This window comes from Labrus bergylta, chromosome 2 (genome assembly GCF_963930695.1).
Source record: "Labrus bergylta chromosome 2, fLabBer1.1, whole genome shotgun sequence".
Classification (NCBI taxonomy): Eukaryota; Metazoa; Chordata; class Actinopteri; order Labriformes; family Labridae; genus Labrus; species Labrus bergylta.
This window is the reverse complement of record NC_089196.1, coordinates 4,715,595-4,830,898: the sequence shown is the minus strand read 5'-3', so window position 1 is coordinate 4,830,898 and position 115,304 is coordinate 4,715,595. Positions and strand designations below refer to the sequence as shown.

Below are 115,304 nucleotides of genomic sequence, written 5' to 3'. Positions count from 1 at the left end.
ACTTCCCCTTGTCTCTTTTTCTTTTTCTTTCAGATCCCTGGATTTTCCCGCCTTGTGCTTCCCCGCCCTGATTGAACCTGCCTGCGTCTCGTTATCCCCTCATCTTTATTGTTTATAATCCCTGTGTGTCCTCCCTCGTTTTACCAGTTCGTTGTGTGTCCTCCCCATAGACTGTAAATATTAACGGATGAAGCCTGAGTGACGTCACCCATCTGTTCCTGCAGGGGGCTCTGGAGGATCATCAGCAGCAGTCTCCATGCTGGAAATCCTGTCTCAGTCTAACTTTCAGTCAACCTAACAACAGGCTGAGAGCTGGAGCTGAGGCGGGTTTTAAGCCTCTTGACGGACCGTTACACAGGGCCCACCTGTCAATCATGTCAGCTGCGCTCCTAACTAGGAATAACACTTATGTTTTAAAATCCCCCCCCCCCCCCCGCACAGTGTGTGCCAGTGATGACATTAACTAATCAGACCTATTTTGTTTTTTGTACCAGGCTGTAAACATGTTGATTTCTGCTGTAAAAACGTCTTTTTTGTCTGGTCTGACCATAGACTGTATATAACATTTTATCATTATGTACCGTCAATGGGTCTGACAGTTCTGTCGACATTTAAAAGCAGAAAGGTCAAACTCAGTTATTACAGTGGGTGGTCATTAGGCTGAACTGGACATACAGTTAGGAGGTATCATCACCAAGGGAAGAAAATGGATCGATTAAAAGTAAAACCGTTGTAGCTGAAGGTTGTTACGTTTTGTTACATTCAAGCAAAATGAAGAATCTGACTGAAACAGACAACAACAAATATTCAAGATAATCCCAAAATGATGGATGTTAATGTGTTAAGAATGCTGATCTGAGCATGAGCATTAAATTAAGCATCACAAATTGAGAAGTGGGATTTTTCATCTAAATTTAATGAGAGCTCTCTCTCTGTGTGTGTGTGTGTGTGTGTGTGTGTGTGTGTGTGTGTGTGTGTGTGCGCGCGCGCGCGTGTGTGTGTAGGTTGAACATCTGTGTGAATTCTCTAATTGTCACAAAGGAAAGTCACTGTAGGTGAGACAGCCGACATTTGCAACTCTTTGCTGGCCGCCGCTGGCCGCCGCTGGGTGCCGATACTGGCCGCTAGCCGCTGTGACACCAGACCGGCCTGTTGGCAACAACCGTCTCGCGGCTATATTGCTGGACGCCACCGGCCGCTGCCAGCTCAGCAGCGGAGACATAAGGCCTGCCTGTCGGCGGCAGTGAGGACGAGGAGCCGGGGCCGGCTGGAGCTGGGGCGGACTGGTGGTGTCGGTGCTCTCACTGTTTGCCTATGGACACAGACATAGAGTCTGTTTTCTGACAGGAATTTACAAGATCAATTCTGGAAGAAAAGTATTTCTGATTCTGATTCTGAACTAGAGGACCTTAGTGGGAGTGGCCTGCAGTGCTGTGAATTCTGGGATTTGGTGTCTTTCATCCACATGAGCCAAAAAGACACTTTCTGAGTGGCACCAACTTCAAAATGTATTTCACATTTCTACTACATATATGACCCAATGTCAATACAGATTCATGTTTCAACGGGTGAAGTATCCCTTTAAAGAGACACACACACCAAAACAGAGCATTCTGAGAGCTGGTTTATACTGGTTTCTGTACTTCCAGCAGCTGTTTGTTACAGCGGCCTCATCTCATCGGCCCTGCTCAGGGTGTGGTTCTCATACCAAACTGAAACTTAATGTTCAGTCTGCCCTTCGGTGATTTCTTCAGTATGTCAATCTGTTGAAGCTCAATCATTTGTGACAGTGTTCCCTCTTTTATCTCTTTCTATTGAAATGTACAAGTGAAAGAAGAACAGACATTTCATCACAGAAAAAAAAAGTGTGTCTTAATAAAATGATTGCAAGTTTCAGGCTACATTGTACATTTTTAAACATGTGGCTTTAACAAGCATTTATAAGAAATAAAGATCCTGTATCATTTCCCCTCTCATGATGACGCATAAACACCTGTACAAGCTGCTGTTTGTGTCCTCTTGACAACCTCTTTGGACAGATTGTCACCTCTAACCTCTAACCTATTCCAGTCTTGTCCTGTGCATTCAAAGCAGTGTTTTTTGATTAAAAAAAAAATCCTTTTGCTGCCATAAAAAAAGAGCGGCTGTTTTTGCAGGATGCTGTATACCAATCACCACCTCATCTGACACCTACCTTTCTGCAGCAACCACAGGCCAATGATGTCATCTTCTGTACGCTTTGTGAGATCTTTGGCCGTTACGCCGAAGCTGTTTCATTTCACGAAAGAGACTTCTGAACTCAAGCCCAAACCATGTCATTAACCTAAACCTACCCGAGTATTTTAATGCATCAAGGTTTGGTCTTGGTGTTTAAGGCAAAGATAAGGTTGTTAGGTTACAGTTTTGGGTAATCCAATAAGACAAGAGACATTCAATTAATGGTCTACAAGTGATCAGGCTGAAAGCAGTGTGTGAAGTAAAACAAAGGGCTTTGCCTCGTGTTGCAGGACTAACACATTTTAATTTGACCCTGGTACCACTGGTCACCTCAACAGCATCATGTAGCCACACTGCTGTGCTGGGATAATAAAGGTCACCTTGACCTTGAACCTTTTAAGTGTGAGCGTATACCTGGCTAATATTCTGATCTGTACAGGTAAACATGGAGTGACATAACTCTGTTACTCCAAAACATTTCACCTTCTCCTACATGTGATGATGTTTTTTTCCCCCTCTGATGTAATCACTGTCAGCTAAAGTGCTGATTAAACAACTAAAGCATACTGTTGACTCTACAGCTTTTGACCACAGTGGGGCCGTTAACTTGGTCTTTATTTCTGAGTGTTCATGTTTGTCTTAATATAAGAGTGTTACCGTCATGCTCCTTTTGTCTGTGTGGCTGTTATTTTGGTTATTTCAGTTGGTTATTGGTTATTTCAGTCCACCCCCCCCCCCACACACACACACACACCCCCCGCCTTCAGTAATTTTCAGTCATAGGTTTTTCCGTGTTGCTAAACATCAGAAAGAGGAAGTGAGAAGGAGGTGCTGAAAGCCCCATGAAGTGATGCACGGTCCACAGCATCGAGACGAGGGGAAGTGCAAACAACAGCGAAGTTCACTGAAACACAAGTCTGAAAAACAGAGACGATCCACTTTCTCGTGAAAAGGTAAGACCTGAACTGAATTTGATCACCTCCTGAGCTTCTGAAAAACATCTTTACATTTGAAGTTGATTTTAAGAAAATGTGTTGACATTAAATCTCCAGCAAGGGTTTTTCTGTAAAATAAAACATTTAAAGTCATCTAAGACGACGTAACAACTACGTCCAAACTAAACATTATACTGAGAAACAAAATAACGCAGATGTAGATTTTTATATTAATCCAAATAGTACTGAGTATCTACTGTATCTTCATGTATCATTATAACAGCAACAAATCAGTTATTAATAGATCGAAAATGTAAGTCTCTACATTCAATTTATGTCTGAGAAATGTATTGTCTCTTGATAGTTAAGAGGTAAAGTATTCCTTTGATGTCGTGGTCATTTTAAGCTTCATGATATTATCAGAAACATTGATTATAACACCGGTGATGTCATTTTAACGAGGAACTTTTAGCGACGTATTTTAACGACGTATTTTCGATCATGTTTGATAAGTTTCAACTGTGCCTGAGAAGAAACAGGAAGTGAAATGTGTCAGCTTCTCCTCCCTGCAGTATGACCATGAAACTTTTTTTAGTGACAACCCCCCCACATCCACACACAGAGACACACACACACACACACACACACACACAGAGAAACACACACATTTGTTGTATCACCTCTGAGCACATTTCAGTGACGTAGTATATTCATTTCTATGTCGATTAAAGCAACTTGTATTACAATTTGCTTCGCCCTTACCTCAATCTGCCTCAATCTGATCTTCACTTCACCTTAAATCAAGTCTCAGTCCAAAACTGAATGTTTTTTGATATCATGATTTGTGTTTGTCCTCAAAGGGAAATCAAGTTTACTGACCCCTTTTTACAATTACTCAGATGAGGTGAAAGGTAAACATATGGATATTTAATTTCCACATGTCATGTTGGAGTGGAAATTATTAATTTAAGACAAATGTAAATGTTAATTCTCTTGTCAGTTACTTTACAGACAGAATAAATAAATCTCAAAAATATGAACAAAAAGTCCTGACGACAGCAAAAAAATATCTGAAAATGCAAAAAGAAATCCGAAATATTTGAACAAAAAGTCCCAACAATGTGAAATAAAAAATCCAGACAATGGGAACAAAAGGTCCTGATATTGTGAACGAAAAGTCCCAACAATTTAAATAGAAAGTCCTGATGACAGCAACAGAAATTTGTGAAAATGCAAAAAGAAATCCCAACTGTTGGAACACAAAGTCCCAACAATGTGAAATAAAGTCCCAATATTGAGAACAAAATTTACAAACAATTGGAATAAGAAATTTCAACAACGTAAACAAAAAGTCCTAACAATGGTAACAAGAAGTCCCGACAATCAACCAATCAATCAAACTTTATTGATATAGCACCTTTCAGACATATTAAATTGCAGTTCAAAAGTGCTTTACAAGAGTGCAGAAAAAGTTATTGAGGAAAAAGAAGTTTGAAAAATCATTGAGAGACTGATGCGCACCAATAAAATTAAATAAAAATAACAATAAAAGAAGATGGATAAAAAAGTAATAAAAGACGAGACATAAAAGCAATAAGATAATAAAATGAATACACGAAAGAAACATTTAAACTTGTAGCTAGATAATAAAATAAAATAATGTTAAGATTGAAGTAATTTATAAATGTAAAAATACATAATATATAAGAACAAGATTCTAGAAATGATAATGTGTTAATAAAGTAAGAGAGATAAAATAACCACGATGATAATAAATCACATAGATACTAAAAAAATGAATCAAAAGGTTAAATGTTCATTTAAAAATAGAGATACTGATAAAACCTAAGTAAATACATAATAGCTATAAAATGATAAAGTACTACATAAAAACCAGACTGAATAAATTTGTTTTAAGATATTCTCTGCTCCTCTCAGACCCTCTGGGTCTCGGAGTGTAACAGCTGAAAGCAGAATTGCCAAAGGTTTTTGTCCTGCTCTGTGGAACAACTAAAAGAGAGGATCTGGAGGATCTGAGGGGCCGTCCAGGTTTTGGGTAGACCAGAAGGAGAGCTTTACAATAGTCCAGCCTGCTTGTGATCAAAGCGTGCATTAGTCTCTCTGTTTGGCTCAGAGAGAGAAATTACCTCACTTTGGCGATGGTTTTCAGGTGGTAAAATGCCGAGCTGCAAAATATTATGTTATATTATTTAGATATTTTGTATCTAAAATACAGTTAAATTGTGAGTCAATTTGTCTGGTGTCGTCAGGACACACAGCCACATAGAGCTGAGTGTCATCAGCATAGCTATGGAAAGAGACGCTGTGCCTCCTGATGATACCACCCAGGGGTAACATGTACAAATTAAAAAAGTAATGGTCCTAAAATTGATCCTTGTGGTACCCCACTGATAACCTCATAGTGTTCAGAGGTGCAGTCACACAAATACGAGGTGAACCAGTTAAAAACATTACCAGAAAGGCCGACATGCTCACTTAGTCTGTCTAAAAATATCTGGTGGTCAACAGTATCGAAAGCAACACTCACGTCAAGTAGCAACAGAACCAAAGGCTTGTTGTTGTCTAAGTTTCTTCTGACATCATTAACTACTTTTACCAGGGCCGTCTCAGTGCTGTGGCATGCATTAAAACCAGATTGAAACATTTCTTAATGTAGTGTTTAAGTTTAAAAAGGCACTCAGCTGATTAAAAACGAACTTCTCTAAAAATGGCAGGTTTGAGATGGGTTTAAAATGACTGGGTGTTAAAATATCCAGGCTCCCTTTTTTTAAAACAGGTTTTACTTAAGTAGTCTTAAAATCAGTAGGGACGACACCTAGCTGTAAGGAGTGATTAACTATGTTGAGGACATCTTCTGATACTGAATTTAAAATGGTTTTAAAAAGGAATGTTGGAATGGGAACAAGGGAACAAGTGAATGGTTTTAGTTCTGTTACCACTTTCCTGAGTGTTGCAGCATCAACCAGGGCGAAATGTTCCAACTTGACATCTTTGTTTGTACATGATACTGGAGAAAGTGTGGTGTGCTTTGCTTTGCTGGCAAATACCAGGCCCTAATGTCAACTATTTTATCCTTGAAGTAGCCAGTAAACTCCTCACATTTAAATCCTGGGAGCGCTGAGCTGTTGTTAGTTGTGGGACAATGTGCACGTACAGTCCGGAAAACCGGTACAAAAGGTCCCAAAAACATGAACAACACCTCCCGACAATGGGAACAAGAATTACCAATAATATGAACAAGAAGTCCCAACAATGGGAAAAAATCCCAATGACTATAAGATCAAAAAGTCCCAACAATGTTAACAAAAAGTCCAAACAACAGTAAAAAAGTCTCAACAATGTGAACAAGAAGTCCTGACAATGTAAATAAGTATTGTTATGTATGCTGCTTTTAAGTGAAGATCAGATAAACAATGAAGTTTGATAATCTTTTATTTGCTTGTTTCTTGTTGCAGGTCTGAACAGAGGCGTTACAGAATGGCTCAACGCTGCCTCAAGTGTTTAAAGTACACCATGTGTCTTGCCAACTTCCTTTGTTTTGTAAGTATGGTTTCCCTGGAAACACCCATCAGAGGTCATTGAAGAGTGTGTTGTCTAAAGACACTTATCTAAAAAGTACGTGCAACTTTTAGACCCAAACTCAAGTCTACAGAGAGAACCAATTTCTTATTTCAGCCTCTTATTTCAGGCATTTTTGAAACTGTAAAACTGTTAGTCCCTATACAGTGACACCACATTTTTTGGTTCTATTGCGGGTCATATTTTGAAGTCAGCTGTATTTCTTCCTCAATTTAAAAGCTAAAAATTGCCTGTGTTTGTCGTCAGCCAATCTACCTTCGATGTCTTCTTCACCTCCACTGATGTGTTAATGTACATTTTTCTTATAGCATGATTAAAAAATAAGTAATTACGTACTGCCTTGCAGCTGCACATTTTTAAGTGGTGGCTGGGATTAATTGCTGAGATGATTCAACCAATCAAAATAAAAAGTGACGTAGGCCCGAGCCTCAAGGTTTCTGTACATTTGGAGTTGTAGACGCAACTTCTTTTTGAGGGGGGGGGGGGGGGGGTAAATTAATCTGAGCTTGATTCACACCTTGGTACCTGCAGTAGAAAAGCACTGAGATCCTCCAAAGGTTCCTTGTGTCTTGTGGTTAAGTTCCTGACAGTGGCCATTCTAGAGTCTCTTGGGGCACCAATTGGGGGGCTCTCCATCCAGCGTTCATCACCATTAATGCCTGCCAGTGTCCCAACACTTACTCCTCTTCCTCTTTTTTAATGTTTCCTTTTTCTTTGTTGGGCAACGAAAGTGAGTCCTATCAAATGGGGCCACCTTAGGGAGGTTTCCTACTGTCATTGCAAAATCTGCACATCTTGGGCCACTGCTTTGGTTAAAGTTTGTGATCCCTAAGCAGTTGCCTGCCGTGCCTGTTGACAAGCAGCACCTGTTTTAGGGCCTGACAAAACAGAGGAAGGCACCACCTTGTGAAACTATTTAGCACTACAGTAAAAACATATTTCCCAGACTTTCCTACAGTTGTCAGAAAGTGTAGTGCAGCTCAGCTTAGTAAACTAAATTATGATATAGCCATAATTATAACTGACTTTATAACTGAATTTCATTTTTTAGAGGCTTTTCTGTCAGAAAGGGTGAGGGTCTCACAACACATTGTATCTGATCAATCCACCTTTCATCTTATAACTGACTGTCGCTGTGTCATTGTTGTGACGGGTGAAAAAAAAGTACACTATATATCTTCACCTGAAGAACAAATGAATGAGTAAATATAGGACATTACACCAAGAAGAGCATGTTTCTGACTGCAGTGTCTTTTCTCAGGTGTGTGGTGTGGCTGTGCTGTGTTTCGGCGTGTACATGATGGTGTACATGAGCGTGCTCACGCCGACCTTGGCCAAATACAACTTAGCCAACTTGCTGGTGATCAGCGGCATCGTCATCACCTGTTTGTCCTTCCTGGGATTCCTGGGTGCTCTGAAGGAGAACCGCTGTCTCCTGCTGACGGTATGCCATACGCACACGCACACACACACACAGCTAAATTTGACCTTTTTCAGGACTCATACAGTATATATCAGTTATTCAAACTCTACATCATTATTTATTTACAGTTTGTTTTGCTAGTTTTAAAAGTAATCTTTACTCCACAACCACTAGAACAATAAACATAAACGGTATAAATGATGAGTTTTAATCACAAACCATGATTTTTCAGCATTCAGCTTGTAGTCGTTCCTTTGACAGAGAAATGTAGAAAAGAAATGTGTGTGCTGAAGAGTGATAAAACAATATAATGTAAAAAGATGCAACTACCCTCTTTGGCTTCCTAACGCCTCTTCAGATATGGGTGACAATACTGAGCCTACGTCCATGATTGATACAGTGGATGGTGAAAGGTGTGCCAAATGCTTAAAGGTCACATATTATGCAAAATACACGTCACCATGTTTTTCTAGTATGTGTCCTTAACTCTGTCTACAAACCCCCAAACTAAGAGAAAAGTCCATCCTCTCTGTCTTTTGCCTGCTCTACTTTTCAGAAAATGTGTGCTCAAACAGGCCGTTTGGAGATTTTACCTTTGTGACATCACAAAGGGCAGTAACCCCTCCCCCAGATGGGTGACACTCCCACAGATAGGTGTTTGTTCTGCCCTCTGAGTCTGCCTTCTCACCGTAAACAATAGGACATGTAGCGAGAAAGCCTGAGTACACCCAAGCCCTCATTTACATATTTAAAGGTACAGACACAGAAACAGCCTGTTCTGAGCAGGGCTGATATAGAGGGGTTTATAGACATGATCAAATACAGGATCAGAGTGGATTTGGAGCTCTGAGACTTATTTACACTGGTTGAAAAGGAGGATAATATGTGAACTTTAAAACCCCTATATGAGGAGGCAGGGTTGCAGGTTAATAATACCTGAATACAGTGTTATAACCTATGAAAATAATCTAAAAACTAGACGCCTGTTGAAATCATCCTGAAGTGTTTATTTAGTTAATTTCTGTCATACTGTATGTTTTAATGGGACTCTTGTGTCATTTGGTACAGTTTTTCCTGGTGCTGTTCCTGCTGATGCTGGTGGAGCTGACTGTAGCGTGCTTGCTCCTGATGTTTGAGAAAGAGGTAGGGTCACACTTTGAAACCTGCTAATTAAGGTCACACACACACACACACACACACACACACACACACACACACACACACACACACACACACACACACACACACACACAACCAATCAAAATAAAAAGTGAATAATTCTTGCTATCTAGCTTGGCACCTGGGTGGAAGAAGACCTTAAGAAAGGCCTGAAGGAGGAAAAAGGAAAGATGGGAAATTCAACCGATGGGATGAGCGTGTGGGATCTACTTCACAATAATGTGAGTATATCAGAGAAAACGACAGCTCAACACACATGACTATAAATGTCAATGGCAACTAAGTGACCTCTGTCTGTTTTTGAAAGAGTTTTTTTGATATGATTCATTTTAGTTTGATTGCTGTGGAGTAAAGAACGTGACTGATTGGGGAGACAATGTGCCGTCATCTTGCTGCAAGGACAAGTGTGACATCCCAAGGCCTCCGTACAAGGAAGTAAACAAATATAACCCCTGTGACTGTAGAGGTCACGTCTTATGACTTCATCTTAATGTTGGTGACGTGATCTCACAGATATGCTCTCTGTCCGCAGGGCTGTCTGGCAAAGATGAAGACTTTCTTTGAGGATAATTTCCTAACTACTGGGATTTCTGTCATCGTGCTCTGTGTTGTTGAGGTAAACTGATGGTGGTTACATTTTTCTTGTGCTGTCTCCTAGAAGGGCTTTTTTTCAATCAATTTTTATTTGTATAGCGTCAACTCATAACAAGTGTTATCTCGAGACACTTTACAAAAAGCAGGTAGAAGACCTTACTTATTGCTATATTACAAAGATCCGGCCTATCTATCATGAGCACTTTAGCAAAGCAGCAAAAGTTACAGTGGTAAGAAAAAACGTCCTTATTAAAAGGCAGAAATCTTCAGGCCGGATCCCCGGCTCATGAGGTTACCTGTGCTGAGGCGGCTGTGGCTCAGCGGGAGAGTCAGTCGTCTCGTCTCTCAATCGAAAGATTGGCAGTTTGATTCCAGCTCCTGCACTCCACATGTTGAAGTTTTTTTTTGTTTTTGTTTTTTAAAATACTTTATCAATCCCTGAGAGGAAATTCTGGTTTACCCTCTGTTATTGAGCTTCATGTTTCACACACACATAGACCCTGAATCACACACATTCACAAACAGGAGCTGTGGATGTCCATTAGTGGAGAGATGTCAGAGTGAGACTGCTACAAGCCCACCAGAGCTGTTTTGGGTCAACTTCCGTAATTTGGTCCGCACCGGGACTTGAACCGACCACCCCTCCGGTTCCCAACCCAAGTCCCTACTGACTGAACTTCTGGCGCCCAAGTGTCCTCAGGCAAGCCGTTTAACCCCAAATAGATCCTGAGTGACACAGCCAGCCGTGTGTGAATGATAAATACAGGATCAATAAGCTGATCCAGAGGGCTGGATCTGTGATCGGCATTACCCCAGACTCACAGAAATGCAAACAAGATATAAGAAAATAAGACAATATACAACAGGCCCATCTCAAAAGCCAGTGAGGACTATAAAGCTATATAATTAAAGAAAAAACAAACAAACAAAAAAAGGTCAACAAGCTAAAGGCAATAATATAAAATAAAAGAAGACTGCATCACATCGCAGGTAGTAAAAACAGAAATGAAGACAAAAAGGGTTTAAATGAAAGAAGGCTGGAAAAATATAAAAGCAGCAAAGTGCAGAAGAGTCAGACTTTAAAAAAAGGGTTCAGATTAAAAAACGTCTCAAAAGGTTTGAACGGTGTTTGATATTTATTTACTTATTGTGTATCGTGATTTTATTGTTGATCATGTTCGTTGTGCGTATGAATGGACCTCAGGTGGTAAAATGAGTTTCCCCTGCTGGAGATGAATAACGTTTTAATAAAGTTTTCTAATCTAACTAACAAAAGAAAACAAACTAAGATAAATCTTTTTTTCACTCACTCTTTTTTTAATCTGGTTTGTTGACAGGTCTTGGGGATGTGTTTCGCCATGACGCTGTTCTGCCACATCAGTAGATCTGGACTGGGCTACAAGTTATAAATCTGAATTCTCCGTCTCGACATCTGTTCTAACTCGTGTTTCAGAGTTCACCTTGTACATTTCCCTGCTGTACAGAATCCTGTGTGTAAGACTGGAAAAGGCTTTGTTTCTGAATGAGCCGATTGAATATCCAAAGATGATTTCTCTGTGTACATGTTGAGTTAGAGTTAACTTCTTTTTATGTGATGACCTCATATTTAGAAATAAATGTAAATGTTCCAGAACACCATTTCGTGCTTTTCAAGGGTTGAATATAAACACGACACCTTTGAGGTCTGTGCAGTGAGAAATGAAAGCAGTTTTAAAATTCAACATGTTATGAAATTAATAATCATATAAAAGTGATTTTAAATCTCAAAGTTGTTTTTTAATTGGGGCCCCGATGGCCTAGCGGTCATGACGTATGTATAATGTATAGGTATGTGTTGCCATGTAAGGAGGCTCTAGTCCTCAGCGCAGCAGCCGTGGGTTAGAATCCGACCTCGGCCCTTTGCATTTCCTCTCTTTTAAGCTGTCCTGTCCAATAAAGGCAAAAAGGCCCAAAAGTATCTTTTTTTAATAAAAAGTTGTTTTTAATTTAAGGCAAATCTGTACAAATTACATAACAGCAAAATAAAAAAATGTTGATGCATGACATTTAATACCCTTACGGAGGTATGTGTCTCTTTTTTTTTTAAACTCAGTAACAGATGTGATTTAAAATGTAGCGAAGTACAATACTTATAACAAAACCTACTTAAGTTCAAGTAAAATTACAGGTTTTATAAACCACTTAAAAAGTCCACAAAAAACGACTCAATTACAGTAAGACGGGTAAATGAAATTTGCTTCTTTCACTTGGAATTCAAATGGGGGCCCTGAAATGTGTATGTATTGATCAATAATAAATATATTGTATAATAAAATATATTGAACAAAGGCTACTGAGGTCAGTAGTCAATGCCAAAACCAGAAACCTGCAGAGTCTGTCTGTGCAGAAACATCCTCGCAGCCTCTCTTCCTATGTCCACAATAATAAACATGAAAAAGACAAAATGTGCTCTGACTAAAAAAAATTATTACATGATTGAAAACAAATTTAACCAAACAGCTGTTTATGTGTTTTGGATGTCTGGGGTCGCCAAACTTGTGTGAAGTCAAAGGTCACGAATCTAAAAAGGTCAGGTACCAGTGAGTTCAGTGTTTTTACTGTTCTATGTATATATGATTTTGTCGTATCCTCCATTTTGTTGTCAGACCTTCATGCTTCCCGTCACTAGGGGAGTGATCTGTGGTGGGGCTGTAAATGTGACCACTTCCTCTTTTCATCATTTTCAACCATCAGTTCCGTTCCTCTTAAAGCAGAGTGTCACTCATGTTTCTCTGAATTGTTTTATCTAAGAGGTGGGACGCAGTGTTTTTCATTTTTAGAGACCTGTCTGACTGTTATGAACTGTTTGAAGAAGTGATTCAGATAAAGACGACCTGTGACGACACAAAGTGTGAAACACGTTTTCTTTGCGGTCTGCTCGACAGAAATCAGGCTGTGAAGAAAACCACCAGGCCAGTTACACATATGAATTCATTTATTTAAAGAATAAATCCTGCATCAATATTTTAAGACAAAAAAAAAACAACAAACTAAAAAAATACTAAGATTTCCTTTACACTTTAAAATAATTTTGTTCTTTTCGAAACCATCACACAAAAAATAGAAACAAGTACAATTTTTTTTTGTAATTTAAAAAAATGTAACTGTACACAGCAGAATATACCATTTATTGCAAACTGAACACCCCCTGACACCTCAGAAACTATACACACAAGTATTGCAATTCACCTAGAGATATGAAAGACAAAAAAAAAAAAACTACTCTGATACAGATCTCTTCTTCTTCTATGGACCCAGCAGTCTGCTTTCCCCTTGTGCTGCAGACAGCACTGCGGGGCTTTCAGTAACTGTGGCACTTTGTCTCCTCCTCTGGTAAGATTCTAGAGAAACACAGTCCTCTTTGGGGGACACAACGCTAACACATAACCGAAATGATTCAATGTTCCTCTCTGAGTGGGGGAAATAAAAAGAGTCCTCCACTGTAGTGAGTGGGCGACGTACTTATTACACTGAGTTTACAAAAAGCTGGTGCAACTTCAGAATAAAGCACTCCTGATTTATTTTATTTTTTTTGCATTATGGAAATTCAAAAAAATAGACATTCTGTCCTTTGCTATTGCTGAGAAAGTTATAAAAAGCAGCTCATTTAGAAAACATTTCGGAAACAATCACAGGACACGCTTACTTTTTAAAAAGCACACCATCGAAGAAGAAGTAGATTACTTTACAGTATTCTGACGTGTTGCTATTAATAAATGCTATCGTAGTGAAACCCAGTGAACAAAAAATGTTGCCTGATAACAAGTTGGAGCTCGGGATGTTTCACAGGAAGAGTCCTAACAAATGCCCCCGACAGGAGACGGTATCAGACGGAGAGTCATTCAGAGGAGTGGACAGTACCGCGCCTAGAACAAACATTCCTGTTAGAGAGAGAGAGCCGTGACGACGTCCTCTCAGTAAACATTAAATCCACCTCCAAAAAGAATCCGCAGTCGCAGACCAGAATATATCCGCAATGAACGTCAATAAATAAAAAAGTGACAGGAATACATCCCCCACCCGACCCCCCGACCCCCCGTTTGTCACCGACACCCGCCTGACCACAGTCAAACCACGTCACTGGAATGAGTAAGAACAAGTTAGGGTACCCAGCCCCTAGTTTCACAACATAAATTATCAAGATTTCTAGCATCAAGATCTGCAGTTAATCACGATGCAGACGTTAAGATCTGTTATGCCTTTACGCTCCATTGCATCACAGACGAGATACAGAGAAGCAAGGCTGGTAATCAGACCACCAACCACATCTTGAAGCAGCCCCTTCACAGCTGCTGATAGTCCACTAACTCAAAGTGAGACACTGAAAAAAACCACATGAATAAATACAGATCCCCCCCCCCCCTCCCCGACTGCAGTGTGTTCTGTATTTGACAAGTGCATTACACAAAACAGTTCCCTCAAAGTTTCATTTTCAATCCAGGAAAAGAAGTCCTCACACACACACGAGAGTGGGTTTTGAAATGTTGAAAAAAGGTGAACGTCTCTGCTGAGAAACCCTGAACGAGTCGAGCTATTTGAATATTCTTTTCCCCTCTCAGTAACTCTTTACACTCAGCAGTCCGGCCAGAAGAAAAGCCTTTGTGTGTGTGTGTGTGTGTGTGTGTGTGTGTGTGTGTGTGTGTGTGTGTGTGTGTGTGTGTGTGTGTGTGTGTGTGTGTGTGTGTGTGTGTGTGTGTGTGTGTGTGTGTGTCTACAGTCTAATCTCTGAACAGGACTGGTACTGGTTTCCAGTGGGAACGCAGAATGAAGCAGTTAAATGTTCGATATCAGCGTTTCTGCGGTGCGGCTTCACGGTCTGCGAGCCCAGTTTGCTGCTAATCTAATCCCTGGATTTCCTCTGATGTCCCAGAAGTGTGGATGATCTTTACTGTTCCAGAAGATGATTTACAACATCAAGGTGAGTAGTAGGCATGTTTAGACTGCTCGGCTTTGTCACGTTAGTTTGGGCTGGAGACCACCACTAGTCCTATTTCTGGTCTTCTCTTTTCTTAGTCTTAGGGGGAGGTGCACCACAATCATCTTATTATCTCGCACCGTGTGAACTCCTTTGTCTCAGCGTCCCAGCTGTCCGCCAGGCTTCTCCATGCTGCGCTATGAGAACACAGCATGTGGCTGCTGCTCACGCTGGGAGTTAGTTTGATCAGCGACGGCCGATTGTGTTTGTTCTTTTTGGCGGGGGTCTGCCTTTTCTTTCTTATTGATTTTTTTTTTTTTTTAATGGTTAAAACAGCTCAGGGTTAAACTTAATTCTGTGTGGCGTCCTTGTACGTTTCCGTCTCCAGCTTCTGAGCCTTGGTTTAATTATTTTCTTGTTTAGGAGGCCGTAACAGAAGTACGTCTTTCAATACGCATGTCCTTCTCATGGCGCGGTAACGACTGATTTAGTTTCAGGAGGATCTTCAATGTGTGACACTTTTACCCAGCCTGTAGGTACGATACACTAAAAGTACGACTGAATCTGAAAACTCATGATGGGATATTGGAAGCAGAGTGAAGACTAACACTGTCATTTTACGCACTAGCTGCTGGACTTTTTGCGCCTAGAGTTGCATAACCCAACAGCAAAGTGAGACTAGTGACATCAGAGTTATTCCACTAAATATTGATTTCTGAACTCTTCTGTCAGTTTTGTCGTTTAAAAAGGAGCAGGAACTTGTTGTTTGCAGTCGTCCTGGTCTGATACTGAATGCGTGTAGTTTGAGTGTGCATGTTTGCATGTGACTGTGTCGCAGCGTTTGAATTCACTTTTAAGACTCGAGTGCGAGTGACCTGAAGCTGTGTGCTCCTGTGTGTATGAAGCAGCAGTCACTTTGACATTAAGACTTCTATTCACTAAATTCTGTTCATTTCTCTCGAGGATACATATTATTAGAGAAAACAATGCAGGTCAAATCTTCACACCTGCAGTCTGATGATGTCCTCGTTAAAACTGTGACGAGAAACAGATGACTGAAAATAAATCTGTCCTTCAATGAGCTGCACATGTTGATGTGTTTGAGCTGACATGATGTCAGAATCTTTTGATAACGACAAAAAAATGGAGATCGTTTTCATTTCTCTCAAAAACTATTGTTCCTAATTGTTTGTGTCCGTTTTAGTAAGCCTAGTTGACAACAGTTGTAACACATTGGGGTCTTTGACGGGTTAATAAAAAGGGAGACTATTTGAAATGTTCTCTTTTATCAGACAGAACACTGCCTCAGCCAATCTTGCAGGTGAAGATGCCTGATATGGGGATCCTGGGTTTGAATTATTAGAGACGTCGCTGCAGTCAGCCCGTCTACTGCACGCTCCTGGAAATCTGCAACATCTGGAGCATTTGTTGTGTGTATTTTGTAGAGGGATGTGAAATCATTAGAAGGTTACATGTAACGAGTGGAGGGACTACATGCAAAGCCGAATTGCTTACCATGGATTTCAACAATTTAGATTTATTCTCTCTCGTGAACAGAAAAAGTCTTGTTGTATTAATTTAAACTTATAAAACAGGGAAGTAAGTGTTGGTTTAATATTTGTGTTCAGTATAGGGACTTAAAGAAGGGACCTTAACCTCAGCTCTCTCTTCAAACAGGTTTTTTATGTGTACCAACATTTTGTTATTTTGAAAAGTATGATGTGATGTTTGAAGGGGTTTGTCTCAGAACCTGCAAAGATTTGAAATCATCATGAAATCCAGAACAAACTGCATATTTATAATCCGAGCTGAGTCCCAGTGGAACAAGTTAAAAAACATAACATGCGTTTCATTTTAACGTTTTATCCTCTTCAGAGGGGTCCTGACTCTCTGTTGATGTGGTACTTTACTTTGAAGAGTTTGACCAGCTGAGTCAGATCTGTTGTTGTCTTGTTCCTAATTCATACAGTTTAAAACTCAGCAGAGAAAGAAGAAAATTAAAACAGCTTCTCTCAAAGTGTTTACAATGTCTGTAGGTGTAAAGCGTATTCATATTTTCGGTCGCAATACTAGTAGACATCAATAAGGTCCTGCATGATTAGGCTAACACTGAGTCAACCATTTTTGTAGTTCTTCAAGTAGCAGATAGGAGTCCACACCCATCACATAGAACCTGCGCGGCTCACAACAGAACTCTGTTCTGATTCAATGCACAAGTAACATCAGGCGTAATTGTTAACCTCTGCTTTAAGAGTTATGCATAGTTGACCAAACTATGCAGGGCTTCAATTTTCTCATGTTGCTACGGTCAGATCGGTTGCATGTGAAATATTTTCCACCTCAAACTTGGCACTAAGGTTGGTTTCCAATCACGATCTTTAAATCTCGGGTTCCATTCAAATGGCAACAGACATGACAAGTGAGCGTTTGACATACGATGATTGTGGTCGTGAACTGATTCAAATCTTTGGCTACGATTAAAGTGCCCCATAAGATGTATAAGAAGGACTGTTTTACTAATGATCATGGTTCAACACCATTTTGCGGCGTCAGCGCAATCCGAATAATCTAATATATTAAAAAACGTTAGTAAAGCGACCCGAGCAGTTTGATGAGTTTTCTCTAGTGGACTGGCAACAAGCATTCTGTCTCACTTTGAGATTCACAAGACAGTTATATCACCTAATAAGCAGACCTTTGTCACTTGTTTGACGGGAAAGACGACACACTTTAAGACTCAACATGTGGTTATAATATTTCTGCAGTTACTGTGTTTTACATTGAGTGCTGCAGCTCCGGGGCTTTGCAGTGGTGGAAGGTGAGTTTGGGGGTTCGTGGTCTGTCAGGACAGTCAGCCTGTGGCCTCTCTGAGGCACTGGAATGCTGAAGTTGCGGACAGGTTGATGGCCTTCTCTGCCCAGTGCTGTGGTGAGCCTAGAGGGGCATTAGCCTGGTGGTGTGGAACAGGAGGGGGTTCAGATCCTCAGCATGGACGGCCCGATGGAGCGACGGCTCCGAGCGACTCCGCTCAATTTTTGGCAGCAGATCTTGCACCTGCTCGATGGCTACCAAGATCTGAAGAAGGAATACCAGATAGAGAGGAAAAACGTCAAAGTGAGAATTCATTATGGTGTTTGTAGAAAGATAGCAATCACTCTCAAGCCACCTGCTACATTTTAAATGTGACTGCTCTTTTCCAACAACTCCATATGTGCATGTGATGACAGTGCTAATGCTTTTTATGGACATTATCTGCATTTAGACAAAAGAACATGGCAGACATACATTTGTTTTGAGCATCTACACAACATTTAAGGCAGGATTGGTTATTTTCAAAACTAGCATGATTTTGAAAGTGGCATTCCCTCAGTGCTCCGTCTGCACCCCCTCCCCTCTGTGCTCCCTCTAAAGCCACGCCCCCTCTCTTACATGCACGTGCGCTGTTGCTCCAGAAGCGGACCTCAGCTCATATCTTACATTGTGTAGAAACTACGTCATCTCACGTCTCATTCTGTAAGTAAACACTAAACTTTGCAGACTTCAGGTACACTCACCGATATCCTCTCCTTCACAAAGGTTCTATAATACTGTAGTAGTAACACTTGACTCGTGACAGCGTGGTCATGGACTCACAGAGGTGAGACGATGCAGGGAATGTGTTCCCTGTTGAGCTTGAGCTAAATATGGAGATGCATTACTTTTAAAGCACTCACCTGTGGAAACAGCGGCCTCTCGTCCCGTTTGAACTTCAAGCAGTCGACGATGAGCCTTTTCATTGACTTGGGTGAGGTACTAGACAGCTTGCTGAGGTCTGGAGACAAGTAACCGCGTCCAACCATAAAGATTATCTGAGAACGAAAACAAGGAGACAGTTACTGAATCTGTCAGCGCTATAGATATTGAAAAAACAGTGTTGTGTTATTTAGACGGAAGAACACATGTAAGTGATCAGGGCTGAGTCGTGTGCAGTCTGTTCACAAAAAGTCAAGCTGCAGAAAACACTCTCTCTGCTGACCGCTTCATTTTAGCCTCACTTTTCCTAGTACGACTTCTTCCTTTAATAGTGATAAAGGGAGTTGTAAATCTGACGGACGCCCTCTCTTGGTATAAAATGGTATTACATGTGACTGTCAGTAAAATTACAAACAGATCGTCTTTTAATACATTTTTAAATCGGTTAAATTATTAACGGTGATTAATCGATTAACCATTAATCAATACCATCCCTAATGCCTTGGTATGTATGCAAATCTTTCCAAAACAAAAATGAAACGTTTTAATATCTACTATTATAACAAAATGTGGAAAACAAAAAGTCCTTCTATTAGTAGGTGTGCCCTAGATACAGCTTACAGTAGCTCTATTATATTAATAAAATATTCTGTATTATTGATAATACTTTTACTGCTGTGTGTGTATAACTACCTCCATGTTCAGAGTTGTATTGAATACCATCTACTGCTTTTTGTTGAGCGGAACATGAACATGTGGTTAAGTTGTATTTCCACATTATAAGTTGAAGTAATGTGTTAGTGTTACAGGAGAGCATGACCACGTGACTAACCTGGTCTCTGTTGTTGATATTGCAGTAAGGCAGGGTCCCTGACATCAGCTCAAACAGCACCACTCCGTAGCCGTATACATCAGACTGGAATGTATAGGGGTTTGTGTCCTGCATTCGGATCACCTCAGGTGCCTTAGGAAAATAAAAATGAATCAAAAAGACAATGAGTGTAATGACCTTCAAAAATTGCATTAAATTAGGGCGCACTCACATGAGGCAAAGTTGCCCTAAACCATGCTGAAGGATGATTGGATTCAATGTTTGTCAGTCAAGCGTTTACCTGATCGTAACATCTGACCCAGCTGAATACATTTTGACCCCTTCTCACTATTACGTTCAGTCATATTGTTTCTACTAGTGATGTTCCTGAGCAGCTAGTTTCCTTCCTTATTGTTTAAATGGAAATTTAAACTAAAAGTCTAAAAGTAAGTGTGCAGAGTGTGGCTAACTGTATGGCCTACATACAACTTTATCTCCATTTTATAGGTCAAAATATTCCCAAACTCCTACAAGATGCTAGAATAAAAATCTTATAACTGAAACATAGATTGAAAAAAAAGCTTTAGTCTGGATAATGATGATACAGTATTTAGCTTTCCTCATCATCCACTCAGTGGATTTCAATTAAACTGTGACCCTATCAATTCACAGTAAGGAGATGTAGAATATTTATCAAAATGATGTCAGCTAAGTATGGGTGGATGATGATCATCATTATCCTGGTAAAAGCTTTCTTTAGTTTCAGTTCAAAATGTTTGTCTCGTATTTCAGTCCTTGTTATAGTTCCAGAAAAGTCACTCACTCTAGTGATATATCTTAAGCCTGGTTCACACTTGCACAAAACTCCTAAAGTTTTCAGGGTGGGATACATGTGTGAACGGCAGAATTTTTAATTGTGACTTTTCCCGAATTTTCTCCTGCCAGCCCCCTGGTATATTTTCATCAGAAAGCGAGCTGATGTAAAAACACAGCAGGGTATTAAGTTTCCTGTTCTCCAGTATGTTCTTTTCTACTCTCTGTTGATATTGCTATTCTGTTGAACTACAAGTCACATTGATATAAAGGAAAATATTCTCATAATAGCGTTATATAGTGGACTCTGTTGCTTCATCTGCCACTTCCATGTTGTTCTTTTTATGTCATGTGTTGCCTCACGAGACGCATACATGAACAACCACATCAGGAGGATTTCAGGGGCAGTCCTCCTGAAATTCTCTAGAATTTTTTCAGGATTTAAAAGCTATTCATTAAAGTATTTGGTATAAAGAGACTTACCATCCACAGAATGGATCCACTGGGTTGTTCAACCTGTTGAGAGCCGCTCCATCGAGACTTCACTGTGGCCAAGCCAAAGTCACCGATCTTGACAGTCCAGCCCTCGTGGAGAAAAATATCTAGCAGCAGAGCTCAGGATGTATAAACAGAGGACCGGGGTACAAATTCATCACACAAGAAGCTATGAGGATTGAGGGGTGAAGGGAGCAACATGAACACTGAAATGTGATTTCATAAAAAAGATCAAGACTACCTACTCTTACTTCTTTAAGATCACTGTCCTGCTACAATGTCCCCGATTAAAGGAAACATGATACCTACCTTGAAGACATGTTCATTCAATTCAGATGTTCATTTTAAAGCCAAGGTATGTTAAAGCACATTGAAAAAACCAACGACAATATTTCAGTTCCAGTATTTTGACTATTTTCTTAACTGTATTAGTGGTTTAACATTTTCTATCTATAGATAATTATGTCCCAAATTCTCATAGTTTTCAGGTAAGTTCACAGCCATCGTAGCCTTCATACCTACACAGGTATACAAAGTTTTAACTGAGCAATACAAGGATACTGTTTGACTTCAGATCTCGGTGGATGATGTTCTTTGCATGAAGATAACTAAAAGAGAAGAAAAGAGAAAATCAAAAGATTAATAATAAGCCGCAGTATCAGTCATTTCGCTTTCTCAGAGGAGCTTTTTTGCAAGAGGTTTAACTGCGCTGTTTGGTATTATCTTATGAAGACCAGTTCAACAACTTGTTTAACAACCCTAACACTCTGGACCACAGACACACCTGAAGCACCAGGTCTGGATTTCATGCAGTCATGTTAAAATCCTTTTCAGTATAAACATGAAACCCTGTCAGAGTGTAAGATAGTCGACCACTGTATTGTAATAATGGATAGAGATGGCTGCTGTCTGTTGCTGAAGATTGACTACTGGATGCATGTGTCATCACCAACAGAAATAAGACGTTGAGGTTTATTTGAATGGTGACACATTCACACCCTGATGGTAGACGCTGCTATGTAAAGTGTCCATCAGAAGTAACTCATCCATTCATAGACATTAGTTTAGGCACGGCGGAGTTTCCCCCCCATGCGCACGCACGCACGCACGCACGCGCACGCACGCACGCGCACACACGCACGCGCACACACACACTGTCACCAGCCGAGGCCTGGGTGTGTGTGGTTGTGTCTCACGGACACACGCAATAATAAAAAGTCCGTAAGAAGCATCAGAAAATAAAGTAGTCGGCTGAGTTGACTTCGGACTTTTCTGGGTATGTCTCTCTCTACCGTTACTCAGGAGATGAGCTGTGACCATGCTGCATTCAGGTGTGCTCAGACAATGAGAGATGCATTCAGGTGCGCTCAGAAAATGGAGTAGCGTGAACCCAGTATCGTGAGTTGAGTGAATCGTTATACATCCCTATAGATTATGGAACATAAATGTGTCGTTTCCAAAGGATAATTTAAAACTCTCTAAAAGGTTGTGTCCTGTGGTGATTAATGCTGTTTTTGTGAGCCACAAAGTCTCTTTTAAGAAGTGAAAGATGAAATTAAATCAAGGCCCTGAAACTCACTCCATGCCCTGTGCCGTCTGTCTGGCCACATCGATGCGACGCATAGTGTCAAACTTGGTTTCTGTGACATGCAGATGGCGATACAGGCTGCTGCCTTCACACCACTGCGTGATGATGGCGAAGTTGGGCTTAGTCATGTAGCCCATGAACAGCAGGATGTTGACGTGGCGGGTCTTCCTGCAGAGAACATGAATGGAAACAGGATAAGATATTCCATTTGCCCATTCACAAACAACACATCCATGTACCATGAAGTAGCATCCATAGAGTTTATATTATTTTAAGACATTTTTCCATGATAGATAAAATGCTCCAGTACATGTTTCCTTGTTTTTATGAAACAGAAAAGACTCTTAAGTATGTTAAAAAAGGGACCATGACTCTCACCTTAAGACCTGCATTTCATTTTTGAAAGCCTGTAACTGCTCGGGTGTCGGCTCAGTGACTTTAAGGATCTTAATCGCTACGTCTCCGTGCCACTTGCCCTTAAAGACTGTTCCAAAAGATCCAGCTCCTATTCTCTTCTGAATGTTGACTTCTCGCGAGTGAACCTCCCAGTAGTAACTCGAGTCTCTGTAGCCCCCTCGGTGCTGGAATAAATGTTTACATCGAGGATTTAATTTAACTCACAATATGAGTATTTAAGAAAGGATTTTTCTCTCTCTATTCGTCAGTCTAAGGATCAACGACCTCATACCACTTTTTTTTTATCGTCCGATGAGGAGGACTTGCGCTCCTTGTGCTCTGAGGGAGACTTGGGAGGTCTCCTACCAGGAGAGCCCAGATGAGACGGTGGGCTGGTGGAGGGCTTCGGCGAGGGCTCAGGACCTGCAAAACCGCGAGACAGGACAAGGTTGTACATAAGAAAAACATATCATACAAATGATGAAACAGAGAAAAAGATTGTTTATTAAAACTTTAAAAAACATACCTATTGTGTTGTTCATTTTTAGTGCTTCCTGAAAAGTAGAGGAAAGACAACATTTAAGTGTTTATTTCATGTCATACACAGGTTAGTAAAGGTGTTGAATCAATGGATTTTCATGAGTGAGACCAACATTTTCATAAACTGCACAGATGTGAAGACAGCCTCTCTATGAAAGAAAGGACGCAGATATAGCATAACCCAAGTTTATTAAGATGACATGTCTGATGCACTGCATGAACGGTGTAAATAACTGTATATGATATACAAGTTAAATCCTGACAACAAACAGGCCCAATCAAAACATGGTCCATGAGGCAACACTGACCTCTATGATGCTGACGCCAGCAGGGCCCACTGTGCTAACCATATGAACATTAGGTGTGGAGGTGGAGCGATGCCTTTGTAGAGACTGGCCGTCTCCAGCCGGCAAGGGGAAGTGGAAAGCCGAGGTCGGGGACAGGAGGTCCATCCTAGGAGAGTACAAGAATTGGTGAAGATTGTATTCCACCATCACTAAAAAAGTATCCTACTCTATGTGTTTGGATATGACTTTCTTAGTACATGTGCTTACCCAGAAGGCTCGGGGGTTAAGGCTAGGTTGCTCTGCGAAGGGGAGTTATCTGGCAATAGAATCTGTGGGTACTCATATGTGCAGGTAGTGGAATCACACCTGGACAAACATGAGGGGGAAGGGGAGGGGACAATTAAAATGTACCAACAAGTTCTGTAACACGTCATTATTGTTTATCATCTACATCTGAAAATCTTCCCTAATGGATAATGTAAGCATGTTTGTCCCACTGATTTCACTGCAGAGCCTGCATCACCAAAAACAGTGGAAAAAGTGTTTCTCTTTCTACACTCAGTGTTTAGTTTTTCCTACCTAAATATTCCAGCTTAAAGAGTGATTTTGAAAACAGAAACAACAACAAAAACAAACAAAAATTAAATAGTGGACAGGCTGTGGCGGTAAGTCAAATGGGCTTTCGAGCTGGTAAGTGGACGCATTGTGTGTGTGCACGTGCAGCCGCCTCTTCTCCTTCAGCATTTGTTTGCTTGATACTCTCAGGCTCAAATGACTACAGCTGAAAATAATTATAATTCTGAATGTAATTGTTGGTGTTTGAGTCTTTTTGTGGCTTGTCTATGATTCAAGAAAAACCGAGACTCCATCCTGAAATATCCTATATCGAAGAAATTTGTCATTTGATTTAATTTGTTTTAATAAATGTTTATATATGGTGGCACTATTTAATTAGATTTGTCAGTATCACACACTGGCGGATGATTTGGGAATTTGTTACTGTCAGGTAAAAGTGATTGGAAAATCTGCAAAAAGTCTAGTTTTGGTTGTAGTTGTGCCAGGAGTCGAGTTAAAAATAGTTTAAGTCTTTAAGTATCTTGGTAAATGGATGATCCCAAACAAAGCCTTCTGTTTAAAATATATTATATATTTAGAACAAGAAACTTCACAGACATGTTTTGGGCAGCACTGAGACTTATTTAAACTGGTTGAAAAGGAGGAGAATATGTGACCTTTAAAGTAACACAGTGGTTTGAGGACTTTTGCAGGCTGGGCTTTAAGTTAAGGCAAAGAGGAGGTTGGTTAACAACGTTTTAAGTTAATTAAGATGGCCTGTCCACAAAGTTCAGAAACATCTTCATAAAAGCTGACGAGACAGAATCTGGCATGTTGTGTTTGATGCAGGATGTAAGGCAGTGTTCTTCGAGGTGAAATATTGTGCATTAAAGGAATCTCTCAATGTACAAAACTAATGCTGAATCTGGCCGGCATGGAATGACAGCAAATAAATGTGATGCCCTGCAAAGTGCTGCCATCTTCCTCTACTCACCGTTTGCTCACTGTATCCATGTCCACACACACAGTAGGGACCTTGCTACTGCAGTGCTGGTGAAATTTATATCCACATGTCTGACATCTGAAGCCGTTAAAAAGAAACTTGTGGCAGAAATCACAGTAAGCCAGCTTGAAGAAGGTTTTCCGTACCTGTACAGATAAAGAGGTAAAAATAAACATTTCAGATGTAGAAATGAGCATGTTGACATCCAGGCTGTGTGTTTGACAGTTACTTACAAAGTTGTGCATGGTAAGTGGAATATCATCTAAGACCTCAACTAAAAGCTCCTCTCCGACCAGAGGAGTGATGTCTGTGTCCCAATCTGTCAGTCTCTTACGGCTGGTGAGGACGAGAGAGGAGAAAAGCATTTTTGAGAAAAGATATTCTACACATTATCATTCAAAAAACAGTTAATTCCAAAACTTTAGACTGTTATTACTTTGTTCAAGTGATTCCCCAATAAGAATAATGTGTAACTTAAGATTTCTTGAGATAGTCATAAAGAAATGTTCTTATTGGACGATATAGGCAAATATTGCATGATTTACTCATAATTTTTTGAAAATGAGAGGAAAAAACAATTTCTTGTTTATTCTATCTCCGGGCAGAAAAGTGCTGGCTGTGCGCTGCATGTCCCTCCTGTCTCCAACAGTCTGTTGACAACGGCCGCTGTATGACTGACACAGCTCCGTTACCTTTTACTGCATGTTTTTATATTTCAGATCATTTCTTTCATGATCAGACATGGAGCAAAGACGATGTGGGTACAAGACACGATCAGTAGACGGCAAAAATACAGGAAAAATCAAACATTAGGAAAAGAGCGCCGGTGCGGTCAACAGTGCCTTTCTGGAAAGTTGAAACATTTTCAACTTGAGCGCTTGGAGGAGCCACACAAAAAAGGCAAATCACTTGTATGAAAAGACGCTGCGCTTTTTCTCCAGACAGCCTCTTTCTGCTGAGAACGCTCTCTCATCATTGAAAACAATTGAAAAAAAGACACTGGCGCTAAGAAAAAAAAGACTTGGTGGACATGAGCCCTTTTCTTTTCACTTCTTGTTTACACATCTACAAAGCGTCTGTTTCAGCAATATTTCAGTTCTGCAGAATGTCTACGGCTGCAGACTGTAAACAACGAGCTTTGTTTTGTTCAGATGTTGTTTTAGAACACAACTGGGGTGAATAGTTATGTTTTGTGCATTTGCAAGAATGGTACAAAAAAACACAATTCAGAATGTGATTAATTTCTGTAACACTGTAATACAGACAGTACGTCAGGCAGCACAGCATGCATATACACACTGCTCAAAACAATTAAAGGAACACTGAATCGTCACAGTAGGTCTGGGGAATTAATCGAGTTTCAATTTCATTTACAATTTTGGCTTCCCACGATCATAAAATTAAGGTAATCGAGATTAAACGATAACTGTGCCACATACAGTGCTGCACTTGATTTGTTTTAGGTTTTATCTTGTGTATTAAAGTAAAGTGTTTGCATGCATGTGATCCAGATGTTTTAAAATCAACGAGTAATCGTGTTTGATAATTGTGATGCCAATAACAATCAAAAATAATCTTGATTGTTATTTTTACCATAATTGAGCAGCCCTATTTCACATTACAACACCGAGTCAGATAAACTTAAGAGATATAAATGTCTCCGTGTGTGAAGCACAAGTGATTGTGAATAAATTTCACCTGCTTTGGTGCAAAACAAACCTGACAACAGGGGCAATGGAGAGGCGAAGGCAAGACAACCACCAGAAAGCGAAAGGTTTTTTACGTGGTGGCCACAGACAATTTCTCTTTCCTCATCCCTCCTGAGTGACATCGTGGGTAAATATCTTTACAATTACCGGTATAGTCATTTATAAAATAATAATAATAAAATAATTTTAAAAAATGCAGTTTTAGACGTGTTTGGTGTAGCTTCAGCTTCTTTCTCCTGCTCCTCTGCTGTCTGCATGACAGAGCACCGTTGGGGCATGTTAATACAGCAACATGTGCACACAGACACAGGAACCCCAGCCACCATACGCTCCCGTTTACTTTTAGTGCAACCGAACACTTTCCATGATTGGTACAGACCAAGTCTTCATGATTGGGATTGCACTTGATTGACATTACACAAGGAGAGCTGGACAGGGTCAAAGAAGGGCTTCGACCCAGGAACAGTAGCTGCTTCTTTGTGCAAAGAGCAACTGGAGGAGCCTTGCCAGAGCCATACAAAATGACCTCCAGCCGGCTACTGGTGTGCATGTTTCTGACCTAACTGTCAGAAACATGCACACCAGAATTGGCAGGTCATCCCGTTCTTATCACAGATGAGAGCAAGTTCAATCTGGGTACATGTGACAGGTGTGAAAGAGTCTGGAGACGCCATGGAGAATGTTATGCAACCTTATCCAGCGTGACCAGTCTGGCAATGGGTCAGTGATGGTCTGGGGAAGCATATCCTTGAAGAGTTGCACAGACCTCCATGCAATGGCCCTGGGTTCTTCATGGTGCAGACCAATGCCCGGCCTAATGTGGCCAAAGTGTGTAGCCAGGGGGTTTTCACGGAATGCGTTCAAGACAGTCAGGAAGAATCAATCAGACTACTGTAAATGGCTGCAAATGAGAGGGCATTTCAATAATTCCAAAAGAACGAGATGTTGCACACCTGTGCCATTGGTTAACCTCCCAGGTGCCAAAGGTTGCCGAACCCTGATGAAGGCACGTCCTGGATGACAAAGGCATTGATGCCATTGACTGGCCCTCAATCCAATTATGCACCTATGGGATGTTATGAATCAGTGCATCCAAGTACCAAGTACCGCCACAGACTGTCAAGGCGCTCACTGGTGACTGATCCAAGTCTGGGAGGACATACCCCAGGACACCATCCGCCGAATCATCAGGGGCATGCCAAAACGTTGTAGGGAGCGCACACTGGCACGTAGGGGAGGTACACATGACTGGGTCTCATTATGAGTTGCTGTGATAAAATCCAGCCTGTTTTCAATTTTTTACTAATTAGTGTGACTTTGAATCCAGCCCTCAATGGGTTGATGATTTTGATTTCCATTGACTGTTGTTACATCATTTTGTTCTCAACAAATTAAACAATGCACATCAGTAATTTTTATTTTCGACTTCAATAACTTGTTCATAAAGATCTGATGTGTGATTTTCATGTTCCATTTAATAATTTTGAGCAGTGTATGTATTCACAAACTCAACATACAATATACAGTGCTGACATGACAGGTACTTACTGCCACATCTTCATCTTTCATGCAGACAATACGTCATACAAAGCATGATATCTACACTGTAGGGGATGTCATTCAGTCATCTTAAAACAATAATATTAATAAATCTTACCCTTCAAGAAGGCGAAATACAGCGCAGCACTCCTGGCTTAGGCCTCTCACTTTGAGGGCTTTATCTAAGCTCTCGTGCACAGTTTGTCCCTGGCGAACATTCACCTGAAAATACAAAACTTTATTTAAACAAGTGTGACATTGAAATGACAATCATTGGCCCGGTACATTCATGTAACACAGAGGCATACTGTAAGTCCTGATAAGTAAAAGTGACCGCTGACATTGAGCTTTGTTGACCCAACTGATTATCTGTGTTGTGACAGAACCTAAGTCCAGAGTACTAAACATTGTTTTTAAAATACTGCCACATTAATAACCACGACATCGCTCAGACCACATGAGGGATATCAGTCAACTACAGCCGATTAACAAACTAGATAGCTCACAAATATTAAGCGCTCATAACGCTGGATATTGTTTCCAGGTCTTGTTCATTATGAAATGATACCTCATTAGAGAATATATTATTTCTAAATTCAGAAGAGCAGTAACAGTTGTGTTTGTTTAAAACAGCAGAGCCACTATAAAAAAACAAGTCTAAAATGTGAATATAGCAAATGACGTAAGTGACACAAGCAGACATCTGCCAGTGTTAGTCACTTGTCCTGGCTTCTGTTCTCGTCCCTCTGTCAGCTGGGAGAGTTAGGGGGAGCTGGTTTAAAAAAATAGAAAAAGGAGCACACTAAAACAATAACAACGCTTCAGGTGCACGACCACAAAAAGTCAAAAAATGAAAACATACTGGATGCCCTTTAAAGTTTTTAATCTGAGTTGAGCAGCAGCGTTCAGACCAGCAACAGATGCTTTTCAGCAAAGAGCCTTCATCAGCGTTGTTGACAGAAAGTTTAAATGGCCCTTATATACAGGAAGTACAATGTATTTTTTTTACATGTCTGATGAAGGCTCCTTGCTAAAAGCATCGGTTGCTGGTCTATACCTTGCTGCTCTACCCAGATTAAAAGACATTAAAGGACACAAGTGTGCTGACTTTACTACTTGCTAGTGCAACCTGCAATGAACAAAAACGGAGTGAGACCAGTAGCTGCGGACGAGCTAAATGTACTCTCTTTGTCAGGCAATGCTACATCAGCTTCTGTGAGGTCACCGTCCAGGACTATACGCTGAGGAATATGTCAATACATAATAACTGAGTCATGTTATGTTAGTGGCAAGTTACTCAATGAAACATTAATTTGAATACAAGCGTCTTGGTTACATCGTTGTGGCATCTGAATAAAAAGCTTTGAAATGCAGACATATTTTAGAGGAACCAGAGAAGAAAAACGTTGATATTAAACAGAATAAAATAGTGTGAGAAAGTGGAGAAACTTGCAAAAAAAAGTTACTATCTGCAGTAAAAATGTAGAAAGTGAATGATGTTAAAATCTGACTTAATCATTCTTTGAGGTGAGAAAACAGCTGAGATAAAAAAGTAAATGCCTCTCTCACATGATCATCATCAGACTTCATGTGAATGTAAAATGTTAACTATAAACCTGCTACAGTGTGATCCATCATCCACCAAATTTTACTTGAAATAATTTGGGTTAATTTTTCCAAATAAATGAAAAAATTGGTGCACAAAAAAACACCAGAATAGAAGAATTACAGTGTTTGCTGCTCATACTTAGCAGGGAGAGGAACCCAAGACCCCCCAGGTTTAATTTAACTCAGCATATTTGCTCAAACGGATGCAATGAACGAATTAGTTTTGATGTTGTATTGATTTAATTTGAATAGGGACCTTTCGTTTGTATGATAAACTAGGTTTTCATGTGAGCTTTGTCCTTTCTTCAATCATTATCCTTCCTAATGTTGCTTGGAAAAGTGTCGAGCCAGTATGTGTGGTGCATCTGCACATGCACGAGGTAGGAAAGCTAACACCTCCGCCTTGTTCTGCGCCAGGAAAAACCCTGAATATGCACACAGGCCTTTGATGTCTGATGAGACCAACAAGCCAAACAAACCAAAAACAGTGTCGGGCACCATCTGTGAAACCTGACACCAACTGTTGGAGAGCTTACTCATTGATATACTGTGAAAGATGTCAAATTCTGTGTGAGAAACTTCACTTACTGCTCACAGTGCTGCATGGAAGATGTAATACTCAGCTATCACACATACACTTTGTTACAGCATACTCATCCCTGATAAAGAGCTGCTGTGAGGTCGATTAAAAAAGCCAAACATCTTACCACTGTCCTCTGCTTGTTTGGGAGGTAGACTCGGATAGTGCCCCCACCTCGGGGTAGATCCTCCGGACTAGTCTCTCCCGAGGAGGAGTAGGAGGAGGAGGTGGAGGACATGATGAGCGGCAGGATGAGCAAGGCGACGCAGCAATCAGACACCACAACCTCGGGAGTGCTTCATGCACAGTGAGATCCAAAAGAGTAATTCCTTTACTTAGAACCTGCAACAGCATAGACATCCTTCAGTGTGGAGACAAAATACCACGAAATAAAGTGGAACCGACTGTTGAGGTAGAGTCCTCTGTAATCTGTCCTAGATGTTACAATACCACTGCTCTAATTCCCTTCCTGAGAAATGAACTGTAAAAAGCTAACTCTATATAAAGCCAGAAGATATGATCAGACAAAGGGGAATGAAACTTCTTTTTAAAATGTTTTAATTATTTACTTCAAAGCAGATGTGCATCAATATAAACACATATACAAATATTCATGTTATACATAGGGCTGTGCACTTAATTGTGATCTTATCCATGTTTATTGCGAAGGGTCGAAGTCTAACTTTATCGCAATAAATCAAATAAAAAAAACTGTACAGTAGTCAAGCAGTGCTTTCTGACTCTGCATGTTAGATTGCACCTATTGGATGGAGGCGTGACTATAATGTTCATGCTTCCAGACCATTTGGATGCAGTCACATGAAGCTACAGCTAGCTTTTGCTAACCTTAGATCATTTTAGTGCCAGTTTGGTGAAGAGAAATAAAACGTTTTTTTTGGATTTATTTTGGATTCAGGAGAGGCATTTTGCAAACACAGGTATTGTATAAAACAGCAGGTAGCCAAAGAATCTGAGTTCGTTATATGCACTCTCTGATAACAGGACATCAAACTGGGTCGAGGTTGGCCTCAAGTAGCTGCAAGTGGAAGTTAAGGTGACCAAGTTTGTAGGGAAGGGTTGAAGTTAACCCAGCACTGTACCCTTAAGATTAGAGTCTGACCGATTGATTGGCCAGCTGATAATACCGGCCAATAAGCTTTATCCAATACCATCATATTGGCTAATTGTATCGCAGATATGTGCTGATATTACTCAACGTATTCACCAGTCAAATAGCATTTCATTTGAGTTGTATTGTATTACACTAGCAGTTCTCTTTCACCCGCAGAGGGCACTATATGGATTAAAACAAGCATTATCACTCTCCAGAGTGTCAAGCCGTGATTCACGTACGGGTCAACATCTTGTTCTCGCTAACAAAATCTTTTCCACAAGGGTTTGATCTGCATTTGAGGGATCAACACAATACATGTGAATATCTATTCCTTTCTCTACAGATTTAACTTAGATTTAAGAAAGTCAACGGCCGATATATTGGTATCAGATTTTTTTCAGATATTATTATTGGCCCTAAAAATCCCATATCAGTCGAGCCCTATTCAAGATTATTTTATAAACCAGAACTATACTGTGTTTTTAGAAGGGGAAATATTTACAGGTTTTATTAAACCAATGCAAATTTACAAAAATGATCCACTGGCCAAAAATACTTTAGCAATGCGAGAAAAAAAAAAGATTTGCATTCAGCAGAACACAGTTTAAAAGTCATCCATATCAGTGAAGAAACAAAGTAGGGTTTTCATTCACAACTTCCCCAACTACCAAAGTGTATTGTGCATGCCAAACGCATCGATCTAATCAAGTTGATCTTCATAAAACAAGGCCATAAATAAAGTATCGCTCTGCATACAACAATAATTTGCAATGCCACATAACAGGTGGAAGAGTAGAGGATAGGGCTGGGAAATTAATCAAACATTAATCGAAACAGACATTCACAATCTCTAACCGACATAATATTGCCCATGTTGATTATTTCAATTATTTCCAGGGCAGAGTCACGTGACGACACGTCCAATCCACGACATGGAAGCAATGTCCGTCGTAAGGACACATTTTGTCTTTGATTTCAGTTCCAAATATTGAATAAATAACCGCAAAATAGTTAATCAGTTCTGAACTCTTTCATTAGAAAACATATGCCAGCTTTAATAGTTGAACATATTTACAGTAGAGAACATGTCAGTGGACTATGAGGACAGAAAACAAAAACAAAATAATCATTAATTAATCATAATCGAGGTAAAATGTTCAATTAATTGTGATATTGATTTAAGGGTCACATCGACCAGCCCTAGTAGAGGGCACCGATTGATGGCAGTTCAGAGTGATTAGGACTAGTCAGAGTATAAGGAAAAAAATCAACATAATGAGAACTGTATGGAGGAAGTCATGAAGTCATTAAAAACACATTCAACCATCTGGTTTCTTCAACTTCCACCCAGGAGCAAAACTGTGCCTTTACACTTGAAAGAAATTAGGATCAGGCAATTATCCTGATAATTATCAATGTCAAATTATATGAAAAATGTTATCATGATGACATCTTTATTCATATCGCCCAGCCTTCACCATTTGACACTACCTGACCACTACAGCAATAATTTGTAATGCCACATAAAAACAGATCTGATGAGGGGCATGATTAATGGCAACTTACCGAGTGCTTAAGACTATGGAGTATAGGGAGATATAAACATGAAGGTGTGGAGGGGGTAATGGGGTTGTGTAGCTCCAGACTCAACACTGCACTTTTTTTCTATGAAGAGAAGCTACAAAAACAAAATGCTGACAGCTGAGCACAGACAGCAACAAGAATCAACATCCTGCAGGATAGCAAATACAGACTCTTAACACTGCTCACACAGCTAACAAAGTTAAACCCCTGAGTTGAATCACGCCTGGCTTTAGATTGTCAGGTAGCAGATCTTAACGTCACATCTGTGAAATTTAACGTCACAGATTAACCATATGACGACGTGTGCAGCTAGCATTACACCAGTAAATATTTAAATGTCACTTCACATACCTGGATGACCTCTGAGGTGAAGTTAAACCCAAACGAAGACGGTTAAAAGTTTCGCACTTACGTGATACTAACGGTAGCTGACGTTAGCCGCTTAGCTTAGCATGGGATTTGACATTTCTAGTTTTGGGAGGCCGTGTTTCTCTCAGGTTCCGAAAGTTTACGACTTAAACTGGACTTTGCTTTTACATGTAGACGCGGGAGGATTAAAGTTGAAACAATTTGCAGAACATATTCCTGACGATACATAGTTTTAAAAGCTTGTGTTAAATCCTCCCAACTCGACTTGAAGCGGCGCTAGCTAGCTGACCTGCTGAGTGGAGATTATGTAGCTAACTCGGCGCCTAGCTTACTTCACTCTAACATACGCCTGTGGGTGTAGTGTTGAAAATCGCTACCCATCGAAATGTGCTACCATGCGACTCTGCAGTACAGGGAACATTACTTGATGGGGGATTTTCGTCTTTAGAGAAAGGCATCCTGTCAAACCTTTAATAAAAGGATTTATCACAAAGTATCCTTAAAGTGTAAACGCAGTGAGTAATGGTGTTTTAAGTAATGAACTGTGTACTTATGTGTTCTTCAAGATGCGCTTCCCCTCGAAACTTATAATAATAATAAATTAGACTTACATGGGTATTTATCTGAACAATCAAATGAGCTTAAAATATAACAAAACGAAACAAATTCATATAAACAATGCGACACGATATAAGAGAAGGAGAATGATTAATAATTTGTTATTAATTGTAGGTGGGACACATTTAAATAATACAGAAACCAAACGTGCTGCTTGTACCCTGCATATGGATGTGTGATGAGTACAGCACTTAAAGTCATTTTGTTCTAATTCTGCTGTCGTTTTGCGCTCTGGTGGAATGTTTCGACCAGGTAGCACATTTCGACATAACACCGGCTAACGTTAGCCAACTTGGTGTTGGGGGGGGGGGGGGGGGGGTGTTACCACCGCGTCAGCTTGTTGGCTACTTCTGGTGTCTCCGAACATACACCTCATACACTTGATTTATTCATTTAGAAGCGTAACACAACACGGTACAGTTGTTGCGATAACAGCAACACGTCCTTCCATCAAAATGTTTTTATCATAATTTAAATACAAGTTTAAACTCTTACCTGTAGCAGCCATCTTGAATCCTCTCTCAATCTGAAGTCGGATCTGTCAAGAAGTTGAGGGGGAAAGCGGAAGACCTCTCGGAACTGCTTCGTCTTGATTGGTCGATTCCTCCAGCTGCGCTCTCATTGGACAACACAGCGTATACGTCACGGGTGGGAGTAGGGACTCGTGTTTTTTTTTTTTGTCATGTAAATACGCTCCAGTGTTCATGTCGCAGCACGGATGTTCCCCTACTTATTTCAACACCCATAGATACATCATTAATACATCTAAGATACATGAAGAAGTATGATCTTTGATGTTTTTCTCCTTTTATAAACAGGAAGTACAGGAACAAACGCAGGTGATTGGAAACACAATTTATTACAAAATAACACAATCACTGTAATAGAACATGTTTTGAATGAATGGGTTTGTCAAAACAAGTCTCAAAACACAGTTTTCTGTAAATGGGACTCAAAACAATAAAAAAAAAAAAAAAAAATTGCCTGTTTTGTTTATAAAATAGCTATCCCACCAAAACACCACAGTCCTTTTAGAAGACACTTTATCAAAATACTTCTGTAAAACATTAGCGTAGTTTTAGAGTAGGGGTAAACAGTTTTCTTTTGCCTTATTAGTTCCCTATTGCACGCTGAGGAACCTCCTTTTCTTCGCCGTGTGTGTATATGCATGGTGACGCCACTCGACATCTGCGGTGCTCTCGTTCTCCAGGGTGCCGAGTTTGATCATATACACTAAGAGAGAAGGAAGAACAGATGCAAAACGTCTTACACATCAACATTTAGAAGCAGTGCACAACAGAGAAATTAGACCCAACATTTTCTACAGAAAATAACTGTTGCCTTAAAACCAAAAACATTATTTTAAGTCGGTTATTGTTCTGCCTTATTCATGAATTGTTACCTCTTTATAGATACAGTTCAGTATTATTGTATTCATGCACTGCAATTCATTGTCAGTTTCTACCTCTACATTTCTTTTTATGTAACCCTCATTCATGTAATAAGCACCGCCGTGAGGAGTCATAATGTTGGGAAGCAGCGAGTCAAACTCAACGTGGTGGCTGAAGGCAAATATCTCTTGAACTGGGAACACACCAGGCTAAGCATGGGGGGGTCGGGGCTGTCAGCTTTCAAACTTGCTGAAAACTCCTGAAAAACTCCTGATATTTCCAGGAGGAGCAAACGGCCTAGTTTTTCACTCAGACGTCACCTGGAGTTTCTCCTGCCAGACCCCTTGAATAGATATTCAGGAGAATATCCAGAGCAGTCGTCCTGAAATGGTCTAGATATTTTCAGCAGTGCATTATGTGAAAACGTTTAGTGAGAGTCGGTAGCTCTGCTCTGTGTGGAGGAAACAGCTGTGTCCGATCTGCAAGGGGCTAGTCGGAGGCTTTTTTTTTTTGCCTGATTCAACATGTAGAATCGATGGCACACAGAAGTCTCTTCTCGTGTACTGCCAGAGCCTTTGGACATTTACTCAAGCCGAGGCAACTACAAAGGCATTCATCAGAAAAAATGATGAACGAGTACAGAAAGCCTGTTATTTGTATATCCTCCAGTTTCTTTGCCACTCGCACATGTGCAGACTGCTAGCTACTAGACTTTTTGGGCCGACAGCGGCGGACTCAACAGGACGTCTCAGCTCGTTCTTTGTTGTCTGTTCGGTGTGTACCAGCCTTCAACTGATCAGTACTTACATTTCATCTCAAACCTGGGTCCTACTTCTGTCAGCTCAACGTTCTTGTGGTCTGTTTTTTTGTAGGTATGATGCCTGTGATTAAAACAAACAAAATAAATAAACATTATTTATGTCCAAAGCACAAATATCTGTAAGTCATCTGCATCAGGAGAGTCCTCTCACACTGACCTGAAAGTGATGAAGTCTTCTTGGTTGGCGAATGTGATTACACGCCGGCTGTCCTCCTTCGGCACTGGAAAGAGATACTTGAGGATATTCGATACCTGTACAAGCAGAATTAATTAGTTGTAGCGCAAACAAGCGGTGAAAGAGAATATCAGTGTCGTGTCTTCAGCGCTTCACTCACCCTCTTGCCGAGTCGTGAGGTGAAGTTGTGAAAAATTAGATGAGGGTAGGCCTCCGACATCGTGCCTATGTCTGGAACATCGTGCCTCATCACCACGTTGTAGAGTGTGAAATAAGCTGTGGGTCCAAATGGCAGGTGGCACACCACAAGGCCATCTGTAAAATATACGAGAAAAAGATCAGACACTTCATGTGCAGATTCATTCTACTGTCTCTCATTACAGGAAGGACTGACTCTGTTTAAAATCACAATACTTTCTGATTGTCCTTTTACTGCCCGTCAAACACAGAAGTGAGATTTATAAAAAAAAAGGTAAAGTTTTAGGGATTTATTTACAGAAAAGCTTTTCAAATTCCAGGTTATTAAAGTAAAGATCAAATAATTAAATCTTCCAGTTTGTGAAAAAAGTTTGAATGTTCCTTGAAGGCTCTTTCAATCTCATGAAGTGCTTAAATGTCTATGCCTACAGCCAACTAAAAAAAGTGATTCAAATATACGAGCTGCTCGCATCAGATTTTAAACTCTGCTGCTTGATTACAAATCAGCGTCAAAAACGGCTTCTCTTTCCCTGAACTCTCTCATCCAGGTCTACACTCCCCCCCGCCCACTGGTCTGATCCAAACTTCACAACAGGGGTCCTAAGTCTCTAGCTAGACTCTTCTCCTCTGTCGCCCCCCGTTGGTGAAACGATGCCTATCTCCATTTAATCTGCAGAGTCCCTTTGCAGCTTTAAAAAAAGTCCCGGCTCTACATGAACACCTACACTGATTGTGATTGATGATTGTGTTGTTCTTACTCTCTGATGTTCATCTCTTTGGATTATAGCGTCTGCGTTACGCATTGTAGAAATAAAATGCATATTTAAAGAATAGGAAAAGATCAAGCAGGTTTGAGGGTTTACAACTATATTTTTAAGTATTTCCCCTAAAATGTCATTTTTTCTCCTGCAGAGGCCGTCTCATCAAATCATCCCTTGATTGATTGAATCTACTGAGCACCAGATTTTCTTCACTGATCTCTCACGTTCATGGCCCTTTATATACTACTTAGAATGAGTCTTTTCTTTTTTATATACAGTAACTAGGACACGACTGAAGCTTTCACAGTGCTTAGTTCTTGTGGTTACTGCTTATGACTTCCTGCTCCAAAACAAAAGCCTTGTTCACACTTTCATTGTAACTTGAAGTCAGAGTGAGCTGATGATAAGAACGCAGCAGTTTATAAATCAGGAGAATTCACCTCTAGTGAGTGGGAGGGGGTGATTACATTCCTTAATTGCGAATGGTGCACAAACATAGAATGTCTGCACACGACTCATGCTTTTCTGTTTATCCAGGACGCTCTTGTAAAAGAGATTCTTAATCTCAATGAGACTTTTACCTGGTTAAAGAGCCACTTTTTTTTTTGTCCTTTTTACGTCATGTCGTTTCCTCAGGGGTCCACCTTACCCCCCCTCCCGTCCGTGTGTGAACAACCAGATCAGGAGGATTTCAGAGGCAGTCCTCCTGAAACCCTCGAGACATTTTCAGCAGTGCATGTGTGAAAACGATGAAGTAAAGAGGCGTACCTGGCTGTCCTCTTGTTTCATGAACGATGACGAGGTCTGTGACGTTGTTGGCTTTGCAGGCTCCCACAAGAGCAGCGATCTCGTGGTTTCCTCTGTTCATACGCTGAGCTCCAGGGAACATCAGCTTCACCTCCTGTAAGGAGATTCATACGCTGCACTTTAATCTATGCACTCATCTCAGTATTCTATGTAGTCAGTGCAAACTTAGATAGAAAAGTCAGACACCGAGTCAGCTTTTCATTATCAAATGTTTACTGTAGTAGAAATCAAGACGTTAAAGGATGCACACTTCTCCTCAGGCATGCAGTGCTGACTGGCTGTAAAACATTGAGATTTAAGCTCAGTGTGATTTAGAAAAAAGTTGCTTTTACAACAGAAGATGTAGTGACTAAATTCACATCATTCCCTCTGTGCCAACTAATCATACAAGCAGCTTAATTAAATGTACGCTCATCAACGTCAGGTCCATTCATTCCAATAAGATCAAACAGAACGCACATCTGAAATCATTGAGTGCTTGACAAAAAATATCCACAGACAGAAAGAAGACGAAGGCCCCGTGTTCACCCAGCGGTTTTTTTTCCCGGGCAGAAAAAAAGCGCTGGCTGTGCGCTTGGGAGTGTTTGCATGAAGCATGTGTGTACAGAGGAGAAAAGTGCTGCACGTCCCCCCTGTCTCTATGACCACAGCTTGTTGACAACGGCCGATTTATGACCAACACAGCTCTGTTACTTTTTACTGCATGTTATACATTTTAAATCGTTTATTTTCTCCCGATCGGACACGGGGCAAAGACGGTTGCGAGTACAAGACACGATCTGTGGGCGGCAACACTCCAGGGAATATCACACAGCCCCTTCCTGGGTGTTTTGCTTGTTTCTGCGAGCGGCCTGCTGCTGCAAATGCTCTCTGCTCATTGACAGAAAGACACTGGCGCTCAGCCAAAAAACGCTAGGTGAATACGGGACCTTAGTTCACACACCAGAAGCTGCTCCAATGAACATTTAATGAAAACAATCACCTCATGTGATGTTTGGGGGCCCTAGCCCTTCATCAGACATGAACTTTCATCGTCTCAGATGTCTGATGAAGGGCTAGGGCCCGACACATCACGAGGTGATCATTTCCATTAAAGGTGCTTTCATTCCACCGCAGAGGAAGCGACCTGACCTTGGCAAACATTTTGAGTCTGGAGCTCGGGTCCCTGGACGTGGTGACCATGACTTTAGGGTCTTCAACTCCAGCCCACTTGTACTCATCGTCCATGTGTGAGCTGACCCCTGTAGAGGAGATGAATATACACAGTTGGATGAAATCTAAATGAACTGTGAGTATCAGGTATGATCAGGTATATGACATGATGTTATAATATACTTGCCTTCTGCCCCTTCGTCGTCATACTCCAGCAGGGACTGGAGCTGCAGAGCGTCTTTGCGTACCTCGGTTGGTAGAAGACGATTTTCTGCAGAGAGATTTTAAAAACATTTTGTTAATCAATAATTTGTTTACACTGTTTGCTTATAATAACATCAAGTACACATCAAGAAAAATGGGAACTAATGCTTTATGTTATCCCACCATCAAGTGCGCCCTTCAGCTTCTGTTTCTTCTCCTCAATGGTCCGGAGCCTGTCCTCTTGTGCCTTCCTGTACAGGTACTCTCGTCTCAGTCTCACCTCCCGACGAAGCTTTAACAACATTTCATCAAGAACCTTACAAAAACAATCTCAAGATCTACGTTTTCCTCTCAGTCAGTGACTTCAGAGAAACGATAACACTGGTAGGCGGACAAAGCTTTAGTCAAGTCTGAATTCTGATTTTGTCTTCCCACGGTCATGACAACAAGATAATCTAGAATAAACGATTACTGCGCTGCATACTCATTTCAGTCCAGACTGTAGGTTTTATCAGGTGTGGTAAATGTATTTTGTGGCATATAGTCACATTATGTATTTAGTATTTTTGCCAAGTGAGACGTAATGCTCTGAATATTCCTACTGTTCTCTTTTTTAAATATGCCAATTAAAGCACTTTGAATTGAAATGTAGAAAATGTGCTTCATAAATCAACTCGCCTGGCCTTGTATCCATTAAGCACTAAAGTTTAAACCCATTTTAACCAAAGGGCTGTTCGGACATGAGTTCATACCTTAATATTTACAGTGCATGGTTAATGTCGAATACAGCTGTCTCGTTTTATTATCTAACCACGTTTTACATGTCAGGGGATTTCTCTGATTAACCAGACTTTAAAAGCCAGTTCTTGTTTTTTCACTTGGTGCCACTTCCTGTGTTTGTTTTCCTCATTAAACCACACGGGAGAATAAAAGCTAACATATATTTTAATGTGTTATGAGCTTAGGAAACTTTACAGTACATAAAAGACCATTACTGTGCCCAGCTTGAGCAACACTGTGATGCTAACATCAGACATGCCGCCGCGTTATCTGTTACGTTCTATCTCACGGTACCGTTACCATGGTTACTAATACACCTTCTCAGTGGCGTTAAAGCTGTCGCTAAGTAGAATAACATTCAAATTATAAATTCAATCATTTCTCAACTTACCATGATTGTTCTTCAGGTCAACGCTGGCTAGCAGGCAGGCGCTACACACATGGAAGCACAGGGACCTGGGTACAAGAGTGTCTCTGATTGGCTGATAGAGGAGCCAATCAGAGCGGTCGATACTTCTTCTTCTTCTCTTTTTTCTTTGGATTGCTTGCAATTCCAAATTGAAAGGTGTATACCGCCACCTACTGTACTGGAGTATTTAGAAGGGAGCCAGTTTTACGTGATTAATTTACAAAATATTAAAATAAAAATAAACAAGTGAATAAATGATAACCAATGTATTCATGTTTTATCTTTGTCTACCTTGTAAAATGTAAACATGTAATGTACAAATATATTTCATATTCTTTTAAGTAAAAAGGTCATGACTTCTTTTTCTTGTTCCCAGCGAGAATCCCCTCCATGTTTAGTCTCGTCCTGCCTCTGTGAGCGCTCAATACTTCTTGGTGATTTCTGGCAGTTGGCAAACAACATTGTGGTGCATTACTTTCACCAACTGGTATGGACTGTAGTTCGGGAACTATACCCTGAGGCAGCTGTGGCTCAATAGAGTCGATAGTCAATCTGAAATTGACGAGTCAGGGGTTTGGATCCCCAGCTCCGGCAGCCACATGTCCAATGAGTTCTTTGACATGTGAATGTGGATGAATGGGATTAGTTACTTCTGATGGTCACTTTACACAGCAGCCTCTACCATCAGTGTGTGAATGTGTAGGTGTGATTGACCAAAATCACATCTATTCTAAATAGTGTTTAATCTTGTGTCATAGTCTTGATATTATTGTTTCTTCTGTCTTTCAGTTCTCCTCCTCATCTTATCTCACTGCTTTTCCCTCAACTGAGTAATTTTCATTTCGGCCTCATGATATCTGTTTCTTCCTCTTTGAGCTGTCATGCTTTCTATGACTTCATGATTTCCTTCACACATCTTCCTCACAGTTGGTACCGCAGCAAATCTCCTCACCAAATCTACCACTGACTCCTCAGTAATGTCTACAAGCAAGGGACCCCAAACACATTTTCTGTACTGAGCGGTATGAGGCCTTACCGACCATTGCCTCCTTATGGGGGTCGTGTCATAACCGCCAGGCTATCAGCACCCAAAATGTTTTAATTTTTGTTAAAGCTTTTCTCGTAAATGTCAAAATCGAGTCACATTTCAGCGAGTTGAATATATGTATGAATACTTTCATTGTGGACAGACATAAACTCATTAAGTGTTCCTCATAGCAATCTTGAACCACAAAGTGAACCAAACAGACAATAAAATCACAACTTTTCAAGTGATATGAAGCAGAAAGACTTGGCTCCCAAAGATAAGCAAGGCAAGTTTATTTATATAGTACATTTCAACAACAAGGCAATTCAAAGTGCTTCACACAAGACATCCAAAACATCATGACAGAGGGGAAAAAAAGAAATATTAAAATAGAACATTTAAAAATCACTAAAACAAACAACTCATCATCATTCGACATTCCTTGGCATTTTTATTACCTCCTGATATTCCAGATTTTATTAAGGGAGTCGGTTTGGTTTACTGTAACCAGGACACACTTTTATTAATCTCAAATATTCAGTTAATTGCCTCTTTCCTAACAATCTTCAAATAACCAGTAATTGGTATTTCTCTTTTTTTTTCTTAATCTTAACCCGGGAGATATGTTTAGAGTCCTTCCAAGGACTTTTAGTTCTTCAATCACCCAGTGATTGGTATCACAGTAAATGCAGTAATTGTATTTTTAGATACACTTATTTATTTACTATATGCATTAACAAAACAAAATGTTTTGATCCCATGTTGTTAAATGCATTTAACAAATAAAGAGCTGCAGTAGCTCAGTCTGTAGGGACTCTGGTTGGGAACCGGAGGTTTGCCAGCTCAAGCTCTGGTGCGGACCAAAAAATGAAAGTGGGTCTGGTAGCTGGAGAGGTTCCAGGTCACTTCCTGAGCAATGCTGAGGTGCCCTTGAGCAAGGTACTGAACCCCCAACAGCTCTGGTGTACTCCTTGTGTAGCAGCCTCACTCTGACATCTCTCCACTAATGCACGTCCACAGCTCCTGTTTGTACATGTGTGTATTTCAGGCCTTTGTGTGTAAGAAGCATGTCTCTCAATAACACAGTGTTAAATCAGAATTTCCATCAAGGGTTAATACAGTGTGTAAAATAAAGATAATAATTGGCAGCCATAGTGTTGCAAGTCTTTGTGCATTACACCTTTCTTTTTTAACTTCTCGTGAATAAGTTTGTAGACTTTTTCTCTGACAAAATAATGATGACTACATATAACACAACATGTGAGTCAAAGAGGTACTTGCTTATGTAAAACTGATCGTATAGCCCTCTGAGTATCAAGATTAACTGCAGACTTATCTGTGTTTATATTTCCTGAAGCTCTACCTCCAAGAAATAGCAGCCTCGCTTCCTCTTTTACGTCTCTGACTTGAAGCTTACGACTTACAAGGCTTGGATTATGCATGCGCTCATATTGATTCTCCTTTTTGCTGTAGGTAAGTAAAAAAAATCATGTTTTTTAAATAATAATACATAATTACAATTTTAAAAACAACGATTTTAAAGGGTTAACAGTTGCCTGTTCTGATTTTGAAACAAAGCATTTTGGTGAATTATGAGAGATAAACATGTACCCTGATCAACCAAATATCTACTTGAGAGTAATATTTTCCTCTTAAATTATTTCTTTATTAAAATCACAATCTGTTACGGCCATGAGAATCTGACACACATGGGTTAGCCTCGATGAGGTTTCTCTGTGTTGTGAGCCTGAGTAGGCTAATACACACTAATATTTATATCAGTGAAAAAGGGATTAAATCCTGAACATTAGGAAATGATACACCTTTGTTAAAGTGGAAGTGACAGGGGCGGCTGTGGCTCAGTTGGTAGAGTCGGTACAGCTACATATCCAATGTGTCTTTGACAGAGACGGCGCCAGAATTTGGGGTGCTATGAATAGTGGATTTTCATGAAGTTCTCTCCTTTTTTTCCTTCAATTATAAGCAGACATACATGAGGGGGTTGAACCGGGTGCTAGCCAGATTTGTGACCAAGCTATAGTGTGTACGCCGGTGTTAGCGCCCTGCTTGGTCCTTGGGCAAGACATTTAACCTCAAATTGCTCCCGCTGCTTCATGGGCAGCATACGAGTGATGTAAGAATGGGATTAGTTACTTATGATAATCACTTTTCATAGCAGCCTCTGCCATCAGTGTGTGAGCGTGCAGGTGTGTAAAAGTGCTTTGAGTAGTCAGAAGACTAGAAAAGAAATATACAAGCTCAAATTCATTTACAGCTGTGTGTGTTTTTTTTTTTTTTTAACTCACTCTACATGACTTTGTGCAGGTGCCTGTGAAGAAGTGTATAGGCAGAAGCTGACATGTCCCTATGAGTTAAAGAACGAGAGCCTGCAGAGGGTTTGGTGCAGGCAGAGCTCGGCTGACTGTTGCACCGGCTTCACCTTTGGCGAGAGCGCCCACGTCTTGGATGGAGGCAAACTGGAGGTTACTCAAGGCTTGGCCTCTTTCACCGTGTCAGTGCTGGTGCCCAGCCATGGAGAGGGAGTGTACTGGTGTGGTTTGCTGGGCAAAAATAACACCATCATCAAGGTGGCTGAGGGCTACCTTCACCACTGTAAGTACAAAAGAAGACTCAAATGTTATCATTGTGAGATGGATTATTGTTTTGACATTTAAAGACACATCAACCTCATTACCAGCCACTGATTCTCTGACGCAGTCGTCTCTCAACCTGAAGGTCAGAGGTTCAATCCCCAGCTCCTGCAGCCACACATGTCCGAGGAATCCTTGGGCAAGACACTCAAGCTGCTCCTGCTGTTCGGCTGGATTAGTTCATACTGATGGTTAGGGCTGGGCGATATGACCTCAAATAAATATCACGATTAATTGAACATTTGACCTCAATTACTATCAATGAACGATTATTTAGTTTTTTGTTTTTTGGCCCTCATAGTTCTCTGACATGGTCTCTACTGTAAATATGTTCAACTATTAAAGATGGGATATTTTTTCTAATGAAAGAGTTCATATCTGATGAACTATTTTGTGGTTATTTATTAAATATTTAATAAGAGCTAGTTCAATACAATGAAGGAAAACCATTGACTGTATGCACTGCTTCGATCTCTTTGCACAAAATGAAACAGCTGCATTATGTTTCCTGTTCTCCAGTATATTGTTTGATGCTTTTTTGTTGGTATTGTGAATCTGTCACTCTACACGTATTAATGTATATACATATATGGATCAGACTGTTTATTTTGGTGTTACTATAAATACCATTGAACATTAAAGTAAAATGGATTGTATCCTCTTAAAAAGATGTAGAGTAACTTTTGTCAGCCTTATTTAAAAGCTCTTAATGGGTTTAATTTGTGTAATGGAGGTGTGGTTATTGCAATAATGCAGGGTGAGGCTGAGGCTGTTGAGGAGGGGCCAAAAGTCACATCTTTATATTTGGCCCAGAAATCCTATCAATGCCTCTGATTCAGTTTTTTTTAAATTTTGTGATAGCCACAAGTCAGATGTTTAAATAACAGTCATTTTTAATCTGAACAATCAGTAGCCAAAGCTGATTGACATGTCTTTCATCCAGCTGCAGCCTCTGGTCATCACATCTGGAGCATCATTCGCTGGATTCTGCTGCTTCTGTTGCTCATGGTGACCACATTCGCCAACCTTTACTCCAGAGGTGAGTGATACTGCGGCTCCACTAACCAAGAAAGGAAATTTACACTTAATTTAAGGCAGCAGCCTGCAAGGAGAACAAGGATCCAACATACTGAACAATGTTTGGTCCTATGAGCTAAAATGAGCCTATAACAGACACATCGGTATCAGCACATGCGTTTTGCACATTTGAACAGTTTGCTGCTAGAAGCCTTGGATGACTTGAAAATAGGGTCGTCGGGGCGCTGGTGGTGCGTTTTTTTTATAAATGATATAGAACAATACCCAACAAGGGAAACACTATCAATGCAAGACAAAAAAAACAAACAGAAAAAAACAAAAACAGACCTGGCAAATAAAAATAAAAATTAAGTTAAATGAAATGCAGGAATAAAGCAGGACGATTAAAACATATATAAATAAATAAAAATGTAAAACAGAAAAACAACAAAATTCCACAACCACAACATGATTATTTCAGATTAGACTGCACGGAAGTGTTAAGTTGTCCACCTTTTACAGAAAATTGTGTTTCCATAAGATTTACATGGGGCTGTGTGTTGGTGGTACGTTTGATTATGCATAGCTATGCTAATAGACCTGTACTGTTATATGTTCAAATTTGTTAGCTTGTTTATTATACTTCCGATGCTTGCCTGTTTTGTCATGTTTGGCCTTAAATTTCCTTTTAAGTGGTCTTAAAAGGTCTTAAAAAGTCTTAAATGTAACTTGAGAATCTAAGAAATATCCTGATAATAATGTTAAATATTATTTATCCCAATCTATTTTCTTTCCTGCTCAAACATTCACTGTATTGCTCACCATATTTCTAACTATAACCACATATATAACTATTTATTTTTTAAAGATATCAGTCTAAAGAATCCTGTGACATGATTTATCTTAATACATATGAACACATATATATGACAAAATACACTAACCAAACACTCCTTTTTTTTTTTTACAGCAACATCCAGACACATGTTCAAGGTAAGGTAACACCCATTTTCCCCCACAAAGTACTTTTAAAGGTCACATATTCTCCTCCTTTTCATCAAGTTTGAATAAGTCTCAGAGCTTAAAACATGTGTGTGAAGTTTCTTGTTCTAAATCCACTCTGATCCTGTATTTGATCATGTCTATAAACCCCTCTATTTCAGCCCTGCTCAGAACAGGCTGTTTCTGTGTCTGTACCTTTAAATATGTAAATGAGCTGTGTCTGGCCACACCCCTCTCTGGAAGGTCTTGGTGGCTCTGGCTTTCTGGCTCCATGTCCTATTATTTACGGTGAGAAGGCCGACTCAGAGGGCAGAACAAACACCTAGCTGTGGGAGTGTCACCCACCTAGGGGAGGGGCTACTGCCCTTTGTGATGTCACAGAGGGAAAATCTCCAAACGGCCTGTTTGAGCACACATTTTCTGAAAAGTGGAGCAGACAAAAGACGGAGAGGATGGACTTTTCTCATAATTCGGAGTTTGTAGACAGAATAGGGACATATATTAGTATTTGAACAAACATGGTGAAGTGGATTTTGCAGAATATCTGAACTTTAAATTTGGAAATATATCACATCTTCCTGGATTACTTGAGAGCAAACGATTAAACATCGTTTTCTTTTCTCGTTTTAGAAAGAAGAGGAGCTTTATGATGATATTGATATTCCACAGATTGAAGAAGCAATCTATGAACTGGAGTGACTCATCTGGATTTCAAAACCCTTACATTTCTTATCACAGTTGTGACCTTCTTATCAAACCATCACTGCATCTTATCCAGATATGAACGATAATAAAATGTGCTTATGTAAACTACTCTTACTGGGCTGAACAACACTGAATAACGAAATGTAAGCTACTAGCCGTGTAAAAGGTGACAGAGCGGAAATGTTAAGAAAAGTTATTTCTGGAGCATAGGCTGGTGGTTATGTAGCCCTCACCGCAGCAACCGTGGTTTCGAGACCAGCAGCGTCTCTTTGCTGCATGTCGTTCCCCACTGTCTCCCCCAAACATTTCCTGTCTCTCTTCAGCTGTCCTAATATAAGCAAAACATATCTTTAAAAAAAGAGGATGTTTCTGAAGCAGCCTGTGTCTGACACCTCCCCTGCTGCAGGCGTGACATGCATATAAAACAAACAAGCAATCTTCACTCTGAACGTCTGGTTTGCTTTATTTTTATGATTTATTAATGTGAGTCTGTTTCATAACCGTTTAAAAACTCCTCACAGGAGCTTTGAAGGTTTTATTCTGTGAAGTAAGACACAAGAAATCTTCATGAAGAAATAAGTTTGCATTTATTTGACAAACCAAACATAGGCAAACTCACACACAGTGTAAAGATGTAACATGACATGGGGTGAAAAATAAATGAAGGGTTTCCTTCCAAAACATCACACACGTCCACCTGGAAAACATTGCATTCCCCGATCCCCACGATCATCCTCTACTTCTGCTCTGACGTCTCATCGGTCGACGTCATTTTAGGGGATTTCTTCACCACTGTTTCCACGTGGTGTGTGCGTCATTTTCGGAACAAAGCTCTTCAAATATATAGATTTATTTATATACTTTATACATTCTTTTCTTGCTGTACATTGAAGTCTCATGCTTCTGCTTGAAACTGCACTTGTAGCATTTATCCTTAAATCCCACGGCAGACGACAAAAAGAGTGTTCAGTATTCAGGATCAATGCTGCATAGTTTCAATATTTTTGGAATATCAAACATGATTTCTTTGTAAACCAGCAGACTGTAACCATTTGAGTGTGAGATGGAACCAGTATGAAATCCGTCAGTTGTCCAAACATATCTAAAAATACACGTAATTTCTCTAAAGATGCAACAATGCTTCACTTTATTTATTTTATTGAAACATTTTGGTTATGCCATTCATGGAAGATACTGCACATCATCTCTGTCTAGCAGGCAATCTGAGGCGTCGGGACAAAAAAAAAGGAAATAAAACTCGAGCAGTTCATCACCACAAACTTCCTTAAAAGCAGAGGAAGGAGACGTAAACCGTTGGGAATGTTTGACAGGAAGAATTTCGACAAACTGTTGAGTGCACCTTTTTAAGCACAATCACAAAAAATCTCAACATTATGCAACAAAAACCAAAAAAAAAATCACAATATCACAATAAATAACACGAGGATAAAACAACGGGGAGATCTTTGAAATGTTACCCACACAGACGTATTAACCGAATTCCATGATAACTCCTGTAGAGCAGTGGTTCTCAACCTTCTAGCGTCAGAACCCACCAATCCGATTTATTTGATGAAAAATGGTGCCGTTTGGATCTGAGACGGTACAAATCATGTGACAGAACGAAGAGACTGAACAAAACAAACACATTAAAAACAAGGGCCCGACCGATAGGGGTTTTTTGGGGCCGATATCGATATTAGGAAGAGAACCGATATATCGGCCGATAACTTCGATCTGTGGAGATTGATATATATATATATATATTATTATTTATTGCGTTTATCCCTGAAATGCAGTTTTCAAACACTTGAAAAAGATATATTGTAAAGCCAAGATGTTCACTCGTCTGGAAAGTAACGTGCATCACCGCCCGACACTCTGGAGAGTGATAGTGCTCGTTGTATCCATATAGCGCCCTCTGCTGGTGACAGAGAACTGCTAGTGTAATACAATGAAACTCAAATGAAACGATATTTGACAGGGGAATAAATCTAGTAATATCGGCACGTTTTTTAGATAAAATTAGCTGATACGATAGTCACTTGATATGCTAATATCATTCAATATTATCGGCGGGCCGATTCATCGGTCGGGCTCTGATTAAAACAGCGCTTTGTAGACTTTTTCACACATTCGCGACCCACTGAAAACAGCTCTGCGACCCACTATTAGGTCCTGACCCACCAGTTGAGAACCAGTGCTCCTTTGGCTGTCCAACAAGAGTAGAAGAAAAACAACAAACCATTGCACTGATTCACTGCAGTCTGAAAACAGGCTTTAAGGACCACCACTAGAAAGGCTAACGACAACCTGAACCCCGCACTGAGCTAGCTAACACGTCACAGTAAGAACACTTAAAAAATGGTTTACGAGGACAGCGGCACATCATTCCCTTGTAGTGACCTCTGTTAAGGCAATAGCAGAGAACATGAAGACAAAATGTGTGGAGCCTACAGGCAGAGAGAGGCGCTCTTAAAATGAACGATAAGAGGGCAGGAGGGTTAGCTTTTTTTTTTATAAAGGAGGGGGCCAAAGCCAATACGGAGTTAATGGCTAATATCAATTTCCCACCAAGACTGTGTCCGCAATGGTTCAACTGGTTTTTAAAATGCTTTGAAAACGACATTCAAGTTTTTACATTTCAGCTGGTTTAACTTAGAATTCTCCTTGTACTGAAAAGAGTTATGGCCGACCCCTAAGAGCGGATGATTCAAATCATCTGCTTAGCAGACACAAAGTCGACGTGCATTTTATCAGTAGTATCTCTTGCGTAGTTTTGTTCCCAGGCTGTGTTTGCAAATAGTTATCTTTAGTATCACAAAATCAGTCCTTCTCTGACTCTCTTCCTCAGCGGACACAATCAGCACTGCCTGCTGCTCGTTTGTTTCTGAGTTATCTTCTTTTTAATTAGTTTAAAATTCCTCTTTTTCTTGCTCATCAGTAAGCAGTTTTAATAGAAGCTGAGTTATCTGAAGAAGTGTCCTCTGCTTCACACAGACCTGGGATTTGAAAATGGTAAAAACATTGAATAAAGCCGTTTTACTTCTTAATTTAGTGTCACTCAGAGACGAGTTGATTAACTGCCAGCTGTGCTGCTGCTAGTGTTGAAGTCAAGACCACAATAACCGAGACCAAGACAATTAGGGATTGAGACCAAGACCTTAAGTATCAATGAAAAATCATCATCTAGCGTCATCTAGAAGGCGTGCCAGTCACTTAGACAGTAACACTGTTAAGGTTTACTGTTTACTGTTTCACTGTTAAGGATTACAAAATAATCATTCATTTAGAAGGGAGCGTTTTTTTCCTTCTAATCACAGTAATGACATGGAAAAATAGTCTGTTAGTTGTGGTCTTGATTTAAAATCCGGAGTCCACCCAGTCTGAGACCGAGTCCAGACCTACAAAAGGTGGTATTGAGACCAGGACTGATTTCTCAGACTACAACACTAGCTGTTGCTAACTTTTCCACACAACCTTTTTTTTCAAAGTCTGATCCATGCTGCTCAGTGTGGACACAATCTGAGGGGGGAAAAAGTTATTTCCATTTTGGTGATGGGTAAAAGAATCTTAAATCGGTTCAGAGCGCATCATAAGAGACAAAAGAGTAAGTCTGCCATTCACCGCTGGAGCCAACAAGAAAAGAGGAAAAGACAGAACACTGTGGAGTCTCTAAGAAGTCAGTCGTCACTTTAAGCATGCTCTCCATCATTACACCAAACAAACAAGATACTCAGACAAAAAGGTTAACCCTATTTACAGCAGCCGATTCGGAGTGGATCACTTACAGGGTGGATCAAATCAAAGGACGCATTAGAAAAAACAAGTCAGTCGTGTCAGGAGTACAAAGAGCCAATTTGTGGACGCGCCAATCATCAGGGTTTAATGTCAGGACTCACTATGGTACTCGTGAATCTCCCGCCTGTTTCTCATTGGCTGGAATGGAGTGATAGCGGTAGTGAAGATGGGAAATCACTTAGAAGAAACAAACAGGTACCAGAGTCGTTGGGTATTAGACCTCGGTGTCATCAGAAGCCGTGTGTATTGCGTATGGCTTGAAGATGCTGCTCTATGCACATACTTTTTTTTAACGACCCCGCACATCGCTGCTGTTCCGCGGCTCATCTGACCTCATAAAAATGGAAGCTCTTATAGTTCTTCATAGTCACCGTCATCTCTTTTGATGGAGCCCGCTCCTCCACCCAGAAAGTCCTCCAGCTCGTCCACTTCGGTTTTCTTGGGCCGGGATTTCTTCTTCTTCTTCTCCTTGTCGTCCACGGCTGCAGCTTCTTCCTTTTTCTTGTGTTTGTGTTTCTTTTTGCTCTTCTCATCCTCCTGGAGACAGAAGGACACAAGTCATTGTAAAACATTATTTAAGACATAGAGCTGCTGACTGTAAGGAGTGTGAACAACAACTTTACCTCTTTGCTCTTCTTCTTCTTCTTCTTCTTGTCTTTGGAGGAGTGTTTGCTTTCTTTCTCTGGAAGAGGAGCAGATACAAAGTTTTAAATTAAAGAACTTCACAGGTCTAGGAAATGGATCTTTAAAAGAGAAGAAATGGCAGATTTTTACAATCATCCTAATACTCAAGTTCGATGACATGAATGTCGTCATTAACCAATAGGAGAGCTCTCCTGAGATAGCGAATCAGGTTCATAGTGTACATGGAGGGGACTCTGGAAAGTCAGAGGCTAGCTTGCTGCTGACACATTGTTAGAGCAGCAGTGTTTAAATACTAAGAAAAGGTGACAGTGTTGAGTAGAGAGGATGGACATGACTCCCTAGCAGCTAGCGAGCTGCTAGCTTGAATTGCTAAACCCTAATGTGTTACCAGGACAACAAAAAAAACACAACTAAACCTGCTTCATGGTACTCGAAATCTCTAACTGGAGCTTTAGGCTTTGTCGAGCCAGCTCACTGAAAGAAAGCCTCGGTTTGTTGAACTCACATTGTGGTACAGCCCTCAGGGCAGCTGTGGGTTGTTACAGATTGATGACCCTTCAGGATGCACAGTCTTTCAAAGTTCTTCTAGGCGTGGTAGGACAAGTCTATACCTGGCCTTTTTTTTTTAAATTTAACCAGGAAAAGTCTCATTGAGATTAAAAATGTCTTTTACAAGAGCGTCCTGACAAAGACAGGAAGAAGCACGATATACAGGTTTCAGACATAAAACATTGAACAACAATGAACATAATTAAAGGAATCACAAAATATAAGAAACATTCATCAAAATGAGTCATAAATCATCAACAACAAGGGATCAAAAAGAGGCAACATGAGTCAGTTAAAACATGATATTTCATATTATAAGAAGACTTAAAATATTCAAGGAAACCAGCTCCTGGAGATTTAGAGTATCTTTAGAGTGTCTACTATGAACAAACGCATACCATGAGTGTAATCACATCATCAATTCAAAATTGATTGACGGCTTCCATAAGTACTCAGCCCAGAAGCAGAGATCAACATCTGTAAAGTGGAACATTGAACCCCTGCACAAGTAAACAAGCTGGTAAACCACTACTTCCTGTCAGCTTATATTATGTGAAGAAATAACCTGATAAACATGCCACACTGTGCAGTAGATAAGAAGAGTTCTTCAGGTGTAGGTGTTGATGCTGAGATAAAAACGTGACTACAAACTTGTGTTTCCAAAAGAGACATTCAGTCAGTAAAACAGACCCTAAAGAGTCATGCTGACTGTTTCCCATTTGTTGACTCACCAGTTCATCATCATCGACTTATTTGTGGACACTAGATATCAAAATATCAATTGAGTGTTTGAGACACACTAAAAGACATTTCATGACTTGCCTTCCTGCTCCTCGCTGCTGTCTTTGGCGACAGGCGCCTCCTCGTGGATTCCGAGGCCGAACAGGTCGGTATCATCCTTGTGTTTGAAGGAGATCACGGTGGGCTTCAGAGGTTCAGGCGCCTTGGCCAACTGCAAGTCGTCGTCAGAGAGGTCGGACAGGAGCTCATCTCTGACAGGAAATATATCCTGCAAAAAAACACGGGGTCAGAAAAAAGGTGAAATATTAGACGAGGACAAAAAAAAGAGAATCTTCTGGAGGAACCATGTAACGTTTAAAAATCAGATCATGTTTGATACACAACAGTTTGAGACTTCTGCATCCTCAGTGAGACTTTAGATGCAATCTGCGGTAACTCAATTATAGCTGAGTCATCCGATGTTTGAATGGGTCACTCGCCTATAACCCCTTTTTCCCCCACATTTAATTTTTAACTATAAACTGATTCACAATCAAAATGAACTTCATTGCCTCACACAGTGAGAAATTTATCTTCGGCTCTTCCCCAACGCTGCAGCCATAAAAAGACAACAATCAACATCATTCACATCAAACATAAAACAATGAACATTATTGAATAATGTCCAGAAAAAAAAAACTACATAAATATGTAACATCAGGTTGTTAAAATATCAAGGACACATTATAGTCCAGTGCCTATCCTGGCCTATTTGAGAAACTTAACGCCTGAAGTATCAAATATGATACAAATATCTTACATAAACAACGTGTTATACAATGTCTTAATTTTCTTCTTCTAATTTTTGTTAAGAAGGTTTTATAACGACTCAAAGGACCAGACATGTCTGACAATGATTTGATGGTTTAGGCCTTACAGGGTGAAGAAGAACTACAGAAGTCTGACTCGTTTGTAGCGTGCTTTAGATTTCTGACCCGAGTCAGCTACAGAGTTAAAACTCTTCTACCTCACCTTTACTATTTTGGGTGTATCTGATGCTTCGGACTCAAAGTCGGGGTCGTCCATGACAAACGAGAGCATCTGCTGGGCCACAGGAGCCTCGTGGTCTGTATCAGAGTCCTCGGCTTTTGGGGTGCCTCCTTTTTTCTTGCCCTGGTGTCGTGTCGGCTGCTCTGCTGCAGGAGTCAAGGTGAGGGATATGGGTGCTGCCGTCTGGCCTCGGGGCTCTGGGGGTTTGGAAGCCACCTTTGGCTTTGTGATGTGGATCACAGACCTGAAACAGAGTGAACATTAGTTTACTTGTGTTTTCATTCTCAACACTCTCCTTCTCGTATCGGTATGCTCTTTTTGCAACGTTGCTTTAATTTTTTTGCTGCGGCTGTAGAAAACATTCAGAGTTCTTATCTTTAAAAACATTTTTAAAAAATGCAGGAAGTCATTGACCGTCATGGCTAACCGTCTCTTACAGCGTGACTAAGTACATCATCTTGTCGTACCACAGATCTTTGTGTAGCAGTGACGCATAGCTCAGGCTGTTCATGTGCACTAAAACACACAGTCAGGTGAAGAGAGTGCTTCATGAATGTCTACTAATGTAGTCATAATGGAACAAAAAGAAATGTCTTTATTTCCATAGAAAGGAGTGTCCTCTTCAGCTTGAGCAGTGAACAAAGAACGCTTTCTGTCATAGTTAATTTATCTAAATTAACATTCTACACGAGCAACAAATAAACGAGGTAACGAAGTGGGATAACAAATCTTTACTAGACGTTACTTTTAGTATCACTCGCTCAAAAACATTAAAGTGAATCAACTTAATGAGGGGACAATTTAGGCAAGGCCCTACTATTCAAGATTTTTTTTTTTTTTTATTCTGTATCAAAGAAGTGGAAAGAAATTAAATATGTTGTCGGTAGAAACTGTGATTCATCTGTTATCCCCACGATGGTTAACTTTAATGAAGCCCCCATGACTTCCTGACAATCTCGGCCAGGTTCCAACAGAGACGTCGACATTAAACACAAAAAACCTACCTGAAGGTCTGATGTCTGGGGGTTAAAAAAAGAAAAACTTACGCCTTAAGATCAGGTTCACTGTCCAGGTCTTGGTCCTGTGTGATGGTCAGGGCTGCTGTTACTCCCTCCTCTTCATCACTGGTCAGAGTGATATCTTTACTGGGGGGAAGCGTCTTAGGTTGGGGAAGGCTGGGCTCAGTGTCGTCCAGATCCAGCTCATCCTGGAATCCAGACACCATGGGGTTTCCTCGGCCTTCACCATCGCTAGGAGAGAGAAAGTGCAGGAAAAATGTTTTTTTTTTTTTTTTTTAACATTTACTCAGTCGGAGAACAGGGTTACCTAAGTTGACACCCTACAGGGACTTCAGGTTTTGGGGTGTAAAAAGAGAAATCATTTAAAACTGCAGGTACTGTGGGCCGGCTGGCTTGTTTGGAAACATACATGTGATGGTCTGAAAGCTTGAAAGAGATCTATTATGCTGATCCATATTTAAATACAAACATATAATGTTACGATGTTAGCTGCTCTGAACGAGACGTTACAAGAACTTCAGGTGTCACCAGGTGACGAAGGGACGTATCAGAGCAAAGAATGGACCAAAGTTGTAGGACACGCCCAGCCTGGCATCTCTTTCCAGGACACACCCACCCGGAAGCTCACTCAGATTCCCCTGCGACTCAAAACAGAGCTGGCCAATCGGAGGAAAGCAGACCCATGGGGAGGGGGCTCTTAAAGAGACAGCAGCGGAAATGAACCGTTTCATGTAGCATGAGGGATTTTACTGACACCAGTATCAGATAAGTAAAGAGATTTTTGAGCTGCACATCTCACAAAGCTACTTAATAAGCCTGACATATTCAATAGTGAAAGTGAGGATAATAGATCTCCTTTAAACTGCAAAAAAGTCAGTGACATGGATTAGGAAGGAGCTGAAACACCTTTAAGAGCTCTTCTTTGTATGTGCATAAAAAGTGCCCTGTATTACAAAGTAGTAAGAATCAGAAGTCTATCAGATAATTTTTTAGTTTGTGAGATACCAAAAACATCAACATTTCCTGTTTTTCACAGAGTAACCCTGAGTGATCACAGGCTATTAAGTCTCTGATTCTTTGTAAGATTTATAGCTTTATATGTTCAACAAATTAAGTCATCTGGGCAAGAGTCTGGCGATTGCTATTAACTTCATACTGCTGTGGTTTAATCGGATCTTTGGGGTCATCCAGTGAGCATACACAGATCTATTATAAATGTAACACGTGTATGACATTTTAAATCACTGCCTTTTGTTGTAAAAAGAATGCATTAAGTGTGTACACATGAAGAATATTTCAAGGTTTATGTAACAAAGATCACTTCATCTTAAAGAATAACCGAGCTTATTTCAAAGTATAGTTAAACCCTCACCTGTCGCTGTCCACAGCATGAGCCGTCGCAGGCTGAGACGCCTTGTTCCTGGAGGGCAGGCTGTCCTCCAAGAAGCTTTTATCCAGCCTCTCATCTGGCACAAAATCATCCACACTCTGAACCTTGGAAGGACAGACCGGTGCAGACGGCTCCTCTGAGGAAAACATAAGAGTAAGACGTGTATGAGGAGCTGTTCAAATAATTATAAAAAACCTACACTGTACGTGAGGAAGCTCCCATCACAGCGCTGCCATGTGTTGCCTGTTTAATTACACAAAAGGTCCAATGAAACTGTTCAATCACATGACACCCACACAGCAGCCGGTCAGTTGATCGTTTGAAAAGCTTCGCATTACTCCACGGATAAGTCTCGAATCTTGTGACTACTTACTGCAGACAGAATTTTCTACCACAAAGTTGTTTTGGATCCATATAAGGAACCATGAAAATTAGGACTCACCTTGAAGATATGAGCCAGAAAATCTACAAATCAAACTAGTAACCAGGGTGTCACTACGGACTTTACGATTAGATAAACCCGACTGCTGCCAGGTGTTAGTATAAAATTAGACACTTTAATTAAACTTAAAGGCATTATTCCTCTCCTTAAGTCCCTGTACTGGCTTCTTCTGAGTCAATTTTACAATATATGTTACTTAATCTACTTATTCACTCAGACTCAAGCATCTACGACTAACATTATCAGCATTGTTGTCAGAACTATTCGAGTGAAGCACCTTTAAAAGCTGTTTTCACATCTGCACTCCTGAAAATATCTAAATAATAAATTCAGGAGGACTGCTTCAGATATTCGACTGAACTGGCTGTTGACATATGCTCCTATACCTGTCAGAAAGGAGGGGGAGGGGGTGGGGGGGGGCTGTGATGTGAAAAAAACCTAGCTGCTATACGCTGCTAATATTTGCCTTTATATCAATGCTACGTGTAGTGTCAACAAAAGAGCAAAGAACAACATACTGGAGAACAGGAAACATAATGCAGTCGTTTAATTACACTCACGGAAGTCGCAGCGGTCACTGTGACATTTCACCCTCAATCTGAATGACGCAGAGACGTAAACAGGATCCCCCCTCTTTAATGTCTTCAAAGGTGGTAACAGAGGCGTTACAGAGGCGAGGGGAAGAACAGCGCTGTGTGTGCGTGCATGTCAATTCACAGATTGGGGCACAAATATCACGCTGTTGCGTTGAGTCAATATTAATGTACAAAGACATGATGACGGCTGATATCAGCTACGTCAATTTTGCGGAAAAAAAAACAAAAAGCAGTCCGACAGCCTTCAGTTCATTTTTGAAATGTCAAGCTCTCCTTATGGTTCCCTAACCAGCTTCAAAAAATGTTCATTCATGCTCATGCTGCCCAGAGTGAGGACACAAACGTAGAGGAGACGACATGTGGACCTTTAACCTGCCTGAGTAGAAGAGACTCACCTGGGGCAGAAGCAGAATTTTCAGCAGCCGGGGTCGGGCCAAACCAGCGGGACATGAAGCCGCGTTTCTGGGGGGCTGCGGCTCCAGGTGCAGCCGAGGACTGAAGGTGTTCGGGCGACTGGGCTGGAAGCTTTGACTCAACAACGGGTGAAGCCGCTCCACTCACTGCTGTGGAAGACGGCGGAGGGGATGAAGCGGACACGGACGGGGACTGTGGAATAACCTGGGAGAGAATCGGGGGCTGTGGGGTGCTGGGGCTGGAGCTGCCAGTGGAAGCCCCACTGGGAGGGACGATTGGGGACTGGGAGCCCGAGGAGGGGCTCTGACCGTTGGCTGGACCAGGTGAGCCGTAGCCCTTGCGAGACTCCAAGTTCTCCAGGAAACTGCAGAAATCAACAAAGACACAATAAGATTTAAATTAAGCATCATAACTTAACTCTAAGCACAAATAGTGCTCAAGTAGACTGATATAAAATAGATTGTAGATGGATTGAACATTGTACACAATATTCTTACATCAAAGTAGGATGCCCATAAATAAAAACAAACCAACACAATCTTTTAGTAAAACTAAACAAGTCTTTAAATCCTAAACCTAGTCAAACATTCACATGTGTCACAGCTTGGTTAGGTTTAGTCACACACTGTTTTCTGTAAGATGAAATTTTAACTCATGCCCCCTTGTGGATTCGGTATAACACTACACAAACAGAGAGAGAAAAAAAAGAGCAGACGCTACATGTCATAGTTTTGATCTTCAGTCTCCTGCTGGACACACAGCTCCTCCAGCGTTGCATCCATGTCGAGCTGGTTGGTTTCCAGCTGTCTCAGTAGCGTCTCTCTCTGCGCACGCACACACACACACACACACACACACACACACAAACCTGACATTAATGATTCAACAAGGGCTCAGATTAAGCCTCCGCAGTCACACTGTAAGAAAGCATGATTAGAGCGAGTGCTTCTGTAGCTGAACAATACAGCATGTGACCTAGAGATTAATGAAATCCTTAAACACCAGTAACGGATGAGAATAAATTAAAAAACAATAATGACATGAAAGAAGACACACGAGGGGTAGAATAATAACCTGTAGCTGAAGGAAGGGGATGTTGAAAAACCTGTGTAGATATTTCAAGCCAAACCCGTTCTTCATTGAGGACTCAGCGTAGTGGATGTAAGACGATCCCATTGGTCTGTAAAACACAAGTTTCACTGGTTATCTTTGATTGAATTTTCATTCTGGCAGTTTCTTTATTGGTGCTCATCAAGTTACACCTGAACTATTTCTTTGGGCACAAGAAGAAGAACAGGCTCAGGAAAAGCTCCGACATATTGATTTATTACTTTGCTTTGATACCTTTCATGGTATACTTCATCTCAGGCTGTAATGCAATCTTGTCATTTTACTAACTACAGGGAAAAAGGGAGGGTATGGAGAAGCCTCATGTATTAACTGGGGTCAATTTGAATATCTGTCCTTAAAACCGATTACAAAAGTAGTTTCAGGACGGAGAAATGAATTGAAAACAACTTCCACTTAAACCATCACAGTGCAAGCTTTTGTTTCATTTGACCATCAAGCTGATGTCTACCTGTTAAGTCCAGCAATCAGGTCTCTAATATCGTCAGGGAGGATGACGCGATGCTCGCCCATGTCCCTGAAGTTTCCCAACACACAAACCGGCACATGGGTCGGGACTTTGGGAAGTTCCCTCAGTATGTAGTTAAAAGTCCTGCAATCGAAAAAAAAAAAATACAACACAAAATCAAACTGGGGGTGATGGGAGGAATGCACCAATGTCGTACTTATATCAGTCTAATAGACACTTATATGTATAACCACGCACAGAAATACACATTTTCATTTACTGGCCAGTTTGGCTGATGTGCACTATGAAGTGTGCACTATACCTTCAGTGCCTGGATATAACACAGTGCAGTTTAAAAGTCTGTGTGGAGAAGTTCCCAGACTACAGCAGGCTGTGGGATGACGTTACACTCGTTAAGTTACTGATTGTTGATGAATGCTGACACGGTGAGAGTGAGTGGAGAAAAGTTGAATGGCGCGCTTGACCCAATCACTTCAATTCCCGATCATCATAAAGACTTGATCTGTTAAGGATCACTGATCAACTGTGTACCACTGAGCTAAAAGGAAACAGCAGCTAGAGGGTGTGTGTGTGAATCGGTGTATGTAGGTGTGTGTCAGGTGAGCATGGCCCTGCAGCGCTCCGACATGCAGACAGCACAGGAGAAGAAGCCAAGGCGCTTATAATGGTGCATTCCATTTAGCTTGGAACTGGGATTTCGGAGCTGGGAATGACATCACAGCTGAGTAAACCGTGTTCCAGTTGCAAGCTGGCAACAAGCTGGGCAAGCAACATGGACGCCTCCAGGAGTATCTTTTTATTTTTTAGATTTATTTTTGGCTTTTTGTGCCTTTATTGAAGAGACAGGACAGAGGATAAGGGTCGGAAGTCTGGGAGAGAGAGAGAGAGAGTGGGGAATGACATGTGGGGAAGGAACCACGGTTCGGATTCGAACCCGGGCTGCCTGCTTGGAGGACTACAGCCTCTGTACATGGGGCGTGCGCACTAACCACTGCCCCACCAGCGCCATTTTGTTAGCAAATACCGGACGATAACAACACACTACGTGACAGTTTGTGCATGAAAAAACCATGACAACATGTCTACAGATAGAGCGTGCATGATACTATCGATGTGATTGATTTAATTACCCTAAAAGAAATCTTTGTTACATATAAACACTAAATAGTTACAGCTTCAACGTTTCTGTTGATGCACGTAGCGGCCATGTTGGATCTTCACTCGGACTACTGAAGGTTCTCAAGTCAGAATTCTGACTTCAGGAGGTCGTTCCTGATGACGTATCAGACCAGCAACTCTGAATTTTGAACGACTTCCGAGATCAAATTGAACGCACCATGACTCAGCACATTTTAATTACTTGGCTCTTTGGGTATAAACATTTACCCGCCATGTGGTGGATAGCCCTCTGACATTGAATCGCCAAACTGAAAAACCTAACCACGTTTGGCGCTTGGAGAGTGTTAATTTGGCACGCTGTGTTTGACTTCAACACGACCGCCTCATTTCCTAAAAGAACACATGACTAGATGCTACTAATGACAGACAGAGTGATCACAGTCCCGTTCTTAAAAGGAAAGTAACAGGTTTGTACATCAGCATGGCTCAGCAGCATGTACATATTTGGTGAAGTAGATCCCTCCTTGTAAGATAAGCAGATATTTCTGAAAGAAAAACATCTATTCTCTTTAATGATGCTCAGAATAAGAACATGGAGATGCTTTTGGAGGTTTTTGACTCTGACGCTGAACATAATCCGCAGTGGAAACTTCCCATGCAGACTGACTGAAACCTTATCTGTCCATGCATATTGTAGCATTTAGAGTTCACTGATGAGACAGTGTGAGGACAACAAGCAGGACACATGACTCTTACCACTGCTTGGTTATATCAAACATCATGATGACTCCATTACAGTTCTTGTACACGTCCAGGAACTCTGCATCCAGGGCCACCTCGTCCGACTACACGACACATGAAAAGAGAAACTGTTGTAAAACATGAAGAAGGAGGAACATCTGAACGCATATCTTTGATCGCTTGCATCCTGTAAGACCTCTTTGGCAAGTTCCCTCTGTGACCCACATGCTTTATAAGTCAGCATTTTTTCTCCTGAACACATGACACTCATGTGATAATCACCTCTTGGGGCTCATTCTCCAGTTTCAAGTTGTCTCCACGCCGTTTGCCTTTGCCTGAAGGAACAGGAATAGAGAAATGTGAATGTGAGAAAAGCAGAAGTTAGCAGAGCTCATGTCTGTTTGTCTTTACATTAGTTTATGATAAGTAAAGCAGGCAAGGCAGCACAGCCGCTTTTTCTTCTTGAAAAGCATGTCGCAGCATAGTTTGCTCTTTTTAATACTCTGGTTACTGGTGATTAGTTACGGCTCACATGATGCACACACTCAAGGCTCTAAGCTACAACACAGCAGAATAAAAAACCTCAGCCAAACTCTGAAATGTAGCCACACAGCAAACCTGGGAACAGCCAAACCTGGACACTATTGACATTTCAGATAAAGGGAGGAGTAAAGGCGAGGGCAAACCCACAGCACACGAGCAAGTTCAGTGTCTACACTCTATTGGTGACGCTCACCTACACCTTCAGGAAGAGGATATTTTTGGCCTGAGATGAGTGCAAGAGAGGTGCAAAAAAAAAGACAACATCAACACTGAGGACAGAGAAACAAACAAGCATCCATGCTTCTGTTCAATGTCCTGACATAAAGTGGCAGGATGACTGCAGTAGAATAGACAACAGTATAACTTCTTAGAGAGAGGGTAAGCCCCAGTGGAAAGTCTGGCTCTCTGACGAGCAGGTGTGTCAACACTCACCTTTGTCTACCACGTCCCACACCTCTACTTTGACCACATCATCCGTCGCTGAGGAAACAGAAGAGCAGACTCATTATTCAAGTTCTTAAGCACTAGTGGAAAATAACGAAATGTACAATCTCTTGAAGCCGGGGTATGCAGTTTACTTAGGAAGATTTTTTTAAAAAATTTGTGGAGTTTCTGGTTAGCCATCAATATATCTAATCCTCTGACATGAAACTGAAACCTGGTATCTGTTGCTGTCCTGTGCCTCTAACAATCCTTTCAATAGTTTTTGTCTGAACGGCTTCTCTGCCTGCTTGTGAACTTATAGCTAAGAGCAGAGTCTTCCACTAGCTAAAGCTATGTAGCAAGTCAGCAAGGGATAGCATAGGTCAGCAGTAAGCGATGATAATGAGGATCTACTCTCCCTGTTCATCTCTTGTGGAATCATCCTGCACCAGTGGTCAGACGTGTGAATATCCATGTTGGGAATTACATTTTAAGTTGTTGCAATATTTAAGTTCTTGCTTTAAACTGACAGAGATCTAAAAGCACATGCACATAAATAAATGTATTCTTCAACAATAACTATAATTTATAATAATTTTATAACATCCATACTATGCTTGCAGGTCGTTAGTCCCTGGCTGCATGAAGGTTTGATTTTTGATGGAAGGATCTGTGCAGATATGTGCACACTGAAGTTATATCACTGCATCCAGACCAATACATTTCAACTTTCATCACAGAACATATAGATGTTTTATTAAATATGAACTGTGATTACTTTAGATGTTAAACAAACACTGATTACCTAAAGATGAGTTTTTTTGGGTTGAATAGTTTAATATAGTTTTGCTGCCCCCTCTGAAGGGAACTTTCTCCAGCATGACTTGGAAACTGCACGCTCTTCTCTTTTTACTGCTGCATTACTTGAATTTCCCAACAATAAAGGATAATTTCATCGTATCTATTTTGGTTCAAAGACATTTATGTTGACATAGATGTCTAAAAATCTGGTGTCAAACAGTCTGTCAAGCACTTTTTTTTTTTTTTAAACGTGTTGGTTTTGTTCAGTTTCCTGCTCTGGAAGCTGCAAACTGCACTATTTTTGCATTAAATAAATCTGATTGGTTGAAAAATATCAGAAATTTGGGGCGGTATTGGTTGGTCCTGAGGCCAGACGAGTTGAGAACCACTGGTCTGAAGCACTTTCTAAATAAAGAATGTCATTGTTTCTTTGACGTGGAGTTCTGCATCGATGCAGTGACAGAACATAATCGATCTCTGCATACCGACATTGCTTGTAGATTTTCTGGCCGTGTCAGGACCTATGTCATCTATCTGTTTTGGTTCAAAGACATTCATGTTGGCATGATGTCTAAAGCACTATTTGTATTACAAAAAAGGGAGTTCATATGTAACTGTCTTCATTGATGAAAGAGAAGCCATGTGCAGTAAAATAGAAAATTGAGGATTCAACCCAATCGTGATCGAGGATAATCATAATCGAATCGTGAGACCAGTGAAGACGCACAGCCCTTCATCTTCATGTGCTTTGTGGTTAAATACTTGTGCTCTTACTGGTTTCTCTTAGATTGCCCTACCCCAGCTTCAATAAAGTCCAGGAATACAGGAGCTAATAAAACACTAGAATAAGAAGCAGTGGGAAAACGTCTGCTCCTTAAAGAAGGAACTAACACAACAACAGAACATTTGGTCTAAAATGTTTCTGCAGAAGCTAAATCTAAATGAGCAGTCTTTAGTTTTTACCTTGATATGGAGCCACTGAAACATCACAAGGCACAACATCAGATGTCAAATACTCACCAGACATAAACACACAACAGAAGCAGCAGTTATGATGAGGTGAAAGGTGCCAATATGACTCAGAGATGAAATGAGTGGCTCTGACTTACTCTTGTAGTTCCAATGGATACTTGTGGCTTGGATCTCCTGAGTGGGAAGGTACTCTTCCACAAACTTCTTGCCCTGCAGTCGATGCCATAAAGTACTCTTCCCGGTGTTTCGGTCACCCCGGATGACTATTTTCACTGTAGCGGGAAAGAAGATTGAGCGTTTGGTTCATCAGAAAACAAACATTCTAAGGTGCAGCATTTCATATTCAGAACTGGGTCAGACATATTTGCCTGCAGAGCCCCGTCCCTCTGAGTGGCTGTGTTACTCACTGTTATACTGAACCCCCTTGGCAAAGCGTCTCTGCAGGCTTTGGTTCATGGACTGCATGCCAGCCGGGATGTTCTTGTCCCTGAGCTGGCCTGGCTCCGATCCCACCAGCTTCTTAAGCGCTGAAAACATTTTGGACTACGCTTTGGACGCTTGCACAGTGACACGGGGTAGTGGAGTAAAAATCACAACTTGAAGTAGTGGAACACCGATTTTCTAGTGGATGAGTTAAGGGTCCATGCTTTGGAGCAAATACGACGATTAACCACCGGATATTGAGCAGCGCTTCTTTTTTTTTTAAATCCAACTAGAGGTGCTTGCTTGCCAGTCTGAGGTGGAGGTAACTACCATGTTGTTTTGAGCATCATCTGAAAAAAAAAACAACAACAGAGGATAACTGAAGTTAGGGTTGGAAATGTACTTAAAAACAATTTCAAAGTGTAGATGTGACAGAAATGTGCAGAAACATCCAGTGACTCATTACATCTGTTCATTCTATATTGTTGTGTTTTGTGCCTTTAAATATGAAAAAGGAAAAACGGTTTCGTCTCCACTGATTCTTCGAGTGTAGGGGTGCATAAGACATGCAGGTCACAGAGCTAAGCTAACGTTTTTTAATGGAAAGTAATGACCTGATAACTTTAGTTGTAGATCATTGATTAATATTGTTTAATGCTGGGGTGATGATATGCGAGAAGTTAAGACGCGTGCCCCGTGTGCAGAGGCAACGGTCCTCAGCGGAGCGGTCGAGGGTTCAAATCCGACCGTGGCTCTTTGCTGCATGTCATCCCTACACTCTCTACTTCCAACATTTGCCGTCTCTCTTAGGGATGTAAAGATTCATCGTAAAATCGTGATAAATCGATTCAAAGGTGTCAAGAATCACATTGGTACTCTGAAAAATGAATTGCAATAATACGGTGAGCGTCAGCAGCTGTAGAGCAAGATTTAGAAATTAAGGGCGCACCACCGTTTTTTATATCGGAGGTGTGGACGCATTTTGGCTTCTTCAAGACAGAAAATGAAAGAGGTGAGAAGATAACAGACGAGACAAAAACTGTGTGCAAATGCTGTAAGAAGACGGGGAACTACAAAAATAGCACAACCAACATGATGCAGCATTTAATCGACACCACAATGAGAAGCTCCAAACACCGCCACTTGTTGAGAGAAAAAAAAAAACATTAAAAGGCCAAACCACACTGACGAGTGAGTTTACAGCCCCTAAAGGAATCTTATCCAGTCATAATATGTCTATAGTCTCATTTTGTAAAATCAATCATGAGAGAATCATATCGTGAATCGTATCAGGAGTAGAATGAATTCTTACATCCCTAGTCTCTCATCAGCTGTCTTATCCATTATCATATCAATAAATTGTTTAATGCTGTATTTCCAAAAACCTCAAAGACTCTTCTACAGTCTTGAGGAAACAATAAATGTTTCTAAAACTGTTTCACATGTCGTGCCACTTTTTCCAAATCTAGAACAAGTTTTCATTAAGAAATAAAATGTCTGTGCTCGATCAAACTTTGATAGTATTCACATCAGCTGTGATTGGCTTCATTGATGGTTCATTGAGTAAGTGCTGAAACATTCAGGCTAAAACAGAAAATTATACAGCAAACATTTTGATCATGATTCGTTTTTTTTGTTTTTTAAACAATGAATGTAAATATTCTGGATCTTCTTTATTGGTCAACTGAAAATCACTGTATTTTAGACCAGTGGTTCTCAACTGGTGGGTCGGAACCAAAACGTGGGTCGTGAAGCAGCTCTTGGTGGGTCGTGAATGTGTCAAGAAGTCTATGGAACTCTTTTTGAACATGTTTCTTTGTTCTGTCACATTTTCTACCGCCTCAGGTCCAAACTGCACAACATTTTAATAAATACATCTTTTTTTTGACCACTGGTGTGACAACACAAGCCATTAAACCACTGGTTCCCAACCTTTTTCTGGCTCATGACCCCATGACTTTACAAAACTCTGGCAACCCCCCCCCCCCCCCCCCCCCCAAAAAAAAAAAAAAACACATGCAGCTGCTGGTCAAAATTAATTTGTGTTCAATCATGTAATGTAAACTTAAACATTTGCTTGCTAACAAAAACTGAAGATCTCATGTTTTCTTTTTAGAATTGACACAGTATCACAAAACATGCTGAGGTGTATTAATATTTCACTCCTAAATATCCCCTCATACCCAGTGGTGAACAGTGAAAATGAAAATCTACTCGAGTTATTGTACTTAAGTACATTTTTGTAGTATCTGTACTTTACATGAGTTTTATTGTCTGGGGAAACGTATCACTTTTACTTCATTTGAAAGACAAATAACCTACTTTTGACTCCCCTACACTTTTGTGAATGTTCTCGTTTAGTTTGCACTTTTGCTCTGCAGTCAGCTGAAGTCTTTTCTTTTCTTTTCTAAAATTAGATCTGAAAGACAATAAACTGTGTTTGTGTAGTTCTGTGTGTGGTTTGTCTAAGTGGTGTTGCCGTACATTCATGTCTTGGTCACAGAGGCTCATTTCTTTTGATATTTTTTATGTTGACTGCTAACACCGCTGTAGAGAAGTTAGAAAAGCAAACAGAGCTTGAAGAATATGCTTCATGATTGCACAGTTCGAGACGACTTGCCCCGACTAAAATGTCACCTGGCTGACATATTCACACTTCTCAGGTATTTGTGTTTGTTCCTATTATTGCTCGTTTTTTTTTATAGCTGCAAATCTGTAAATATGTAGCATGTGAATTTAAAAAATGTAAATAATGATTTCTAAATAATAACACAACTTATTGCACACCCATGTTTTCTTGACCTGACTCATGCATCATGAAAATACAACGTTTTGAGATTTAATATTAAAGCAGTTTGAAAACCAAAGTGTTTTTAAAAGCAAGTACTCCAGCACTTTATCTTAAGTACTAATTTGACAGAACGTTTCCTTGTGTTGGAGTCAGATGTAACTGGGAGGATCTATACTCTGACTCAAGTCATGAAGATGTGAACTTGGTCCACCTGCTGCTGACACCCGTCTACCTGGATGAGAAATATGACCCAAGACATAAACAGGTGAATAAACGGAGCTGAAATGTTTCAGTGGAAAAGCCTTCAAAACAGCAGAAAGGGATGTTGATGTACATTGTCAGTTTTTGAAGACTGCTGGTTATTTATAACATGAAAGAACGAAATTCAATAGCCGAGACTAATCCTATAACAAAGTGTTTTTCAAAGTGGGTGTTCTGAGCCTTTTGGGGGAGGGGGAGAGGGGGGGGTAATTTTATTGTAAAATAACACATGATGAGCGATTAACGAGGGTAAAAACTCAGGGAGAAAAGCACCATTACGATGACTGTTGATTATCGCTGAGACAGAATTTATAAAAGACATTGAATGAAATGAGATGACAAATTATATTTTTTAAATTGTTAATAAAATAAGGAAACATATTGAGAAGATGTTGTATTTGCAGATATTTTGCAATGGTGAGGTAAAATGAATTTATGTAACTTTTCTGGAGGGGGTCCCCACCAGAGTGTATGGGGGTCATTGGCATGGCAACGCTTGGGGACCCCCTCCTACAGAAGGCAAAACCCAAGACTGGATGTGGTGACACTCTTCTGTGATAGATGCATTGAAAAGGATTTATTTAGTGGTATAATGTGAAGTAGTGATGCATGGCAGGAGGGTGTACTGCAGTGTTTTCATCTTTAATCCTTACAGCCAGCAGGACTTTCATTATTCACAATCAACACAGTTTGTCTCCAGTCGACATCACCAGAACAATGCACGTCTCTGTTTATCTATATAAAAGGGACTCTAAATAAAAGACTGTTTAATACTGTTTTAATAACACAATGGATCAGCTTTATCCCCCAAGCTAGCGTTAGCCGACCAAGCTGTTAGCTCGGCTGTGACACATTTTTAAGGCAATACAGAGGAACAAACATTTCAGCAAGATCTCCTACAGACAGTGCAGAAGGTAAACACAGCCCTCACACAGTGATGTGGCACACAGTGATGTTACCTACCCTGACACAGAGGTAACGTTATCCTCTCTGGTTAAGCTAGTCATCCATTGGATATTAGCCTAGCTTTGCTCCCTGGACGCTCAGTGACATTTAACGACATTTAACATTTAAATGTTTGTTTTTCTCTCAGCTACAAATACTCACGGTTATTTATTAAGATACGACACTGCAGCCCGGACATCTTCTATCCCAAAACATCTGTCACACCTCCATCCCGACGGAGATATAGCAGCGACATTCCTCTGCAAAGACAGCAGACACAGCAGCGACTCAGCGTAAAGCTTGACGTAATAATGTACAACTTCCGCTCAGACCTTCAAAATAAAACTCCAAGATGAGATAAGATAAACTTTATTGATCCCCATGGGGGACATTTTTGCGTTACAACAGCTCAAGAAAACAGGAAACAGGAATATATTTATTAAAAATAACAAGAAGTTAAAAATCTAACATATTTACATCAGTTAAATAAAGGGAGAAAAAATACAATAATAGAAAAATACAAGGTATGTACACTTCCACTTGTGGAAAGAGTTATTGTTATTAAAAACACACACAGTGTGTAGCATTATTATTAAAAATATTATTATTAAAGGGGACATATTATGAACAATCCACTTCTACAGTGTTTTTGAACATATATTTGTGTAACCTGAGTGTCTACTGACCTACAAAATGTGAAATAAACCCATCCAGTCCTTTGTTTGAGGTCTGCATAAGTCTTACAACAGAGAGAAACAATATCTGTTTCAAATGTGCTCTCCTTGTGATGTCACAGTGGGATTCTGGTTAAAAAAAACAAAAACCCTCCCCTCCCCTGGGATCTCCACCCATGGACTCCACCCCCTAAAGCAAAACTTTAGCACAGGTCTGCCATTTTTATGCTCTCTAGTGAAGAAGTGATGTCATCTGGAAAAACTTGTGGGGGGAGGGGGCTCATTGCATTTAAAGATATATTGCATTTATATTTTGACCAAAGCACAGCACAGATGTTTCAGTTAGACCACAGAGGACTGTTTGAAAAGGTGGAAAAGGGGTTTAATATGTCCTCTTTAAAATTATGCTTGAGTTGAAGTTTTTTGCCCATGAATCGTTTAGGAAAATTACAAAGGAGTTTGAGAGCCAAGTTCTAATTTTTATGATAATATATATATATATTTTTAACATCCCTATGGGGAGATTCTGGTTTTACACTCTGTTATTGAGAGACATGCTTCACACACATAGGCCCGAACTTCACAAATGCACAAACAGGACCCATGAGATGTCAGAGTGGAGCTGTTACACAACCCAGTGTGTGAGCAGTGAGTGCGCCAGAGCTGTTAGGGGTTCAGTGCCTTGCTCAAGGGCTCCTCGGCAGTACGAAGGGCCCGACTTCCATACTTTGGTCCGCACCTGGACTTGAGCCGGCTCCCCTCGGGTTCCCAACCCAAGTCCCTACAGACTGAGCCCTATGATTAGAGTAATCATTTTACTAGAAACTTGTTATTTTGTGATATCAAAGTATATCTTTAAAGCCTTTTTGCAAATATTGTGCACACCAGTTGGGTGGCTGAACCGGGCCACTGACTTCTGCAGGGCTATTAGAAATGCACAAATTCACACAAATGAAAAGCATTTCTTAACCCTTTCTATCTCCACAATAAAGTGGCAACATTTAGATCAGTGATTCTCAACAGGTATCAATCAATCAATCAATCAATCAATCAATCAATCAATCAATCAATCAAAGTCATTTAGCACCAATTAATGACTGGGCCTTAAATTGGGATGGGCCTTTATTTGAAGTTTTACGGTAGGCTACATCATTCCATCACAATGATTAATACAATCACTTTGGTTTTACTTTGAAACCAAAAAATGACACACACACACACACACACACACACACACACACACACACACACACACACACACACACACACATCTGAAACTGACCTGGCTAAGTGCAGCCAGCTTTCCACAGCTGTGGCGGTCCAATCAGGTGTTATGCCAAGAAATGCATCCCTGCCAGGAATTGCATGCACCTCGCGGAAGTGTTGGAAAACCATATAATTTTTTTTCCCCTTTTTATTGGTGCAATATCGTGACAAACTGGTGACATACATGACAAACGAGGCAAAAAAACACAGAAAAGATCAAAGTAAACAACAATAAAATAACATAGAAGAAGTTGGAAAAAAGGGATGAAAAGACAAATACAGAAAAAAAGATATATTTATATATATATATATATAAATTCTCGCCAACAAACAGTGTTTGAATCTGAATTATCTATAGAGTAAATTTAAGGGTGGATGCAAAATACGGCAGTGTAGAAATTGGTGCCTGCCACATTTTGAATTGTCCTTCAAGGGTGCATCAAATTCTCGACAGGGATACATTTCTCGGCATAACACCGGCGCATCCTGGGTTCTCGTGATAACAGCCTGGAAGGTCTCTTTTTTTGTTTTGCGACACCTAGCGGCAGACGTAGAGACCTACACCTAAACACAGCATCCTCAGCTGTCACCACATGCCTGGTAATATTAGTCTCTGCATGTAAAGATCAAGCTGTGTCATGCGTTTTAAACAATGTGTACGAAGAACTCGGCAATGAGACGTAGCTGGCGATGATTTCTAATGTTGCACTCAGCTTTATTTGCTGTCTTGAACACACCCCGCTGAGCACCCCGATATTGTTCAAGAGGAATAATGGCTGCACAGGAGCCGTCTCCACCATCTTCTCTGGAAGGCAACAAACCGGGCTTCCCGAAGAAAATTCTCGCCAACAACCTCGAAGACAAGCATCTGTGCAATTCATGCCAGAAGGTGCTGAGGAGGCCTCTGCAGGCTCAATGCGGTCATCGCTTCTGCTCGTTCTGTTTCAACAAAATAGTGAGGTGAGTGTCGTGGCTGCTAGCGAGCTAGCTCGACGTGTACTACAGAGCCTGTCACCATACCTGCTTCAGAGATGTCCATTTAATAATGCTGCCCTGCTTTCAGTCACATGTAGCACGATGACACAGAAAGTCTCGACATTTAAAAAATAAACCAGCTTAATATTTCAGACTACATGCAAGTCACCAGTCACCTCTTCATCTCAAAACATCTTCAACATGTGTGATGGTTTGGCCAGGTGTGCTCAGTCAAATCCTGTTAACCTGCACTGTGAGTCAGCTTCAAATGTCATGTTTAAATGTTACCTTTGTATTAAAGTCATATCAGTATTTAAGCATATTTGCCGAATTTACCAGAAAGTCTGCAGCTTGTAAAGTCTTTATAACATATTTGACTGTGTCTTTGTCTTTTTAGGAAGCAGCACACATTAAATTAGATTTGTACTATACCAATAAGAAACTGTACCATAGTGAAACCTCAAGTACCAGGCATGGCACCAGGGTATTACTATGGCAAGTACCAAGGTAATTTTAACAATACTAGAGTCAGGGGCGATTCGAGAGTCTGTTGGGGCCCTCCAACTTTTCTCTTGTTTCTTTTTTCTTTTTATAGACAGCTTATTCCTCTTTATTTTTCTTTGGTGACTATCACTGACAAACTTTGGTTTTTGCGGTAATAATACATGCAACACATGGCAGGGCAACAAGAGTGAGTGCTGTCAGATGGGGCCCACTTAGGAAGGTTTTCTACTGTTTCCCCTAGGTTTACAGCGTTGGGGTGGGGTGGGGACAAGCCGACACGACGTCACGACGTCACAAACACAACAAAGGTCCTTTTCTATCGGAAAGGTATCCTTAAATGACTTCTTTCCCTGATTTCCCCAACTCTATCCACTATCCTATCTGTACAATAAAGGCCCAAAAAGCCCAAAAATAAATCTTTAAAAAAAGCACTTTACTTTAATATAATGGTACCCCCCCCCCCCCCCCCCCCCTTGGCTGTTGATAAGCAGCGCCTCTGACCAGAGTGCATGTAGGTCCCACCTTATAAAAAACAGGGCACTTGTACTGAAGTAAACACAAGGTATGTACTATACAGTAAAATATATAATAGTACATGTACCTGTACTATAGTATTCTCATAAATGTAATGAGACATTTTCATCAAAATATTTGTACCATACCTCTCATAGTAGATACTGTAACAAAAAACACATTGTATATTAAATGAAATAATAATTGCCAGGCAAATACTCAATTTATTTTTAATTGATTCCAATTTAAACACAAACTTTCTAAAATGCTTTATTTGCATTTGTGTTTCATGATTTTGTCTGAATTAGACAGTTTCTGATGTATGAACGCCTTTCTTTCTGTCTCGTTTTTTTTCCGGGTATATAAAGTGTTGGTAGATAATTAAAGGGTAACACAGTACAGTAAGGCAGACGCATTTCGGTTTCGGTCACCTAGCAACGGACGCTGTTGCTTTTTGGTCATGTGCTCCCCTTCTGCTCTGCACCCTACTACGCGGTGAGCGCAGCACACACTGCGTCCTATCTGAAAGGCCCTTTAATGGGTTGATAGTAGGCCCAAGTCCTCATCACATTTTATAGAGTAATGATTATTTAATACAGAGACATATTTGCTTAATTAAGTAAACACATTTTGCATAGTTACTAGGGAATGAATAAATAACTAAACGCTAGTTAACCATCAGGTAGATGGTCCGTTTCAAATTTTCTCAGTTTGTGATGTCACAAGCTGGATTCTGGTAAAAAAAAAAATCCCCTCCCCTCCCCTGATATCTCCACCCATGGACTCCACCCCCAGTCTAGAACAAAACTTTTGCGCAGATCCGCCATTTTTATTCTCTAGTGAAGGAGTGAGGTCTACTGGGAAAACTCAGGGGGGGGTCATTACATTTAAAGAGACACACACACCAAAACAGAGCGTTCTGAGAGAGCTGGTTTATACAGGGTCACAAACCTCCTCTGCTGCTTGATTCATATTATGTTTTGACTAAAGCACAGCACAGATGTTTCAATTAGAAGAATCTTGAACTCAACCAGTTCCACAACTGAAACTAGACTGTTGCCGGCTAAGCAGCTCTTCCGTCTAGCAACACCTGACACCCCAGTGAAGGTCCCCACCTGTAAAGAGCATGACCTGAACCCCGAGGCGACACCTGCTGGAGCAATGTGTGTCTTACACTCTTGTAACTCCTAAATATGACTCCTACAATGTTGTGGAGAGCTTTGTTGAGATTTCAGGGTCAAAGGTGAACTCAGTGGTCTGAAACAGTATTTGGATTGCATGGATGGTATATGTACAATGTATATAACATATAACAGACGATGAAGAGGTATTTGTTTAAGATAGTGCACATATTTGTCTTCCTCCCTTTCCAGCTCTGGGCCACAGAAATGCAGCGCCTGCATCAAAGAAGATTTGTTTGAGGAGCCCACCTCTATTCTCAAGCAAGGTGGTGTAAGTACATTTTTTTACCCTACATGTCATGTTCTCCACAGGGTCTGTTGCCGGATTTCAACTTTTGACTGCACTTTCGCTCCATAGTTTGTTGACATATTGACGAGGCTGTCTCTTGGGGAGGACCTCAGCCACCTTTGGTATTTTTAGGTTGCAGGCGATGAGAGCCAAATTTCTTTTGGAGCCTCAGAGTGATGCTGAGAGTCAGCACTGTGGCGTCACAGTCATTGTTTGTTTTTAAATACAGAGCCAGCACAACTTAAAGGTTTGTGGCTGCTCTGTAACTCCTGGCAGCAGAGATGGAGCAGCTCTGGTAGTCATGTGTCCAGAGAGAGACCGTATGTGCTGGAGAAATAAGAGAGCAAAGTGAGATCCAGGTGTCCTGATCCTCGGTAAAGTGATGCTCACAGTCTGTAACAGAATCACTCCGACTGTAACCAAAGACATCAACAAGCCGTCACTGACAACACCTTCTGCTTCTCTGTGCAGGCTTTCCCTGACAACGCAGCACGGAGAGAAGTGGAGGCTTTGGCAGCCGTCTGTCCGAATGAAGGATGCACATGGACGGGAACTATCAAAGAATTTGAGGTGCAAATTATTGCAAAGCAGTCTGGGAAATGAACGCATGTTCACTAGTAGAATGTCAGTACAGTTATGAGAGTGGTGGGTGTGTTTGTTTGATCTACCTGCAGTTTACTGCAATGCAAGTTCATTTATACAGCACATTTTAACAACAAGGCAATTCAAAGTGCTTCACACAAGACATCCAAAGCATCATTCAAATCACTAAAATACTGTATGTTCAAATATAACCAAGATCATTCAAATAAAATGAATTGAAATAAATAAAATACAATTATAAAAAGAGTTATATAATAAACGTAAGAGTTACAGTGCAGATTTAAATTTTAAAATTGTTTATTGAAAGGCAGCTGTAGAGAGATGTGCCCTCTTAAATACCAAACAATTAATCACTAATTTGTTTTTTCTAGCTGTTATCATCTATGTGCAATTCTTCTTATCTTTTATCTTTGACACATTTATTCTTAAACCTGTTAGATACTTTAATTAAAAATAATTCTTTAAAGGAGGTTTTGCCGATCGCATCCTGATAAAATACAAAACATATACTACCTCATAGTTATGTAAAGTTTCTTCATCAGGTCATTGGCCCTTTTCAGACTGCCGTTTCAAGCTGCAATATTTTCGCCCCTGTGATGTAATGAGGGGACGAAGTGATCCCCCCTCTGTACCGTCTTCAGAGGTAGAAACGGAGGCGTTACAGAGTGTGTGTATGTTGAACTCCCGCTGAGTCGTGCTTCTCCTAAGCTGAAGTGCATCGTAAATTCACAGACTGGGACACCAATATTACCCCGCTGAGGAATCATTAAGAATGTACAAAGACGTGATGATGGCTTAGTTACGTCACTTTTGCAAAAAAAACAAAACACTGTAGTCCTGCTTTAACAAACACTAAGTATTAAGAAGGAGAAGTTTACAGAGTTTATTGTTGTTCACCAACAGGCGAGCCATGAGGGCAACTGTGATTTCATGATCATCCTGTGTCCCTCCTGCAAAGAGCTGATGAGAGCCAATGAACAGGAGCGCCACAACGAGAGAGAATGTCCGGAGAGGACGCTCAACTGCAAATACTGCAAAGAACCTTTCCTGTTAAAGAACATAAAGGTGAGGCTGCTCTCCATGATTATTATCCAACACTGCTCAAGGTGTTGTGTCATTATGTAGCCCATTGTTTAGTGCAAATATTGTGACATAATACTTCCAGACCTGATCATATCACATGTATCTCCTACAGATACAAGTGATATGATCAACGCAGAGAGATTTGAGTTAAAGACGAAGCCGGAGGTGAAAGGGTCAGGGGCATGCCAGGGCTGTCAAAACAAAAGTTAAGTTAAAGGAGCAATATGTTTAAAATGGGAACTGAAGTCCAAATACATTTTTTAGAGAGAGCTGTCTCCCTCCGCCCCCTCCAACCTAGAGTGCATGCAGGTCACCATGTGGTGAACACTGAAGCTTCAGTGTTTATCCAGCTCTGCATGGGTCTGTAAACCTTTCTGTGTTCTAACCTCTCTCCATTTTTCAAAAGCATCTCCAATATTGATCCTAGTTTGAGCACGTTTCTGCTCATGGAGCTTATTAGAAACATGCAGAGGCTTTTTAGGTCGGGTACAATCACAATTCTATCTGAACCAGTTCTCTTGCTGCTTCCATCGCTGCAACACCTGTTGGTTTGACGTTTGCCTGGCAAACCAAGGGATGAGGCAGTCATTAGTAAATATATGAATTAATATAATCATTCTCTGCTGTGTCCCTCTCCTTCTGTGCAAACTACGTTAGACCTTCATTTTTATTTAGACCTTTAGAACGTTTGTCGTCACTCTTTGGTTCAGGTTTCTTTGAGAGAGGCCAAATCAAAGGCTTGATGATGCATTAATAAGCAAGATCCTGTAGAGCCTCAAACACGTCGAGCCTGACAGATCCTTTAGAGCCGCCCCAATCTAGAAACCCATTGGTAGACCAAAAAGGCCTCTGGGAATGGATGTGAATTTCTCAGTTATTCTGGGGAAGTCAGCGTAGTAAAGTAGTATAAAAAATACTGCCACCAATGTTGGAACTCGATGTGTTGACAAAAGAGGCAGGAAAGGAGAAGACAGCCAAAGCCTCAGACATTTCTTCTGATGTGAAATAACTTCATTTGGTTTGTTTTTTTTAGGCTCACGATGAAATCTGTCCAAAGTACCCGATGATCTGTGAAGGCTGTGCGAAGAAAAAGATCCCTCGAGAAAAGGTATCCCATACATTTGATTTCTCTCATAATTCTGTGAAGATTGATCTCATTTCAGAATCAGTTTCTGCAACATATTCAGTACTTCATTAGCTTCTTTCATTTTTTTTTGTTTTTTTTTGTTTTGCAGTATGTGGACCATATTAAGTTCTGCAGTAAATTTAAAGCACCATGCAGGTTTCATGTTGTTGGCTGCGATACGTCTGTAAGTAGACATCTTTGTCATAATTTGCTCTTTGAACAGTGGCTGAGTGATAACTTCTGGATCATGTAATCACTTGGCAAAAAATAAATAAATGTACCAGGGCAAAGAGTTTATATGTAAAGTACCAGTAAATGAACATATCAGGTTGATCATTTCATATGATTCCTCTCAGAACATAAAGTATGAAACCATTACATCATGCTGATAAAAAAGGTCTTTGTTATATTTCCGACCTCGCCTTTGTTTGCCAACAGATGACATGATTCAACAGTTATTAGTGTGAGCTGCTTCATGCCTGTCAATGAATCCTGTTTGTTGAGTATGAAGTCTGTTTGCTGTTACACACAATTTCTATAGAAGGTATTCATCCTACTTAGAGTTTTTCATTTTCAAAATTGAAGTGAAAACCTGATGCCTGATTGTTCCTCACTTCCAATTTCCACATACTCCGTGCATGCCGTGGTCCGTCACCGCCGTTCGCGGCCACTCTAGTCAATGATTGTGTTTCCACAGTGAGCGCCGCCGTCCATCTACGCTGGACAGAATAGAATGACCCGGACAGGAAGTCAGACAAGGAAGCGCACAGAGCGTCCGGTCAATTTCAAAATAAAACACACTATATGGATTCACAATGGTATTTTCTGTCACTTTAACAACAATATGTCAAAACAGGCACCTAATGAAAAACAAATCAACGTCAGAAAGACAAAGCAACATGTCGTTTGTACGTTCTTTCTCTTTATTCTCGTGTGATCTTGTAGTTCTCCTGTGATGTGTGTACAGCTGCTCATGGCTGCGTTCTGCTGCCCTCACGTTCTGAGGCACCGACTGAGCACCTTGGTGCTGACGGAGCGCGGCGGGCACGGACAATGGAGAAATTTGTTGTCAGAGTGTTGTCCTGCTGTCTCTTCTTGTGATGAACTGCACACCAGCAGCTGTGTGATCATGAGTTTCTACAGGCATTGTTTCAGATAAAGATGGCCTAATAAAAACACCCACAATGCACCATTACAGAAATATACAACTGTAAGACTGACCTCTGTGAGTGGGTCTCAATTAGTGTGAAGAATCTGCATCTTCTATTTCAGAGTTAAACGCACTGTATGTAGACTCCTCCGCCGGGGGCTCTCGATCCAAACAATAACAGAAGATGACTCCCACTCTTTTAATTAGAAAAATAAAACCATGAACAACTCTGGGGATGAATACTTACTATAGTGCTCTAACATCATTTGCTCCATGATATCTGACAGCTGTTCTTATTTTCTTCTCCTTTGCTTCAACTTTTTCATGATTAACATTTAGTTTCTGTCTGCACATTGTGGTTGAAAACTGTTGTATGTGTTGTAAATGTTTCTCTGCTCGTCTTTCTTTGATGCCAAGGTGGAGAAAGAGAAGATCCATGACCATGAGCGGCAGTGTTCTTACGAACACCTCAACCTGCTCCTACATTTCATCATGGGCATCAAGGTGAGCTTGGAGAGCCTGCAGCCCCAGAGCTTGGAGGTAGCCAGCCACAAACTGCAGGAGCTCCACATGTCCCTCAGGGACCTAGAGCTGAAGATGAGCCAGCTGGGTGGTGGTGGGGGTGCAGCTCCCGTGCAGGGTGCATGTGCCCCGACCTTGTCCACCTCCTTTACCCCGCTGCCCAGTGCCATGGGAGCCGCTCTCGAGCTGCAGCTCCAGAGTGAGAAGACCAAAGTGGCCGAGCTGAGCCGGCGCTGCCAAGAGCTGGAGCTCAAAGTGAGCACGTTCGAGAACATCGTCTGCGTCCTCAACCGAGAGATGGAGCGCTCCTGCGCCACCATGGAGGCCTACAACCGCCAGCACCGACTGGACCAGGACAAGATCGAGATCCTCAACAACAAGGTGAAAAAACTGCTTCACCAACTTTCCTATGTACTAAGGTCTTATGTTGGGACGTTTGGGTGGGGCCAGCATTCAGGAGAATCTTGTCAGAAAAGCAGACATTGACCCGTTAGGCTGTCGAGGGATTTTCTTTGGTGGGTTCTCATTTTAACCATGCCCACTTCAAGACCTTTAAAATAACCGCTGCGGCTCAGGCTTTACCTCGGTACATTGGCACAGCGTGTCTTTAGAAGCATTTCAAGCCTTCCCTGCGAGGTCTTTGGCTGGCTAGCAGAGGGAAGAAGTGTAAAGGGCAACATGTGAGGACCCTGCTTTAGAGTATGAGGCCAATGCTTGCTGCCAATGATGGTGTCAGTTTCATCCCTCTTAAGACACCTCTTCATTTATGTATATTTATTGATGAACAACATCTGTTATTAAGAAAAATGTTTGTGACTTCTTTGGGCAAGGTGGGCTTCACCTGGGCCAGAACATGAGGTGTCCACTTAAATAGACAGAGGGCTGGGGTTGAGATATGTTGACCCCCGGGCTGATACCATTCCAAATATGTCAGTTCCAGGTGTGTGTGACCTTCAGATCCGGATATATAGCCTCTTCAAATTGGTGATTTCCAATATTACAGCTGGATCATTGAAGGTTGTCTTACAAAGTGCATAAAAAGTGAATGAAGAACACTACACATCTCAGTGTCACTCTGAAATATCATTTTATTAAGGCTCTAGTCCTTTGACTTAGCCAATCGAATGAGCTCTTTATTTCTAAAGAGGAGAACCCAAAGAGGAGGCTTAGAGGGGCCCATCCTTTTGTTAGGACTTTACAAAGTTGTTCTGTGAGTTCTGCGGGTCAGTTTCATGTCCAAAGGGTCATGTGGAGAAGGACCAGGATCAACAGAATCTGATAAGAGATGTGAACTGGTTCATGTCTTCTTTTAGAGATCTATACACCTGCCCTTTGCTTCAGGTTCTTCATTAGTTTTCCTGTGAAAAATGTAACGTCTTGACAGGATCTCTTTGTGTTGCTGTGCCGCAGGTCCGTCAGCTGGAGAGGACGGTGAGTCTGCGGGACCTGTCCATCGTGGAGATGGACGGTAAAATGAGGGAAATGTCTGCTGCCACATATGACGGCATCTTTGTCTGGAAGATCTCCGATTTCACCAAGAAGAGACAGGACGCCGTGGCTGGCCGCGCCCCTGCTATGTTCTCTCCTGGTAACATCCTCTTTCTCACCTGTGTTATATTCTCGTCTATGATCTGCCTGAAATGAGCTTCATGACACTTTGTTTGTGCGTTTATGTTTTGTAGCCTTTTATACCAGCAAATATGGCTACAAGATGTGCCTGCGGATCTACCTGAACGGGGACGGTACGGGCCGCGGCACCCACTTGTCTCTGTTCTTTGTGGTGATGAGAGGACACAGTGACGCACTCCTCAAGTGGCCTTTTAACCAGAAGGTATCACACATTCAAACAAGGGGTCTCCACACTGCACAAAAAGATGCTAATGTACAATGCTTATCATTTAGCATACACATGTATGTGTGCAGACTTAGTTTTTCTATTACAGTATACAAACACATACATCATACTTGCTTTCTATGTGAGAGCCAGAGGATCAAATCTGTCTAATAAATATGGTTCTGAGGGACGAGACAGCCCCTCTCATTACACAGACTAAACTTCAACATTGACTCTTTAGATGTATGTGCTGGGGTCATAGGTCACAGATGAATATTTCAGTTGAAGTTGACAAACATCTGTTGAAATCAAAAATCTGGTTGTTGACGTTCATTCACATCAGAGACTTTATTCACCTCGCAGGTTGAAACACTTACTTCAGTATCCAGGTAGTCTTCCTGCACAAAACCACTCACACGTCAAGGTTTACATCCAAAACATGTTTTACCTTAAAGAACATAGTAGAGGAGAAATCCATTAAGAAATGATCTTAAGATCTTAGTGGCCTGAGAGCACGTGTAGTGTGTAAGCTGCCTAAGTGTCAAGAAAAAAAAAAAAGCATATTTATATTACTTGACTGTTCTAGATGCTTCTCCTTTAAGTCAGTTGATTTTTTTTATGTGCATTTGACAAGACTGTTTCCAAGTTATTATAAATCCTTCTTTCTCATGATGCATTATTCATTCTCTATACACTGTTAATCATATAGTAACATTCATTTAAGTGCCATCATGCTAAACTCTGCATTAGGCCCTGGTGTCCACCTAGCGTTTTTTTCGGAGCACCAGTGTCTTTTTTTCAATGGTTTTCAATGAGGAGAAAAGGCGCAGCGCCCAGCGTCTTTTTTCCAAGCGCTCTGCCTTTTGTGCGGCCACTTCGAGTTGAAAACCTTTTACGCTCTATTCAAAATATATGATATTCCCTGTAGTTTTGCCGCTAACGGATCGTGTCTTGTATCCACATCCTCTTTGCTCCGGGAAATAAAATATCTCAAATATAAAACATGCAGTAAAAAAGTAACGGAGCAGTGTCATACGGAGGCAGTTGTCAACAGACTGTTGTCATAGAGACAGGACGGACGTGCAGTGCTTTTCTTCTCAGCGCACAAACGCTTCACACAAACACTCCTGGGCGCACAGCCAGAGCTTTTCTTCCCGGACAAACGCTAGTTGTAAACGGGGCCTTAGTGCTCTGCAAAAAGTTAAACTTACTAACTAAGGCTCAACTCCTCTAAACGTTTGTCCTCAGGTCACCCTAATGCTGCTTGACCAGAACAACAGGGAGCACATCATCGATGCCTTCCGGCCCGACATCTCGTCCTCGTCGTTCCAGAGGCCGGTCAGTGACATGAACATTGCCAGCGGATGTCCACTCTTCTGTCCGCTCTCAAAGCTGGACTCTAAAAACTCCTACATACGCGACGACACCATCTTTATCAAGGCCATCGTAGACCTCACTGGGCTCTAGTCAAACGACGAGGGCATGAATCTAACCCTGCCTTTGGTTGCTATGGGAGACGACTCAACAGGCTTTGTTTCCTCCAGAAATGTTCTGCTTCAGGTTTGTGTCGTACTTTTGGGTTTGGGCGGGAGTGTGAAACATCAGACAAGGAAAAAAAGGTTTCTTTTAGCAGTGGTTCTCAAGACCTCCTTAGCCTCTGTACTTATTTTGACAGGAACAATGATTACCTACCAAAGGGACCCAAGACCTGAACACAGTACATGTGCCAGTATTAGGCTGGTGATGGGCGTTAGCTTCCCTCAACAAGACGTTAGAGGCCTTGCAAGACCCTAGGTAGGACATTATGCTTGTAAAATAAGTAGACAACCTGGATGACATTGTCTCTAATATCCAGTGATCATCCTGTGGTATCTTATACCACAGACGAGGCTCATCGTATAGACTGTATGTAAGAAGTGGACGTAGCTACAGTGATGACCTCAGTTTGTTTGAGGACGTCTGCTTTAAGGCTCTGAGTCATAGCCTTCACCCCTTTTTTGTTGTTGTGGTTGATTGAGTCAAAGAAAGGACCCAAATTTGGGGGACAGAGTGAATATGCTATGCTATTCCTCTTTCCTGGTTGCCATGGTCACAACTTGTCAATTCCACGCAGCGTCCCCTGAAAGCAGACCGTGTTTCTATTTCGCTCCAAACAGGGACTTCATTTACAAAAGTGTGTTTAAAAAGATACAATACCCTTAAAAGGAAAATGTTCATTAAGCGAATAAATCAATTAAGAAGAAGACTTTCAATACCATTGGGCGAGAAGAGTCGCCCCCTTCCTGCCCTGATAGAGAATGCAGGTTTCAGGCACTTTAACACTGACTTCTCTTTGAAAACAAGAGCTGATGGTGCGTTTCATTTGATCTCATAAGTCGGAAATTCCGAGTTACCTGTCTGATACGTCGTCAGGAACGCCCCCCCTGAAGTCGGAATTTGACTTGGAAACTTGGAGTAACTTCAGGGGCCCGAGTTAAAATCCAACATGGCTGCTCCGTGCATCAACAGTAACATTTGAGCTGTAACAGTAGCTGTGTTTATTAGCAGCTTAGCCTTCTTTTAGTGTAATTAAATCAATAACACAGATAGTACAGTGCAAGTTCTCTCTGTGGACATGTTGTCATTTTATTTTTGCGTTCAAACTATCACGTAGTGTGTTGTTATCGCCAGGTATTAGCTTAAAAAACAAAGGTACTCCTGGAGGCGTCCATGCTGCTTGTTGCTAACTGGAACTGAAACGCGGGAAACTCCAGTGTGATTCCCAGCTCCGAGATCCGAGGTAAATGGAACGCACCATCAGTCCAATGAAAACAAGTCATAACTCACAGCTTTCTCTTTTGGCTAAAATGTTAGCGCGCTGTTGCATTCATATCTTACATTATATCACCTTCAATACACATTGAATACATAAAAACTTTAACATCTCCTTCCTTTAGCAAGCTAGATGTTATACCAGTGTTTCCCCTACCATTATATTAAGGGGGCGGCCCGCCCCACTTGAAAGTCAAGTTAAATGTTTTTTTTTTAGATTTATTTTTGGGCTTTTTGTGCCTTTATTGTAGGGATAGGATAGTGGATAGAGTCAGAAATCAGGGAAAGAAGTCATTTAAGGATACATTTCTGATAGAACAGGACAGCTGTTATTAAAAGTAACACATGAACACCAAGATTCCTTCAAGTGTTTGTGTTGGCGGAAAGAATCCACATGTAGGGAGTGTACAGTGCTGTTAGGAACAGGAAGTCATCACATGTAAGGCTGTCAGGATTTACTAGTTAATAGTGATGAATTAAGGTCAGAAGTTAATTCATGTTTTTTTTTGTTTTTTATCACCAATAATATATGCTATTTTTTTAGGTGTACCATGGGTAGGCATCACTATGTCTCCCTGTAGTCACAGTGATGGAAAAGAAGTCCACTGCTGCATCTTTGAATGTGTCATGTCACTTTTAAAAAACTTCTAGACAGGGGGCGCCAGGAGCCTAGTGGTTAGTACGCACGCCCTGTGTACATAGGCTGTAGTTCTCCAAGCGGACGACCCGGGTTTGAATCAGACCCGTGGTTCCTTCCCCGCATGCCGTTCCCCACTCTCTCTCTCTCTCTCTCCCTGATTCGTGACTCTATCCTATCTCTCAAAATCAAGGCATAAAAAGCCCAAAAATAAACCTTTAAAAAGAAAAACACATCAACTTCTAGACAGCTCAGTTGACGAGTCAAAAGTAATATCCACCTGTAACAAAGATAAATGTTAAATACATCCAACATTTATCTTTGTTATTTGAGCTGTTTGAATTTAGTCCCTAACCACTTCCTGTTTCTGTGCTAAATGCAGTTAATTAGTTAATGCAGTAACTGTCGATCTATCAACGAGGCCTTACCTGTCCTTCAAAATAAAAGGCAGAAAGTACTCTCAGCTTAATTCAAAATAAAAGCATAACAGTTTTCATTTTAAATGCGAAATAATGCAATTTCAAACATTCGATTTAAAACATGATTAATGGCAATTAACTATTGAAATTTTGCGATTAATCGTAAAAAGAAAAAAAATAATCATTTGACAGCCCTAATAAGTCATTCAAACTAGTGAAAATCAACAGTGAGCTTTAAGACACTAAAAGAGAGCTATAGATCGGAGTTAGCTTTGTCTGTCGCTATCATGATGATCGACTCCCTTCATATCACCTGCAGTCATTTTGCCGATTGTTAATAGATAAATATTAATAGTGCAGCTTAAAAGAAAACAGTATGGAGATGTAAAGTGCTTTTGATGCAAACATTATTTTTGTTATCAGATTTTCACCCGGGTTTTGTATTGTATTTTTATATTTTTTGAGTTTGGCATTTTAAACACCAACATATTACCTGATTGGTTTGAATTTGAATTAAAAAGAGAAAATAACGAGCCTTAGACCAGTGACATCGTAGCTACGTAGATTTGACGTTGTAGAAACACAACAATAGATTAAGCAGGTCTAAGCGCTTGTGTTCACTGCTTGCGTGTACAGCTTGTCATTTTAGTCGACTCATCATCTTTCAAACCCCCCCCGTGCGTTCATAAATGTGGACACACATGTAGCCTTCAGAGTATCGCTCAGCTTTGCACAAAGTTTGTCGTGCAGTTGATCTTTAAAACTTGTTTACTGCTTTGAACATCTATGCCTCTTAACTCTGAAGTCCTGTGTTCAATGGTAATCATTTGTGGTGGTGAACATTGCTTGAATTCCATGAATTCTGAGTGCTGTGTGCTGTGTGCTGTGTGCTGTGTGTGTGTGTGTGTGTGTGTGTGTGTGTGTGTGTGTGTGTGTGTGTGTGTGTGTGTGTGTGTGTGTGTGTGTGTGTGTGTGTGTGTGTGTGTGTGTGTGTGTGTGTGTGTGTGTGTGTGTGTGTGTGTGTGTGTGTGTGTGTGTGTGTGTGTGTGTGTGTGTTGATCAATTCCTGTCATGTTAGCTGATGTGTTTGTTTGCATGTTTGGAAGATTGCAACAGTGTCTGGTCTGTCTGTCCGGGAAACAGATTGTTTTCCCAAATGGAAATAACACATATTTTATTTTGAAAGAAAACTTTGCATATAAGATCTGACAGATGCAATGACTATTTTTTAATGTTTAACTTTAATTGTTTGTTGTTTGCATTTTGACCATTTTACAAATTGTGTATGCAGTTGCTCTTTAGCAAATTGTGAATCTAATTTTGTGCGTATACCGATTTTTAAATTGAAGTGGTCAAATGTTAAATCTGTCCCTGCAATCATTTTTTTAACATAAAAACAGAAAAGTTTGATTAAAATATGTCCACTGCAGTGTCTTCACAAATAATTAATTCCCTTTGTTTATACTTTTTGATGTGATGCAACTTATTCTTAAAGGAGCAGTATGTTACACACCTAGTGTGTAAAATGGGTACTGCAGTCCAAATTCAAAACATTGTAGAGAACTGACTCCCCCCCTCTCAAGAGTGGATGCTCACTCAGGTCACCATGTGGTGAACACTGAAGCTTCAGTGTTTATCCAGCTCTGCATGGGTCTGTAAACCTTTCTGTGTTCTAACCTCTCTCCATTTTTCAAAAGCATCTCCAATATTGATCCTAGTTTGAGCACGTTTCTGCTCGTGGAGCTTATTAGAAACATGCAGAGGCTTTTTAGGTCGGGTACAATCACTTCTATCTGAACCACTTCTCTTGCTGCTTCCATCACTGCAACACCTGTTGGTTTGCTGTTTGTCTGGCAAACCGACGGGCGTCCAAAACAGCCGTTTGGGGGTGTCTTAAAAGCGCCTCCCTTCTCTGGTCCAAACAAATCCAGAGCATTCAGGAGCAGAATCTAAAGTTAGAAGGAGGACATACTGGCTGCTGCATTGTTGTCAGAGAAGCCAGCACTTCAACAGAGCATGTTTCCTTAATGTCTGATCAGATAGTAAGTTCATTTTATCATTTAACCCAGTAAATATCTTACTGATTGGACCTTTAAATAGTCTTAAATAGATTAACCTCGATACTGGTAATGCCACATCACTAAATTCAGAAAACATCTGGATATTTGTGAAGACACTGAGTGATATTTCCATATGGGTGGGGCCTGTGGGCGTGCTTAGACACACAGATGTGTGGAGGCTTCAACTGAGCTGTGCAGGCCTCTGGATGGAAAATGTCGATGTTATTATAATATTTTCCTATTTTTGGATTTCCTTACAGCTTTGAACTGACCTACTTTTTACAGAAGAATTAAGTGCCTGTACCTGTTTTATGTTTCATGAGCCAACTAAGTTGTGGATGTGCTTTAATGTGATTTTCAAACCATTGAAATGTGAATATCTTGATTTTGGGCATTGTGTGTTTGATTTGTGTCTCGTCCTTTATAAACCCTCAGTGTGTGGAATTGTAAGTGACTAAGAATGTTCCCCTTTGAATACAACAAACTAGTGAATGTTACAGCTTTTACTTTATAGACCTACAGATCAACTGAAGTCAGAAAAAGCAGAAACACCCAGCCAAACACATCCAACACGTGTTGATACCTCTCAACAATACTGAAACCTCTCTGTGCATGAGAGGTTTCAGTGGTAAGAAAAATGCATATCTATATAAATCACTGGTTCTTATTGTAAAGCAGAGCCTCATTTTTATGATTTTATGATAAATATATAAAGGAGGGAGTGATTTGATTACTTTGATGATGTGCCTGAGTTTGATGAGCTGTGTGCTGCTGTGATGAACTTATCTCTGATATATAAACTCTATTAATAGAATATATAAACTGTTTCACAAGTTGAGACCGTTTAAAAGCATGTGTTGGATCGTTTGGCTGGTTGTGAGTACATGATGCAGTCTGACCTCAGTAAGGGTGGTTTCACAACTAGGGACCCGGACCCGGATCTGAGAACGCTTGACCCCAAAGTCTGGTTCATTTAATAAGTGTGAACACAAACGTACTGTACTCGGGTTCCATGCCCGAGTCCGCTTGAAGAGGTGGTCCTGGGCACAATTCATGTGTCCTCGAGTACGGTCTGCGAGAGATGTGAACGTATACGTGCTCAAACAAGGAAGTTGACCGCTGTATGACGTCATTCTAAACTACTCCTGTGGCTTCAAAAAACATTGTGTCCGTGCAGCACGTGACCGTTTTATCCTCTCAGCTGCACGGTACATGTGGACGTAGGAAGAGGGTCGTTGTTGGCGTCTCAGAAAAAAACAAAAACAACTCAACAGTTAGCAGGACGGACTCAGCCAGTGAGTGGTTGCCATGGTTGCTTTCTCTTCTTTCTGCTTTTTGGTGGATTTGCAAACCAACTGTGTGCTTACTGCCCCCTGCTGTATCGGACTGTGTACATACACGACCTCACTCGGGTACTGATCAATGTTACTAATGTGAACGCAGACCAGTGGGGGGGTTGAAGGGGAGAGCGGAGCAATCGTGCCTAATGTGAAAACGCCTAAAGTTGCAGCTCATGTTCCTGAAGTCACCTTTGTCTTTGTGATTATTACAAAAACACATCCTCTGTTTCCCTCTTTTATGATATAAATATATATTATCATTGCTGCACATTGTGAAAACTACATTTTGCATGTATGACTGCAGTCTCAACTCAACAAGCGGCTACATTTATTTGGGTGGCTACGTCGCCGATTGATGCTCAGCCTAGCAGCGTGGTGAGGACATTTTTACCTTGGCTCTTTCTCGTTACTGTGTTACCTGATGTGTGCTGGGACTTGGCTGTATTCATAGCCTCATCACAAAGGGCTTCACATTTCACTCCATCTGCTAAATGTCAAAGTAAAGCATACATACGCGTCTGTGTGTTTGTCTGCCCGCTGTAGCTGCATCTGTTTGGCGGGATCTGACAGAAACGTCTGCGGAGCGCAGCAGGGGAAACAATATCACATCTGAGCCTGTTCATGTTGGGCTGTATCAGCGATGTTAGACGATGTTAGAAATGCCACACTGCCTCACTGTTATTGCAACAGAGTAAACAATATGTCAACTTGATGTATGTAGTTCAAATAACTCTTCAGAAGTGTCGAAACCGAAGCAGGTCGGTTGATGTTTATTTACATATCTATCTCTCTGTGTACAGATCTCTCTTAAAGCCCATACTGAGATTAAGATGAAGAGCTTTCATCTGTAGCAATGACATCAAACTGCATTGTTCTTGTTCTCTCTGCTACATAGTGTGTGGATAGTGACTTGTGTGTTGGTAAACTCTTTGTACTACAGGACATTTGTTCCATATTTGTATTTACTTTTGTTTTATTAAAGTTTTAAATATGCAAAGATGTCAGATGTCTCTTCTTTTGTTTTGAACGTTTACTACTTTTCTACAATGGGACAAATCTGACAACAGCAACTTTTCGTTTTATTAACCTGGTTTTGCCACACGGGGGAGCCCAGTGCAAAGGCAAGGAAGCATTATGACAGTGTACTCTGTTTTCACAGAACAGTTAGACTCGACACAGTACTGAAAACAGACTTTAAAAAAAATGAAGGAAAGCTGAGAGAGTCCTGCTCAGGTCATGCTCCAAGAAACATGAAAGACAACTGTGAAAAGGCAGAAAATGTAAAAACTTCATCAGCCTGGTTTTGCTGCACCCACAAGTCTCAGTGCACTCTAAGTAGACTGTAAATGAACACGGACAGAGCCTGAGTGACGTCATCCGTTGGTTTCTTAAGGGCTGCTTTAAAGCCCATCCATGGTTGTTGCCATATTGGATATTCTGACATGTTTACATACTCTAAAAAGTTAAATGCAGACAATCAAATAAATACCTGCTTCAAGAAAAGTCACTTAGTTAAAAGCAGGGTTGGTAATTTTCTCCAGATGGAGTTTTTTAAGATTTTGGTTGAAATTGTCTTTAGGTCCTGAAAGAAATTAATTACTCATGAACTCGGAAAATCTGTCATCTGTATCAGTTGTAATCCTGTAAAAACTTCGACCAATGTCTGCCATGAGGTACCAATCTGATGGGGGGTGTAGACGGAGCACTGAGGGAATGCTACTTTCAAAATCATGCTCGTTTTCGGAAATTACCAAACCTGCCTTTAACATGGTAAAGGATCACGTTTGTTTGTATCTGACACATCAATGACTTCTCATCACAACATCCTGATAGCAGCAGTTTTAAAGCAAGTTCTCTTGAACTCCTACAAGCTCTCGTCCAAATCCAGTACTGCGCTCCCTCTCTCCCACTGTAGGACTCCTCCTGCCCGTGTAATCACAAATCAATCGCTGAAACTGCAAGCACAGCAAGGAATGGCATCGCTTATCATTGTATATGTTCAATGATTTATATATTTGTATGTCCTCTCTAAGGTAGAGATAAAAGGATGGTATCTTGAATGGTAAAGAAATAAATCGTAAGTCAAACTGTTTTAGGGGCATGTAAACTGTTCCACACACGACAGAACATCAAACTCTGAGGTAAAAGTAGAGCTCCTTCAAAAACAACATCAATGCCATACTCCTTTTCATCTCCATGTGGTATAGAAAGAAACTTTCCTTCAAGTAGTTTACCAAGTGGCCTTAACAAAGAGCCCTCTTTTGGTTTCTTCCTTGTTAGGCTGGAAAAAAAGTATTGCATGCATAGCTTCAAAGACGGGGTCACGTTGAGTAGGCAGCACCCCTGAGACAGAGGAAATGACCAGTGACAGGCACAGAGGAAAACAGCAAATTCATCTTAAGAACGAGGAAATATTACCTGCCATTTCTATGAATGAGGTTATGGTTGTCCGAACAGGCTGATCTTTGTGCAGTGTGTCCTCCAGTTCTCCCCTGATCCAGGCTAATATGCTGTCTAATACCATACGAGCTGGAGAGATAATTGGAAGAGGCCATGTCAGGGTGCAGACCTCATTAGAAGGCAAAGTTTCTTAATGTGGATAAACTTCTCTCTAAAGTAGAAATTCTTTTGGATGTACTTTGGTTTACATGGAGGTTTTAGTACTTCTAAATTTGACCTGTTATACCCAGAGAATAAAAAGGGGTACAGAAGTTTGGAAACTTTAAGAAAAAGTGTTTTTAAAGAGCATATTAAAGCAACAATATGTAGGAAAGTTGGTTGATGCGCTTTGGTGCCCACAAAAGGTCTCTGAGTTTAACTGCACTGGTTTAAGACACACATAGTGCTGTTACGCCTTAGACAACGTGCATTTGTTTACAAGCAGAGGGTGTGAAAACGGCAAAGAGAAGGAAAAACAACCACGTCGACTGACAAGGTACAATAATATTACTGGATCTGCGCAAATATGACTTTGCTAGCATCTACAGCCCGTTTTAAAACTATTATCATGTTGAGTATGTGTGTATCTTATGAGTTGGGGGTATTTATTAACATAAAAACATTTCAAAATCTCAAAAAACTGGAAATAAATGGGATAAGGGGGGTAGTATTACAGTGGTTTAGAAGCTATTTAAAAAAACAGGAAGCGATATGTGAATATGGGAGAGTTTGTTTGGGCATTACATATGGTGTTCCCCAGGGGTCAGTGTTGGATCCAATATAATTTATTATGTACATCAATGAATTGTGTAAAATTACAGATGCATTAAAGTTTGTACTATTAATACTATCAATACTACAATAACAAAAATATGATATCGAGGCTAGCGGGGAATCATGGGAGTTCTCTCTGCTACCCCTAGATAGTGGAAATAGAAAAGTTAAATAAATTCAATTGTGTGTGCGCACATATACAGTATGCCACCCCTTCATACGTCAGGGCCCCAGTTAGGCCACCCCAGTCAAAAAAGTCTGGACACACCCCTGCTGATGGGGAAATAAAAGTCTTTACCTTTGCGATCCATTGTTGACTTATTTATTTCAACTGCCAATGTTTGCTTTCCTATCCTTTCTACACACTTTTTTTTCCTGATGTATAGGATTTTCAAAATTAAATGATAAAACTGCTTAGTTAATTAGTTAATTGACTGTAAGGTTATTTTACGTCCTGGATTGTTTGACCTAATCTCCCTTGGATCTGGTCTTGACCATGACTGGTCCGTATGTTGTGCTGACTTTGCTATGACTTGACAGTCCTCTTGGGGCATTATTTAAGACCACAAGTCCTGCGTTTTATTACCCAGCATTTCCAGTGTGTTCAATGGGTGGTCATCACTAACTATACCAGAGTAATCACGTAGTGCACGAGATTAGAATCTTAATGAGGACTTCTGCAGTCAGTGAGCCGAGCCGCGACACGAGGTCTAATGTGGATTATCACATGTGATCAGGACGAGGGAGGGTTCCCTCTATATACCCAGAGGCATTGTGGGACATGCTTAGCTGTAAATCCCTCTTCCAGTCTGAGGGCAGAGCAAGTACTTGATACTGTTTCATCAATGTCATCGTGAAAGTAGTGCTTGAGGGCAAGACATGCCTAGAATAAACGATGCTATGGATGAATTCTACTATTGATGTCTATCTCATTAAATTTATACATCTATTTAAAAATAAGCAAACAAGTCTCATGTTACAAAAGGTCAGAAACTGCTCGTTTTGAATTAAAAACAGGATGGATAGGAAATAATGAATTTATAGTGTACTATTGCATGTTTGAGTGCAAAGCAAGTTACCAGTCCTGCAGAATAGAAACTTGATCATTTTGGTATGGATATCTCTTCCACTTTTATTATAAAAAGGAGCTAGCAATGTGGCGATTATGAGGTCATGATTTATGATTTGAACTACTAAAAGTTAACTGTGAATCAGTTTCATTAATACCAAGTCTTCAGGGCCACAGAAGTCCCAGCGAATAGGTCTTTTGTATACAAACCGTTCAGGGGGCGCCGGTAGCCTAGTGGTTATAGCGTGCACTCAGAGGATAAGGTACTCCATAGCAGTTTGAATCCGACCTGTGGCTCCTTTCCTGCATGTCACTCCCCATTCTCTCACCCCGATTGCTAGCTCTATCTACTGTCCTGTCTCTAAAATAAACGCAAAAAAAGCCCAAAAATCCATCCATTTTCTTTACCGCTTTTCACGTTAAGTCGCAGGGTTGCTGGAGTTGATCCCAGCTGTCATTGGGCGAGAGGCGGGCTACACCCTGGATGCCAGTCAGTCACAGGGCTGACCTATAGAGACAGACCATCAGCCACACTGACATTCACACCTACGGATAATTTAGAGTCACCAGTTAACCTAACCAGCATGTCTTTGGACTGTGGGAAGAAGCCGGACTACCTGGAGAGAACCCACGCATGCACGGGGAGAACATGCAAACTCCTCACAGAGAGGCTCCTGTCTGACCAGGATTTGAACCAGGAACCTCCTCGCTGTGAGGAAACAGCGATAACCACTGCACCACCATGCAGCCCAGACCAGCCCAAAAATAAACCTTTCAAAAAAATAAAATGCTCACTAAAATTGTAATATACAACATGAGAGAAGATTATATGAGAATTATTTTAATGTTCCTACATGCATCTATTTATTATCTCCTAAAATGCAGTACAAACTAGCACCTAATGTTTACAGTTTTCCTTCCATGTCGGGAAAACAAACACTATTTCATGGAAGAATGTGAATCTATTTCCTCTCTAATTAAAAATAAAAATCTTTTGCCATGAATTTACTTCTCAAAGGCCATGGTTTCAGATTTCTTTGAGGTTGTGGTACTGATGGCCTAGCAGTTAGATCGCACCCCATGTACGGAGGCTATACTCCTCCAAGCGGGCGGTCCGGGTTCAAATCTGACCTGGACCTGCAACTCCTTTCACACATGTCACTCCCCTCTCTCTCTGTGCTTTCTGCTCTATCCACTGTCCTATCAAAAAAAGACAAAGACGCCACAAATATACTGTATATAAAATCAACTCTTGCATATACATTTTGCATCCTATGATCTACCCTGAGCTGTCAGGAGCACATTTGTATTATGTTGCTCAGTAGAGGGCAGGCTTGTCTCAGTTTACCCCCACCTACCTTTTCAAATATGACTGAAAGCAAACCATATCAAGCCATCATGCATAAATATTCACAGTTTTTTCTTGTATGACATATATAGATATAACCACTGTCACAATATTTGACCAAGTATTCCCCCTTGTGTAGTTGTGGAGATGCAATGGGGTAAAACACTTGCATGAGAACAGAATGATCAATGTTAGTGGAAACACATTTTCTATCCATCCTCCTCTCCTGCCCTCCCTGCTGTCACCTCATCAGCATAGTGACTATAGCCCAGTGTCATCAGGCAGCTTGGTGGGTAGCAGGCTTCAATCTTTTTCCTCTCAGTGATATCATTTTAACCAGTTCCTCTGGTCCTCCGGGTCTATATTTTCCAAATCAAAGTTAGATTTCTCTCCGAGCCCGAGCACAGATGAAGAGCTCTTCAAGGACGTCTCTTGTGTTTCCTCTGTGAGATGCACAAGCGGCCATTCTCCATCTCAAAGGCAAACAGTGGGTGAGGAATCTCCCTGCTGCGTTAATCTTCACTGCAGGACGGATGTGACTCCATCACAAACACAGGAGGGAAAAAACAGTTCAGAAAAATGCAACAAATCTTGCTCTGTGTAGTATAAATTGTGTTTTTGCTGTGTTTTTAATCAGACATTACTTGTCTGAATTTCATACTATGTCTGTTAAAGAGTAAACATTTTAGGATAACAAGTTACAACAAACCAGTGTTCACTGTCATCATTTCTGGAGCTTGGTTTGCATGGAACCACGACCAAGAGCAGTATTTTTTTCTGCTGCAAACTACTGCCCAAAGAAATAAAGCCAATGCTGAAATGCCAAAAACTACAGTTCCTCAAGGGGCCACTTGAGGCTTGCTCCAAAACAGTGTCAGTTCCATAGACTGTAAATATTAAAGGACAGAGCCTGATTAACGTCACCCATCTGTTACTGCAGGGGGCTTTGGAGTCCCATTGATGGCGGTCGCCGTGCTGGAAATGCTATCTCACCCTACTGACTCATCAAAAAATTCACCCCTGTGAAGAGTGTCGATCGTGACATGAGCTAATCAGACCTTTTTCTTTTCTTTTTTTAACAAGGCTATAAACATGTTAATTTCTGTTGTAAATACAGTTTACTTGTGACTGTGTGTGTGTGTGTGTGTGTGTGTGTGTGTGTGTGTGTGTGTGTGTGTGTGTGACTTCAAGTGCTTCTGCAGACAGACTCAAGGGGACACTCAATGAACTGCAGGATTTTGCATTTCCACATCGGCCTTATTTTTCAACAGTGGGAGTTGCTGCATGGTTAGTTCCCATCAGGCCAATGTCAAATGCCTGACTTTATAGCAAAATCCAGTGCCAGTACCTTTCTCAACCCTAACTGGTTTGGACACCAAAACTACACTGATCAGTTTTACGGAAAGATTGGGCTCCTGAGCTAAAATAATAAGCTGAAATCACATTGATACAAGATTAAAGAGAACAACAATCATTTAAGTCTGGTGTTTAGTAAGTTGTGCTCTAGTACAGGTGCTCCCAAACTTTTCAGAACTTGCGAGGGGCCACATAATAAGGGTACCAGATACTGGGGACCCCCACTGTCTCTGGAGCTGGTTAAGACATATAAATGTAGTACACACACACACACACACACACACACACACACACACACACACACACACACACTTATAGGCCTATCCAAACACTGGTAACAAAAAAGAGCTACACAAAGGGATACATCAGCCTAATAACGATACCATTATTTTATATAGTCATTTATTGTAATGAAACATGTAACTTTCATGTGAAGACTTTAGCACCGAGTGGACGTTCCAGAGACACCTTTATGACACCTACGTTGTTGCTGTCATGTGCAAACTTACATTTAAAGTATTTTTACTTAATGGTTTGATTTTCATCTCACTTATATGATATGGTTTTATTTGAAATCGAACTACTGTTTTTAATATATTTTTACAATAATGGGTAAAATATTCCATTTAAATTGTATTAGTTTTTTTGGAAGGCATCTTGGGAGCCACCCAAAGGAGGGATCCCAACCGCGACTTTGAGAACCACTGTCCAAGCTCATCTTACAGCAAGTTACATATAAAACATTATATTAGTAACAATTTCACAATGGCTTACAAAACAAAATCAATGATTTTCAGTGACGTCCAAATAAGCAGTGAATATGTTCAGCTTTGTACACAAGTTCGTCCTGTCCATGTAAACATGATGTAAATACGGCTCTGACAACAGTACAGCTGGTGAGACTCACACTTCTCACTCATTGTGAACAGTCATGACTCAGAGACATTTACAGAGGATATACTGGATTTATGCTGTATTTATGTGTAAGATGTCGCACATTCTTCCATTAAGATGGGTTAAAAAATCTCTAAGTGTGACATTATAACCCTTGGAATGTATTTTAATCTCTTCTACAGGAAATTAACATTTTCATTTAATTAATTAGGGCTTGATTTAATAAATATAACATTTCTAGAATCATGGGATAATTCTGGATTTTTTTTTAGTTTTGTTCCATGATTCAAATTAAAATATGCATACCACAGGACGATGGAAACAAACATGTATTCATTTACTCCTCATTCATTTAATGAGTCACTGCATTCATTGAAGTGTAAAATTGTTGCGGTTTCCTCTCCACACCTGAAATCTACCTTTTCGGGGAAGGAAATTAAGAAGCCGTCGACCCCATGGAGAAATGTGTTGGCACAGTTTCTAAAGCGCAGCTTCATGTTAACAATGATAAATAGACCTTCTATGAAATACATATGGATGAATGTGATCTGCTGGGAGAGATGATGTGAAATGTGAAAGCTTTTGAGAGTGATTTTTTTCTTGTTTGAGGCTTTATATATATCAAGTTTTACTATCTCATTCCCCCTGGTGTCTGTCTTGGCAGAGATATACTGGACTATTCTCAGTTCTTATGTTTGTCTTAGATCAGGTTGCGGCAGACAATCACTTATTGTTATTGCTTTTAGGTGGCCCTCAAGAAGACATGCTGCACTCTGCTTTTCTCTGGTCTATTTGTTTTAAGGCTAGCAGCTGTTTTACTACTCAATGGAAATAGTGAATGGCATTCAGGAGCTGCCGCTGGGCTCTCATAGGTTCTACCTGCTGTGTTGTTCATCATTACCGTTAAGAGTTACCTGCTGAGCAGCCGGGCTGTTTTCTGAACACTCCCCCATCGGCCCTCACTTTGAACTAAACTCGGATATTTCTGTTAACACAAACAGGCTGTTCTTATTTACTGTTCACACTTATACCTTATGCAAAGGAAGGAAACAGTCTGTAGGATTAAGAAGCCCAACCAATTAACAATGGAAGAAAACAAAAGTAAAGAGACACTTCCTTGTGTGTCTGTAATAGGGCTATCACACTTGTAGAAAACTCATGAAAAACTCATGATATTTCCAGGAGGAGCTGTATGTTAGAACACAAACAGCCACATTTTCTTCCCGGATTTCAGGAGTTTCTCCTGCCAGACCCCTAGTATTTTTCCACAGCAAGTCCACGTAAGCTGATGTGAGAACACAGCAGGATATTATCCAGAGAATTCACCTCAAGCCTGTAGGAGGGGGTGGTGACGTTTATATCCTGTGACTGGAGTCAGTGCATAGACTGGATGCACACAGCCGCAACAATCTCTGTGCACGAAATTAATTGGCTGCATTACATTTCCTGTTCTCCAGTATGTTGTTCTACGCTCTATCGTCGATATTGTGATTCTGTCTAACTACACTTAGCATTGATATGAAGGCAAATATCATCAATATAGCGTGGTATAGCGTTGCTTCATCCTCTACTCCCGCTGTGAGGAGCATATGTGAACAACCAGGTCAGGAGAATATCCAGAGCAGAACTCCTGAAATTATTGTCGATATTTTCAGGAGTGCATATGTGAAAACAGCTTAATGGAAGCCATGAAAAGGCATTGATTGATGACCTTGGTATAAGAAAACATTGGACTCTCTTAGGATTACTCTAGCAAATTTTGATGGACACCTTGGTATGAGGCTGTACGTGCTGCACATCATGAAATGTACAACTTGGCTCTGAGTCAACATGGCAAAGTTCAAATTGTCTGACAGATGAAGAAGGAACTCATTATTAACAAAGCGAGGGGGAAGCCATCCTTACTAACATCTATCAATTATGGGATTGGTTTTTCAATGTGGTCATTAGAAGGTCTGTGGAGCTACGTCAGCATACAGTTAGATGAACAGTAGTTGATCTGTCATGTTCATGTATCACTCAGCAACACTTTTTTAACCCATGATTAACATTGAGCCCGTGGCTGGAAAACTCCTGCAGTGTTGGCATGAATTCATGGCCTCCCACAAAACCCAGAGGAGCCCCTTTCATGTGGTGTTTCAACTGTGTAGCCCACATTCTGGTGGCCTTAGTTCACTTCCAGACTCCTTCTCATGGGTTGGCTTCCCGTTGCCAATGTGGTGAATGCACACAATGTTCTTCATTAGTCGTTGCAATTACCCACAGATGAAGGCTACAAGACAGATGTACGCACACACTGTTGCTGGTGGGAATGGAACAAACTGGAGTTGACGGGAGGTCGAACTCCTTTCACACCTTAAAAAAAAACTGCTTAGCTCAACTGTCTATTCCTGGTGCCATGGCAACAACCTTATAAACGTTGAGAAACATTCCTTGGTTCCCAGATGAATGACGTTTTTCCACAAACAGTTGTGCAGACAGGCGTTTCTCAAGCATCTGGATTCAGGCTGTCAGATACGAGCATGTTTCCGTGTTTATTTAGGTGTTCTCATATATCCATGACAGTAAAGCATCATGGGATTCCTCAGATCTTCCTGTCTAGGCGCAGGTCATTCCTGTCCTCTTGTATTTCTCAGCATGGTAAAAGATGACACTACCACTGTCAGAATTTCCCCAATCAGAAAAAAAACCCACCCCAATTTAGAACTTAAAATATCAAGGACCAGTGTTGTTTAAAGTCAGCATGTTATTACATGACCTGCTTAACCAGGTGTTGGAGCATGCTATGCAAATGTCATGTTAGGGTTAACCTCTTCAGCCAGGAGAGATTTGGTGACTCCCTGGAATATAACAGCTATCAATACCATACTGCAACACATAAAGGTAAGAGACCACAGGTGGTTTTGCACCATTTCACAAGTTAAGTGGTAACGTTAACATGCACATAACGCACCGTTAAAGCTCAATTAGGCCATTTAAATGAACTACTGTCATTGTCCTAGTATACAAGCACCTGAGGAGCATCAATTATTAATGGAAGTATGTCTGACTCCACTACAGTTGGTGGTGATATGCCTCCTTTCAGCTACTTATATTGAACCTTCTTCTGGTTGACCTTACCTGGTTGACCTTACCTTAAGATAGCAAGCGGCAAACTGGTTGTATGTCAAATGGTGAAAATATGGACAACTTTACAGCTCTGTATTTTTCATACATACTCTATGCTTCACTTTGATATCAATGCAATGCACACTATCCCTTTATGGTGATATCCGCAGGGAGGCAAGGCGACATCTGCTATGCAAGAACAACTTCCAATGTTGAAAAATTAAGCCATTGAGGAAGAGCAAAATCCTTCCGTTTGTCCAGGGTCCGCTTGAGGCTGGATCCAAGAGCCCCAGAGGTCACAAACACAACACATTCAATAAAGCCATAAATAAACATGTCTACAGCCTGGTGCAAAAAAAAACCCAAATAGGTCTGATTAGTTGTTGTCATCATGAACACACAATGTACGACGGGAGGGATTTTTTAATAACGCATCCGTTAAAATTTTGATACTGATATGTTTTTTTCCATAGTTAGGCAGGTACCTGACATGATTGACAGGTGGGCGCAATACAACAGTATGTCAGGAGGCATAAAACCTGCCTCAGTCTGTTGTTAGGTCGACTGAAAGTTAAGAGTGTGACAGGATCTCCAGCATGGCAGATGATGCCGCTGAGCCTCCATGACCACTTGCAGTAACAGATGGGTGACATCACTCAGGCTTCGTCCATTAATATTTACAGTCTATGCTGCTGCTCTACACATTTATGCTGTCTGACGTCACAGGAACTGTGGAACATGCGCAAAACGCCTAGAATAGTTTGGGTCTGATTTAGGCATATATGAACGACAGTCAATCGATCTCCGACCACATTACCTTGCTGTGTTAGTCTGACATCGAGAAATTTGACATGGTATGATTTCAGTGGGATAAACATGTTTACATGCATTTAAAAGTACAGTTTTAGTCGACTAACACAATTAATCAACGTTTTCTAACTGCATGTAAACAGACTGATTGTTTCCCCTAGGCTGGACAACATGGTAATCAGGAGCAGATGAGTTTAGGTGATTGAAGTTGGCTACAGTTGGATGAGGGCATCTTGTCTCTGGGGAAGTGAGATGAAAAAGCAGCTGCCTGAAGACACTGGGTAGGAGCAATTTTTCATTTATAACAAGGAACGTTCTCCAGAGTGTTGCCACTGATAGCTCCAACTTACACAATACTGTTAGTAATGCACAAAACTCCAAAATATAACATCTATAAGGAGTCTGTTACCAGGACTGTTTAGAGTCTGACTTTCATTGCTACTGGAATCTGAGACGGATAATTTAAGGAAATAATGGGTTTGTTGTTTTAGATGTGTGGTTACGGAAAGAAAGTTGGTCTCAGATGAAGCACGCAAATGTTCTTCAGTCAAATGGAAATCATTTATTTTCTGAATATAAATAGACTTTGTGAGACAGGGCAAACAGTGACAGTCGAAGTATATGTAGAACTAATCGTTACTTGGAATGATTTTTACACATACATGGTACTCATTTAGACAGATTTCAAAGGCAAAAGATACAGAATCTGGACTGTAAGTGTATAACTGACAAGGAAATGGTAGTTCCTTTTCAATATTTGCACAAGGCAGGCTGTGTGTCTGACAGCAGAGTCTCAAGAAAGTTAGAAAATATCATATCCACCAGAAATGCCTTACCCATTCCCATTATGTATAATGTTGATGATATCATCTATCCATTATCTACACTGACTATCCTGTATGGATACTGCAGCCAATCCCAGCTGTCATTGGGTGAGAGGCAGGTACACCCTGGACTGGTAGCCAGTCAATCTCAGGGATTATATATACAGACAAACAAGCATTTATGATCAGATTCACACCAGCAGATAAAGCAGCATATCTTTGGACTGTGGGAGGAGCCTCAAGCATACACTCACCGCATTGGCTCCATTTTTCAACACCAGAGGTTGTCGCTTGGTTTAAACCACATAGGAGAAGATTATTAGTATAATATGTGGTGTTTGTGTATAGCATCTCACAGGGTGACTCACGGTTGTCTATATAAGGTAGCAACCTTTGTTACCGGTCAGGTGTTCCACCCGGAAGTTTTTGACCCCTAAGCAGTGGCATGCAATGGTTATATATTGAAATATGGCCATGTTGAGCCAAATGGACTGAAATAAATGAATGGCATGATTAATGAAGAAGTTTGACTTGGACTTTCATTCACATGACAAGATAACGTTAGCGTGTCAATTATTAAGTCCAGGTGCAGCACCTCAGTAGCTTAAAGCGTCGGCTTTGACCCTACATCACCTGCAGTAATTTTTTTTTTTAATGGCAGTTATTCATAAATGTTATTAAACGCGCAGTATGTAAAAACCACCGCCAGGGGGCTCTCAATCAAAAAAATAACAAAAGATGACATCAAGGCTAGCGGGGAATCATGGGAGTAGTTCTCTCTGCTACTTCCTCACTCCCCTCCGGTGAAAACGAGCTCTGTATTGTCCGTAGTCAATACGAACAGGCGAAACCGACCTGAGAAAGAGAATATGTTTACTGACCATGTATCCAAGTATAATTTACATGACGTTTTGATCACAGCAGCACATACAGCAACAGTACGGCAGCTTTCAGCAGCAGCTCCCACTTCCTTATGCAGCGGTCTTTGACGTAACATCTGGTGTTTCCTTGGCAACGATAAACATTTTGTGTTTGTCATGGTGGCTCATCATGGCGGCTGCCACGAAGACACATCCCGATACAACTATAAAATTAGGGATTTCTCTGCCTTTGATAACTGTTGGAAGTACTTGAGGTAAAAAAACAAATATATAACATACTCTAAGTAAATTTTTTATCAATTTAGATATTTGAATGTAAACATTAGTCATAAAATTCTACATACTATACCTTTAGCGAGCATGGAGCTTGTCATTCTTAGCATTTTGAGGCTGTGATAAGAAACCAAATGTTCAGGAGTTTTTCTGACTATTGAATTCTTGTCAAAAACAAAATATAAAGAATCGCTGCTTCATTCATTGCACCTTTTTATGATTAACTGTAGATCTCCCTGATACTGTTTAACAAGTCAAAGTTTCCTTTCATAAAACAACCCACTCCAAACTCAAATGTGCTGAAATGGGATTATGGTGAAGGCCCTGCACTCAGTGCTTGATTTAATTTGACAATGCAGGCCAGCCAAGTCCCACTTATACAAATAGACGTTTTAGTTGTGATTTCCAACACAGAAAATGAATAAGGTTTTTGTACGGGCAGAGTATAATTTTTTCAAAAAGAAAACTAGCTCTGACTAAGGAGGAAGTGATTCTAAAGTCTGGAGTGTAAAATGGTGTGGATCAAAAATGAAACTAGATTAATGTTCTTCACCCTGAAAGGCTGGCAGTCCAACGCTCCATGTTTCATTTGGCAGGCTAATTGCAGTGTAAAATTTCCATCAGTGTAGAAATCACTCAAGAGACTTTAGATAAAAACAAAACAAAAATAGTAAAACAATAAAACTTGATTTAGGTCTTCATATAGAGCACCAGATCAAGTAAACATTTTGTCCGGTTCTTCAGTTTAGTTGAAACGCTTCTGTAACGGGCGGTGATGAGACCAAAGTATAACACTCGTAAACACTGAAATTGAAGGTAATATCTTTTACTCAACGTTTAAAGGCCTTAAGTCAGTACAGAACAAAGATTATGGATAACACAGTTCAGTTCCACAGATGGGCTAGAGAATGTAAGAGTCTCTTTAATAATCCAGAGGCTTGGGCTGAGCAGTAAAAAAATAAATCTTTAAAAAAAGAAGAAATGATGGCTCCAGCCTCCATTCTACAAACTAACATTTTAAATGTTTTCTTCTTCTCTTGAAGACAGACCTTTTTTTCAAATCAGCATCATGATGTTGTTATTTTGGGCAAACTTAATTCCCCTAAATTTCAACTAAATCACATTGAAATTGCTTTGTTTTTGGGGCTCATACAGCTGATGTGAGCCAGACTGAAGCCACAGTATAACTTACATTCTAACCATTGATCTAAGACTCAGCAGATGAGTGGGCGCTACTCGGGGATGTTATGGACAAAGAATTGACACTGGAAAAGTAAGTCTTGCCTGAAAGTCGTTTAATACAAACCTCTTGCTTCTCTGGAATAACAGAGAGTTTCAAGTCCGATCCCAGAGGCATGCATTGTGTACCAGGTGATGAAAGACGATGATTACAGGGTTCTGAGATCGGTGCAGCTTTAATCCATTTTAGTGTGACAGTATGAACAAGGGTTTCATCGCTATGATAGAGATCTTCTAAGACTCCAGACTCTATTTTCTTTGACAATACATTAAAACTAATTCAACCCAGGCTCTCTTTGCGCTTTAAAGACAAAGGCTCGTTTTTATCAGAACCACTCGACCGCTCCACAGATATGTTCTTAAACCCATGATGTACATTCTCTTCATGCTGGTGGTGCGCTGGCACTGATGTGTTTATAAAGCCTCTATTCTTCGGATGGTTTCATTACTGTCAGAACATTCATTCCTTTGAGATCGCCTTGTGGTTGTCTTTTGGGGGGCTTGACTCTGTCTGTCTCTAAATGGTCTGGACTTACCGGCTTTATTTTCATTGCTGGGAGCAGTATCCTCTGAAGAATCGGGTCTCTCGCCGGAGTCGTGTTTTCCTTGTCAACGGCTACTGTTTTCTTTAGAGGCCTCGTGCTCTCGCTGATAGTTCTGCAGTAGCACAAGGTGAGGACTTTCCCCCTGCTGACTGACATTTGTCGAGGAAAAACAAAAAAATCCCCCCGTCCAAAGGAGAGACCCCTGCATGGTTTTCATTATCACTCATTCAATACTGAACCTTCAGTTTATGAGAGCTGAATGGACTGCAACACAGATGTTCCTATTTTGTGAAATGAAGGCCTGTTGCATGTGATATAGAGGGACGTAAATCATGCTTGGCGGCTCAAGTCATCTAATTTCGGCTCAGCCTTGTAACTCTGGTCCTTCAGAGGCACGGCTGAGTGTTTTATATCCTGCAGATGTGTGTAACCTATTTTAAAAATTAACACTCGTATCTTCATTCAGTCAGGATGTGGGTCACAAACTTTTCCAGCTACATCTCTTAACTCCTCCAGGCTGTTACTGTCTGTTCATAGAATTGCTCTGACTGTTCTTGTTACAGAGGGTATGGCAGCTACATGGAAAGAGAGTATTAACATATTGCTTCTTTAAAGCTCCTATCAGGAATTGTATAGCTGGTAAAGAAACATATGGAATGAATACTGATGTCTATTCTAAGCTTTTATATCTGGAGCATATCTGGATTTTTTTTTACATGCTTAATGTCAGGTCAAATACTGAGCCTGAATTCTTCTTGTATTAGTGCTGTGGTACTCGAAATCGATCTTCTTTTTAAGGCTTAGGGGTCGAGACCACCACCGACAGGCTATTTGTCCATGTCATTACTGTAATTATAAGGAAAACGGCCCTTTCTATAAGAACAAATAATTTCAATCAATTCAGAATTTGATTTGTATCCCCTTGTTACATCCACAACCTTCCCGGTGTTACAGTCTAAGTGAGTGACGTGCCCCTTGCACAAGAGATGACCGATCATGATCATTGATATTCACAGTCTCGTGTCTGAATCGTAAGCATTTTTACTCGGTCTTGTCTCGGTCTCGGACTGGCCGGACTCCAGATAATAGATCAAGACCGGTCGAGACCCACCACTGACTGCTAATTGTCCACATCATTACTGTGATTAGAAGGACAACGCCCCTTTCGACAAGAACAGATAACTTCAATTAATTCAGAAATAGATTTGTTGCCCCCGGCTACATCCCCAACTATCCTGGTGTTACGGTCTAAACAAGTGGCACGCCCCCTGCACACAAGGTGATGATTTTTTTTATATTAATGGTCTTGATCTTGTCTCCTGTCGTGGTCTCAATCTATAAATATCTCGGTCTTGTCTCTGTCTCAGAGCACTCTGGTCTCTGGGATGTCTTGGTCTCTATTAGTATGGTCTTGACTACAACACTAGCTCGTATACTGTGTCCAGATGTCAGTCAAGGATCACTGTTGTTTCTCCCAGGCTGCTACATTCAGTGTCTCTTACAATTTACCTCAAATCTTTTTCTGTCCTTTAAAGCCTTGCTGCAATTACCCTGATGGGAAAAATAAAGGTTAAGTTTAAGGTTAAGATATGTCTCTAGTCAAACTCATACTAAAATCAAATATGCCCTTATGCCATATTTTGAAATATATTGATGACATATTTGGATAAATCAATCAGCATAAAAACAACTTTCCAGCAAAACAAAAACACAAATCAGTTCTGGTGTCTTAAGATGATTTCTGCGTCCTTGTTGGCCGCTTTGATCGTCAGGTCGATGCCATTAAACAACAACACAGAACATTTCTGGAGCAGGAGGCCGTTGAGATTCCGAGGCAGTGACATAAGTGAGACAACACCTCTAATCTACATGCACTTGTTTTTTTCAGGGGGAGGGGGTCACAGAAAGACTATGTTGCTGCTGTAGAAGGAAATGTAAGGTAACCAGATGTGCTTTTGTAGCTCCTGTTTTACACACAATGAGATCATACAGATGCAGACACCAGATAACACTTATGACACTCTCTCTCTCTCTCTCTCTCTCTCTCTCAGCAGGTCACATGTAAGCGATCAAACACACAAACTCTGTTGTAAAGCGCTCAGCATGCACAAATAAGTTACATACTTTAGGCTTCACCAGGTGGAATATCCATTTTACAACATGACCTTAAAACTGACAACCCAGTGACCTACTGCAGCTGCAGAGGCTATAAACAATCACAGCTTCATCTATTCAGATTAGTTAACCTTAACCATGTAAAGATAACCTCACACATATGCTGTTTGTGACAAAAATGTGCAATAAAATTACTAAAACACACGGGTAAATCCAGACAAGTAACACACGTCTAGTCAACAGTGAAGCTGCTGAGAGAGAGAGAAGGGGATGTGTTTATAATTCAACCTTTTTGAAGAAGTATATCCTTCTTTATTTTATGGCGGTGAAATGACATTGTTATTGACCTTACAGAGTGACTGGTTGGGAGTGCTTAAAGGCAGAGTTGGCTATTTTCTCCAGATCCACTTTTTAAGATTTTGGTTGAAATTGTCTTCAGGTCCTGACAGATATAAATAACTCGTGCTCTGAAAAAGGAATGAAGAAAATCTGTCATCTGTATCAGTTGTAAGTCTGTAAAAACTTCAACCGATGTCTGCCACGAGGTACCAATCTGATGAACCAATCACATGCCTCCCTGTCTCCCTGCTCGCTCTCTAACCCTTGCTTGCACGAGCCCAGAATCAAAGCATGTCACCAATTATTACCATCCCTGCCTTTAACTTCAGTCGTTTATTAATCCAGTGATTTCCTTCATTAAAAGTCAGGCTCCTGTCTTTTCTCTTTTGCTGTACATAGCGCTAGTTTAGCCTCATTTGATTTCAACGTAGTTTAGAAAAGTTATTATTTTACTCTAAACTCCTAATCTTCTTCCTCCCTAACCAAACTTTTAACGGCGGTCTTGGGACTTTCTCCTGTTGGTTAATTTCAGTCACAATGATATCATGATTTGATTTAATTGGTGTGAAGTCAGAGGACCTCTGACTTCTCTTGGCAGAGTCTTTACCAATCACTTCTTGGCTGCTGAATGACCACAGCCTCATCTGATTGGTTATTTCCTCATTTATTTTTCCACCAAGTGGATGACGACTTCAACTGGCTTCCTTGGAAATGTGACAGAAGCAAATTAGTTCACAGCAACAATATTTACACCACACATCTACCACATAACAGAGGGGATCTGTTTCAATTGTTACATGAGAAATGGGGAAGACCTAAACTGTTGAACAAAGTGTTTAATTTTAATGACAACATCAGTCTGAAAAACTGAGGAAGCCTGGACTCCCTTTGCTTACTGGAGAGAGCACCTCTGTTCCCAGGAGGATAAGTGGACACTCCAGACAGACACCTGGAGACAGGGGGCATGCTGGGTGATGTAGTAAAAGAGGTACAAAATTGAGAACGCTGGTTCACTTTCAACGCCCTGCCTCTAAATCACTACCTTCACATTAACACCTTCACTGAACATGCCTTGATGTGCTGTGGCCTTCCAGCCACCAATATGCAGCTCACTCTTACCTTTCAATGTCACACAGGCTATAGTTTTGATAATGTGAGGGCAACATATCCAGTTTCTCTCTGCTGTCAATAACATGTTAAAGGACAGTGTTTTTGCATTTCCAGCCCTCCCTAAACACTTTGATGGTTCATGTTCAAAGACTGGAGCATGACGAGCACCTGGATCTTCCTCATGGTTTACAAGGTCCAAACTATGTGGCAGAAATGATAATAATAGTCATTGAAAGCAGCTTCTGCTGCATGAAAGGTAGGTGTTGGAATGGGGGCAGCTGAACATGACCATCAAATTAAGTTGCAAAACAGAAATGGTGAAAGGATTCACAAGAGGTTAGGCAGAAGGTAACGTGCAAACTGTACGTTTACATCACTTTTTCTTTTTACATGGTGGATGTGATACAAGAGGATGTTGATGTAAATGTTCTTTTCTCTAAGAGAGGATCTCACAGAGACAGAGTAATCCTTCTGCACATCCACACAAAAATTAATTACTTTATTTTTTTATATATATATATATATATATATATATATATATGTTTTGAGTCCTGACAGAAAATTAATTTAGGAGCTCACGGCAATGGAAACTCACTCGATTAAATAAATGCCAGCAGCTCCGGTAGTCACAGCTTCAGCAGCACTGTATTCCTTCCTGTTCTTTTTTTTCTCCATTTAAATGGGAAAACCGTGCAACATGGCCGGGGTTTCTCATGTATCACAGATGAATTCAGGGATGTGTTGAACAAATTACTGGCACAGATTCAGGGTAGACCAGATCCCCTTTCCCCTCTTCTCTGTCAAACTTTGCTGTGTGTCAGCTTTAAAATATATAAAAGGCCGGCCCCTCCAGATGCTTTTTATTGCTGCTGTAAAGTCATTGCAGCTCCAGCTAACAGCATTTACCCGTGTTACCAGGGCAGAGAAACATATTTCAATCATGAAGACCCCCACGACACTACAGAGGTTTTATTTCAGTAATTAAAAGATCTTTGACATTGACCCCTTCAGTGAAATCAATTTATAGGGGTGAGACCCTGTAAATTGCAGTCATTCCAGAGATCCCCTGGGGAGCCATAGAGGAGGCCCTGACACTGGCAGTGAGGAGGAGAAAGAGCACACACTGCAGTGACAGCGGGAAAGGCTGCGTTACTAACCAGGAAAAGCAGGGGCGGGCCTGGGAGCCAGACGTAGACAGTTAATTACAATGACATCATCCGTTGGTTTGTGGGCTATGGTTATGAGGTGTTTCATGACACTTGCCCATATTTGGAAGAAAGGACTTGGAGATAAGGAAGAGGTTTAAATACACTGGATTTATATGTTGATTATAATTATTATTAAATTTTTTTTGTTTTTATATTTATTTTTGGGCTTTCCCTCCCTCCATTTGTAGAGATGGGACAGTAGAGTCAGATATCAGGGAGAGAGAGAGAGAGAGCGCAAGAGAGTGGGGAATATTATGTGGGAAAGGAGCCGAGGGTCGGACCTGAACCTTGGCCGCCAGTCTAGAGGACCACAACCTCCGCACATGGGGTGCACACAACAACCAAGACGCCACCAGCGTCCCAATTCAACAGAACTTTGATATTGTTTGGTGTGCTTATTTTTCTTTTGGCCAGAAACATTTTGAACAAAGGATCCTTCGTCTCTTTAAGTACAACCAAAGGGATCATTTATTCAGGACGCAGTGGTTTCCACTTGCCAACATCAAAGTGATCAGCCTGAAATCATTCCCTGCTTTAAAGTTATATGCAACACTTTTAACATTCGTTCCAACACATTTGTCCCCCCCCGCCTGCACAAACACAAAACATTTTACTTAACTTTCCTGGTGCAACAATGAGCCTGCTGACAATCCAAAAGGACTGATTTATTTTTACCTTCTGACAATATAACCTGCTGACGAGAACACCCGTTCAGAGCGTAAAGAGGTTCCTGGTACACACAAATACTATCGGGTATGTAGTGACCCTGTGACTGTCTCCGTCATATAAGTTTGCATCTCCTGACTCGCCCCCGTTGCTTTTGCCAAAACATAACTGTCTTTATTTACTGAGGTCAAGAGTGCATGAAATGGTCAAGTTACACTGAGAGCACCCTCTGTTGAAATTAAACTGCAAAATACTTCAGACGGCCTGCTGCGCTAATAGACTGTATATTTTTAGTTTGAACGGCTCATTAAAGTTTAAATGTTTAACTTTCTCCACCAGGTTTGAATGAATGGTCAGTTTAAAAATGACAGCCCTGTTTGGAGGTATGGCCGAAGGAAATCTTGCTACATTTCGTCACCTACTGGACTCGTATTCTAACTTAAACTTGTCCTTTAATCTAAATGTGACCATAATTTACAAAGTGAACATCATGCTGTATTTAAAACCAGTTAAAAAAAAGATAGAGATTGAGACCACGACAGCATTAGGAAGGTCTTAGCTCATGTAATTTATCAAGTGAGAAGTAGGCTCATTTTATCATATAAAGATTTCTCCTCTGTAAGCCAGACGGCACGTTTAAGGCTCCTCTGCATTGGCTTAACCTTTCAGACACAGGCTGTGCTAATTGACACCAGGACCTCAAAGCACGAGGGCACAAGGTTTAAAGTGTGACAGTTTGATGTATGTTAATCTAGCTTGCTGATAAGTACATTTAAAGTGCAATTTAAACTTAAATGATAGTCACTTTCCTAAATCATAGAGAATCTTAGTCAGTACATTGACATTCACAGTTAAGTCGAGCTGTAACTACACACTATTGGACCTCCTTCCGGTTGACCTTGCTCACAAGTTAGCAAACAACAAAGTGCTTGTTGTTAAGGGAATGGTTGTCACTGCCTCCTTAACCAAAATAAGTAAATCAACGCTCAAACCAATGGAGACCAGAACATGAACAGGACGGCACATGACAATCAGAGACAGTCAGACCAGTCACACCCAATTTAGAGTCACCAATTTACCTAACAAGCATGTCTTTGGACTGTGAGACTGGTTCTTCAATTAATTAACTCTTAATTTTAAACGTATGAATCCATCGCCCACACAGTTGGTTGTATTAAGTGGTTTACCTTTTTATTGCTAATCACAGCTCTTCTTTGTGATACCTAACCACATTATTCGGTCTCTCATATCTTAAAAAAAACATGCAAATAGAATAAAAACACATAAATGAAATGTGTATGTTTTACATTTTGTGTTATACTCCAATCTAAAACGATACTTGCAGAGAAACAGGGAACAAATAGTATCTGTTAATAGCACATAAGACTGTATGTATTGCTGATGGAGAACTGCACAGTTGAATCTCAGAATCAATTAGAAATAAATTAGATGCTGTAACTGTTGGCGGGGCAGGGAAAGGAGCTGCCGGTTCACTTGAAATAATTTAATTAGCTCTTGAAAAACAGCATTAAATGCATTTCAGCAGGTTTTCCACCTTACTGAGAACGAGTTGTTGCATAAAAGAAAAGGAATAAACAAATAAATGAAGCTGCCAGGATATGTTTGCGGCAACGGTTCAATAGTACAGTAAAGTTCTTCATGGGATGAGAAATATATTTATTGGTGTACGAATGATTTATGGTTACCATGGAACTGAAAAGCAGTGACATGGCACATTGCTCTGCACAAACATACAGCGAGTGGCAGCGTGGGCGAAGTCGCCTCATGTTAATACTTCATGATTTCCTGCATGTCTGTGGCACACCACAGAACCAAGAGGAGAGGCCAGTGGTCTGTCGTGCACAAAGGCTCTCTGTTCTCTGAGATCTTCTATCATGTAGACAAAGCACAAGCTCTGCAGGCCTTCAGAGACCCTGATGTTGGGCGCACAGGGACCCGGCTGAGGGGGTCTCAGTATAACAGGCTCACACAGAGACAGTTTGCTAGACGTTAGATTTGCTGCTTGGACTGTAAACTATGACATAACACAGAGGAAGCACCCCTGGGGGACACCGCTCCTCACTGGCACAATGAGCCTTTTGAGATCTCAAGGGCAAAATTCAAAGGTCATTAGTGCAAATAAAGAGTGGGAGGTAGTCGTTATAATAAACAGTCCATAGAGAAGCATGTGGTCTGGAGGGGAGGCATGAACAAGAGGCCACGTGTGGACGACTGATTGTACTGTAGTGGACGTCTGCAGTGTAAATGTATGTGAAACGTTTGGGTAATATCTCTTTTTCTCCAGATTTAATCTAATTTACTGTCAGCTTTTATGTTTTTCTCACTGTGCGTCTGTAACACATGTTATCATGACATCATTTTCTGTTGATTTTTTTTTTTTTTTTTGATGATTAATGACGTTTCCTGCGATTGGTCAGCCACAGTTTTTTTTGCTCATGCTCATTACCCAGATCCGTTTGGAAAGTAAACGTCATTCTCTGGGGTCCATAAACTAAACTTGTGTGCAGTGGAAAAATCTCAAAACAAAGTGAAGAAGAGATTTAAAACCCTGGCACACTTCTTTAGCTATCTGATTGTCTTTATACACAGACTGAAGATGTAGAAATACAAATATGTTGTTAATTTTCCCAAGAATATTTGTAATTCATTTTACACAGAATAACTAGATGTAAAGTCAGTCTTTGAAATGAAGAAGAGATTCAAGGAGGTTCATATTACTTTACCTTAAAGGTCACATATTCTCCTCCTCTTCAACCAGTGTAAATAAGTCTCAGAGCTCCTCAAATCATGTCTGTGAAGTTTCTTGTTCTAAATCCACTCTGATCCTGTATTTGATCATGCCTATAAACCCCTTTATTTCAGCCCTGCTCAGAACAGGCTGTTTCTGTGTCTGTAACTTTAAATATGTAAATGAGCTGTGTCTGACCACGCCCCCTCTCTTAAACACTTTTTTACAGCCAGTGACCGAACATTATTAAATTAAACTTCTTTTTGTTTTTTGAATAGTGTTATCACTTTGTCACTGGTCTGCTTTCTGTGTCACCAGACATCATCCCCCGCTTGAGGACATTTACACACATTCACACAATGAACACAAACTGTTAGTTGAATTACACGTCACTGAGTAACAGAGTTCAATCAGCCAGTTGTAAGACAATGTAACTCGTGAGTACAGCAGGCCTGATTGTTTTCTCTCCTTTGTAAATTACTTTTTGTCATGTGCCCTTTATCTATTTGTCTGTAAATCAGTGCACAAACTAGTAGCTGTTTAGCTGACATCACTGCTGAGCTATGCTTTGATGCTCTTGGGGGGGCTGACTGAAGGGGAGCTGAGGAAACTTCTGGCATTATGCTTTTGTAAAGGAGGCCCCACATGGTGACCTGTAGCTGGCCCAGGATGTGTCTGGGGAGGAGACATGTGGTAAAAACAGATACACAGAGCAACATGATGACTGATTTCTGCCTGTGACAGAGTCCACTCAACGTAAGGGATATTTTCCCAGTGCACGAGAGCCCCTTGGGGGGCGGTTAATCGTCTCTGAAGATTGATAGAGCTCTGGTTTTCTCTGCTTCCTCTGCCTGTCAGTTCAAAGAGACAGTACGTCTGTGGTGCAGTTAAACGTTGAATCTGTCATGATATCACTTGTATAAACTGACACCAGTGTCAGGAAAGCTGCTTATAATTTATTATTATTGAACCCGTTTGCTGGAAGTCGATGCTATTTTTGAGTGTTTAGTTGGACTACTCTGTACTCTGTGCTCTGTAAGAGACTAAATGTAGTCATCAAGCAGTGAAGATGACTTTGTGGTCCTTTCACACCTTGAAAAAAATAAAATGTTGGGTCCATCTATTCCTGAAAACAAGACCAACATATCAGAAGAAGAACACCAATTTCTGCAAAGCAAGGGCTTCCTGAACTGCATTTGGCAGTATGTTTGAGGTGGACACACACACACACACACACACACACACACACACACACACACACACACACACACACACACACACACACACACACACACACACACACACACACACACACACACACACACACACACACACACACACACACACACACACACACACAGAAATGCAGGAAATTGTAAAAATAATGACGGATGAACGTTTCATTGTCAATGTGCAAACATGATTGACACAACATGAGATCATCTTTCTCGTTAAATGTGTGACAATTTCAGAAGAAAACAGACAGGCTCAAGTTGCCAGTAGCCTCGTGGACCCCATGTACAGGGGCTTTGGTACTCGGAGCGGCCAGCCTGAGTTCAAATCCGGCTTGTGGCTCCTTTCCCTCATGCCATTCCCCACTCTCTCTCTCCCCGATTTCTGACTCAATCCACTGCCCTGTCTCTAAAGAAAGGCATAAGAAGCACCCCACCAAAAATAAAATCTACTTAAAAAAAAAAATTGATTCAGTGTGCAAAGGCCACAAGAACCAATCCATAAACTGGTAAATAAACAAACAATCCAAAATCTTAGTTGAATACAAACTAGTTGGCTTAACTTACCTCAGTGGCCCATCTTCTCCCCTTATCTAAGATCCAACTTCTGGACTGCCGCCTTATTTATTGTGCCCCTCCTCCCTCCTTTATGTTTTGAAGTGAAGCTGTTGACAGGTTGCTAACTGGTGTGAGCAAACTGACCTGGCATTTGTTAACTTAAAAGTTTTATTTATGTTACCTTGTTGACATTATGATCCTGGTCTTGTCTCGGTCTTGCCCTGCCTTGGTCTTGACTCTGTCTCAATCCCTTAATGCCTCGGTCTTGTCTTGGTCTTGGAGCACTCTGGTTTCGAGTATGTCTTGGTCTCGGTAAGTGTGGTCTTGACTACAACACTACATTGAAGTTTGATTTGGGACCATGACAAGCACTGCACTGAGCTTCAGCTTTGATGTGGGAAGACGCTGCTTGTTTGGACGCTACTGCACTACTTGACCAATGAAAGACATACTGAAAAGCTATTTGAATCAGAAATCAGTGATGCTACCACCAAGCTACTGAAAATAACTACAAACATTGCTTTTTGTAGTGCTCTTACTGCCCAACGCTGTCTGCCGCTTGCAGATTTTTGTACACAAATTGACTTCTCATTAGGCTCAGTTATATCAACATATGGTCATTATTACAGATTAGTATCTAACCTTGGTAGGGCTAATTGGTGAGGTCTAATTGCATTCTGCTTCAGCCATTAGTCTTAAAAAGGGGTCAAACAGACTAAAGCCTAATTTGTGATTTATGCTAGCACATTAGGGTGTCAGACACTGGGACCAGTTTCAGAACCTCCCTTTACACCCCCTGACTAAAGGCTGATGGATTCATTAGGCAACCACTTCTTTTCATCTCTTTAATTGCCGCCATTAATCAAAATTAAATCTCGCCTTTGCACCACTGAGCAGAACCTCAACGCTGCTTCAACACCCTCTATAACAGTCTCAGCTCACCTACAGTGGCGAGGCCTTCAGTTTTTCTTTGCTTTGTTCTTAATTGTTCCCATTGGGTTTAGTAGAAGTTGCTATTGAGCAGATAAATGTTTGAACATGGCTTTTAGAGAGTGAAGTCATGTTTTCTGTGTTCTCGAGAAGTCATGAAATAAGCTTTGAATGTCTTTCCTTTGGGTCGACAAACCAATCCTCCTCAGTCTCCTCATGTTTGAATAAAGATTTTGTGAAACTGAAATACAAATTCACCTGAGAAGAGAAACTCTTGAAAAGTTATGACGATACAAAGGGCTGGAGTTCATAGCTGTGACAGAGTGTGGCATGACCATGCTCCTGTCATGCTCCAAGGCCATGGCAAAGAAAGAGAGAGAAATCAAATTGGTTGTTAAATGGACTTGAGCTTGTAAAGCGCTTTTCTAGCCTACTGACTACTAAGTGCTTTTAAACTGCAGGTCACACCTGCACATTCACACCCTGATGGCAGAGCAGTGACCATCAGAAGTAACTAATTCCATTCATACAAACTCATAGACTGCTGACAAACAGCAGGAGCAACTTGGGTCTAAATGTCTTGCCCAAGAACACATCGGACATGTGGCTTCAGGAGCTGGGGATCGAACCCCCAACCTTCCGGCTGAGAGATAATCGACTGCTATAGCACTGAGCCACAGCCTCCCCATTATTTCAGAAGACAGTAGTGTTAATGAGTGGGTGTGTGAAAAGTGTATTGTGTATGTGTTGAATGGAAAAGGCCGATGACACAGCCAAACAAGGCACATGCAGAAAGTCTCTCTGAACAGGCTAAGGTGGCAGCTTTTGTAGTGACTGTGAGCACTTGACCCAGGTGCTCTCAGTCAGGCTAATTGGACAGCAAAGCCTACTAATTAAATGTACCTGCAACAGGAGGATATCAGGCATTCATCTAAATCCACTACAAAGTGAAATTATCATTGTGTTGGGTTGATCTCATTTTTTTGTCGAGATATGAAACACAAATTCTGCAACATTTAAGATCCCTCCATGATGATTTATATCGACCTCGATGATCATCTGACTTTTTCCTTTGTGGTGCTATCAATTACAGGATAGTTTGTGGTTTTTCATTTATTATGGAACAGACATTCATGATCCCCAGAGGATGGACTGCTGACCTCCTGACCTGTGGAGTTGTAAGTTAAAACTACTGGACCGTTTTTATCTTTACATAGAAAGGACCATTCCTGGTTTAGAGATCTTTAGAGTCGAACAAGTCCTGAG

At 40.8% G+C, this 115,304-nt stretch overlaps 6 protein-coding genes across 9 annotated transcripts; 3 read left to right on the top strand and 3 right to left on the bottom strand.

The window, feature by feature from the left end:
• Positions 1 to 3,026: 3,026 nt before the first annotated feature.
• zgc:64051 (leukocyte surface antigen CD53) lies at positions 3,027 to 12,006 on the top strand. Its single transcript, XM_020647143.2, has 8 exons — positions 3,027 to 3,170; positions 6,629 to 6,713; positions 8,014 to 8,196; positions 9,244 to 9,318; positions 9,468 to 9,575; positions 9,688 to 9,789; positions 9,887 to 9,970; positions 11,286 to 12,006. The coding sequence occupies exons 2-8, from the start codon at positions 6,651 to 6,653 to the stop codon at positions 11,355 to 11,357; spliced, it is 687 nt and encodes a 228-aa protein (XP_020502799.2). The 5' UTR covers positions 3,027 to 3,170; positions 6,629 to 6,650; the 3' UTR covers positions 11,358 to 12,006.
• An 898-nt stretch (positions 12,007 to 12,904) lies between these two features.
• Positions 12,905 to 34,813, bottom strand: araf (A-Raf proto-oncogene, serine/threonine kinase). Of its 3 annotated transcripts, none has more exons than XM_020647325.2 (16): positions 34,739 to 34,813; positions 30,686 to 30,900; positions 28,489 to 28,592; positions 25,356 to 25,458; positions 25,114 to 25,268; positions 23,832 to 23,930; positions 23,586 to 23,730; positions 23,264 to 23,291; positions 23,030 to 23,160; positions 22,720 to 22,922; positions 22,333 to 22,509; positions 21,315 to 21,361; positions 20,742 to 20,860; positions 19,467 to 19,598; positions 18,616 to 18,750; positions 12,905 to 17,977 (listed from the first exon to the last, which is right to left on the bottom strand). In XM_020647325.2, exons 2-16 carry the CDS (start codon positions 30,794 to 30,796, stop codon positions 17,837 to 17,839), a joined length of 1,830 nt encoding a protein of 609 aa, XP_020502981.1. In that variant the 5' UTR covers positions 30,797 to 30,900; positions 34,739 to 34,813; the 3' UTR covers positions 12,905 to 17,836. The 3 variants fall into 3 exon arrangements, with proteins under 3 accessions (XP_020502981.1, XP_020502991.1, XP_029135961.1); XM_020647335.3 differs by lacking the exon at positions 34,739 to 34,813 and adding an exon at positions 33,608 to 34,228; XM_029280128.2 differs by lacking the exon at positions 23,832 to 23,930.
• Positions 34,814 to 35,083: 270 nt separating this feature from the next.
• Positions 35,084 to 41,051, bottom strand: imp4 (IMP U3 small nucleolar ribonucleoprotein 4). The gene is made up of 9 exons (XM_020648119.3): positions 40,923 to 41,051; positions 39,935 to 40,043; positions 39,735 to 39,818; positions 39,527 to 39,636; positions 38,357 to 38,489; positions 36,790 to 36,944; positions 36,612 to 36,706; positions 36,442 to 36,515; positions 35,084 to 35,476 (listed from the first exon to the last, which is right to left on the bottom strand). Exons 1-9 carry the CDS (start codon positions 40,923 to 40,925, stop codon positions 35,364 to 35,366), a joined length of 876 nt encoding a protein of 291 aa, XP_020503775.1. The 5' UTR covers positions 40,926 to 41,051; the 3' UTR covers positions 35,084 to 35,363.
• Positions 41,052 to 43,173: 2,122 nt separating this feature from the next.
• si:ch211-102c2.4 (uncharacterized protein LOC568178 homolog) lies at positions 43,174 to 47,784 on the top strand. Its single transcript, XM_065963045.1, has 5 exons — positions 43,174 to 43,440; positions 44,293 to 44,580; positions 45,562 to 45,657; positions 46,606 to 46,628; positions 47,268 to 47,784. Exons 1-5 carry the CDS (start codon positions 43,404 to 43,406, stop codon positions 47,334 to 47,336), a joined length of 513 nt encoding a protein of 170 aa, XP_065819117.1. The 5' UTR covers positions 43,174 to 43,403; the 3' UTR covers positions 47,337 to 47,784.
• Positions 47,785 to 47,910: 126 nt separating this feature from the next.
• Positions 47,911 to 68,877, bottom strand: rabl6b (RAB, member RAS oncogene family-like 6b). 2 transcript variants are annotated; one of them, XM_020647401.3, is made up of 17 exons: positions 68,747 to 68,877; positions 64,572 to 64,937; positions 64,302 to 64,436; positions 62,401 to 62,448; positions 62,162 to 62,191; positions 61,708 to 61,760; positions 61,441 to 61,529; positions 59,548 to 59,688; positions 59,043 to 59,148; positions 58,689 to 58,792; positions 57,950 to 58,332; positions 56,499 to 56,652; positions 55,154 to 55,357; positions 54,090 to 54,351; positions 53,160 to 53,346; positions 51,767 to 51,825; positions 47,911 to 51,680 (listed from the first exon to the last, which is right to left on the bottom strand). In XM_020647401.3, the coding sequence occupies exons 2-17, from the start codon at positions 64,699 to 64,701 to the stop codon at positions 51,495 to 51,497; spliced, it is 2,271 nt and encodes a 756-aa protein (XP_020503057.1). In that variant the 5' UTR covers positions 64,702 to 64,937; positions 68,747 to 68,877; the 3' UTR covers positions 47,911 to 51,494. The 2 variants fall into 2 exon arrangements, with proteins under 2 accessions (XP_020503057.1, XP_020503066.1); XM_020647410.3 differs by lacking the exon at positions 62,162 to 62,191.
• A 2,118-nt stretch (positions 68,878 to 70,995) lies between these two features.
• Positions 70,996 to 88,572, top strand: LOC109995112 (TNF receptor-associated factor 2-like). The gene is made up of 10 exons (XM_020648721.3): positions 70,996 to 71,484; positions 73,890 to 73,968; positions 74,458 to 74,556; positions 75,493 to 75,654; positions 76,706 to 76,780; positions 76,908 to 76,982; positions 78,366 to 78,851; positions 79,881 to 80,058; positions 80,153 to 80,301; positions 81,553 to 88,572. The coding sequence occupies exons 1-10, from the start codon at positions 71,297 to 71,299 to the stop codon at positions 81,769 to 81,771; spliced, it is 1,710 nt and encodes a 569-aa protein (XP_020504377.1). The 5' UTR covers positions 70,996 to 71,296; the 3' UTR covers positions 81,772 to 88,572.
• Positions 88,573 to 115,304: the final 26,732 nt, after the last annotated feature.

Coding starts and splice junctions, on each gene's coding strand:
- zgc:64051 (XM_020647143.2), top strand. CDS start 6,651: ATGGCTCAACGCTGCCTCAAGTGTTTAAAGTACACCATGTGTCTTGCC. Junction 9,319..9,467: donor TCCTGATGTTTGAGAAAGAG/GTAGGGTCACAC, acceptor CTTGCTATCTAG/CTTGGCACCTGGGTGGAAGA. Junction 9,576..9,687: donor GGGATCTACTTCACAATAAT/GTGAGTATATCA, acceptor GATTCATTTTAG/TTTGATTGCTGTGGAGTAAA.
- si:ch211-102c2.4 (XM_065963045.1), top strand. CDS start 43,404: ATGCATGCGCTCATATTGATTCTCCTTTTTGCTGTAG. Junction 45,658..46,605: donor CGCCAACCTTTACTCCAGAG/GTGAGTGATACT, acceptor TTTTTTTTACAG/CAACATCCAGACACATGTTC. Junction 46,629..47,267: donor CATCCAGACACATGTTCAAG/GTAAGGTAACAC, acceptor TTCTCGTTTTAG/AAAGAAGAGGAGCTTTATGA.
- imp4 (XM_020648119.3), bottom strand. Junction 36,945..38,356: donor TGAAACAAGAGGACAGCCAG/GTACGCCTCTTT, acceptor TATATTTTACAG/ATGGCCTTGTGGTGTGCCAC. Junction 36,707..36,789: donor CCTCACGACTCGGCAAGAGG/GTGAGTGAAGCG, acceptor CTGCTTGTACAG/GTATCGAATATCCTCAAGTA.
- LOC109995112 (XM_020648721.3), top strand. CDS start 71,297: ATGGCTGCACAGGAGCCGTCTCCACCATCTTCTCTGGAAGGCAACAAA. Junction 73,969..74,457: donor CTATTCTCAAGCAAGGTGGT/GTAAGTACATTT, acceptor TTCTCTGTGCAG/GCTTTCCCTGACAACGCAGC. Junction 78,852..79,880: donor TCGAGATCCTCAACAACAAG/GTGAAAAAACTG, acceptor GCTGTGCCGCAG/GTCCGTCAGCTGGAGAGGAC.
- araf (XM_020647325.2), bottom strand. CDS start 30,796: ATGTCCTCCACCTCCTCCTCCTACTCCTCCTCGGGAGAGACTAGTCCG. Junction 22,510..22,719: donor AATGAAATGCAGGTCTTAAG/GTGAGAGTCATG, acceptor TGTTCTCTGCAG/GAAGACCCGCCACGTCAACA. Junction 21,362..22,332: donor CAGACGGCACAGGGCATGGA/GTGAGTTTCAGG, acceptor CTTCTCTTTTAG/TTATCTTCATGCAAAGAACA.
- rabl6b (XM_020647401.3), bottom strand. CDS start 64,701: ATGTTTTCAGCGCTTAAGAAGCTGGTGGGATCGGAGCCAGGCCAGCTC. Junction 53,347..54,089: donor ATACACCCAAAATAGTAAAG/GTGAGGTAGAAG, acceptor GTTTTTTTGCAG/GATATATTTCCTGTCAGAGA. Junction 51,826..53,159: donor CAGCAGCGAGGAGCAGGAAG/GCAAGTCATGAA, acceptor CTCCTCTTCCAG/AGAAAGAAAGCAAACACTCC.